Raw genomic sequence first — 110,371 nt, 5'->3', positions numbered from 1 at the left:
GTAGCTGAACTCCAGCAGTTGCTCTATCACCTGATGAGCCCTCCCCAGCAGTGGAGAGGTTGAAAGGAAAACAGCTTTAATGAAACAAGCAAATGAAGCCCAGAGAGAAAAAATTATAACCCAGGCAGCCTGCAGGAGGAGGAGGAGGAGGAGCAGCAAGGTGGGGAAGACCCCAGGCAGGAGGCTCTAGCAGGAGGCTGCCCTCTCCTCAGTCTTGCCCCTTTATACTGAGTGATGTTCCTGGTCTGGGACACAACTGGAGCCAACTCCAGCCAGCTGTCCTGGCTGACTCAGCAGTGACTCAGCAAAACCAGGAGATCTCCAGAGGCTCTGGGCACAGCCAGAGAACACAGGAGGCACAGCCGCGTTTCTGTTCTGAGCTCTCATCTTCTACTCTGCTCCATATCCCCTTCCCCAGCCTCACCTGCACCAGGAGGGTTGTCCAGGACACACAGTGCAGCCTCAGCAAGGTCTCTGTGCCTTGCTGCTCCTCATCTCACTGGGTCCACACCAGGTTTATTCTGGAGAGGTGGGTTCAGGGTTGGGCTAAGGAAGCTCAGCTTCTGACAGCCCCTGAGAGTGCCCTGCGCCTGCCACCAGCCCTGGCCACATCTCATTTCCCTGATTAAGGCACTCATTACATGGACAATAAAGCAATCTCCGGAGGGATGTGTGGAGCTTCCCCTCCCTGCTGCAGTGGAAGGACAGGGAGGGTGTGATTCACAGCACCCCTGAGACCAGCACTTCCAGCAGCTCCCAGCCCTCCAGCCATCTGGCTTAGCACTCATCCTGGGGCTCCTACAGTGAACGGGCAGTATCTGACTCACTCACAGCAAAGGCCCAGCCCCCCTGACCCACCAGAGCCCTCACTCCTGTCAGCAGCTCATCCTCTGGCAGGCCACATCCAGGCACCAGAGGGTTCTTGGCTTCCCTCCATCACAGGATCCCTCTGGAACCTCTTTGCCTCTGTGTTGCTTCATGCACTAAAGCCTACAAATCGGGCACAGCTTGAAGAACATCTCCTGCCCATCACTTAGAGGTTGGCAGAGTGCTGGCAAAGACAGAGCAGGAAGTCTGAAAAGGCTGTGAAGCTGGTGGAGCAGAGCAGCAAGAGCGTGGGCAAAGGGGTTAGGGTCAGGGTTGGGACAATCACCCAACAAGCTGCTGATGGAGCTGTCCTGCTGTGCCCTGCCAGCTCCAGGTCAGGGAATGCCAGGTCTGGAGCCCTTGAGGCTGCAGCAAGAGCTCGTTGTGGGGCTCTGCCTCAGTGGGGTCTTCCCACTAATGATGCTGTCTGGAAGAAGCAGGAGCATTAACCTCACACCCCACTCAGTAGCTTGTTACAGCTTGTCAGCAATGGCAGAGCTCTGAGATGGTGCCAACACCACCAGCTTGTCCCACATGGGCAGGTTCCATGTGTTGGGGTCAGTGTTTCATGGGAAAAGCCCTGAGCAAAGGGACAGAGCACAGCACGTGGGATCTGCAGGGCTGCACCACTGCTTCCCACTCAGTGACCGTTTCAGGCACCTCCACTCACCAAGACGGGCTCCACCTTCTGTGGGCTTCTGTGTCCTTGCTTCCCCTTGGCAAGGCAGGCCCTGGGCTCTGCTGCTGCCTCTTCCCCAGGGTGCAGAGTGCATGTAGGGACTGGTTTTGATGGGGTTGTGGCATCCTGAGTGATCTGCCACCCACCCAGGCTCTGGGCTGCACCCACCACAAGGTGGATGGTAACCTGTGTCCATGCAGCTGCAGGAGCTAGGGACACATCTGAGGTCTTCTGGAGCAACTGTGACATGAAGCATCACCCCCTGATGAGCTGCCCCCAGAGCCTGCTGTGCCCCAGGTGCTTGGCTCAGCTTCATGTCACAGGCTCACAGGATGTCAGGGGTTGGTAGAGACCCAAAGAGATCAGTAAGTCCTGCCAGAGCAGGACCACACAATCTAGCTCAGGTCACACAGGAACACATCCAGATAGGCCTTGAAAGTCTCCAGAGGAGTAGACTCCACAACCTCTCTGGGCAGCCTGTTCCAGTGTTCTGTAACCCTTAAAGAAGTTCCCCCTTGTGTTGAGGTGGAACCTCCTCTGCTGCAGCTTCCATCCACTGCTCCTCGTCCTCACGCCGAGGGGCAAGATCTGAAGTCCTCTCCTCCTGGGGTGCTGATTCAGTGCTACACTCAGCGCTTGGTAACCCTGGGGGCTGTGTTCTGGAGGTGTGGAGAACAGCAGCAGAGCACCCCAGGAGCGGGGCTGTCCCCCACCGCAGTGCCACACACAGGCATGGGCAGCAGATATATTATATTATATTTTATATATATATATATATGTACACATTAACAAAGGAGTTGCAAAAAAAACCCCACCAAAAGAAGGGACAAACCAGAGCAGGAAGATTCCCAACCCTCCCCAGAGCAGAACCAGAGGGGCATGTCACAGAGGCGGGGAGGAGGGCCCGAGGGTACCAGGACCTACCGCATCCCAAGTCTGTACAAAGGAGTGACCTGGAGCAGGGGAGGCAGTAGCAGCACCCAGCCCCACTGGGACCCCCCCCCAACCCCCAACCCGTGTCCTGGGCCCTGTGGGGAATGTGCTCATTCGTGACCCTGTGGGGGCTTGGACAGAGCGAAGCTGCTGCTGTGTGTCACACACGAGGAGGGTCACTCCCTCCTGGGCAGGGGGCAGAGGGGACCAGAGTGGGGGCTGCTTCTCCCACCTCCTTGGGGGAGTTTTGTTTTGCCAAAACCAGGAGAGGGAAAGGTGGGTGGCTGGGGGCTCCCATCCCCCAGGACTGCCAGCTCAGGGGGTCCCCTGGGGACATGGCCATGTGAACTCCCCTCTGTGTCCTCCTGCCTGGCCCTGGGACAAGGCATGTGTGGGAGGCTGGGGGGTCCCCAGGAGAGTCCCTGGGGGTCCCGCTGTAATTAGTGCAATTTCATCAGGTGCAAACAGCAGGAAAATACCTCTTGTGGGGGACTGAGTCCTCTGTCCACATGCCACCAACGTGGTGCCAGTGCCAGCGGGAAGCTGGGCACCCAGGGCATCTCCAGTGCTTGGGTCTGTCTGGGGTCTGTCTTGGGGCAGCCCCTGAGGGGCAGCACATGGGAAAGGGGCTTTGGTGAGAGCCCTGCATGGCTCTGAAAGCCTCTGGCTGAAACTGGCAGCTGCTTCTCCCAGAGCACCTGTGCTGGTGTGCCTGGCCCTGGGAAGGAAGGGCCAGCGGGACCCTGCTGTACCCACCTGCTGTGGGCACATGAGAAGCAAATGGAGTTGCTAAGGAGAGCCACAGTGCCCACCCAAGCCCTGCCAAGTCCTGTGGGGAAGCAGCCTGGACCAGAGGGAAACCTAAACTCAGCTGGGCAGCTCAAGTGGCAGGACCCTTCCCTGCAGGTGCCACCCCAGCACTAGGCAGGCAGTCCCCAAGCTGTCACCCAGGCAAAGCTGAGGGACGCTGGGCTGAGGAACAGGCTCTTCTGGTCACACTCTCCCTGGACAAAGCCATCTCCTGGCTGCTGTCACTACCAGACCGAACTAGCAGTGTCCCCAGGCTGCTGGTGGGGAGCACCCACGCTTGGACAAGGTCAGCTGGCTCCTCTCCTGCAGCCTCTGTGGGACATGGCTTGAAGTGCTGTCACCTACCCCTCCACAGCTGGGCACTGAGGTAGTTCTCAATCAGCAAGGTCCAGAACAGAGAGGCAGAGCCTGGAGGTCCCCACGCGATGCCACCAAGGCATCTGACAGCTGGCAGAAGGAGCTTTCCAAACCATGGACCAAAGCTCATTCACCAGCCCATCCTGGGCCACCATACTGCCTGACCTCCTCCAGCATCTCCACCATGCTGTGCCACCTGTGTGGGTCTGAAGGAGGTGTCCACATGCCCACCTGTCTTGAACTATGCCACAGACCCTGTCTACAGGTGCCCACACTGGGTCTTTGCTCCCTGGGACACAGGGACCAATGGTGCCCAGCCCAGCTTCTCCTGGCTTTAAAGCACATGTGGAAACCAGTGCTTGGCCAGGGGACTTGGTGCCTGTGGGTATTGGGAGCGCTGGTGGCAGCCAAAAGCTCCCAATAGGCCAGAGCTGGCTGCCCCAGGGTGAACTCAGTCCTTTACCAGAGAGCAAACAGGAAGGCTCTATGCTCACACCACCGTGGCAGAGAACAAACCAAGCTGTGGGGTCATGGATGGTCTCTGGGCAGGGCTGGAGCCTCTGCTCAGCAGGGGAAGATGTGGCTTTGTGCAGGGACACCAGGCACGGCACTCATGGAGCTCTACAGGAGCTGCACCTGCTAGGACACAGCTGGATCCTCCATCTACCAAGCCTCTGTGCCAGAGGCAAGATGCTGAAGGGTTGGGGGGCAGCCTCCCGGAGTCCTGGTGGGCTCCCAAAGGAGGAGACACAGTGGGGCAAGGGTCTGCAGCTGTCTGCAACGCCAGCCAAGCACCAGGAGCACACTCATGGCCAGGAGGAGCAGTGGAGCCATCCTTCTCAGTGCTGCCCTCACACCCACAGACCATCCACCACGTAACCACCACCCACCACATAGCCACTGCCTGCCACATAGCCACCACCCACCAAGAAACCATCATCTGCCACATCACCACCACCACTCATCACATAGCCAACGCCAGCACTCGCCAGCAGCGAGGGGCCCATGCAATCACTTGCCACCGCAGGAACCCTGCCCAACTTCAGCCAAACAGAAGGGCCTCCCCAGAAAAAGCTGCTTGGGTCCCACCTAGCCCTCCAGACAAGCTACCAAGGGGCTCCAGAATGCCAACTGCTCCTCCTGTTCCAACCTGTGTCTTGCTGGGATGCAAGACATGTCCCCTGATCACAGCAGCACCTCACAAGATGTCCCCTGACCACGACAGCATCTCACAAGATGTCTCTTGACCACACCAGCACCTCACAAGATCTCCCCTGACCATGACAGCACCTCACAAGGTGTCCCCTGATCACGACAGCATCTCACAAGATGTCTCTTGACCACACCAGCACCTCACAAGATGTCCCCTGACCACACCAGCACCTCACAAGATGTCCCCTTGACCACATCATCACCTCAGGAGACATCCCCTGACCACAGCAGCACCTCATGAGATGTCCTTTGACCACACCAGCACCTCAAGAGATGTATCCTGATCACACCATCACCTCAGGACACATCCCCTGAGCACAGCAGCACCTCAGGAGATCACCCAAAACCCTGGCCCAGCCTCTCCAGCCCCCATAGGAAGACAAAACTACCCAGGTGACCGCCTGCTTCGGGAGCGCAGCGCCAAGGAGCTGCAGGAGCTGCGCTGGCCACGGGTGCAGCTGGCCAAGGGGAGTTTATTTTCAGCCACGGCAAGAGGCTCTTCCCTTGGAGAGGGATGGAGCTGGGTCGGGAGGCTCTCTCCTGCCGGAGCACCTCGGCCACGCAGCAGCTCCCGGGCACGGCTGCCAGAGCGCTCTGGCCACCGGCACCCACCGGCGTCACTGGTGCCAGCGCGGGGCACGGGCAGGGCGAGGGCAGCCTAGTGGCAGGTTTTCATGCCTGACACGTACGGGGACTCCTGGGGCCTGCAGTTACACTCCTGCTGCTCCGGGTAGTCGATGAAGTCCGGGGCGGGCAGCCCCGAGAGGATCATCAAGGACTTGTTCCAGATGGTGAAGGTGGGGCAGACGGGCAGGATGAAGGAGACCTCGAAGGTGTGGAGGTGCAGGGAGTTGGCCGGGTCGTAGAAGGAGAGGGCGTTGTTGTCGTAATCCAGGAGGACGCCCAGGCGCTTCATCTGCGGGTGCACCTCCACCAGCATCTCCTTGTTGTTGTGCCTCACCACAAAGTTGTTGTTGCAGCGGGAGAAGACCCAGGAGGAGGAGTTCTTCCCGATCCACTCGTTCTTGGGCGCCGATTTGTAAGCCACGCCGATGGCATACCTGCGAGGGCAGCAGCTTGGCTCAGCACCCACCGCCCCCGGACAAAGCCCACCCCAACAGCTGCCGGCGCTTCCTGCTCTAAGGCTCCTCCTGACTGTGGATGCAGCACGACGGCTTTATGCGGCCCAAGTGCTGCTTGCAGAGGCTTGGCCGCGAACAGCATCTCTCCGTTCCTCCCTCTCACCGCGGGCAACCTCCTGCTGCCAGGCAGAGGCGGCCCAGAGGGATGCTCTCAGCAGGACTGCTCCATCTCAGCCCCGTTGGGTGGCAGAAGCAGCTTTAACTGGGCAGCAGCTCTGCAGTGGCGATGGAACGTCGCCGGGCTCAGCTGGGGAGCAGAGGGGACCTGCCTGGGGAGGGCTCTCTCACCACAAACTCTATTGTCTCACTTACAGCACAATTTGGGTGCCTGGGGTGAGTGGGAGGCTGAGCCTGATGGCAGGGAGCAATGGGATGGGGTTCTGAGCTGGGGTGTTGCTGTGTTTGCTCTCTGAGCCCCAGTTCCCCACCAGAGACGGGAGGCAGGCAATGGCCTCAGCCAGCCCTTGGTGTCAGAGACAGGAGTTTTGATGACTCTGGTGTCCTGCACGAGATTCAAGGACACCTCTGTCCTCCAAACCCCTGGGAGCTCCTGATCTTCTGCCCTGACACTGCAGAGCTGATGGCTCACCAAGAGACCTTCCCTCCTGGCTGTGTGTGAAGCTCTGGGGAGATCAGCAGCACTACCCTGATGCTTGTCACCAGGAGTTGGGGGCATGAGGGGACCTTCTGGTGGCTTTTCAGGACAAGGGACCAATCAGAAAGCTGGGGACAGACTTTTGATCAGGCTCTATTGTCACAGGACAAAGGGAGATGGTTTGAACAAGACAAAGAGGGAGATTCAGACTGGAGAGAAGGGAGAAATGTTTGACACTGAGGGTGGTGAGAACCTGGCCCAGGTTGCCCAGAGATGGGAGATGCCCCATGTCTGGCACCATTGCAGGTCAGGTTGTTTGGGCTCTAAGCAATCTGTCCCTGTTGACTGCAGGGGGTTGGACTGGATGACCTCTAAAGGTCCCTTTAGCCCAAACCATTCCACAACTGCATGAAGAGAGCGAGTGCTGTGTCCCTTTGGCTTTTGACCACTGTCACTCTGCTCTCAAAGCCACAAGGAAATGGCTGTGAGTGTGAGGTGTGGGGGCATGGGAGGCTGCCAAGAGCTGCCAGGTCTCACTCAGCTTTGATCAAAGCATGTTGGTGTGAGCCTCACCAGGACAAGCCTCCAGGCTGGCCCTGAGCCCCTGCCTCAGCTGACTCAATGAGCAGCCTTCTGCAGAGCCTGAGGAGCTGCTGAAGATCTGAAAGCTCTCCTGCTCTGAAGCTCTTGCAGCGTTCAGCCACCAGCAAAACAACTACTGGCACAGCTCCAGATCTAGGGCACAGCTCCAGATCTAGGGCACAGCTCCAGCTACAACCACTGCTTGAGGAACACCTCACAGAGCAAGCTGCTGAAGCCAGGAACTGCTTTGTAGTATCAGGTGCACCAGTTTGGGTCTCTGTCCCAGCCCTTCCACTGCATCTTGTGGGCAAAGGCTTGGACCTGAGGGCAAGTCCAGGCTGGCGTCACCTGCTGAAGTGCTAATGGGGTCAAGGACACTCTTGGCTGCTGCTGGGAGCAAGAAGGGAGGGCTCAGAACTGGACACAGCACTCAAGGTGTGGCCTCACCAGTGTTGAGTACAGGGGCAGAATAACCTCCCTTGTCCTACTGGCCACACTGTTCCTGATCTAGGCCAGGATGCCATTGGCTCTCCTGCCCACCTGGGCACCCTGCTGGCTCCTGTTCAGCTACTCTCTCCCAGCACCCCCAGGTCCCTCTCTGCCTGGCTGCTCTCAGCCACTCTGTCCCCAGCCTGTAGAGCTGCTTGGGGTTGTTGTGGCCAAAGTGCAAAACCCTGCACTTGGCCTTATTAAATCTCATCCCATTGGCCTCTGCCCACCTATCCAGCCTGTCTAGGTCCCTCTGCAGAGCTCTCCTACCTTCCAACGTATCCACACCTGCTCCTAGCTTGGTGTCATCTGCAAACTTACTGATGCTGGACTCAATCCCCTGGTCCAGATCATCAATAAAGATATTGAAGAGGACTGGGCCCAGCACTGATCCCTGGGGCACACCACTAGTGCCAGCTGCCAACTGGATGTGGCACCACTCACCACCACTCTCTGGGCCCAGCCCTCCAGCCAGTTCTTGACCCATATAAGAGTGAATCTGCCCAAGCCATGAGCTGAAAGAGCCCCAGCTCCCTCAGTCTCCCCTCATAAGGAAGACGTTCCACTCCCTTCAGCATTTTTGTGGGTTCATCTCTTTTGTGTCAGGGAGCTGCTGGCATGAGAGGGGATGGAGCAACCCCCACCCTTGGAAAAGTCGCCTTCAACTCTGGGGAAACCCGAGGGCCTCTAGGAGAGGGAAAGGGAAGCCCAGGGTGCTGCTTACCAGGTGGAGGATCCCACCACCACCTCCCAGTAGTGGCAGCCGCTGTCGAGGAAGACGTTCCCTGCCGCGCCGTAGCAGCCCGTCCCGCTGAACCGCTCGGGCGTGTGGCTCTTCTTCAGGGAGCTCTCGTCCTTCTCCATCTGCAGCCCGTCGTTGGAGATCTTCAACTTCTTGTGAGCCATCTTGGGGTCCAGCTTAAAGGGCTGACCTGTTAGAAGAAGGCACAAGAGGGTAGGGTTTGTTTGTTGTCAGCATCGTCACCGTACCAGCAGAACTTGGCAGATGCTTGCCCAGGGGTGGAACTTGAAAATGCAGAGAGGAACTCTGTGGCCCTAAGCAGGGTCCAGGTTTCAGAGCAGCCAGGGCTGGGATCCTTCAGTGAGGGGCTGGGAAATGTCTGAGATCTCTTCATTGTACATCATTGCCTTCAAAACCCTCCTTCCCCACTAGAGCAGCTGCTTTTGTCCTCTGTCAGTGATGGAAAATGGCAGCAATGGGAGGATGTTTGCAGGTGGAAGTGGCACCAAAGGTGCCACCAACATGTACAGTGAACCAAAGCCAGGCAAGGGCACAGAGCCTGGAACCCTGAAGGGATCCAGACCCTGGCAGCAGCAACGAGAGCTGTGAGAGCATAGGGAAGAGAGAACAGACCCTGAAGTGCTGGTGTCACAACGGTGAGCCCCAGAAGCCACGCTGGGGCACTGGGCAGATCCCCAGGCACCCCTGGCAGACCCTGCCCGCAGCACACGGACAGGTGCCATCACATTATGGGGAGCACACTCAAGGGTTGCCACTGCTCTCTGCTCCAGACAAGGTCTCACCACCTGCAGAAGACATCCTGGGCTGTGCAGGGTGAGGTGGGAGCAGATCAAAGGTCCAGGTCCAGCCCACGTCTGGTGGAGCTGGAAGGGAGGTGGGAGCACGGAACCAGGCAGTGAGCAGAACTGCCTGTGAAGGGCTTTGCAGACCTTCCGCCCTGGCTTGAAACCAAACTGTGAGGCCTGTGTCATGCCACAAGAACATTTCCTGACCTGCACTGGCTGTCCTGCTTGCAGGTGAAATCCTCCTGAAGATCCCAAAGCCACCTGCCCTCCCTCACACTGATGAATACCACCACTGCCGGGCACCAGCTCACGTCCACCAGCCAGTGCTGGGGATTCCTCAGGAAAGCTTCAGTTTCTGGTGCCACAAAGCCCTGTCGTTACCCATAGCAAGGCTGGAGAGCTTTCAAGTGCCACCCCATACCAGAGCAGCTCCTGCTGGTCTTCCTCAGGGCCCAATTTGCTGGATAATTGAGCTGAGAGGCTGCCAGTGAGGCTGGGAACGGGAAGTGACCCTCCCGCTCCTCTCCTCGGGCTGATTCCACAGCTCCGTGGCTGTTTCCCCAGCAGTAACACAAAGAGACAGGCTCTGAGGAAACAAGGATAAAAATACCTCTCTCCATCAGACAGGACACGGCCAGAGCCCTTCACCAGGACAACCCCTCCTGAGGTCAGCGTGAACAACCGGAGCCCAGCCCCTGGCACCAGTCTGTGGCTGGCATATCCTGGCACAAGGGCTGCAAGCAGGATCTGGGTGCTGTGATGGGCAAGGTGGGAAGTATGGAGCACACAGGCTGGGACAGAGGGCGTTCTAGAGGGTACAGATGGATGCTGTTCCCATCTGAGCCCTTCCTGAGAGCACTCTGGCACTGAGAAGCACCATGGATCTCACTAGCAGTGGGCACAGCCTCAGCTGCCTCAGGTCCTGCACCACGCATCCCAACCAAGGCTTGGACAGCAAATCCACCCCTCCAGAGGGGATCCAACTACTGTTTCCCATGGGATGCAGATGTGGGCCACCCTGTACAACTTAGGAGCTCTCACCAAGGCATGTGTGAGCCAGGAAGAGATAGAAATGTGAGAACAATACCAGTTGGCAACGGCCAAGGCAAGCACCACAAACTCACTTTCCCTGCACTTTATGTACCATCAGAGCCAGGATTGTTCATGTGTCCTGTCACCTTCACCCACTTTTGGACCCCTGCTGCTAAACAACATCTACTCAGGCCCAGGCTCAGCACAGAAAGGTTCCTCCCTGTCACTAAACCAAAACCACTCTCAAGCTCTGGCGCCGAGACAGATTTAGCACCAGCACTGACAGCACAATGCTGCAGAAATCAATACCTGTCCTGACACAGACCTTCTGGCATGAGAGAACCTCTCCAGATGCCACTCCAGGAGCAGAGAGGGCTATGAAATGCACTAATGAGCCCATCTCCTGCCCAGCTGCCAGCCTTTCCACCAAGGTTACAGCAGCTGACAAGTGTGAGCTGTCTTCTCATCACCCACTCACACAGGGAGGAACCCCGGTGCCATCAAGCACAAGCTGTGGAAATGGTCAGTGAGGATGGGCTGGGGGAGCAGCATGACATACTTGGTGGCACCTTCCACCACCAGCACCAGTGTGCTGGTGGGCAGAAAACAGCCTCAGGCAGCCCCTGCAGGCTGAGGCTGGCACAGAAAAGAGGAAATATGTTAGAATCTTGCAAAACCAGACACTCAGAAACTCGGGATTTGCCCTGAACTCTCCTCATCCCAGGCGGGGACGACTCAGCAAGCACTGGAGAGACGCAGGTGTGGAGCAGAAGCCTGGAGATGACACTGTCCCCTTCAGCATGTCTCCTGTCTCTCCTGTGATGTCCCCAGGCAGTCCTGTCATGCTCGTGGATCCTCCATGGGAAGAGGCCAAAGGCTTCCCTCTTCTCCCTGCACACTGCAAAGCCCAGGACAGGTCCAGCTCTGCTGCCCTGGGATTTTGGATCCAATCTCACCCTGATCTCCTTAAGCACATTTAACCCTCCTTAGCCATCCTCGGGCCTTAGGAAGAGCAACCTCTTGTCTGCTTTGCATGCAGCTGCCCAGCCCCATCTACAGCCACACCAACACCTTTCCATTTGCTCATGGCTCAGTCATCAAAGCCATGCACCCCCCACGTGCCCTGGGGCTCCAGTCAGCAGCCCCACAAGCCCTGTAGGTAAAGCCACCACCAAGATGGACCTTCATGACCCCCTCAAATCCCATCTGCCCTGTAAGCGCTGGCAGGAGCTGACAGAAGCTCCAGGTACTGTGTGGGGTAGCTGGAAGCCATCCCTGCAGGCATGGAAGGAGCTGAAACACTGACTAGGGTGAGCACATAAATGACCCTCGGGTCTCCATCCTGCCATCAGCAGCAGCTCAGCCATGCTCCCCCTGGACCTGAGCACCCATGGAGATGCTGTTCCAGCAGCCAGCAAGGCAGTGAGCAGCACCCATGGAGATGCTGTCCCAGCAGCCAGCAGGGCAGTGGCAGCAGGGAGCTGCCGTCCCAGCAGCCAGCAGGCAGTGGGCACCAGGGAGCTGCTGTCCCAGCAGGCAGTGGGCACCAGGGAGCTGCTGTCCCAGCAGTCAGTGGGCACCAGGGAGCTGCTGTCCCAGCAGCCAGCAGGCACCAGGGAGCTGCCGTCCCAGCAGCCAGCAGGGCAGTGGCACCAGGGAGCTGCCGTCCCAGCAGCCAGTGGGCACCAGGTTGCTGCTGTCCCAGCAGCCAGCAGGCACCAGGGAGCTGCCGTCCCAGCAGCCGGCAGGGCAGTGGCAGCAGGTTGCTGCTGTCCCAGCAGCCAGCAGGGCAGCGGCAGCAGGGAGCTGCTGTCCCAGCAGCCAGCAGGGCAGTGGCAGCAGGGAGCTGCTGTCCCAGCAGCCAGCAGGGCAGTGGCAGCAGGGAGCTGCTGTCCCAGCAGCCAGCAGGGCAGCGGCAGCAGGTTGCTGCTGTCCCAGCAGCCAGCAGGGCAGCGGCAGCAGGGAGCTGCTGTCCCAGCAGCCAGCAGGGCAGCGGCAGCAGGGAGCTGCTGTCCCAGCAGCCAGCAGGGCAGCGGCAGCAGGGAGCTGCTGTCCCAGCAGCCAGCAGGGCAGCGGCAGCAGGGAGCTGCTGTCCCAGCAGCCAGCAGGGCAGCGGCAGCAGGTTGCTGCTGTCCCAGCAGCCAGCAGGGCAGCGGCAGCAGGGAGCTGCTGTCCCAGCAGCCAGCAGGGCAGTGGCAGCAGGGAGCTGCTGTCCCAGCAGCCAGCAGGGCAGTGGCAGCAGGGAGCTGCTGTCCCAGCAGCCAGCAGGGCAGTGGCAGCAGGTTGCTGCTGTCCCAGCAGCCAGCAGGGCAGTGGCAGCAGGTTGCTGCTGTCCCAGCAGCCAGCAGGGCAGTGGCAGCAGGGAGCTGCTGTCCCAGCAGCCAGCAGGCAGTGGCAGCAGCACCTACTGTTGGTCTTGAGGCGGGCGGGCTCGCTGTTCCTGCTGCCCGCCTGGTTGATGGCCTTCACCAGGAAGATGTAGCGGGTGCCGCTCTGCAGCCCGTGCACCGTGTAGTGGTTCTGCTTGATGTTGGGGACAATCATCCAGCTGTCCATGGAGTTGTATAGACCTGTGGGGTGGGAGATAGGGGAAGGATTTACTCACAGGAAAGGGCAGAACACAGTGACCAAGTGCTGCTAGAGCAGACTCCACCAACCGTGGTCACTCAGGCTGATCTACCAGCAGCTGAGAGCTAGGGGCACCTGCAGGAAGATGTCCAGAGGTGATGAACCCCAGCAGCTCACAGAGACATGGTCAGTGTCAGATGGATGCTGGGAGAACGCTTGGGAACCTGGACTCCTCTTCAGGAAGTGTTTCATATGGCAAGGAGGATGAGGAGGAGGCTCAGAAGCAGCATCTGGAGGCTGCTTGGATCCAGCCATTGTGGAGGAGAAGGGTGAGATGACACGTGAGGAGAAGGTTGTGACCTCAGGGTGACTGGTAGGGGACATCCAGGCTCCTGCCACCAGCACATGTCTGTGGAACACCCCACAGCTCCTGGGCTGGCAGCAGGGTGGTTCTGCATCTCCAGTGGCTTGCTCAGCCACAGGACAAGAGCAGGCTGCAGTCGCTGTCAGCCTGGATTTGGTCTGAAGCACAGGTGGAGGTGGCCCAGGGGAGCAGGGCAATGCTCTCTGAAGTGGAAACTAAAGCAGATGTGACCCAATGTGTCCACACAGAGCTGCTTCCAGTGCAGCATGGAGCTCTCAGCTGAGCACTGGGAGGTGTCACCTCTCTGCAGACATGGACCAGCTTCAGCTTCTTCCTTGGAAGGGACAAGGTGGCTGGGAGACAACAGTCAGGGAATGAACTGGCTCCCAGGCAGGTTTCTTTCCAAAAACAACCAAGAAGGCACTGCAGTCCTTGAAGACTGAGGGCCTCCTCTCCTTGCCAAAGCTTAAGAGATGCTTTTTGCTGCAGCTCTCATCCTCCATAAAATCATCCAGCTCCTGCCAAGCTCCTGGATTTCCATCCAGGCAGCACGGAGGGATGGTTTCCACCAGGCAGCTGTGTGCTGGCTGACCAGGTGTTTCCTGGCATGAAAGGCCTCCTGCTCTGGTGCACTCTTCCCAGGGTCTCCTCACGCATGAGTTTGGCAGGACTCAAGCACTCTCACTGCACAGACCTGGCTGTGCTGTTCCAAGGAACAATCCAGGAAGAGCTACCAGAGACATCAGGGCATTCCTGGTCTGTGCCCCTTGGGGCTTTCCTCCAGACCTGCTCTTGCTATCCATCAGCCCTATGGCTCCCATACCCTTCACCTTTTCAATGCCTGTGCCTAACCCACACAATCCCCAAAGAGGGGTAGGTGACTAACTTCCAAGCCCCTGGATGGATCTGAGGTGAAGCTGTGTGCCCAGAGTGGTGTGTGGGGGCGGGTGCAAGCCAGACCCTTCCCCAAGGGCAGCCCCAGGGCAAGGGCACAAGTTGCAGCAGGGGAAATCCTGGCTAGATAAGGAAATGCTTCTCTTGGCTGAGGAAGGGCAAGCACTGAAGGACGGCCCTGAGAGCTGGGGACACTCCAGCCTTAGAGAGGGTTGATGTTCAAGAAGCAAGCCCTGAGCAACACTGACTGAGCTCTAAGCCAGTGTGACTTAAAAAAGTTGGTGGAAAGACCTTCAGGTCCCTCCCAACCTAAAGAACTCAGTGCTGGCATGGTCCGTGGTCCATGTCTCTTCCTCAGCTGGCAGGTGCAGGCCAGATGGAGGATGGTGGCCACCTAAGAACAGAGCCAGTTTGGCTGCTGAGCTCTCCCAGGCTGTCACAGAAGAACAAAATGCTGGAGCCAAGGTGCTGTAGGCTGGAGGTGGAGAGGAATGCTGAGCAGGACACATTTGGCTAACCTCTGACCAAGGGCAAATAAATCACCTTGTTTTCCAGAGCAGGGCCACACTTGGGGCAGGACATTTCATCAGCTCTGAAAGTCATCAGCAGAAACTTTCTCCAGCAGCTTCCTGCAGGCTTTAAAGTGCATTCCACAGCCTTCCTGTGCCGTGACACAGTGCTTCCAGCACTGAGATCTCCTGACTGGGAACATAAACTCACAGCAGCCCAAGAAGTCCACCCTGAAGCTTTTTGTCAGCACTTCCCACCACAGTGGCATGAAGAAAAACTAAGAATAAACCTTTCTTGCAGGAGCCACGCCGTGGAGATGCTGCTCTCTTTCTCAGGGTAGACCAATTGGAAGCTCTGTTTGGTTCTCCCATATTTCTCCTCCTATGAAACCAGCAGTGCCCCTGGATTCTCTCCTGTGACCTAGCCCACGGATTAGCTCTCCTCCAGGACATGAAATGCCTCCAGTTTTGGGGAAAAGGCAGAGATAAAAGATCCCATAGCATGTAAAACTGAGCACCACACAGCCCAGGCTCCTCTAAGAGGAGCTGGCTGCCGTGACTTGGGCTGCAGGGTCCTCACTGTCTGACTAGGTACCACCACAGACCATCTGTGAGAGCCAACCTCGGTCCTCATGTCCCTTCCGTGGCAGTGTGGAAAATTAATTAGCTAGGGCAGTTAATTTCAGGAGAAATGACCTGGAGCCCTGCCTCAGTATGGTTCTGGAGGGTGTGAATCACATCCAATCAGCAGCCACCTGCCTGGACACCCTGGCAGAGGTCCAGCTCAGAGCTGCGAGATGGACGAGAAACCTGTGACGGACCAACTGCTTCACCAAGTGTGCTAGTTTGAGGCAAACTGGAGTATTTTAATGAGGAATTAGATTCTAGGCTGTGAAAAGGAAACAGTGGTGACATCTTCTTCACTCACAGCCTCGCTGAGATGTATAAAAGCAGGAAGACAAAACACAGATAAGACAGAGCAGGAGAGTCAGTGTGTGTGTGCCTCTGTCGCAGGAGGTACCCTGAGCTGCTTCTGTGTAACTAATCCTTCTGCTTCTAACCCCCCTTGCTGATCCTCCAATCTCACCTTGCAGGTAAGGCAAACTCTGGGATAAGGTAGAGGGGTGGAAAGAAGGTGGAAGGGTGTCTGGGAGCCCCTCCTGGGGATTCTGGTTTCTGGGAGGGGTCTTGTGTCTCTGTATCACTTTCAACTTGTCTATGTCTGTCTATAGCTGTATATATTGTCAATATCTGCTTGTAGGTGGTGCTAAGCTGTGGATGTAAAGCTTCATCCCTTGACTCCCAGCCAGCTGAGTCTAGTCTGGGTGATTCCATAAGAGCAAGGGGTTAGGCAGGTAACCCTCTGTTATAGAATCAACCAGGTTGAAAGAGACCTCCAAGATCATCCAGTCCAACCTAGCACCCAGCCCTAGCCAGTTTTCTTTCTTAATATACCATTGTAAACCAAACCTCAAACCATCACACCAAGCCAGAGGCTGCAGACACCAAGCAAAACAACTCAGCCACAGAGCCCCGGTACAGGGTTGCCCTGCACTGGTTCGGTTCCAGCCCCCAGCGGTGCCCCTTGCTGTGCTCTCCCCCCGCCGGCGCCGCAGGGAGTGACTTACTGATGAAGTTGGCCTGGCCGGTGAAGATGGTGTACTGCAGCTCGTAGGAGCTGACACTGAACTCGTCCTCCGACAGCCAGTGGACGGTGATGGTGTCGTGGGAGGCCGTGCACAGCTCCTCGCGCACCGACGGCGGGTTGGGCGCTGCGGACACCGCGGACAACACCTGTCAGTCCCCTCAGCACACCTACAGCTGCTGTGCTCCCTCAGGGGGGGCACCAGGCTCGTGGGGGAGCAGAGTCTCTCCACACAAGCAACTGCCTCATTTTCCCTGTTCCCCACCGTTCAGAAGGGCCTGTGGTGATAGGCTGAGGGGCAGCGGTTTGAATCTGGAGCAGGGTAGGTTTGGGTTGGACCTTAGGAGGAAGTTAAGAGTGGTGAAACGCTGGAACAGGTCGCCCAGGGATGTGGTTGAGGCCCCATCCCTGGAGACATTCGAGATCAGACTTGGTGTGGCCTTGTGCAGCCTGATCTGGTTGAAGGTGTCCCTGATGACTGCAGGAGGGGTTGGACCATCACAGAAACACCCAGGCTGGCAAAGCTCCTCAGGATCACCAAGTCCAACCTATAACCCTACTCTAGAAGGTTCACCTTAAACCATATCTCCAAGCAGCTCATTCAAGTGACCCTTAAACACATCCAGGGTGACTCAACCACCTCCCTGAGCACCTCATTCCAGTGCCTGACCACTCCCTCTGTGGAAAAACCTTTTCCTAATGTCCAATCCAAACCTACTCAGTCTCAGCTTGAGGCCATTCACTCTTGTTCTGTCTCCAGTTCCCTGTGAGAAGAGCAGCAGCATCCTCTCCACAATGTCCCTTCAGGTAGCTGTAGACAGTAATGAGGTCCACCCTCAGCCTCCTCTTTTTCAAACAGGATGGACAAGATGACTTTCGAGGGTCCCTTCCAACCCAATTCAGTCTGTGGCTGTGATTAAACTTTTTACTGTGGTTACAAAATGCCCAGAGGCAGTGTGCTTGGATGTGCTGTACAAGGGCTTCCCCTGCCGCCCCCAGCAGCTCTGGCAGCACATCAGCAGAGCAACAAGTGGTGAATTCACTTTCCCCTCCCTGTCACCCACCCCTTGGATCCTTATGGCCATCAGCCTTCTCCCCAGGTCCTGGAGACACCCATTTCTGACCTGCCAGTGCTCAGGGGGATGCAGGGGAGAGGGCAGCTCTAAAGGGCACTTGCCAGTGAGATAATCCTAAGAGGCACTCACCAGTGAGATAATTTTGGGGGGCACTCACCAGTGAGATAATCCTAGGAGGCACTCACCAGTGAGATAATCCTAGAGGGCACTTACCAGTGAGATAATCCTAGGAGGTACTCACTAGTGAGATAATTTTGGGGGACTCTCACCAGTGAGATAATCCTAGAGGGCACTCACCAGTGAGATAATCCTAGGAGGCACTCACTAGTGAGATAATTTTGGGGGGCTCTCACCAGTGAGATAATCCTAGAGGGCACTCACCAGTGAGATAATCCTAGGAGGCACTCACTAGTGAGATAATTTTGGGGGACTCTCACTGGTGAGATAATCCTGGGGGGCTCTCACCAGTGAGATAATCCTAGGAGGTACTCACTAGTGAGATAATTTTGAGGGGCACTCACCAGTGAGATAATCCTGAGGGGCACTCACCAGTGAGATAACCCTGGGGGGCACTCACCAGTGAGATAATCCAGACCCTCCAGCAACTTCTTCTCTCTGGAGAAATCCAAAGCGAAGTTCTCGAAGGCATCATTAAAATTGATATCTGGGATCAGAACCTGGGAGGATGCAGTTGCCATGGCGACCCTGGAAGGGAAGAGGAGGCCACCAGCAGTGGAGACATCACGCATGGGTCCACATCAACTATCCCCTGGTCCTGCCCCAAGACAGCTCCCCAGGGAGGCAGTGGGGCTCCACCCTTGAGGGTCCCAACCCTGACTGCCCCCTGAGCTCACTTCAGAAGAGCATTTCCACCACCCCACGCTCCAGAAAACAACAGCCTGCTCCCACAGCAGACATTCAGCTCTATTAGGACATGCCATGGACCTCCAGTCCTTTAAGGGAGAGAATTGGTGGCACACCCCACCCTGGAGTTATTTGAGGGCAGGACATTGGAAGAGTGCAAGAGGGAGGACAGAGTGTCCTGGGAGGCACCTGCAGCCAGGAGATCACTCCAGTCACACCCAAGTGTGGATGTCCAAGGTGTCTGCCTGGCTTGGTGTCCCAGGCACGTGTGGCACTCACCTCTCTGCCACGTTCCTGGCTGTCTGCAGGAAGCGTGCGTGGTCGTTCTCCTTCAGGATGTGCTCGGCCTGGTTGATGAGGACCGTGGAGCGCTCCAGACACTGCCGGCAGTTGGCGACCTGCTGGGCCAGCTTCCGCAGCTTCATCACCTGCCAGGGGAGCAAAGCTGCTCAGAAACCACCCCGCAGCTTGGCAAGCACAGGGGAAGCAAGGAGCGGTGGAATGGCACAGAAACGTCCCTAAAGACTCTAGGGAAGGGGAGCTGCAACCACCTCTGTGTTAAATTTTGGTTGCAACTGGGAATCATGGAATGGTTTGGGTTGAAGTGACCTTTAGATGTCATCCAGTCCAACCCCTGTGCAGCCAGAAGGGACATCTGCAACTACAGCAGGTTGCTCAGAGCTGCAGACAACCTGGCCTGAAATGATTCCAGGGATGGGGCATTTCCCACCTCACTGGGCAACCTAGGTCATGCTCTCACCAACTTCAGTGACAAGCAAAAAACAGTGACATCTTCCCGATGGAAATCCAACCCTGATGATACTGTGATACTGTGTGATACTGTGAAATACCTCAGGCCTTCCATCCCACCCCTGCCACATGGCTGGGTGACAGTTGTAAAGCCCCATAGGACCAGCATGGCACCCACTTGGCTACACCCACTCCAGCACCAGCCATGCAGCAGGAGGGGACCCTGGGGTGAAACTGCAGCAAGGTGAGGACACCTGAGCATCCTCCAGCCAGCTGCCCAAAGGACACCCAGGGTGAAGCACCTCTTGGGAAGCATCCATTGAAGGGCCAGCACCAGTGAGGACATCGCCCATCCAAGGTGAGGATGCCCTCAGCACCTCCCTGCTCCAACTGTCCGTCCATCCACCCATCCATCTATCCATCCATCCATCCATCCATCCATCCATCCATCCATCCATCCATCCATCCATCCCACCTGCCAGACTCAAACACCCATTCTGTGAGATTTACTGTCCCAAAACCAGCCCCAAACCCACAGCCTCCCTTGGGGCAGCAGAGCTGGCACCTCTGCACCCTTCAGAGCACCAAGGAGCTCAGGGAGGTGTTTTCCCCTCCTGAGACACAGCGACCACCTCTAAATCCAAACTCCTCTGGCCCACTCCCAGCAAGGTCAGGCTCAAACATGACTGCCTTGGGACCCTGCCTTCACCAAGACCGTGGGCACATGCCAGGGGGAGCAGGGGCTCAGCTTGGCCAGCAGGAACCACCCCAAAGGGTGTCACACAGGGAGCGATGGGCTGATGGATCATGCATCCTATGGCAAGGCTTGGCAGGGAACAAACATCAGCAGAACGAGGAAGAGGAGGCAAAGCTTGTCCCGTGGGAGGGATGGGGAGCTCTGGAGAGCCTGTGGGTCTCAGGCAGGGAGGAGAGCCTCTGCCCCTGTCACAGTCGTTCCTAGAAGCTGTGGTGCCCATCCTGCAGCACCAGTCCTAGGCAAAGGGAAGCAGATGCAGATGGCCTGGCTTGAGGCCAGCTGGGCTGGGCTGTGAGGCTGGCATCTGTGGTGCCCTGCACAGGTGATGTGGGTGCTGGCAGCCACTGGCCGGATCCACACCATGGCAGAGAGCTCTTCAGGGCAGCCTAGCTGCTGCTTCCCTCCTCCTCTCACATCCTCCCTGATGATTTCTCTCTGCCTCCTGGGTCACTCCCCCAGCCCCCCAGATGGCATGTAGGTCACAGGGTGCTACCCAGTCTCACGGCTGGTGGCACCTGAGTTCTGGCAGAACACAAACCTGACCCCTGCAAGGTGTGAGCCCAGCCCAGAGCTGCACGTGGGCTCCTCAACATCTGACCTCTGGTGGGTTTCCAAAGACACTTGTGTGATGCATCCAGGAAGAGCTCTTTGGTAGGGTTGCTGGAATCAAAGACACCTACAGGACAGGCACAGCTTCCCTGCATCAAGGGAGCACTGTCCAGAAGTATGGCACATCACCCTCTGGGCCCCTTCACTCCCATCCATGGCAACACAGCCTTCAGGCTGCTGCTCTGCTCCTTCCTGTCCTCTCACTGCCTCATGGGGCATAGGAGCTCCATCTCACAGCTACCACAGCACCTTGGGATGGAGTAGCTCAGTCCTCTCAATACCACACTCTGGCTGGAGACAAACCACTGCCTTGGCATTTTTCTGCCACAAATTTCCCTCCTCAGGACCAGGGCTGGCACCTTGTGCCACTGTGTTCAGGCTGCCATGCATCTGCTGGGCCATGTGTCAGGACCAACAGCAGGAACATGCAGGAAGCCATCAGGTGGCCTGGCAGCAAAGCAAGGCTGCTCACGTGGCAGTCACAGAGCTTGGCACTTCCTCCTCTCAAGCTTCTCAAGCTCCCCAGTGCTCATGTCTGCAAGAGAAGCTGCTTCCCCTCACACCTGGAAATCATAGCTCAGAAGTGTGAAAGCAACAGAGGAAGAGTGCCCACACCCCACAGCCAGCACCAGGGGGCACAGAGGGGCACTGCTGCCAACCCAGCCTGATTTCACCATCAAAGAGCCTTGTTCCAGTTCTCAGGTTGCTTTGGAATCCAAAGCCAGTGCTGCCAGTACCACCCCCCCCACACACCCATCGCCCACTGCAGCTCCAGAGGCACAACCTGGCTGCTCCTACCCTAGCACTTTATCAGCAGCCAAGTGTTGCTTCTGCTGAAGGTTGTGGGCACTACTCAGGGCACTCTCCTCACCCAGCTGCCAAGCTGGAGGAAAATAACATCTTTGAGCCTTCCAGCTCCCTGCCAAGTAGGGCTGTAACTGGACAGCGTGGTCAGAAGACGCCAGGGGAGGGGGTGGGAAGTGAGAGGCAGACAGACAGATGGACCAGCAGAAGGCAGAGTTACATAAAATATGTTCCCTGAAGTGGCTGGGAGAAACCCAGGAATGTTCAAGCTTCCCCAGGGTGTCCCAGAGCAGGGCTGGCTGTCCTGTGTAAGCACACCCAGCAGAACCTGCTCCCAAACTTCTGCCTGCAAAAGCCCTGCCTCCATGGTGATGCTGCTGCCAGCTCAGCCATCAGCACCAGGGTGGGTGCAGAGCTGGACCAGAAATTGCCTTCAGGCTCGGAAAGAAAGGCAAAGGGCTGATCTGTGGACATTAGAGAGCAGAGTGGGCACTCCTCAGAGCTACAACAGATCCCTCCAGCCTCTCCTCAGCACACAAAAGCAGCAGGAAAATGCCTGGCACCACCAGAGGAAGGGTCCAAGCACCCCCAAATTAAAGAGTGAGGACCCAGCTCACCCCCAGCTACGCTGCAGAGCGTGTGGCCCCTCCCCTGCTGCAGCACAGGGCTCAGGTGGAGCTGCAGTTTTCATCCCAAGTTAGCACCACAATGTTAGAGTCCCAGGGAGGGTGTCCAAGCAAAGCCACCAAACATCATATGATGATGATGTCCCTTGTCCCTCCTCCAGCCATGTCCAGCACACACCTTGTCCTTGGGGGAAGAGCTCTGGGGACAGCGTCAGCGAGGGACACTTGGACTCCCATACTGAGTGGGGTTGTGGGGAGATGAAGTTGTGTGCACCAACAGGTGCCCAGAGCAATTCTTCTATGGACAAGGCCACACAGGCCACCAGCAGCCCTCTGAGTGTGGCTGGGCCATTCCTGCATCACAGGCTGCCCAGCTGATGGGCTGTGCCCACAGAGAAAGGGCAGGCCCAGCAGCATCCACTGCATGGGTGCAGGAGGGGACCCTTGAACTCTGGACACATGAGCCCTGGTCCCTCCTTTGGTGCTCAGCCTCCTGCTGTGGTGCTGAGGGATGTGGTTTAGTGGTGACCTGGCAGTGCTGGGTTACCTGTTCAAAAAGTAGATGTGGCACTCTGGGGCATGGTCTAGTGGCCACGGAGGTGCTGAGTAGAAGGTTTGACCTGATCATCTTAGAGGTCTTTTCCTCTGATTCTGTCATTCTCTGAGGCTCTGAATGGTTCAACTCCACGATCTGAAAGGTCTCTTCCATGGTCACAGGATATCACAGGATGTTAGGGGTTGGAAGGGACCTCCATAGATCATCCAGTCCAACCCCCACTGCCAGAGCAGGACCACAGAATCTAGTGCAGGTCACACAGGAACACATCCAGACAAGGCTTGAAAGTCTCCAGAGAAGAAGACTCCACAACCTCTCTGGGGAGCCTGTTCAGTGGTCTGTGACCCTTACAGTAAAGAAGTTCTTCCTCATGTCGAGGTGGAACTTCTTGTCCTGAAGTTTATACCCATTGCCCCTTGCCAGGGAATCACAGGATTAATTAGGTTGGAAAAGACCTTCAAGATCATCGAGTCCAACCTATCACCTAACACCTTCTAATGAACTAAACCATGGCACTAAATGCCTTATCCAGTCTCCTTTTAAACACCTCAAGGGATGGTGACTCCACCACCTCTGAGAGAAGTCCATTCCAATGCCAATCACTCTTACCATGAAGAGCTTCCTCCTAACATCCAACCTGAACCTACCCTGGTGCAGTTTGAGACTGTGTCCCCTTGTTCTGTCACTGGGTGCCTGGGAGAAGAGACCAATCCCACCTGGCTACAACCTCCTTTCAGGTAGTTGTAGCCAGCAATGAGCTCTGCCCTGAGCCTCCTCTGCTGCAGGCTGCACACCCCCAGCTCCCTCAGCCTCTCCTCACAGGGCTGTGCTCCAGGCCCCTCACCAGCCTTGGTGCCCTTCTCTGGACACGTTCCAGCACCTCAACGTCTTCCTTTAATTGAGGGGCCCAGAACTGGACACAGGACTCAAGGTGTGGCCTGAGCAGCACTGAGTTACATGGGCAGAAGGACTTCCCTGGTCCTGCTGGCCACAATTCCAGAAACAGCCCAGGATTCCATTGGCTTTCTTGGCCACCTGGGCACACTGCTGGCTCATGTTCAGTCAGCTGTTGACCAGTACCCCCAGGTCCCTCTCTGCATGGCTGCTTTCCAGCCACTCTCTCCCCAGCCTGTACCACAGGGTGTAACTGAGACGAGTTTGTCCTTTCCTTCTTAACCCCCAGCCCTCAGATACTTATACACATTGATTAGATCCCCTCTAAGTCTTCTCTTCACCAGACCATAACACCTCAGGTGCCTCAGCCTCTCCTCACAGGGCTGTGCTCCAGCCCTTGGTCCTGTGATTGCTTTACCTTGGTCTCCTTGATCTTGACGGCGATGACCTGCTTGCGCTGCCGGATGATCTCCATCAGCTCATCGCACTCCTCCATCAGCTTGGCCTCGTGCATGGCTGTGTTCACCTGGCCAGCAGCAGCAGAGGCACTGAGTGTTAGGACAGGCACACTGGGCCCTGAGCCCAGCAGTTCCCACAGCTCACACCAGCAGCATCCCTCCCACCCCCAGCAAGGGCTGAGGTGCCTTTGCCTTTGCTCAGGAGCCAGCAAACGCCTCCCAGACCCACAGCAGTGACCCTGGCAGCAGCCTGATGGATTTGTTCTTCTGGTGCTGGCTCGTGGAGCTACTGCTTAACTCAGCAACCAAAAAACATCAATAGCCCATTAAAGGAGAGCTAATTGGACAGCCTCTCTCCATGTACCACTTCAGTAAACAAAGCTGCAGATTAATTTGCTATTAATTGGAACACGCACTCTGGAACGGCAGCGAGGCTCCAACCATCCTCCTGCTGGTGCTCTGCAGGGCACCACATGGCCCAGGAGCCTGCAGGCACAGGCTTTCCTGCTCCTCAGCCCACCTTGGTCCTCAAGACCCAGATGGATGAGGCCTTGAGCAATCTGGTTTAGTGGGAGGTGTCCCTGCTCGTGGCGGGGGGATGCTGGAACTAGATGAGCTTTAAGGTCCCTTCCAACCTGACTCGCTCCATGAATCTGTGAGTCCCTTCCCTGGCTGATGATGCAAGCAGGAGATGGCTGATTGCACACAGAGAGTTTCATAGGTCAAGTGGTCACAGCAGGGCAGTCAAGGGCTGCCCTTCTCCAGCAGGATTAGAGGTCTTGTCCTCCTCCAGCACTGTCCCTAATCCTCCCTACAAAGACTCTCCCACCTGCTGCTGGCTCCAGACCAAGCACTGCTGCCCCCCTCCAGGATCCTGATGCAGGACCCAGCAGCAGCAGGGAGGACAAAGGGGGAAGAGTGAGCACATCTGGGAGGAGGAGAAGGTAGGGATGAAGATGAGCTGCTGGCACCAGCCATGCCCTGTGAGGGTAAGCTGCTCTCATGGCAGGGATGGGGATGAAGTCCCTGTCTGCACTGAGGGGCTGGGGAAGAATCTACCCACACTGCCACAGGGTGAGGCTGGCCCTGGACTGGGGATGAACTGGAGGGGACAAAACTGGCCCTAACCAGCAGGGAGGTTTGTTAGTGCTGCATGAGCAGCCTGGAACCCCAAAGGACCCTGTGACAGCTCCACACCTCCCCTAGCAAGTGTGGCTTTGCTACAAGTTGCAGGTAGTGACCTTAACTGCCTTCCTGTGCCAGGGTGAGGACAGCTGGGCCTGCCATCATGGCCATGGCCACTGCTCTAGCACTGCTCCACAGGCACCACCAGCAATTCTGGGCTCTCCTGGAGCACCCAACACTTGGATATGCAAAATCTCTGCAGGGATTAACTAGTTTGCTTCAACAGCTCCCAGAGCAGAAATCTCCAGAGGGAACAGGAGCTGCAAAACCATGCCCAAAGCAGGAGATAATGAGGAAAGAAACATTTCCATTCCCCCTCCCTGAGAGCTGTGTTTGCACCCTTGGCATCACCCAGGCTTCCACCAAACACCACTGCTAGCCTCACATAATAGGTCCTCCTTCCCTCAGCCAGCCCAGCAGATAGTGCCTCTTCCCAGTGGCTCCCAGCCGTGCCACCCTCAGACTCTATAGACCTCCAGGAACCATCCTTATGTCCTTCACCATTTGGGACTAAACTCTGAAACAACTCAGTTGGTCAGAACCCCTCAGCATCAGTGATGCTTCCCACCACACCTCCACCTCTGCTCCCAGGGCAGCCCCTAGAAAAAGGACACTGGAGCAAGCCCATACATCCCATTGCTCCTGCTGGAAGCTTCCCAGTGCACTGTCCCCATCACCCACTAGGTCCCCTGGCTGCTCTCACCAACCTCCACTTGCTGGCAGATCTGTATCAGCTTGGCCATCTGGTTCTCCAGTTCACTGTTGCGTTTAACCAGGTTGGTGAGATTTGTCTCCAGGGTTTGCTGTGAGTCCAGACATGGAGAGGAGAAAGAGAGGAAAGAAGACCATCAGCAAAGCTGGAGGGCTGTCCCCAGCCCCACGTTAGCAACCAGAACATTTGCCACCCAACACACTGCCTGAAGGAGTGACAACTTGAATGACTTGGGGCAAAGGCTCTTGGGTTTCTAGGCAGCTCCTGCCCACACTGGTAGGTTGTGGGAGTGCTTGAGCCCAGGACAGGGAACCACTGAGTTCAGCATTGTAGTGGCCCAAGGAGGTCACCAGTCAGAGAGGACAGCATGGGGAGGTCTGTCCTTTGCTGCTCCTTTGGCGATGGTTTGAGAAGCTGAGGTGGGCTGTGCTCCTGTAGCAAAGCTGAGTTCCTCCTGTGTCCCCTGGAAAACTACACAAGCAGCTGGAAAACCCCAGGAGCATCTCAGTTTCTCAAACCACTCTCTGCTGCTGGAGCCTCTGACAGGGGAGGAGAGCCTAAGCATGCTGCTCCTCGTGTTCCCACTGGGAAAGAAGCCAGCACAGGTATTTTCATCACCAGTTTTGTTTCACATGCGGTCAGGAAGCCAAATAAGAGCCTATTGAACCATGGAGATGAACTTCTCTCCTTGCCAAACCACTCCTGCCAGAGCAGGACAGGCAAAGGTCAGGAGAGCAATGTGGTGGCTCCAGACCAAGACAGTTGGCCTGGCACAGGCAGCCAGTAATGGGCAGCCTCTGGGAAATCCTCTCAGCTCCTATGGGTCTGCCCAAGGCTACCGAAACCTGGGTGAATCTGCTGCTTCCCACCTGAGATCAGCCCTTCCCTTCCTCCACCTCCTGATGAGGACAAGGAGCCATATTGCTCCAGTGGCTAGCAGAAAGCTTGCCAGTGCCAAGTAAACCTCTGACACTTCCAGCCTGCTACCTCCATCCATCCTCCACCAGTTTCAGAGATGAAAAGCCCTAGGAGAAGGTTGTGGTCACCACCACAAGCTGCCTGCGCTTCCCTTTCAAGCTCCACTTTTGCTGTGGGAGCAGATCCTGCTGGTGGATCGCAGTGCAGGGATCCCTAGTTTGCTTGGCACCAGAAGATGAGATGTTCCTGGATCAGAAGAGGATCCAGGGAACAGGAAGGAAGAGCCCTCAGAAGGGCTGTGGTGTCTGTGGACACTCTGTGGACTTGTGGTTTGGGCTATCAATAATTCAGGTGATGCTGCGGCTCCATTAACCACACTAAAAGGAAGAGTTTGATGGCAAAGTGCTCACTGCCTCTTGCCCCAAGTGCTGGGAAAGTGATATCCCATCAATATTTAAAACTCCAGGGCTGGAGGAGGATCCCTGCAGTGTTTTGTTCTTCTTTGGATAGGATTTGTAGCCCAAGGCTTTCATCAAGGCTCCATCAAGGACATGGTCCTGCTCCACACAAACGCAACATGAGGCTGCTCAGCCAAGAGGTCTTCCCCCATCAGGAAGCCCCAGCAGAACACCCACTCCTGAAAAGACACCCAGCCTGAAATCCTCCAGCTTGCTTGCCAGCCTGTGCACTGAAGCCATGGGTGGGTGAAGAGAGGCTGGAGAGATGGAACCAGACCCAGGGTGTCCTCTGTAAGTGGGAAGTGCTCTGCATGATGTAGCATCGACAGCAACTGAGCCAGCTGCAGCTGCTCCTGCCACCCTCCTTCCTCACAGCCCCACATCATCACACACCATCTGAACACAGCACCCAAAACCTCCCCTGCTCACCATCCCCCTTCTTGCCAGCTCACACAATCACACAGTGATAGGGGTTGGAAGGGACCTCTGGAGGTCAAGAAGTCCAACTCCCCTGCCAAGCCAGGGTCACCTAGAAAAGGTCACACAGGCACACATGCAGGTGGGTTTTGAATGTCTTCAGAGATGGAGACTTCACCACTTCTCTGGGCAGCCTGTTCCAGTGCTCCATCACCCTTAAATTACAGGGGTTCCTCCTCATGTTTAGACAGAGCTTCTTACGTTCCAGTTTGTGCCTGTTACCCTTTGTCACTGGGCATCACTGACAAAAGACTGGCCCCATCCTCCTGACACCCATCCTTAAAGCACTGATGAGAGCCCCAGGTCACGCTGAGAGCTTTGAAGTTGCAGCTGATGTGCTCTCATGCTGCCCGGCTGTGGATGGAGGGCAGGGAGAGAAGCAGAGCAGCCTTTGAGCCCTGAGCAGGCTGAGGGACCTCTTGGTCCCCCCACCAAGCCACTCAGGAGCATCACACAGACCTGCTTTTGGTGTTGAGGATCCAACTCCCACGGGCTTTGAATCATGCAAGCCCCAGGTTTTTTCCACCAGTGGGAACTCCTGTGAGTGGGACAGGAGGACCTGGAGTGCCCTGTCGCTGGAGAAAGCCTCAGACACAGGTGTGCAAAGGCTGCTGGAACAAGTGGGAGCTTTGGCTGCTGCAAGTCTGTGCCAACTTTAACTTGGAGCCAGCTTCAGGGCTGGTCCATGGGTGAGAGGGCTCGAGAGGGGTCATCTGGCTCTGCCTTACTGCAGGAGCAGCTGTCCCCCATTATCCCCATGCAGAGGCAGCCAGAGCTGGCTCATGTCCACTCTCACTGATGGATTCAGGGCTTTGTCAGCACCCCTGCTCGTTTGTCACTGCTGCCAACAGCAGGCACAGGCCGGCCCTGCTGCCTCCACGTTTCACAAACACAAACCAGATGTGCACCCAGTGCCACGTCCCAAAGCCAAGCCAGCTGCCAACAACGCTTCCCCACACACCCAGTGCCTGCCATGACCTTTGTCGCTGCAGAGCGGCAGGAGAACAGGTCCCCAGCTGCCATCCACCAGCACCCTACCTGGGAAGGGCACGTGTGGGTGACCCTTCTTTAGCAGTGGGTTGGGCTGGATGATGTCTAGAGGTCCCTTCCAACCCCAGCACACTGGGATGCTTGCATCCATCCTTTCATCTCTCCCGAGCAGCTCCGCTCCCGCTGGATGCTGCTGCAGATTTTGGGCATCGCTGCTGCACTGCTGGAAACTGTTTCAATATTTCATTAAATCCAAAAGCTGGTTTCCATTCCTGGAGCCATCTCACCACTATCTGCTGCTTTGAGCTGTCCTATTTCAGGCACTCTTGAGCCCTCACTCCCCAGCTCAGGCTGCTCAGAAGAAAGTGATTTTTCAGACACCTCATTCAAGTGGCCACATTTGTACATCAAACCACGGTGAGTCCTGAGCTGATTTTGTATCTTCCACCACTTGTCTTCATTCCTTTCAAAGGACAGTGGAAGGAAAAGATTCCCACTGCCTTGAGCAATACCTTTTTCCAGGAGTTCTCCTCTAGTGAGTGATTTTCTAGTTTCTACTCAGCCAGCCTCAGGAGGTCAGGGAGGTCCTGTTCTGGTGCCTTGTGGTAGGTACCACCAGCAGCTCCAGTTCCCAAGGGTATGAAGGGCTGCTAGTGAAAAAATGATGATGCCCAGTGATGGGACAAGGCACAGTGGGTGGAAGTTGAGGCATAGGAAGTTTCATGGAAGCAGAAGGAGGAATTTTTCTCCTGTGAGGGTGACAGAACACTGGAACAGGCTGCCCAGGGGGGTTGCAGAGTCTCCCTCTCTGGAGATATTCAAGACCTGCCTGGACGTGTTCCTGTGTGATCTGGTCTAAGTGACCCTGCTCTGGCAGGGAGGTTGGACTGGATGAGCTTTGGAGGTCCCTTCCAGCCCCTGACCTTCTGTGAAACTTCCTCATGTTCACCACCCCTGAGCCCACATGCAGGGAAGGATCACGCTGAAGGGTCCAGCAGCGCCAGCAGCAGTCCCAGCCGTGGTCCCTTCCAGCCCCAACCACTCTGTGTGCAGGAGGACGAAGGGGCTGGAGGGAACCAGCCCTGCAGCTGTGTCCCTGCCATGTCCTGGTGTTTTTTCTGGTGGGGTCAGGCAGCAGTTCCACACATCACCCTTGAAAGGCAGTGACTTCCAAGGACTTGGTAGGAATCACATCCCACAGTGTGGGCTAACAGCCTCAGAGGTGGAGACAGGATGAGAAACCAGAACACGCTGAGCACCTGGAGGACCTATTCTGAGCACAAAGGAGTGACTACAGGACAAAGCCAATGACAACAGCTCCACATTGATCAGCCCACGAGAAAACACAGCCTGCAAAGTCACCCTGGCCTGCAGCTGAGGAAGGGCTCTCAGACACCCATCAGGAGTGGGACTGCAGCTGGCAGGACACCTCACTTCCACTGGCTTTGAAGCCAAAATGAGCAAAACTCCTTTCAAGGTGTAAAAAACACCACAGCTTCGTGCCCATGAATATGCATGTCCTCGTGGCAGGATCGCTGGTGGAACTGCAGGAGCCTCCTTTGAAGGACTGACGTGAATACATGGAAGGCACAGACAAAGAACAAGAGAACAGTCACTCTTGGATGCTGCCCTGAAGAGGAAGGGAAGCTGGAGAGCAGCTCCAGTGAACAGGAGGCTTCCTGGGTTCACTAACAGCAGTGATATCAACTGCTCAGGCTGGGAAAGCACTCAGGAATACCCTTATGGATATGTGAGGGTCACACAGAAATGGGTTTCCAGGGAGAAAAAGACCAGCAGATGCTGATCTGAAGCACATGGGAAAGATCAGAGCAGCAGGAGGCTCCATGCCCCTGATAATGTTTGGGATCATCATTAAAGGCAGAAGAGGACATTTTTGGCATTAAAGCCTCTTAAGTAAAAACACAAAGACCATAAATATCCTTGAAGATAAGACACCAGCATGAATTTGAGCTGTGAGGAAGAACAACACGAGGAGAAGATCTAAGGAGGAACTGTAGGAAATCTGTCATAGCCATTGAAGAGGTGGAAGTTTCACCAGAAGAAGATGCAGGAAGCCCTAATGAGAATTAGGAGCAATGTGCCCTGGACAGAAAGAAAAGGGAAGCAGCAGTGCAGGCTGTGAGAGCAGTGACCGTGTGAGAAGCTAAGAGCTCCACAAAACACTCGGGGACTTGAAGCTCCAAATTAAAGAGAGACATCTCCATCTCGTGTGCTGCTCACTCCTGTGAGGTTCCTTCCACCCTGTCCTCTCCTGCTGTCCTACCCCGGGCTCAGCCCTCCCACCGGCAGCTCCCCCAGGGGTCAGTGAACCATTTGGATGCCACCAAAATGGTCAGACAGCTCAGTGGCCATTCCCTGAGCTGCTCTGACTGAAGACACCCTTCACTCCTCACTTTCTGAAGCAGAAGCTCACTTGCATATCTGCTCTGGAACATGAAGGATGCAGGTGGAAGCATAGTCAGTAGATCTCCACTGACCCCAGGACCAGATGACCAACAGTTCCCACAGCAGAAGGTGCAAGAAGCGAGCAGATGACATCACCATGGACTGCATTGGCTCCTGTGCCCCTGTCCCACACAGGTGGCAGCCAAGCAACAGCAGGATACATCCCTCAGAGCTGCAGGAGCATCCAGAGGGACACGACTCAAGTGAGGCATGGCCTGAGCTCTGAGACCCTTTCCAATGACTTCACCAAGGTGCAAGAAGTGAGCAGATGACTTCACCATGGACCGCATTGGCTCCTGTGCCCCTGTCCCACACAGGTGGCAGCCAAGCAACAGCAGGATACATCCCCCAGAGCTGCAGGAGCATCCAGGGGGACACAACTCAAGGCAGGCATGGCCTGAGCTCTGAGAGCCTTTCCAATGAACATCATCCTGGACACCCAATCCGAAGCTGTGGGCAGAAACCGTGGAACCTGGCACCTAATTTATGCAAATCCATGCCTGCACTTAACAACCAAGCCAGGTTCTGCTGCCAGAGGGAGGAGATGGGAGCCAGGGAGCGCTCAGCCTACGGGAAGCTCAGGGAAGTGCTAGGGACACACTCGTGGAAGAGGCAAACGTCTCCGAGGAACATCTGGCTTCCCTTCAACCGTCACAAAGACGCTCTCTGATTTTCAGCAGAGAGAAGCAGCAGCTTCATCAAAGCTTCACTAATTGTCTATCGCACTTCCCACTCCAAATTAAGCAAAATTCAAGCAAAAAAACCCACCCCCAACAACTCAGTGATGAAAACCTGCAAGGAGGGCACCTGTGGCCCCACCTCCCAGCGCCACGCCAGCAATGTTTGGAGCCAGCTGCTCCAACTCGGGGTAAGGAATGGATGAGATGAAGCAGGAGGAGGTGCCTTGAATTACAAACATGAAATCAGCTCCAGAGTGGGGCCTGAGCTGCTGCATTTCAAATGACTGCAACAAATGTGCTGAATTCTGCCGAGGTGGGGAAGAGACAGCATCAGGGGTCAAAGGTAGATGGGGAGGAATCAATCTAGGGGCAGCTTGAGGTGGGTCCTGACCAGGACACACACTTGAGGCAAAAGGCTGCAGAATCTGATTTTAAACTGAAACTCTACCTGGCAGTGAAATGCAGACTGTGTCTGCAAACAGCTCTTCCTGCAGACTGCCCATCAGTGCCTGGGCTTGGTTTCATCCTCTTTGCACTGGTGGCCTTTAATTGTCTTCATTGCCACTTCTCTTCCACTCACCATGGCACACTGGGTCCAACTCTCTTTCCCACAGCTTATCTCTGCTGGTTCCTCTGGCCAGGAGCTGATTGCAGGCATAGCCTGACACTGAGAGCTGCATAGGATACCATATGGTGCCATGCTGAGTGAAGTGAGTGCTGGACAGTGGAATGAGGGTTTGGGAAGAGGGCAGCATTGGGAAAGGTCATAAACACTTGCTGCCCATGAGCAAGGATGGCAAGAGCAGCAGATTCATATCAAGAGGAAGAGCTCCAGAAGGCAGGAAACCTCCCTGCCTACTCCAGGAGAAGAGCCCAGGAAAGCTCCCAGCTTCTCATCCAACCACCCCTCTTATGTCACAGCCAATTCCCAGGCAGACCAAAGGGGACAGTGATGGCCTGGTTGAGGTCACTCATTGCATCGCTCAACCAGCATCAACCCAGTGGTGGCAAGAGGCTGAGTGATGAGGTAAGGCCATGCTGGAACCCCACTTCAGTCCCCACACTGCAGAGCCAATCACAGCCACCCTCAGCTGGGGATAGGGGTGAACCCCACTATGTCCCTGGAAACCTCTGCCCATTGCAAAGCTCATTGCAGACACTGCAGCAAGAGACTGCCGCAGAGCTATGGGGGGGGCAGGAGCTGCAACACCCACCCCTGAGCTGTGACACCCATCTTGGGGCTGCAACACCCACACCCCACCTCAATGGGCAGCAGCCCTCAGCATCCCTGAGCCTGGCACTCAGAAGCACCAGAACAGCCTGCCCAAGGCAGCACTCTGCCAGCACTGCAGGCAGGTCCCGGACATCACCAGAGCTGTTTAAATATTTACTCCTCCTGCCTCCCTCACCACCCCCACTCCCTCTTTCGGGGTCTGACGCTGCTGGGGGCATAGAGGCGGCTGCGGGCGGCTGGTAAGGGGGCACAGAGCTGCTGTTTGCTGCCTTCCCTCTGCCGGCGTGCCCTGGAAGCTCAGCTCCCAGCCCGGAGGATCAAAGGAGCCCATCAAACGCTCCAGCAGCTGGTTTGTGATTCCCCATCGACCCAGCTCTGGCGCAGGCTCAGCAGCTGCCTGGTTTTCTCCTTCCCCCATCCCTGCAGCAGCAGCAGGGGTATGAGCAGCGGGAGGAGGAGAGGCTGAAGCAGCAGCAGGAACCCAACGCAGAATCACAGGATTGCTTCGGTTGGAAAGGACCTCTAAGACCACCGAGTCCAAACATCCATTTAACACCACCATGGCCATTAAACCATGTCCCCAGGTGCCACGTCCACACATTCCCTGAACACCTCCCTCAGCTCCCTTGGGCAGCCTGTTCCAATGCCTGAATGTTCTTACAAGAATGATTTTTTTTCATAGTCTCCAACTCAAACCTCCCCTGGCACAATTTCAGGCCATTTCCTCTCCTTCTATGACCTGATACTAGGGAGAAGAGATCAACTCTCACTCCAGTCCATCCTCCTAGGTAGCTGTAGAGAGCAATGAGGTCTCCACATATCCTCCTCCAGACTAAATCACCTCAGGTCCCTTAGCTGCTCCTCACCAGACCTGTCCTCCTGACCCTTCACCAGCTCCATTGCCCTTCTCTGGACCCGCTCCAGCCCCTGAGTGTCCTCCTTGGAGTGGAGGCCCCAATACTAAACACAGTCCTTGAGGTGCAACCTCACCAGTGCACAGTACAGAGGGACAATCACTTCCCTACTCCTGCTGATCCAAGCCAGGTTGCTGGTGACCTTGGCTCATTTTCAGTTGCTGTCAACCAACCCTGCCAGGTGCTTCCTTGCTGGGCAGTTTCCAGCCACTCTGCCCCAAGCCTGGAGCCTCTTGAGGTTGTTGTGACTCAAGTGCAGGACCCAGTACTTAGCTTTGTTGAACCTCACACAACTGACCTCAGCCTGGCCAGGTGTCATCACAGAGCCTTCCTACCCTCGAGCAGATCAACACTCCTAACATCTCTGCCTGCTCTGCACTGAAGGTTTCCTCTTAGCTTAGAACCTTTCCCAGGGTTTGGACAGGTGGGCAGCAGGGATGGGATGGCTCTGGGGGTGGATGGAGATGCTTACGGGACCTGGCTCTCAGCTGCTCACCAACCAAATGAGGATGTCTGCACGACAGGCAGAGAAAACCCAAAGGCCCTCTCAGCATGTGACTGCCCATGACATAAAGCCACAGAGAACATGCACAAGGCAAGGAAAAAGATCAGGAAGGTCACAGGGTCTTGCACAGACCTCGACAGTCTGTGCTCACAGCATGTGGGCACTGCTCCCACAGCACATCAGCACTGCAGGAGTCACAGAGAAGAAGGCTGGAAGCCCACCCTGGTGCCTAGCTGAAGCAGATGTGAAGGCACCATGCTCCACACTGAGACCTGCAGTGCTCCATTTCCAGCAAGGAAAGAGGATCTTTAAGAGATCCAACTCAAATCTGAAACATTTCAGCTCTTGTCAGGCACAGAAGGGGAGACAACCAACCAGAGAAGCTCCTCCACATCCCAGAGCAAAGATCTAGTTGATTGATCTTGGGGGGACAGAACATTACAAATGCTCCCTTAGCCTGACAGAGAGGAGACCTCCCCCCAAGATGGGGAAGATTCCAGGGGAAACACTCCTAGGCAAGTTGCACCACTTGGTGGCATCACTGCCCGGAGCTGGGGCGGTAGGGACCAGTGCCTGATGGGCATCAGAGCGATTAGAGACATGAAATGATCCTCCCCAGCACACACCAAACGCCAGGGCTGGTGGGGCTGGTGTCGGGGAGCAGCAGCCTGGATGTTCGGCACGCCGCACGCAGACGTGTAATCAGCACTGTGGCGCCTCCATCATGCTAATAACCTGCCTAATTACACCCAGATAAATAGCAAGATTAATTGCCACAAAACAGCAGGCTTGGAAGGGCGTCCCTGACCCTGCCACTGTTTGTCAGCCGTCGGGCAGCAGGGACAGAAGGGATGGAAGCAAAACGTTGCTGAAGGGTGGGTTAACCCTGCCATGAGAGCTGGATCTGCCCCTCATCAAGTACTGGATTTACCCTGCCACTGTGGCTGGATTCACCCCTCCCCAAGGGCTGGATTCACTCCTTGCCAAGGCTTCTTCCCATCCCAGATGGCAGCAGCTCCCCCTTGGCGCCGTTTGGGCACGTGTGCCAAAGCAGAGGGCCAGGTCTGCACACTCTGCACAGCACAGATGACATTTGCAGGGTGAATCCCCCAAACTGTCCCTCCTGGAGCTGCTTGTGAAAAGGATACCAGGCAAGCTGCTGTCCCATCCTGACCTCTCCATGCTCTGCAGCACTCAGCAGGATGGGGACCCCATGGAGAAGGCTGCCCCAGCCCTGCTCTCAGATGGGCTCTGGAGGAGCTGGGAATGGTGTCCAGAGGGCAAAGCCCAGCACTCAGCAATGCAGAGCCCTGCCTAGCCAAGAGTATGCCTGAAGACAACCAGGCTGCTCTGAAGCCTCTGTTCCTATCCAGACCCTGTAGCCTTCTTTGCTCTGGATTGGTCTTGCTCCACTGAATGGGGAGGAGATGAGGAGATGAACGCAGCTGCTGTCCCTCTGACACCCCGATAAGTGAGCGGGGGTTGATGTGAGCTGTGCCAGGAAAATGTTCTTGCACCAGGACACTTGCCATGTCCTTGTTCACGGGACCAAGAAGAGCCCTCGAGGCTGACACAGGAGTCCACATCCCAGCAGTGCCCTGCAAAAGCAGGACAATGACAAATGGGACCCATTAAGCCCAGTGTGCCCTCTGGGAGGCCTAACCACCAAGGGACTTTGCTTCTGTCTGCAGTTGTCTCCTGCTGTGAGGCTGCTTCGTTAAGCAGAAGGGCTGGTGGGGAGCCAGGCAAGGAGGGGCTGGAGAGCTACCAAGCATGGCAGCCTGAGGGCTCTGCTCCTCACCTCTTCATGGAAGAAATTTGGATGGAAAGTCTAGGGTGAGGGGGGCAGAAGGGGCACAGAAGTAAAGCCCATGGAGGGTGCTGCCTAAAGAACTTCAAATTCCTGCTTCCTGCACGAACAAACTTTTCCACCTTCCTGGCACCAGCACACAAGAGACTTCAGGGACACTTTCCAGACTCCATGTTCAGTCAGAGCCATCCCACACTCCATGGGGACCTTGTCCCAATTTTCTCCCTGTCTCACCCTGAGCCAAGCCATGGGAAGAAGGAGCTGCATGGTTCAGGGGATGCTCAGGCTCATCCCAGCCCAGCACCAAGCTGCGTGGCAAAGCTGAGGCCCTGGCAATGCCAGGTGCCAGGGTCACTCCCTTCTCTCAGCCACGTCAGCTGGGCTGCTCCTGGCAGGGCACTTGGGAGCGCTGCCAGAGTGCTGAGGAGGACGCAAAGCCTCGGGTTTCTCTTGGAAGCAGCTCCAAGCACCAAGCAACCGCCCAGGATGGGGCTTGCTTTGGCTGATTTGCTGCTTACACTAAGCCACGGTGAGACTGCAAAAGGCAGAGCTGGAGATGCTGAGATAGACACCAGCACAAACCCAGCCTGGGGTGAACACTGACTGCAGCTGCGAGAAGACTTTAACTCCTTGTAGAGAGCAATCCACTCCTCCTGCCTGCTTCTTCCCTTTGCTGCAGTTTTGCTGCTGGGAATGCAAATGAAATGCCTAAACCCATCAAAAAGCCACCACAGCTACCACTAAAGCAATGGGATTCTGCAGGCTCCTCTGTGGCCACAGCCTCAGCGCTGCCTGGAGACCTCCTCTGTCCCCTGCCATGTGTGGAATGCTGCAGGAGGCTTTTTCAGAGCTGCAGGGACACCACACTCACAAAGCTCATGAACCCAAGAGTCCAGTCAGACCAGTGGGCTTCCACCAGCCAGGCCACTGCAGGAGGCCTCTGAGGAGTTGAGGATCATGGGGCTGAGCTTGCAGCCTCCTTATACATCCCTGCAGCCTCCCTGGGCCATGCTGGCTAAACATCATCTTCTCTTCAGCTTATCCACCAGATCTTGGGCACCAGCCCCAGGATTGCATAAGCTGCAAGGTCTCACAGCAACAAGCAAAGACAAAAGGTCTGGACAGGTTTTCCCTCCTGGACAGGACAGCCCTGCCAACTGCCAGCTGCCCTCCCAAGGGCTGATGACACAGTTTGGTGCTGGCAGATGTCCCCAGACACCTGCAGACAGCAAGTTGGGGCAGTCTGTGACCATGTGCCCAGCCTCAGGAGCCCTCTGACTGTTCCCAAACCATGAGCTGTGCCAGCTGGCACACCCAGGCAGCACTGAGCACCCCAGGAGATCCCCAGGCTACTGAGCAGACCCTGCAGAAGCCTCTCGGAAGGCCACCTCGGGGAGAAAGGCCAAAGCCCAGCCAAAGATGGACTTCTCAGCAAGTTACAACATCTGGAAAGCTTGAGGGGAGGGACTGCTGGAGCCAGCGAGCCAAGAGTGAGAGAGCTGCTGGTGCCAGAACCTGCTCCAGCAGCTCTGAGCTTGGCTAAAACCTCCCCCAGTGAAGTGCAGAGCTCCTGTCAGTCTTTGCTCCTTCCTCCAGCAAGAGCCCATCCGTTTCTGGTAATGAGAAAAGGAAAAGCTGTCTTTCCTCCTCCAGACTAGGAGGGAAAGCCTTGAAAGTTCCATTGTTTCCTAGAAAACCCAAAGGATCAGCATTCCCAAGCTGCAGTTTGGAGGGCAGGGCTGGCTGGAAAATCCCCAAAGCCATGAGCTCAAGGATTTCTGGCAAGCTACCTCCGAGTCTTCACCTCTCATGGTGAAGCAGCCTGGGCTCTGCCACCTCAGTGTCACCACTGTCCTCACCCCAGTCACTCCCAGCTCTCCGTTTTTCTCCTTCCCAGCTCAGCTCCTGCTGATGCTGAGGATGGTGAGGGCTGGCACAGGAGGGTGCAGACACCCCCAGCACTACCCAGTATGCAAGGCAACGGAGCACCTGCCCAGCACCACCAGTGCCCAAACAAAGCACTTGGGCATACTCTGGCTGCTGGGACCACAGCTCCCCAAGCACCTGTCACTTCAGACATCACAAAAGCCCAGGGATGCAGCAGGACAGCAGCAGAAGGCCCACAGGACTAAGGGGGTCTGGAGAAGAGGCATTTGGGTTTATTTTATCACCACTGTGACAGCCTCTGCTTCCTCCAGCCCTGGGCTCTGACACAACCAAATCACTTTCCAAACCCACAGAAAATCCCCAGGAATTACACAGCCCACACCCAATTTCAGCTGGAAAACTTCACCCTGAAGAGCAATGGTTTGGCAGAGCCCCTACAAGCCCCACCTGAGAGAGGAGGAAGCAGCACCAGTGACCGGCAGCGCTCGCACGCCACACGCCCAGCACATCCTACACTGCACCACAGAACCTCCTGGAAGCTCCTCGCTGCCCTGTGTGGCACCAGCTCTGGGAAGCACAACAATCTGGGTGAGTTTCAAAGGGAAGAATCTGCCTGGTCCCAGGTGTGGCTGATGTGGATCCAACAGCTGCATCCGTGCCCCACCCAAGCCATCACTGTGCCCCAGCAGACAGTCAGCCCCTCCCAGCCTGTGTTCACATGGCACCAAGTGTCACACTCCTGTACTGAGCTCCCTCCTGCCACCAGCCCAAACCCCTGTAGCCATCACCCAAACCTGTTCTTTTGCATGGCTGAAGAATAGAAGGCTCCAGGGAGACTTTCTGCTGACCTTGCAGAACTTCAAGGGGCCAACCAGAAAGCTGGGGACAGACTTTTGAGCAGGGCCTGATGTGACAGGACAAGGGGTGGTGGTTTAACCTGAAAAGGAGAGATTCAGACTGGAGAGAAGGGAGAAATGTTTGGCACTGAGGGTGGGAAGACTTTGGCCTAGGTTGCCCAGAGAGGTGTGAGATGCCCCATCCCTGGCACCATTGCAGGTCAGGTTGGTTTGGGCACTGAGCAATCTGCTCTAGTTGCAGCTGTCCCTGCTGAGTGCCACGGGTTGGACTGGATGACCTATGAAGGTCCCTTCAAGCCCAAATTAGCCTGAGATTCTATAAATGAGAACCCAAACAATAGCCCCTTACCCTTACCCTGGCTGATTCACGGGTAGGGTGTCCCTGCCCATGGCAGGTGGGTTGGAACCAGATGATCCTTGTGGTCCCTTCCAACCCTGACTGATTCTATAATTCTATGGTCTGCCAAGGGGCACAGCACCAGCCCTGCCACCTCCTCACACTCTGAGACCCTCTCCCCACACAGAAGATTTTTCAGGCTGCACCAAGTGATGCTTCAAACCTTGGGCAGGCAGTCCAACACCTGGGGATTGGGAAGGTGCAGCAGCACCCAACCAGAGCATCCCCTGGGCACAGCAGCAAGATGCTGTGAAGACAGAGTGGCTGAGAGCAGCCAGGAAGAAAGGGACCTGGGGGTACTGGTAGATAGCAGCTCAACATGAGGCAGCAGTGTGCCCAGGTGGCCAGAAAAGCCAATGGCATCCTGGCCTGCATCAGGAACAGTGTGGCCAGCAGGATAAAGGAGGTTATTCTGCCCCTGTACTCAGCACTGCTCAGGCCACACCTTGAGTGCTGTGTCCAGTTCTGGGCTCCTCAATTCAAGAGAGATGTTGCAGTACTGGAAGGTGTCCACAGGAGGGCGCCAAAGCTGGTGAGGGGCCTGGAGCACAGCCCTGTGAGGAGAGGCTGAGGGAGCTGGGGGTGTGCAGCCTGCAGCAGAGGAGGCTCAGGGCAGACCTCATTGCTGGCTACAACTACCTGAAGGGAGGCTGTAGCCAGGTGGGGTTGGGCTCTGCTGCCAGGCAACCAGCAACAGAAGAAGGGGGCACAGCCTCAAGTTGTGCCAGGGGAGGTCTAGGCTGGATGTTAGGAGGAAGTTCTGCACAGAGAGAGTGATTGGCATTGGAACAGGCTGCCCAGGGAGGTGGTGGAGTCACCATCCCTGGAGGTGTTGAAGCCAAGCCTGGATGGGGCACTTAGTGCCATGGCCTGGTTGCTTGGCCAGGGCTGGGTGCTAGGTTGGACTGGATGATCTTGGAGGTCTTTTCCAACCTGGTTGATTCTATGCCAGCTGTCAGTGGGATGTGTGGCATCCCCAGCAGCAGCTCCCAGCCCCAACAGCAGTCCCAGGCTGCCAAGCCCAGGCACTCAGCCTCGGTGAGTCAGAGCCCAGTGAGTCACAAGATGGGGCTGGAAAATCCCAAGGGTTTCAGAAAATAAACAAACACCTCGTGGGCACTCTTCAAGTGCCTCCCAGATCCTTCTGCAAGCCTTTGGAGTGGATCTCAGCCAGCTTCTGAGCTTCTCTCCAACACCTCAGAGCAATGCACAAACCAGCCCCGGGATGCTTTCTGCCGCATGAAAGCTGAGAGTCTCACACCCCCTCCCCAGGGGTGGGCTCTCCAAGCCCCCAGGTTACTGGGTTAACTGGCACCAGTGGCATCATTTGCCCCTGTGGCACTTCACTGCAGACTGGGAAGGTTGGCACTTTACCTGGCTTTGGTGGGAAGCAGCCTGGCACTAATGGCAACAGGAGCTGCCACAGAGCATCCCAGGTCTCTCAGGATCACTCCCAAACCACAGTGGGCAGAGAGGGGGTCAAGAGAGCTCGGAGCCCTGGTAGCAGCAGAGCCTTGGCTTGGGAAGACACTCCCAAGAAGAGTCAAAGGACTCCAAGGTACTCCACATGCAGCAGAATCGCAGTGTCCCCTCTCCACAGCCTTTGCCACTGTGGCAGGAGCTGGGCCGAGGCAGCCCAGACACCTCCTGTGCCAGATCCCTGCATTATGGTACAGAAGCTCTGGCACAGTGACCATCACCATGCCTGCATCCCTGCCCACTGCCTGCTCTCCCTCCAGCAGCTCCCCTCCTGCTCATGCCCATTTCCCAGGGCCAGAGGACTCTTCCTTACTGAGCCATGCCAAGGCGCAGGAAGGATCCCAAGGACCTTCCCAGCAGAGCCCTGCACAAAGAGGGGCACTTGGAGAACTCCTCCCTGCTTTTCTTTCCTTCTCTTTCTTTCCCCCTATCACCCCCCAGCTCCCTTTAGCAGCTCATCCTCGCCAAGGGGAGCTTTCTGCCCCCCTGCCCCTGCTCACAGCCTGCTTGGGCACATCCACCTCCTGCCAGAGACTTTGCCACTGCCTCTAGCACCAGCCCAGCGAGCACCTCAGTCCTGGCTTTCCCTAGGGGTGCTTTCCAGGGTTTGAGGAGCTGATGCTGAGCACGAATCACTCACCAACAGGTGCTGCTGAGGTGTGAGAGATCTCCTCAGCCAGCCAGGACGAATGGCCCAAGGTGAGACAAAGCTCAGCTTGGGTGGGGCACAGGATGAGCTCCCTGCTTGGGTACGCCTTGCATCTGGGCTATTTCCAGAGCCATCACTTTTATTCCTCTCCATTCTCCCCACTTTTCTCCACTTCCCACGTCCCTCAGCCCAGCAGTGGTGAGTGGAGCCTGGAGCTGGGACTGTCCTCCCCAAGTGGGACATTTTCCTGTCTGCATGTTCTTCACAACACTACCTTGTCCCACTGCTGAGGCTGGCTAAGCCCTGGCCACCCCACAGTGCAGCACCTATGCAGAGCATCTCCCTGCTCTGTGAAACCTGAGTTCTGATGAAATAGGGGGTGAAAAAGAAAAAAAAAACATCCTGCCCCATGCCAACAGAGCTGGGGTCATGGGAGGCCACAGCATACTCACTCCTACCTCATGCTGCCAAGTGCCTTCCAAAAGGGGTGGAAGGGGAAGATAGATGGGAAAGGAGGTGGTTCCCACACCAGCTTTCCATCCTCCTTTCCCAGGGCTCTGGTCTGACATAAAAGGAGCTTTGTGTACACTGCTGTGTTAAAGCCACCCAGCTCCTTTGCTGGGACACCACCAGGCAATACCAGAGCCAAGGAGCTGCTTCCATCAGTAATTTACCAGACAATCGATTTCCATGAGGTTGGAGTGCAACACCTCACTGGGAGTTGCTCCAGGATTCACTCAGGAAGCTCCAGGGTTCATTCAAACCCTGCAGCAAAGGAGAAAACACGGAAACAAGGGCTTGGAAAGCAGCAGAGGGAGGAGAGGGAGGCAGCACAGGCAGCTCCACTGCACCAAAATGGGGCATTTCTACGGCTTGCTGCAAAGATTGGCCCACACTGACTGTCAGGGTTCCCACGTGAGGAGCCCACTGGTCCCCAGGCACGTGTGTCCTCCAGGAAAACCCTCCTGGGACACACACACAGATGCTCTAGCTGAAGATCCCTCTTGGCATGCAGGACAAATTCAGCACATCAAACCCCTGCACTCAGTTGTGACCCAAAGGCATCGTCCTCCCTGTGCTCCACCAGAGCAGTGTCACCAAGCCAGTGTTTGCCATCACCTCAGAAGACATGACTCAAGGGAGAGCTGGTCCAGCAGCTCTCTGAGCAAAAATAGCTATTTTTACTTCCATCTGTCAAAGGATGCCTTCTGCTCAAGGATGCTCCTCCTCTTCGAAGCCCAAAAGAGCCCAGAGGGAGAGCCTGGGTCCCAAACACCCCACACAGCCACACACATGGGACCCCCTGGCTTTTGGCCATCACTCATCCAGCACTGCATCCAGAACAGCACTGGGGCAGCCTGGTATGTGAAGGAGAGGTAGAGCCAGGCACCTGGCAAGGACCCAAGTGAAAATCCACCCTGGAAACACCTCCAAGCAGTGCAATCAGGGACCTGGTCAGCCACATAGAGAATGGAGCTGCCCAGGTTTCCTCAGACCTTGTTTGGGGGAGGTTCAAAGCACCCCATGCTGGTGGAGATGCTCTCTCTGGTGGCACCCAGCTTGCAGCAGCAGTGCCATGAATTTCCACTTACATCTGGGATGGTGCAGGAAAAGCCACCCCGCACCAGAGAGGAGGAGGAGAGACCAAGAACAGCTTCATTGCCCCCAGGAACCTCACACTTCATGTCAAAAGAAACAAGGGACTTCTCTGTGCTTTAGCTGCTGTGGCCCTGGGAAGGGGACAAAGGACTTGGGCTTCAACACAAGGGAGCTGCTCGCCCTCCTCTGTCTTCTGCAAGGTTTTCCAGCTGCTGGGCACCAAGCTGAGCTCTTGCAGCTTCCCAAAGCACTTGGCCAGTTACTTGGCACCATCCTTCTGCTCCTGGCCCTGCTCCAGCTTCTTTGCAAGCAGCAGCCCCAAAGAGACACTGAACTGCAGCAAGCCAGGTCAGCAGGATAAGCAGAGAGGTGATAGCACATAGCCTCAGATCACCAGGGCTGCCATAAGTTGTCACTGTCTCTCATGGCCCCACTCAGGAGGGAGCAGCCACCCCAGTAACAGCCACCTATGGGTCTTTGCCACCCTGCAGTCCTTGGGTAAAAGCTTTGAGGCTGAGAGGTCTCCTAACAGTTTGGTGAGGGATGCTGGGAGGTCACCCCTAGGCAGAGGCATCTTAAGGGAGGTTGGCTGCAAGTGAAGGACACAGACATCCCCAGAGGCACTCATGGTGGGCGCTCTGCAGGGACCCAGCAAAGCCTCTGGCACATGGCAGCAAGCAGAGGTGCCAGTGACAGTCCCACTCCCAGCTCAGCACCAGGTCACTCAGGCTCTGCTTGGTGGCACATCACCCTCTCCATCCTGCCAGGCACCAGCAGCAGGCAGGACTGCACCTGAGCTGCCAGAGCCTCATGGGCTGTCCCCAAAGCTGGGGACAGAGCTGGGATTTTTGGCTCCCTCCCTCCCCTCAGCTCACAGCTCACTCCCGTGGGCACCACCACACTCCCTCTGCTCATCTCCTGCATTTACCAACCCACCCAGCACCCAGGTGCGCTGAACACGAGCTCACCCAGCACCTGCCTGACCACAACCCCCCAGCCAGCAGCCTCCCATCAGCATGCAGCAACAAAAAAAAAAAAAAAAGAAAAAGAAAGAGAAACCAAGACAACAACAACAAAAAAAAGAAGAGAGAGAGGAGAAGGGGAAGCCTGAACCCCTGCGCTGAGCGAGCGCCGCGTCTCGCTGCCAACGCGCGCCTGGCATTATTCTTGTTAAAGACTCTTTTAGCAGCCCAGCTGGTGCCATCCTCCAGCAGCCTGAGAGAGCTGACAGATTGCAGGGGATCGCTCGTCCCCTCCCTGAGCTCTCTGTTCAAATAAATAAATAAAGGGAGGCAGATCAAAGAAGTGAAAAAACCTTCTGCTGATTTCCTCCCCCCCAACTCTGTTTCCCGACTGGTCCCAAACACTTTTCCTGCTGAGGCCAGCAAGGAGCACTGGCAGATGCAGAATCACAGCTTTAAGGATGAATGCAAAAGCTCCTTTTGAAGCCAGGAATGGTATGGAAGGGTTGGAGCCATTCCTGCTGCATGGATGCATAAGTATCCTGGCAGAGCAGAGTGGGTGCAAAGGTGCTGAGGACCTGCCCAGGGCTGTGCTCTCCTCCCTCACCTTCACAGAATGGAAGGGATTGGAAGGGATCTCTAGAGATCATCCAATCCAGCCCCCCATCACCAAAGCAGGATCACCTAGGGCACAGGAACACATCCAGATGGGTATTGAAAGTCTCTACAGATGGAGACTCCACCACCTCTCTGGGCAGCCTGCTCCAGTGCTCTGTCACTCTCACAGCAAAGTTTCTTCTCTTGTTGAGGTGGAACTTTTTGTGTTCCAGCTTATATCCATTGTTCCTTGTCCTATTACTGGGCACCACCCAAAAGAGCCTGGCACCTTCATCTTGACACCTCTTAAGTGTCTAAAGACATTGATAAGATCCCCTCTCAGTCTTCTCTTCTCCAGACTAAACAGTCCCAGGGCTCTCCGCCTTTCTTCACAACAAAGATGTTCAATTCCCTTCATCATCCCTGTAGCCTCTGTTGGACTCTCTCCAGCAGATCCCTGTCTCTCTAGACACTAAGACTATCAAGTCCAACCATCAACCCAACATCACCATGGCCAATAAACCACATTCCAAAGTACCATATCCACAGGTTCCTTGAACACCTCCAGGGATGGGGACTCCACCATCTCCCTGGGCAGCCTGTTCCAATGCTTGGCCAGTCTTACAGGAAATAAATTGTCCCTAATCTCCAACCTAAACCTCCACTGTCACAATGTCAGGCCATTTCCTCTTGTTCCATCACCTCATACTAGAGAGACAGCACACATCAGCCAGGTTCTGCTGTCAAAATCCCCAAATCCAGCTTGCTTTATGACTTTTCAGATGAGAGCACAAAGCCCAGCACTCTCCAGTGCCCCAGCAATGAGGGAACAGATGCAGCCCCTCAAGCCCAGCAGCCCTGCAAAGCTAATCAGATCAGATTGGGAACCTTCTCCTGTGCTGTAAGGAGCTGACATTTAGAAGCTGTGGGAAGCCTGCGAGCATCTGAGGAGTCATTTGTCACTGGGATCACATCAAAGTGGCACCTCACCAAACATCACACCAGCACCATGCTCATGCAGGAGCAGCTCAGCCTCTCAGACACAAGCATCTCAGATCAGGATGTGCCACCCTGTGGCTCCTGGAAAGGTGTCCAATTCTTGGCTGTCCTGGCTCACCTGCACCCTGCAGCTTCCAGAGCCTCCAAACACAGAGAGGGTGTTTGAGGACATCGGGTATTGTGACCCCTTGGGCTTTTGTCAGTAGATAGAGGCTTACTGAGACCCAGTGAATGCAGGGGCTAGGGCAAGAGTCCACTTGTGCAGGAATCCTGGCACAGTGGGAGGCCGAGCTGATGCTGGCAGCATCCTCATGCACACAGGAAGGGACGTGGTGCTCTCCTCTCCTCCTCCTCCTGGCAGCAGCATCAGCTGCTCTGGAAGAGCCAGTGCTTCTTCAGGCATGCAGAAACCCACAGAGGCACCAAAGAGGCACTTCCAACATCTGCCAAGCAGGCACTGAATGCCTCTGTGTTCCTCTCTCTTGTGCTGCAGAAGTGAAGCCACGGGCTGGCAGGAGCAGCCCAAGAGTGACCAGCACAGACTCTCCCAGACCAAATTTGGCCACGCTGTGTCCCCACCCTAACCCAAACCACCACTTACTGCTTCCAGACAGGTCTGACTTAGGCTCAATTTATAGGCTGGACCTGAGACACAGGAGCTGGAGTGGAGGATGCATCAAGAGCAGCAGAAGGCAAGACTCTCTATTTAATGAGCAGTGAATTAGCTGAACTTTCCTCAACCCAGGAAGAGCAGATGGAGCATCGCCAAGGGTGAGGATGCATCCATACATGTGCTCTGGTTCACGTGGAGTACCTCCAGCACAGCTGGTGCTCTCCAGGGACAAGAAGACAGCGAGAACCCCAAAGGCCCTCATGCTCAGTGAGCAGACACAGCCCCTCTTTGCCTTCCTGCATCACATTGTTCTTTTTCTTTGAGCTGACAACAAATGACCCAGGAGGTGGAAGGTGTCCTGCTCCCCAGCTTGCCTCCCGGGTGCTGACTCTGGCACGCTTCACCTCTCAAGAAGGTGAAGAGTGAGATTTAAACCCAAAATGGAGACAGCAAATCATTAACAGCACAGAAAGTTGGCTGGAGAGCTGACAACTTCATCTGAAAGCAAGCTGAGGGAAAAGCAATAGCTCTTCTCTCCACCAGCTCCTTCCAAAGGAGCTCCTCTGGGCCACCTTCTGCCTTTCAAATGTCACCTTGCACCGTTCCAAAGATGGGAAACTGAGGCAGAGTGATTAGAACTTGCCCTGAGCAAGCAAGGAGTGGGAGGTTCAGTTATCTCAAGTACAGCTGGCAGAAGACAGCCTGCTCAGCTAGCATGAGAAGGACCATGTGGCCACAAGAGCAGGCTCATGGCCAGGGGAGAAGGACTAGGACAGCACCTGCACCTACCACCTGATGAAGTTAATGAACCCATCCTGACATAGATTATGTTCTTCCTCCAGCAAAAAGGGCTCTTCTAGGCAATAAGGAACTTCTCCAGCCTGTAGTCCCAGGAGATTCAGGTCATCTCCAGGAGCCCAGTTCCTCAATCCTTGATAAGGGAGGATCCTCACCACCCATCCCTGCGCCCAGCAGAAGCTCTGTTCATCAAGGGGGAATCAAAGTTCTCTACAAGAAACAGAGCAAGCCATGGGTGGGAGAAGCCATGGTGGGAGGTGGTGCAGCACCCACTCCACAGCAGGCCTGGGAGGCAGGTCCTCACAGCTCATGCTCCATGTTCCAAACCACCTGAGTTCCAGAGAAGCAAAGCCCTCACAGCTCATCTTCCTAGCAAACGCTTGACAGATCAAAGTGCAGGCAGAGCAAGATGCTGAGCCAGCCACTGCTTTGTGGGAGCCAATCTGAGCTGCCTGAGTGACTCTTGCTGACTCCCCTGCATGGCTGCTCTTCGGGTGGATGGTGGAAATGAACAGACATGGGCCAGATCTCCCTTTGCCTGAGCAGCACCAACCACACCTGCAAACCCAGCACCACCTCTTCGTAAGTCGAAGGGCACAAAGGCTTATGCAAGTTGTGTCCTGTGCAAATGGCCAATTGGCCTTTGTGATTTGCTGCATGGTGGAGCTTCAGCCAGCACCTGTGAGCTCCATATGGAGAGGGATGGCTGGGGCTGTGATGACCCAATGGCCTCTAGCACTCACAGAGGCAGCTCTCCTAGGAAAGGTATCATTTCCTGCAGCTTTTGCAGGTCTTGACCTCACTGAAAGCTGTGCCAGCAGCATCTGCAAAACATGGAGAGAGGCCACTGTCCAAGGTGCAGGTTCCAGCAGCCAAGCCAGCAGCACATAAGGAGCTGGGAAAAGTAAATCACTTCTCTGTAGACAGTGGGGGCAGATTTCAGCCAATGGCCCAGCAGTTATCAGCAACCACAGCTGCACTTCCTTCACTGGTTCTGCCTCTGGAGGACACCATCACAGTCCCTATGCCACCACCCAAGAGCACCTAGAAAAAGAACTCAATGAGAGCCATCAGTACCTCCTACCTCCCACCTCTGCCCCTCAGAAGCAAAAACAACCTTCTGCATTGCCCTCACCTTGCACACCCTCAGAACATTTGTGTTGCAGCAGCACTCCTTAAAGAGGACCCCTTGGTCCAAGTCTCTTTCTCCATGACATCATCTCTAAGCATCTTTCAGTTTCCAAGCCTGCCCAGCTTCCCAAGGAGGATCCAAGGGTCAGCAGTTTCTGGTAAGAAAGGCAGGAGCTAGGTGTGGCTGGAAAGAACTCAAGGCTTAAAGCCTCTCATGGCTCTAACTGGGTGATTGGCCTCACAAAACACGAGCACTCCCTGCACACCACAACAGGGCTCAAGGCTTCCCCAAGAGCCTTGTGCCTGCAGACACCATCAGACATCATCCACTCTGAAACTTCTGCACCCAATAAATCCACAAAGCTCCATCCAGCATTGCTCAAACTGGTTCCCCACACCAGTCAGCTGTGAGGAACATGCTTCCAAGCAGCATGGAAGCACTCAGGGGAAGCAATTTTGAGATGGACCTTTACAAACGTGCTCCAGCAGGAGCTTTTCCATTGTGGTCCCATCAAGCTGCAGATCCCACTACTCCTGAACTGCTGCTCCTGGAACCATCTCCTCCTTCAAAGCTCTGGGAGAGCTCCAGGCAGGCCAGAATTCCTTCTCTGTGAGGCCAAAGAGGGCTTTTTTTCCTGATGCTTTACATGACAGGCTGGGTTTTTATGGATCACTCCACCACAAACAGCAGAGGGCTGCCAGGATGCAGAGCTGCAGTGGGCGTCTCCGTTGGGCTCCTTCGCCTCATGACCTTTATTTTCCAACCATCAGCATCAAAACAAATAAATAAAGCCAAAGGGCACACGTTGAAGGACAACCCATGCACGTTTCCCTTGGAGCTGGATGTTTGGCTCCCAAAGGCCTTCAGAGGAACACGGAAGGAATTTGGATTTATTGCTTTGGCCCAAGATGTGCCTCTGTGCATCGCCTGCTTGAACTCACCCCAGCCATCTGAGATGCCCCTAGGAGCAGGAAGGGCTTCAGTAGGCTCTAAAGGACTTGGCTGCTCATCATGCTGCCTTTGAACACTAAGTGTCCAAATCTTGGCCCCTCACACCCAAATACACCTTGCAAGTCACAGGCCTGGGTGCTGAGTCAGGGGACATGGCAAAACCCCACTCCTTGTCCTGTGAGCCAGGGGACACAGCAAAACCTCGCTCCTTGTCCTGTGAGCCAGGGGACACAGCAAAACCTCGCTCCTTGTCCTGTGAGCCAGGGGACACAGCAAAACCTCGCTCCTTGTCCTGTGAGCCAGGGGACACAGCAAAACCTCGCTCCTTGTCCTGTGAGCCAGGGGACACAGCAAAACCTCGCTCCTTGTCCTGTGAGCCAGGGGACACAGCAAAACCTCGCTCCTTGTCCTGTGAGCCAGGGGACACAGCAAAACCTCGCTCCTTGTCCTGTGAGCCAGGGGATACAGCAAAACCTCGCTCCTTGTCCTGCGAGCCAGGGGACACAGCAAAACCTCGCTCCTTGTCCTGTGAGCCAGGGGACACAGCAAAACCTCGCTCCTTGTCCTGCGAGCCAGGGGATACAGCAAAACCTCGCTCCTTGTCCCATGGCCAGCTGGCTGTGGACATCACCACACATGCTTCCTCTGAGCACACATCTGCTGTCCCCAACGGGAGGGTATTGGCATGTGGAGGGTGAGGAGGAAGCTGGGCTGGTTGCTTTCCACATCCCAACATGGGCAAGGCTTCAGAACATCCCTCCACCTGCCAGAGCTGCTCTGCGGTCAGCTTCTCCCACAGAATGTGGCTCCCAAAAGGCCATGCATGGAGGGAATGGCAGGATTAGTGACAGGACAAGAGGAAACAAGTCTTTTGAGTTACCCCAGGGGAGGTTTAGGTTAGACAGGAGGATCAATTTATTCCACAAAAGGTTTGCCAAGGCCTGGAACAGGCTGGTCAGGAAAATGGTGAAGTCCCCATCCCTGGAGAGGTTTTAAAGTCGTGGAGATGTGGTGCTGAGGGACATGGTTTAGTGGTGGCCTGGCAGTGCTGGGTTAAGGGTTGGACTCCATGATTTGAAAGGTCTCTTCCAACCAAAACAAGTCTATGATTAATTCAACTGTTTCACACTTTGTGCTGTAAGCTCCCTGGCCACCACGGTCACCAACACCGCCTGTCCTGCCCTCGGCTGCTTGGGTCTCCCTGCAGCAGCCTGTGCTCTGATCTCTGGAGCACACTCAGTGAAGCTCTGCTTGCATAAGGCTGACAGGATTGGGCACCACGAACCCACAGACCACAGCTGCATGGAGCAACACATGGGGGACAGTGTAAGATGTCCCTTCCAAGAGCATCTTGTGGCAGGTTTCCACTAGTGATGCACACTCCCACACCAACCAAATAAAAGGCAAGCAACAGGCAGGAGCAGAAGCACCTAACACATGCCTTAGAGGGAGAGATGATCAGAAACATCTCTTCTCTTCACCTCTAGGACAGCTTTTGCTCCAAGCAGCAGAGACAAGGATACCAATCTACCCCTCAAAACCCACCACGTCAACTCCTGGAGTCACGCGGCTCAGCCCTAATCCTGCAGCATGTGGCCAGAGCCCCATGACAAGGACAGGCAGGTCAGGAGGACTGACCTCTTCGTTAGCTTAATTAGCAAGCAGGAATTCACTCTGTGTTGGCCCAGCACTGTCACCCAGCCCAGCTGCATGGGCCCATAGTGGTGCTTCCACCTTCCGAGACAGCCACCAGACATCACCCACGGAGCAGAGAACGTGCTGACCTTGCACACTGCAAACACCCACGAGATCCTGCAAGGACAAGGCTGTGATAGATGTGGCCCCACATGGACCACCCAGCAGGGAGCTCTGAGAGAAAAAAAAATGTATCAGAGGTGCACAAACTTGTTCATCCAGAAGCCAGCTCAGGAGATTTTGGGGACACACCTCAGCTTTCCTCAGCCACAAACATACCTGCTTACAGATATAGATAAGACTGAAGCAGGATCGTTCACAGAATCGTTTAGGTTGGAATTCAGGTTGGAAAAGGTCAAGGGGCTGGTCACTTCACCCATCATGAGCTAGATGTGCCCAGTTCCATGGGACATGCTCAGCTCTGAAGAGGAGAATGGGCACCTTCCAGTGATGGGATAACCTCCCTGGAGCCAGCATGCTGAGAAGGAAAAGGCCCCACGCAGGAGCCAGGCCACTTTAGGACCAGCTGGCTGGCTGGGCAGAGCAGGCAACTCCACACATCCCTCAGCTAAAGGTCCCAGGATCCATTTCCACACTCAGCAAAGAAGTTCCATCAGCATATTCACAGAATGGTTTAGGTTGGGAGGGACCTTAAGGATCACCTAGTTCCAACTCCCTGCCATGGGCAGGGACATCTTCCACTAGACCAGGTTGACCAAGGCTTTGTCCGACCTGGACACGAACACCTCCAGGGAGGAGGCATCCACAACCTCCCTGAGCAACCTGCTGCAGTGTCTCCCCATGAGCAGAAGTGCTGCTGCAATGCATTCATGGCTGCAAGAGGGCACATCCCCCACCCGCAGGATCTTCGGGGTGAGGTTCAGAGCAACACATTAGCTATGGTGGCAAAATCACTTGACAACACCTGAAGAGCCTATTGAAGGGTCTGGTGTGACAATGACAGCAACGTTCAGCACCTCCAAGCATGACTTCAAGCCTGCTGAGGAATTCTGATGAGGCCAGCCCCAGCGCATGCCAATGACTCCCAACTGCCTGGGACATCTCCAGGCAAGGTCCACGCTGTGAATGGCTGAGCAGGGCCCAAGGAGAGCCAGCAGGGCCCGGTGGCATGCAGGGTGCAATTAACAGAGCCATGCTAATCACTGCCATGAATATTCATTGTGTCCATCCTGCAGCAGACCCTGAATATCAAACAGCAGCAGCTCAGGGCAGGAATAGCAATCTTTGGGCAAAGCTGGCGGTGGTTTTGGCAACCAGAGGGTTGTGGGAACCAGGCAGGAGGGAGAGGACCAGAGCCTGGAGATGAGAGCTAAGCAAATTGGACTGCTGGCTTCCCATGGAATGGTTTTGAAGAGACCTTTCAGATTGTAGAGTCCAACCATTAACCCAGCACTGACAGGGCACCACCAAACCACGTCCCTCAGCACCACATCTTCATGGCTCTGAAACCCCTCCAGGGATGGGGACTCCACCACTGCCCTGGGCAGCTTGGGGCAGGCCTTGACAACCCCCAAGGGGAAGATTTTGGTCCTCATGTTCAAATTAAATCTCTCCTGGGGTAATTTGAGGCTGTTTCCTCTTGTCCCATCACTTGTTTCTTGGAAGAAGAGACTGATTCCCAACCTGGCTGCACCCTCCTTTCAGGGACCAGAAGTGATAAGGTCTGCCCACAGCAGCCCAGCACCCCGGAGCTGACCCCTTCTGCTGGGCAGAGAGCAACCCCACCCATGCAAGCAGGACTAGGTCAGGCAATGGGCAGCAGGACTAGACGAGCTTTAAAAAGTCCCTTCCAAAATACTCTGTGATGATTCTGTGACTCTAAGCCACGGAGGAAGTCAGACCCCCTCTGCCCACAGGGCTGGTCCTGCAGCATTGCCTGTGACCATGTGTTACCAGCTGCTCAGAGCAGCAGGGCTGAGCCAGCTCCCACCACCACAAACCAGGGCTGCAGCAAGTCTCAGCTGGGTCTGCATCTGCTTCTTTTACAAGCTGCAGCAAAAGGGTGTCTGGAGCAGGCTGGGGGCGAAGGAGCCGACAGCAACGCCACAGCCAGAGCTCTGGGAGCTCCTGCTGGTGACAGCCCCCACCATGTGCTGTGTGGGAGTCACGACCGCAGCCCTGGCTCTCAGCTGCCTCCTCTTTGTGGTGGGAAACACCAGCGTGCATCTGAAGCCCGGCTCAGCCCCATGGCTCTGCAGTAAATTATGCATTGAGCAGCAATCTCGGTGACTCACAGCGCAAGCGAGAACACGCTCACGAGTCCCAAGGCGAAGAAGTCCTACACTGAAGCATGAAAGAAGGCTTTTCCCCTCAGTTTCCTACCCTGCCGCTCTCTTAAGAGCCTCGTGATCACCACCAGCTCCCTGCACACCATTTGTCTGGCACGGGGAGCTCCTTGGTGCCTTCATCCGAGTCCCACCCACCCAAATCCCCTGGAGGCACCCCCAAAACGTAACAGACAATGGGCTTCCACCTGGCTCGCTGCTCTTCCTTTAGCAAAGAGCAGACATAAAAGCCTTGCAAAACACAGCCTTCCCTTCTTTTGGGTATTTCCAGCCTGTCAGTCAAGAGAAGCCTCAGCAACAGCAAAAGAGAAGCCTACTCCAAGCTGGCCCTTCTTTGGTTCTTGTGAAGGGAATGGAGCAGATGGAGAAGCAAAGGACAGCAGCAGAATAATTAAAGCAAAACACTTTCTCCAAACACTCCTAGCAACAGGATGAGAAGAAATGGCCTCAAGCTGCACCAAGGGAGGTTTAGGTTGGACAGCAGGAAAAATTTCTTTGCTGCAAGAGTGGTCAGGCACTAGAACAGGCTGCCCAGAGAGCTGGTGGAGTCAGCGTCCCTGGAGGTGTTCAAGAAGTGTCTGCACTTGGGGACACAGTTTAGTGGCCATGGTGGTGTGGGGCTGGTGGTTGGACTCAATGATCTTAGAGGTCTTTTCCAACCTTAATGCTGATTCTACAATTTCTTCCAGCCCAGACTGTGGTTGGAAGGAGGCAGCTGCAGCTCCTCGGGCAGAGTCCTCCCCACCGCACCAGCCTGACCCTGCAGCCATGCCCGGCATGGGCAGGACCCAGGGCAGACTCCACAGAGAGGCTCCTAATTAGCAGTTCCCAGCAATCAGGGTTTATAATTGGCTGAGATTCCACACAGCAGATAACGTGCTGCTGTCCCAGGCGCTCGCCTTATCTAGGTCAAGCTGTTAGCTCTGCTCTCAGTCTGCACCCACTTTTAATTTGATCGGTAACGTCGATTTCCAGCCAGCCAGCCAAGTCCACAGACATTGCCCTGACATCTTGACCCTTCCTGAACAGAGGGAAAACAAGCCCTGTGAGGAGAGGCTGAGGGAGCTGGGGGTGTGCAGCCTGCAGCAGAGGAGGCTCAGGGCAGACCTCATTGCTGTCTGCAGCTACCTGAAGGGAGCCTGTAGCCAGGTGGGGTTGGTGTCTTATCCCAGGCAAGCATCAAGAGAACAAGGGGACACAGTCTCAAGTTGTGCCAGGGGAGGTCTAGGCTGGATGTCAGGAGGAAGTTGCTGTCAGAGAGAGTGATTGGCATTGGAATGGGCTGCCCAGGGAGGCGGTGGAGTCACCTTCCCTCGAGGTGTTGAAGCCAAGCTTGGCTGAGGCACTTAGTGCCATGGTCTGGTTGATTGGCTAGGGCTGGGTGCTAGGTTGGACTGGATGTGCTTGAGGGTCTCTTCCAACCTGGTTGATTCTATGAAAACAAGCACTAAGTCCTGATGCACTTGGGACTGCCCACAGACGAGCCCCTGCTGTCCAGCAGCCTGGAGTAGTGAGCCTGATGCGTGCTGCTGGCAGGTGCTTCACCACCACAAGGCAGCAGAACAGGCAGTCTGAGGCTGAGCAAGGACATGTTGAGCAGCACACTCCTCAAAAGACACGTTTAGGTGGGATCTCAGGACCTCTGAGAGCTCACACTGCGGGGGTTTTGGCAGCCAGAGACCTGCAAGGTGAGCTGCAAGAGGACAGGAGATACAAAGACACCTTCAAATGTGCAGTGACAACTTGAGAGTGCTTACTGAAGATTCTACCTTGTTCTTCCATCTGAACTGAGAGAAACTTCTTAGCTGCGAGGGTGCTGCAGCTCTGGAGCAGGCTGTCCAGAGAGGTTGGTGGAGTGGCCTTCTCTGGAGAGCTTCCAAACCCACCTGCACATTGTGACCCTGGGCAGCCTGCCTTGGCTGACCCTGCCCTAACAGGCATTTGGGCTGGCTGAGCTCCATAGGTCACTTCCAATCTCACCACACTGGGATTCTGTGATTCTCCTGACATCTGAATGGTCCACCCCAAAGCCAAGCAGGAATTGGAGCCACCTGCCCTACACAGACAGTAGCTATGTCACCAAATGACTTCTCATCCAGGATTGTGCCCAGACTCTGCCTGAAGAATCCATCAGTGCCCCCTGCCAGGGCTCTGGCTGAGCTGAGCAGCTGGAAGCAGAGACAGATGGTCATGCCCTCTGACCAGGGTAAGCGGTGACGCAAATGCTGCCCTGCCTGGGGAGGGAGAAGGGAAGGAGCTCTGTCTCCTCTCCCTCCCATGGCAGCTCAGTGAACAGAAGGCAGCAGAAGATGACTATGTAAGCACTTCTGCTGGCTGAGGAGCAGCGTCTGTTGGTGCAGAGTCCTTGGCACTGTGGGTCACACCATGGCAGGACCCACTCAAAGAGCTCATGACTGGCAAACACTGAAACCTCAAAGCAAGCAGAAACCAGGGGCAGAAACCCAGGCCCTAAAGAGCATCACACCTCCTGCCTACCCTCTCTCCAGGTCCATTCCACATTGCCCACTCGCCCGCCCCATGACTGGTGGAACACCACGCCAAGCACTGCATCTCCAGTGTCCACAGCTCTCCAAGCTCTGTAAGCCCAGTGCTGGGAAAAGCTGTTCTCTGCAAAGCACTTTTCCACTTTTTCCATCCAAAGAGCTGTTCTCCCCCTTCCCTGTGCTCTCTGCAGCTGACAATCCCTGATGTGCAGCCTTCCAAGGGAAGCAGCATGCATCCAGCCAAGACATTACTTTGGGAAGCTCCTGGATACGCTTCAATCTCCATTCCATCCTGCCTAGCATCCCGTGAGGTCCTCTCTGAAATCTGGATGCTCCCCAATCCAGGCTCCCATCTCACAACCAAGGCCAGCCTGCGAGTCTCACGAAGAGGGGAGCTGGAAAAACCTTTCCTGTCCATCCTAAAAACACGTGGATGCTTCCACCACAGAAAATCCAGCATCATCAGGCAGCCAGAGTTGGAAAGACCCACGGCTTCAACTGCCTGGTCAGCATCCCTGGTGCTAGCACCATTACTGCAGCAGCTGAGCTGGCAATGGTGATGTCCAATGTGAAGCCCTTAGGAAAGGAGCTGATTTAATGGACAAACCAACGAGTGGGACTGGAAGAACCAGGCACAGAACGGTGCTCTGGCAAACAGCAGCAAGATCAGAGCAGGAATTCATTCATCTCAAACAGCGAGCACGATGTGAGCAACCACAGAGCAGGTCCAGACCCCAGCCCTGTGCCTTGGATTAACCACAGCCCAGAAAACTGCTCACACTCCCAGTTCCTTAATAATACCAGCTACAGGAGCTGGAGACGCACAAAACAAGAGGCAGGAAGGGGTTAAAGCTGGTCCCTGGAGCACCTTGAGGTGCACAGCACGGCATGGACAGGTCACTGAAGAGTGCCCACGGGCAAGTCAGGCTGCCAGCACGCACTGGAGATTTAGAGGTTCACAGAAGGGCATGGGGTCGGAAGTGACCTTACAGGCCACCTAGTTCCAACCCCCTGCCACAGGCAGGGACACTCTCTCGGTGCGAAAGCAGCTCCGAGGGGGCGGGGAGCGCTGGGCAAGGCTTTAGGGGTCGCAGCACTGCTGCGGTTTCCAGGCTTTCTGTTCTGCCAACGAGGGAAAGAAATTAATTCCTGCCAAAGTTCTCTGCAGAAAGCAGCAGCCCTGCTGACGGAGCCGAGCTGCTCGCTTCAAAGCCCCCACTTCCCATCAGAAAAACAACTTGAAAGGCGCTTCCAGCTCGCTCTTGCTGCGGGATCAAAGCCAGAGATTAACAGCAGCCGCTCGACACCCAGGCGAGCGCGGCTCGGCGGGCGGCAGGCACCCGGGCGCGGGGATTAGCAGCCCGCAGGGGGACAGGAGGGGACACAGCCCTGCTGCGGGGCGCTGCGGACACACGCGGCCCCGTGAGCAGGGCGCAGGCAGCACTGCTGTGGGGCGCAGGGGGATCAGCATCTGGCGTGACCCCATCTGGAGCACAGCATCCAGTTCTGGTGCCCCCCAGCACAAGAAGGACGCGGAACTGCTGGGGTGGGTCCAGAGGAAGCCGCGAAGATGATCAATGGGATGGAAAACCTCCCGTATGGGGACGGGCTGGGACAGTTGGGGCTGCTCAGTCTGGAGAAGAGAAGGCTCTGGGGAGACCTTGGAGCAGCCTTCCAGTACCTGAAGCGAGCTACAGAAGAGGTGGGGAGGGACTTTTTACAAGGGCTTGTAGCGCTAGGACGGGAGACAATGGCTTTCAGCTGGAAGAGAGGAGATTTAGGCTGGAGATTAGGAAGAAGTTCTTTACAGTGAGGGTGGGGAGACGCTGGAACAGGTTGTGATTGTGGATGCTCCTCTCTGGAGGTGTTCGAGGCCAGGCTGGATGAGGCCTTGGGCAACCTGGTGCAGCGGGAGGTGTCCCTGCCCATGGCAGGGGGGTTGCAACTAGACGATGGTCAAGCTTACTTCTGATCCAAACCATTCTATGAACCGATAAATCTATGAATGGGGCAGCCGCAGAGAGAGCAGCTCCATCAGCAGCAGGCTTCTAGGCAGCAGCATCCCCAGTACTCACAGCCCATTTTTGATGGTTTTGGGCATTTCAAATGCTGGGCAGGGCTTGGGGTCTTGCCAGAGAGCACACTATGGTCAGAGCTACAGAGCGAGGCTGCAAGGGGAAAACGACACCAAATCCTAATGCAAATATTGACTCGGCTGGCAGAACTGGGCACTGATCCCATGTAATCCCCACAGTGGAGGTACAAAGCCATCCAAAAACAGCCTGACCCATGCACAGCCAGAGGCAGGGATGACAGGCAGGAGCTGTGCCTCAGGGGAAAGCCACTTCTGACCCACAGCCACTCGCTCCCCACTTCTGCTCCAGGTCTTGCTGATCAGCAAGGCTGATGAATAGCACAGAAAGAATGTTCCTAGCAGAGAGCTCTCTCCTCATCCAAAATCACTTCAGACTGCTATTTAAAAGGACATTAAAAAGAAAAAAAAAAAAGGTGTTCTGGCAACCTGCAGACTCTGGCTGGTTGAAGCAGCAGTTCAGGTTGTCAGGGGTTCTGTCTCAGGGTGGATTTGCCTGGTTGGCCAACATGGGCTGGGTTAGGGGGGGAAATATTGAAGGAGGTTTAATTTCTAGCCCTGGTGTTACTGCGTGCAAACACAGTACACGGATGTTTCTTCCTCAGGCTTCCAATTTGCTAATTGAGACATTTCCTCATGGAAAAAGAATGTCCTGGACTGAAGACCGAGCTGCTGGCGCTGCTCTGCACACAGCGGAAGCTTAGGTGAGGTGGGATGTGAGGATGAGACAGGCAGATCAGGGGCTGGAGGCAAATCCAGCCACCATGGACCCTAGCACCTCACCTGTTGGTAAGACCACCTGGCAGCACCTACCAGAGTGAGCTCTTGGGTTGGTGGAGACTGAGACAGAGTGCAGAACATCCTACAGCATGATCATCCTGCGCTGTAAAGGTCACATGCCTAGGCATGTCACATCAGGGTTGGAAGTTTCTGGAGAAGGACAGGTGGGAAACTAGCCCAAGAAACTGGACAGCCTGAGAGATTTATTTCCAGGCATCAGTTTGTTTTCAAAAAGAGCAAAAGACAACCTGGCCAGCACACACAAGAAGTCTTCTGTATTTCTGCTGGAGTGATGGAAGCGTTTCTTTTGCCCTTATGAAGACACCAGAGCGGACAGATCGATTTGTTCAAAACATTAGCAAGACAAAGAGCCAAAAAAAAAAGGCATTTGGGGGTCAGAAGAGGCCCAGACCATTAAGGTAGAAAGGCCCAAGGATGAGGCAGCTGGAAACACGAGATGGGTGCTAATGTGTGTAGGATGCCTGCAGCCACAGCCATACCGGTGTCACCTCAGAGGGGACCAGCCCTGGTTTCTTCACTATTAAAGAGGTGGGATTGAAAGAGTTCTGCAGACTCATGCAGAGCGCACGGGGGACAGAGGGAATTCTGACTTCACACAGGTCAAACATCATCCGTTTGGGTTCACACAACACTCTGTGCCACCACAGCCACCGCATCAGAATTCAGCTTCAAAGTGCCCCCGGGAGATCGCAGAAGCTTGGCTCTCTCCTGCCTTCTCCAGCAGAACCACAGCTGCTCAAATTGACACAGACTGAAGGGAAGGAGATGTGGAACCAGTGCCTGCCTCTGCTCCTCCAGCCTGGGGACAGGAGGATGGAAAAGATGGGCTGTCCAAAGAAGCAGCTCCTCACCAAAGAGAGCTCCCTGCTGCTGGAACACTGGTCTTGGCACAAGGAGGTGGAAGTGAGACCCTAAAATCCAAATCCTGGTTAGCCTCCAGACACCTTCTCTGCCAGGTGGTACCAGCCCTGGAAGAGTCCCTCTGGGAGACACAGAGGACCCCTTAGACCAATACCTGCAGGAATGGCACCTTCCAAGAGATCATTCAGATCTTGTGAGAGGGTGAAGGACAGAGGAGGAGTTTGGGGTGCTTGGGAAGCAAAGGGGAGCTTCATCACTGTCATATAACCACAGAAGGGTTTTGGTTGGAGGAGACCTTTCAAGGTCATCCAAGGCAACCACCTGCAGACAGCAGCGACATCTACATCTAGAGCAGGTTGCTCAGAGCTATAAACAACCTGACCTGCAATGGTTCCAGCGATGGGCATCTCCCGCCTCTCTGAGCAACCTGGGCCAGGCTCTTACCACCTTCAGCATAATAAATCTCTCCAGTCTGAATCTCCCTCTTTTAGTGTAAACTAAACACAGTGCAGCCTGCAGAGCAGCTTTCCAGAAGGAACTGCCCCTAGTCTGAACTGTACTGTCCCAAGAGGGCTGAACAGGCACAGATTGAGCACAACAACTTGGTGGATCATGCTCACAGGTCCCCCAGGCCACTCTCTGCCACCCTAGCTTCCACAAGACAGGACAAATACCAGGGAAAAGCCACACTCCTGGGGCAACAGCCACATGGCCCCCCAGCACCCAGTAATTGTCCAAGTATTTGGGGAGAAGCTGCAAAGATGACCAAGGAGCTTCAGCTCCTGGGCTTGGCACACACACACCAGGAGGAGAAAAATAAACCAGCAAAGACTCACACCAGCAGGAAGAAAATAAACCACCAAAGACTTCGGTCTGACTGTGCCAGTGAGACCCAGCTCAAACCCCTAGAACCAGGGTCCTAGAGGAGCCCACAAGCCACATCCTGCAGCCCACGTATCTTCCAGGAGGTGTGTGGCTTAACCAAGAGGTACTGCTTGGGGCATCCAGAAGCAGTTCTGCTCAGACAAGCATCCTTCAGCAGACACCATCCCAACAGAGGCCCTCACCGAGTGCTTACCTTTAGCTTTTCGAAGCGATCACTGAGGGATGCCACTTGGTGGTCCCGGTGGCGTCCCACCAGCTTACATAAGGCACAGATGAGCTGGTCGTCAGCAACACAGTACATGTTCACCTTCTCGTTCTCATGCTCCAGGCACGTCAGTCCTCGGAAGTGGGCATCGGGCACGGGCTCCACCAGCCGGTGGCTGGTGAAGGGCTTCTTGTTGGGGTGCGTGGCCCGCAGGCAGCGGTCACAGTAGGACACCTCGCAGGTGATGCAGGTCTTGACGGCGTCCCGCGGCGGGTCCTGCTCGCAGAACTGGCAGGCGATCCTCTCGCCGGCCACGGACATGGTAGGGCTGTTGCGGAAGGCCCTCTCGCGGCGGCTCTCGTTGGGGGAGTTGGGGCCGCTCAGGGATGCCTTCTGGAAGCGGTCGATGATGTTCTGCAGGGTCACATTCCTCTTGAGGCCCTCCAGGCCCCGGTGGTTGAGGGAGATGACATAGCGGCAGGTGGGGCACTGGAAGGCGGTGATGGGCTCGATGGACTCGCTGGAGGAGCAGCTGGACACTAGGATGCGGTGGGCGCAGCTGAAGCAGAGGCTGTGGGCACACGGCAGCAGGAGGGGGTCCTCAAACAACTCCAAGCAGATTGGGCAGGTCAGTTCTGACTCCAATGTTTCCATCTTTAGTGAAAACAATTCTGACTCAGCATCAAAATCCAGGGAAGGTGGTTTGGTACCTGGGGAAGAGCAGAGCAGAGATGTGAGGCAGCAGCGCTCCAGGGCAGCTCCTCTCCACCAGAAAAGCACCCAAGGGAGTCAGACATGTCACATCTGCAGCACCCCAGCACTGCTTCTACAGCCCAGCCAGGGTCCTGCTAGAGTACGCTGCTGCGGCTTGAGCTTCTCACCATGCCAACCACCTGAGCCGAGGACTTGGCTGGGGTCAGCGCCCAGTGATGCTGTGAGGCAAGAGAGCCCTTTGGAGGGGAAGGCAGAAGAGGAAACAGCCAGCTCCTCTCCATTTACTCCCATCCAGGCAAGAAAGAGGACTTGGACAGCAGGACTGAAGATAAACCCAGGAGAGACCACATGATTTCATGTTTCTTTTGGCCAGTGCTGCTCAAGACAGGAGGAGAGGCTGTGCTGGCTTCCATGCACAAAAAGCACAGCAGAGATAAACCCCTAAAGATCTCCTCCAGCAGCCACACGGTCCTGTCCCAGTGGTGAGGGGGAAAAGGTGAATCATCTCCTGGAAACTGAGCAAAGCCATCCAGGAGCTCCAACACAGTCCCCTGCTCTGTGCTTCTTCAGCCTTTTGGAAGCAGGGCAGGGAAGGACAAGCAGCAAAATTACAGCCTGCAAACTCTATCTCAGCTGTCCTCTGCTGCTCTCCAGCAACAACTGCCTCCTGTTTTCAGATCTCCTCCCCTGCATGAGGCTCTCTGCAGGTTACCAAACCTGCTCCCACACAGTTTCCAAGCTCTGCCTTTGCAGAGCACCAAGCTGCACCTCCAGTCACCTTCTCAAGATCAAGCCCCAGAACTCAAAGCACATTCCTCTCACCAGCCCACATCTCAGCAGCCTTCACCAACAGTGAGGCTTCACTTCCTCACGCAGCAAAAGCCAGGAAGGGACAAGTAGCCAATGGAATTAGCCAGGGGAACACGCTGCCTTCCTGGGTGCTCAGAGGCATTGCTGCACTGGGTACTGTTGATCCTGCTCCCACTAACCAAGGGGTTCAGGCTTTATGTGATGGACACTGAGCCAAGCCTGAGAGCTGGGCATGGCTCTGCTGCCTCCGGACACCAAACAGTCACCCAAATCCAAGGCAGAGCTTCTGCCCATATCTGTGTCCTTTCAGTGCAGTCCATTAGGAGCATCAGGGGATGGACTCAGCCTCTTTCTCACACATGCTCTGTATTGGTCCCCATGCAGGACATAAAGTACATCTGAGCTCTCCAGCCCCACAGAGTTGGGCTGAGCAATGCTCACCCGAGGAAGCCTCAGAATTCCTTCGAGTGTGCAGGGGAGGTGGCAGGGCATCAGCCAGAACTTGTGGCTGAGCAGCCTAGGGGCCAGCAGGCCAGGATCAGTCCCTCCTCCTGCAGGTATTTTCCAATCCACCTTCTCCTGCCATGCAGGTACAGAGCCTTGAGTGATGCCAAGCCCACAGCATGCTCTAGGGTCAGCTCCAGCCACGCCAGTGAAAGGTGCTGGCAGCTGTCCCCAACACAACGGCAACCAAACACCCCTGGGGGGACAACTACTTCCAGCCAGCCCTGCCAATGGCAAACCACCCAGAGTCCTGCTGGAACCTGCCCGTGCCCATCCCTGCCCATCGCACCAGCTCTTCCTGAAAGAGGATCTGCAAGTACCTGGAGGAGGAGACCTTCAGCTCTCCCTGCGCGGCTGCAGCGTCGATAAACCGGAGCAGTTGGGTACTGAGCTGCATCGGTGCTGCAGTCACCTCCTCAGGCCTGGCCAGACCCCGGCTGGGGCAGATACATTCACAGAGCTTTCTAAATAAAGGGGCTTTCCCCCCGAAGAGAGGCAGCGGAGCAGCAGCTGCAACCAGAGGAGCCAAGGAACACCAAGGCTCCCTGCAGCGTCCTCTCTGCGTCTCGGGCCTCTGAGCCTGTCTGGGCTATGGGAAAGCAGCAGGAGGAAATGCTCCTGGCCGCCTGCCCGGGCTCTGCGAGCTCCGCAGCACCAGCCCCGATCCAGCCGGATCTGCTGGGCTCTGCCGCGCTCCTGGACGGGCAGGGCGAGAGGTTCCCGCTGCATGGCCACAACCCCCACACTGCCATCGCTGCCAGCTCCCAGCACTCCCAGTCCAGACTCCTACAACCTGCCCCTGAGCCAGGCTGGTCCATATGGAGCAGCTGCCTCACTGCAGGATCCGGTGCTGCCAGCTGCATGGGTATCCCCCAGCATGGGCACAGCCCTCACCTCCCCATGTAGTCATGGTACTCTCCAGCCAGCAGAACACTAGGGAAAAGGAGGACAAGAACGGGACTAGTTCCAGCCTGATTGCATTAAGAAGGGCATTTAAAAACAAGGATTGGTGGGAGAAGCTGCCCACAGCCTCTGCAGGGCACGGCAAGCGCTGCTCGTGGCCAGGACAGTCCCCCACGAAGTCAAAGCGGCAACCTGCCGGCTGTGCTGCCATCGGAGACAAAAATGGTGTAAGCGGCCTCCTGGTTTGGTCCTGTGGCTGCTCGCATGCTAATTTTGTTTTCCCTCCCAGGACAACATCCCCCAGCTCTGGGAGGGGCCTCAGAACCCATCCCGGGCAGGAGTAGGGACCAGCAGCTCCAACGCACCTGGGCGAAGCAGTTGGCTCTGCCTGCGAAGCCTTTCATGCCTCTGCCTTTGATGTTCCCTTTGATGTCCAGGATTGATGTGGCACGAGGAATGGCTGATTAGATTAAAATCTGCTTTATTTGGAGTCATTAACTCCCTAAATATAAAGGCTATAACATATTAATGCTGTTTACAAACAGAGCCGTGTCACCCGTGCCCAGGGGTCAACTGGCACTAGGGACACTCCTGGAGGCTGGGCAGGGCTGCGGACACAGGCAGCAGCGGATCCTCAGGGCAGGAACACAAACCCAAACATTCTGCTGTGGGTGGGACTTGTCCCATTGCGCAACCCTCAGAGGCATGCAGCGTCCTCTGCTTGGTGCTAGGGCAGCCAGGAGTGGCTTTAGGTGGGTGCCAACCAGCCTGCGGGCACCCACGCTGCTGGAGGCCAGCCTGTGCAGCAGGTGAGATGGAATTGTGGAACTCCAGACTGGTTTTTGTGGGAAGCAACCTTTAAAGGTCATCCAGTCCAACCTCCTCCAGTCAGCAGGAACATCTGCAACAGGAGCAGGTTGCTCAGAGCCTCAGACAACCTGACCTGCAATGGTGCCAGGGATGTGGCATCTGCCACCTCTCTGGGCAACCTGGGCCAGGCTCTCAGCACCCTCAGTGCAAAAATTATCTTCCGTGGGTGTCACACGTTTCCATGTGCTGCTCCACACCTCCCTGCTTCCCGGGTTATAGGCAGCGCAAGACACAACTGCCAGAGAGGACAAAGACAGGACAGTCACAGTCCTTGCCTCCTTACCAGGGCCATAGCTCAGGGTGGTGGGAGCCTGCTGGGTACCACCCAGGGCTCCTGTACCAGCCCAGGAGCAGGCAGTGGCACTTGCACTCCAGCTCTCCTTCACCCAGAGGAACAAAAACCTGTCAGCAGCTCTTGGTACGAGCCCCTGCAGCCCTCCAGCATCCTCAGGCACCCTTGGCCCACACCAGCACAGCAGCCAAGAAGGCAGCAGCTGCAGTGGTGGCAAAGCCAGATGCCAGCTCCACCAGGACACAGGGTGTCTGGTGTTTTTACTGCAAGCCTGGCTTTTTGACAGGCTCCAAAACCCACATGCTGACTGACAGCAGCAGGAGCACGGTGAGCCCCAGGGCTGCGTGGGGTATCCTCAGCAAATCACACCGGGATGGTTTGACACAAAGGTTCCCTCTCACAAATGGTTGTTTCAGGAGATCAAAGCCAAACGCCCTTCACTGCTACCTCCAGCTCAGAGGCTCCTCCTGAGCAACGCAGGGGTTTGTCACCAAGGAAAGAAGGGAGGGGAGAGCCAAGCCTCAGCAGGAGATACTGCTCACATCACCCCACCTACACCCAGGAGAGGACATCCTGCTGTACATCACCTCAGGCCAGGCCAGACCATCCCAAAATTCCCCTTGGTCCCACTGAGCATCTCCAGGCAGCCCAACATTGCCCCTGCTCCTGCTGCTTGTGGTTTCCCCTTGCCCCAGTGAAGGACAGCTCTTGCTCACACATCACAGCACCATACAAGTCGTGGAGTTCGGATACCAACAACCCGTACAGAGCCTTGTGTCCGTGTTCAAAGCCAATAGCTGCAGTCTCTGCTCATTCCCTAGTCGCAGCTGTATCTCGGGTCAGTCCTCTTGCCCCTGCCCAGGGCCAGCTCCACAGCCCTTCCCAAACCCTGTGAGCAGTAGGTCTGATGGATTTAGGGTGCAGTTCTCACTGCTCTCCAGGCATGAGCATGTCATTGCCATGGAACTGGTGATGGTCGATCAGGCTAAAATACCTTGTCCCACCTGGCACCTGGGTTCACTGCTGTTTAGTGGCACAGGGCCACGTGTCTTGTGTGTGGCAAGCACCAGCCTCTGGCAAGCTGGACGCAGCAGTATCTCCCTTCCCAAACCACTGCAGAGCATCTACATCCAACAGCAACCGCCTGCAGTGAGGCTTTCCCTCCAGCACACCTCTGATCTCCACCAGCCTCACTTGCACCAATGTTTGCTGAGCCCACTTGAAATTCCTCCTGGTCCCCCAAGCACTGAAACTGGGCAGGGCTCTGCCAGCCCTTCAGAGCTCCACTCTGCAAACCACCTCTCCTCTCCACGTTAACTCTTCAGACTGAGTATCTTCCACACCAACTGTGATTTGTTTTCTTCCTCCCTCCCGATTTTCCTCACCCTCCCTTTTTTCACCTCCCCAAAAAGGCTGCAGCCCAAACTGCTCAGCCACTTCCAAGAAAGAGGCTGAGGCACAGCCACACTGCTCCACCCCAGTGCTGAAGAAAAAAAAAAGGAATAAAAAAATAAAATATGGAACCCTTCCCTTAATTGGCTGCACGACAGCAGGATATGAAACCCGGGCAGCAGTTGTCTCTGTGCTTTTTGTTGTCCTCGTGAAAATTAGCTCGAAATTGGATCGCTCTTCGGGGAGAAATAAAAACCCATCCAGCAGCCACAGCCCGGCTCCGACGAGCTCCAGCTCCCACGCAGCCCTGCCACAGCCAGTGGCACCCTCTGGCAGCACCAGGAGTTTGAGTGGGACATGGGCTACCCACTGCTACACCCTAACCCTGCCAACCCCCGCCCTGCTACACCCTAACCCTGCCAACCCCCTCCCCACTACCCAAACATCAGCCCTAAAAACAGCTGCTCTACATCTGTCCTTGGGCCAGGTCTCCTGTCCCAGGAGAAGCAGGGTCCTGGGGGGAAAAACCAGCCCCTGACTGTGCAATTAGCAGCAGCTCCTTCCTAACGAAGGTCCTCGGGGGACGGAGTGAGGTAGTCAGGCTCAGTCAGACAGTTCAGGCCCAGCAGTTCCTCATTTTTCTGTGCTTGGCTTGCAACCTCGACAGGCTGCTGCGTGTGGAGCTGCTGTGCATGTTTAACAGGGGATTGCAGGCTTAAAGCTCCAACAGCTGAGGAGCAGCTCCTGGACACGGGCACGGCTTTAGCCCATTAAGCATCCCCCCGTGATCCATGGGCATCCCTCCAACCACAAACATCCCCTCATGGTCCATGGACCCCCATTTCACTCCCAGTTCATCAGCACTCTTCTGACCTTAAGCATCCCCTCTGGTTTACCAGCACCCCTCTGACCATGAGCATTCCCCTCAGTCCATGAGCATTCCCCCAGTTCATCAGCACCCCTCTTGACCGTGAGTATGCCCCCTGGTCTATAAGCATTCCCACCAGTTCACCAATAACCCTTTGACCACAAGCATCCCCCTGGTTCACCAACATCCTTCTGACCTTGACCATCCCCCTGGTACACCAGCACCCCTCTGATTATGAGCATCCCCCTGGCCAGGCCATCACTGTAGCACTGTCCCCTTCACTTGCTCTCTCCTTCCCATGAACCTGAAAGTGTGGCACTGAATTTAGCCTTTCCTCCCACAGCTCCTGCCTCAAAAGCTCCCTCAGGAACTCAGAAACCTGTCCAAGGCCTGCAAACACAAAGAGCTCATCCTCCACCTGCTCTCCCAGTCACTTTCTGCAGCACTGAAAGGAGGAGGAACAAGCCCTGATTAAACTGGATTTCCTGTACAAAAGCCCCACGTTGTTGTCCTTAATCCATCACACCAAGGCAGGAGCACTTCCACACCAGCTTTAATTGTTTTCTCAGCCAATTTGCCACCATAAAGCCAGCAGCTCTGCAATTCCCAGTCCTTCCCATGCCTCTCCAAATGAAGGACAGGGCAGAAGAAGCTGCACTCCCTTGCTGCAGTCATTTAGAGAGAGGCCACTCTGTGCTTGCTGTTAAACTCCTCCAGAGCTGCTGGCTGCAGATCACAAGCCACGGTCCTCTGCTGCTCTTTAATTTCTCCCTGAGCACAGCACCTCGTTCCCCTGAGGAATTTCATCCTCCTCACTGCCCTGACTGGTGAGATGGAACCGTTCCACTTCCTCACATCATTCCCTTTCTCCTCAACTTCTCCTACCAGTCTCTGTGCCCAAGCAGAGCTTCTGGGGCTGGGAAGGCTCCCAGATGGTGGGATGCCCCTTAGACAGCTTGCACAAAAAGGTTTAGTTGGGTTTCCCCCAAAATGGGATTATTCCCCCTACAAACTCTGCACAATAGAATTACAGGAGGTTAGGGGCTGGAAAGGACCTCCAAAGATCGTCCAGTCCATCCTTCTGCCAGAGCATGATCACCTGGAGCAGGTCATGCTGGAATGCATCCAGATGGGTCTTGAATATCTCCAGAGAAGGAAACTCCACAACCCCCTGGGCAGCCTATTCCAACCTCAGTAGCCACCACGCTGTCACTGCCCCCAGCCAGGATGCTCCAGCCCCACCAGCATCATGGGTCCAGCATCTTCAGCAGCCATCAGCATCCCCACTGCTGTCCTTGCAGCTACTCTTGCTTTAGGATGGTCCATTTTCCATCCCTTTTTCTGTCTCTTTTTTTCCAAATAAGAGGTGGTGAGACCCTGGCCCCAGTTGCCCAGGACTGCAGGAGATATCCCATCTCTTGAACCATCACAGGCCAGGTTGGTTGTGGCTCTGAGCAACCTGCTTTAGTTGCAGATGTCCCTGCAGGATGGGTTGCACCAGATGGCCTCTTAAGGCCTCTTCCCACCCAAACCTTCTCTCTGCCTGTCAAGCAGCTCCACCAGTGTCCACTGCCCATCAATCCCACAAGACTGCTGCAGTTTCTACACAAACAAGAAGCCTTCAACTCAGCTTGCTCCAGTGATCCCCCAAACAGCTGCCCCAGCTCAGCACCTTGTGTGCCCAGCCTGCTCTACTGTCCTTGGCCTCCTGCCAGCACAGAGCTGAGCCTTCCCCATGGCTTCCAAAGGCTGATGACTTTAACAGCTGGGCAATCAACTGATGGTACCATTTGTCCCGGCAATGCTGTGAAACCCTCCATCTGCAGCTGCCACTGGGGCAGCTGGGCAGTAGGATTTAGGGAGGGGGTTTGGCCTGCTGTGAAGCCATCAGCTACTGAAGTCCTGTTTGTCCAGCCTGGCCGGGTTGCAAGGCAGGATGAAGCAGAGGGCCAGAATGTTGTTTTAAGCCCAGGCAGGAACTCAAGCCATCACTACACTGCATTCCCTATCACCATCATCAGGGTTCAGCCTTGCAGCACATTGCTTGGATTTATGGGAAGCTTTAAAGCACCCCAAACCCACCAGCATCCACAGCAGCCTCCAGAGATGGAGCTGAACGCTCTACCTGTGGAGGCAAAGCCCTTGATGGATCCCAGCACCACTCACACTTCAGATCAGCTCACCAGGAAGCAGAAGCTGCATCAAGGAGCTTGTCCTCAGGTACCTGCACAAGGCACAGATGCTCTGGCCAAAAACCACGAGGCCTCCACCAGACCAAACCTTCATTCACCTCCAAGACATCAGAGGGGCAAGTACCAAACAAAGCTCATCTGCTTCCTCTCCAGGAACATCCTGGTCGAAGGGCAGATCTTAAAAGCAGTGCCAGAAGGCACCGTGCTCTGCCCTGCTCAGCCAGCTGAGAGCTCCCGAGCGCTCCCGTGGGACCTCACCACAGCAGGTGTCCCCCAAACGCTCCCGAGGGAGCTGGCATTGGGAGCTTGCAGCATGCAAGGCAGACAGAGATGCCTGCAGTTTGCTTGCAGCTTTTGCAGCCAGGCACGCCAGCCTCTCACCACACAGGCTGCTCAGCAGCTGCACTGCTTCAGCCCCACACAGCAACGGTGCCCGTCACCCTCCAGGAGCCTTGGAGGGGGCAATGCCCTTTGCAGACCTCTCCATGCACCATGCCACGTCCATCACAGCCTCCCCAGCCCCTCTACCAGCACTGCAGCTCAGGGGCTGGAGCCCTGCAGCCAGGTCAGAGCAATGCCAGGAGGGTCACAGCGATGCCAGAGCCAGGGACGTCTGCAGACACCCAGCTCCAGGGGCTGCAGTGGCGGCAGGAGCAGCCCCACCTTCCCCAGCTGGAGCAGCTGTGAACCAACCACTCACAGCCCGGTCTCCCAGAACAGCAGCTGGCATGTCACCAAACTGGCACGTTCAGGACTCCCATGGCCTTGGTACCAGCAACCCTGCCATCCCCTGCCATCCCCCCTGCCCTGTCCGCCAACCCCCTGCCCTGCCCCAGGTCTCACCACCTCTCCTGCAGTTATCTGCTGTCCTGTCACCCTGGTCCAGGTCTTGTCCTCCACTGCCCAGCAGGGTGGGTGGCTGCTGCACGGCGGAGAGCAAAGCACAGCACTCACATCAGCTCCTGGTAACAGACCCGTGCCCAGCTGGCTCCTGCCAGGCTACACATGGCAGCAGCTTCTCGGTCCAAGCCCTGCTCCAAGCATACCCTGCAGTTCTGAGTCCTGCCCCTGCCTCAGCCTGCAATGCAGCTGCAGCTCCAACCGAGCACCGGCCCCTGGCCCTGCAAGGACAAGGGAGGGCACAGCTGCCAACCCAGCACAGCAGCAGCTGCTGCCTCAGAACCACCTCTTGGGCTGAGGAGCAAGCCTGGCTCTCATCCCCCGGATGGATGCTGCACAGAAACACAGCCTGGCAAAGACAGAGGCCCGACCCACGCAGCCCCACATCCAGCCCACAGCCGCTGGCTGCAGGGACCCCACACCACCACCGCCTTTTCCAGCTGCACCAAGCATGGAAGCTCAGCTCCTTCAGCAGAGCAGAGCGAGGTGAAGCACCGTGTAACCCCCCTCCCCGACCTCAGAGCAGCTGGGGGGCTGAGCAGCACCACATTTCAGCAGTGAACTCCTCAGTCTCCAGAGGCTGGAGAAGCAGCAGCCTGCTCCAGTGCTTGCAGCCCCAGCGCTGTTCCAAGCGATAAGCATCCCTGGGGGCAGCACTCCATGAGCTACCCCTACTCCAGTATTTTCTACCAGGCCAGCAAGCCTCCAGGCAGGACACAAGCAGTGTTCACCCACAGGCAAGCAGGCTTTACAGAGGTGCTGAGAAATGACCAATGAGTTAGGCTTCATGGCAAAGTCCCCTGCAGGAAAGAGTCAGGAGAAGACCAAGACAGAGAGGCAAACCTGGGAAGGGGCCAGTGCTGCTGCAACAAGAACACGGCACAGCAAGGAGCACCAGTGGTGCTGCCCAGGGCCCCTCGAGGCTACTACTGAAAGGACATTTACTGGGAGACAGAACGCCAAAGAAGGGGTTCCTCAAGCAAGGTACAGCCCCAGCACAGCACAGGTGCAGAGTCAGAGTGTGCCAGCCTGCTGCTTGGCATCCCCCCACCAGGCTCCAAAGTGACACCAGAGGAAACTCTAACTGCAAGGAACTCACGGCTCCAAAAGGACCAGGAGCAGCTACTTGGAGCAAGGTTTCAATCAGCTTTCAGCCTGCAAGGGGCTACGGTGTGCCCCCAGCCAGTGATCTGCAGAGCATCAGCCCCCAGCCCAAGGAAAAGCTGCAGACAACACTGCTTTGGTGCCATCTTATCACTCAAAGGTTCTTCCAGCCTCCAGTCCCCAACCACAACCCCTCCGAGGCAGCTGAGGGGCTGCCAGGGAGCTGAGAACTCCCAAGCGGTGGTGCTGCCCCGTGCGGGTTTGAATCCATCAGCTCCCAGGATCGGGTTCCTGGCAGGGTAGACAGGATAACCAAAGATAAACAAGGACAAACAAAGCTTCCTGCAGGAACTGCAGACAATGGGGGAATAATTAGCGCTGACCTCAGGGCACAAACAATGCAGGTAGGAGATATTTTGGACTTTGACACCCTCCCCCCTGCCACGCTCAGGAAAGAGGCACCCAGACTGGTGCAGTTTGGCCCATGGGTCACAGCTGAAAGACACAAAGCACTTAAGAGGCCTCAAGGTTTGGCCTGGATATAAGGTAAAGTTTCTTCCCTGCAAGAGTGGTCAGGTATTGGAACAGGCTGCCCAGAGATGTGGTGGAGTCACCATCCCTGGAGGTGTTCAAGAAATGTGTAGAGATGGCTCTTGGGAACACGGTCTAGTGGCCGTGGAAGGGCTGGGTAGAAGGCTGGACTTGTTATCTTGGAGGTCTCTTCCAACCTTAACGATTCTATGGTTCTATTCTACAAAGCAACATGCCAGGGGCCAGAGGATCAGCCCAGGAACTCCAGGATTCCCCTTGCAAAGGAGGCTGGGGCACCGGGGACACGTTTTTCCCAGTGTAAACAGCTCCAGGCACTACTCAGGTTGCAAGCACCTGCACACCAAGGGTCCCAGCACAGGTGGCTTGGGGACAGAGCTTGCACCCATGTCCCAGCCCTGCTTCACTCCCAGCATGGCACAGACAGTGGTGCTGCACCAGACCAGCCACGGGCAAACCCCTCAGGAAGCTCCCACATTGCTGCAAGGCTCCAGCATGGAGGGTGCAGCCCAGCTGCAGACCCTACTCCTTCCACCACTGCGACAGAGGATGTCAAAGACCCTCTGCTGCTACAGTGCCCACCTCTTCATTTGTTAGAGGGACAAATCAAAGCTTATCCTCAAGTCACTGCAGCGTTTTAAAGCGTTTCCCTACCCTGGCTCCTGGGGAGTGCTCTCTGAGCTAGATCTCCCAAGTCCTCCTCCCAGCACTGCAGGGTGACAGAGGGACAGGGACGTCAGAGCTCCCTAGGTGTTTTGCCAGCGCATTAAAACAAGTCATTTGAAGCCTTTCAAGAAATGCTCCTTCACTCCGAGGTGACTCACAGCCATTAGCATCCCTTTGGAGAGGGCTCTCCAGCCCTCAATCACTTCTGCACATAAGCATTTTCAGCCTTCATCTCAAAAAACCCAGAAAGCATCAATTCAGCCAGCTCAGCTCTTCCCCAGCCGCGTTCCAGCCAGCACAGGGATTATTTTGCAGTTGTATTTGCAAACTCTTCCCCACCACGCTGGGAGCCCTGAGCTCGAAGCAAGGTGCTCAGAGCACCCAGCAGCCAGCCCCTGCCCACGGCAACCTGCCCTTGATAGCCACCCTGCCGCAGTGACACAGAGCTGCTGGCAAGTCCCCACTCTCCCTCACCGTGACCAGCACAGAGCAGCTGGTGCTGGCTTTGCAGAGCTGGGTGTTTTCTGCTTGTTGGTGCTGCCACCACTGTGTGATGCCCACCTACCAGCAGGCACCACGCTCTGCTTTCTGCAGCTCCAGCTTGGCTGGTTTTGTTACTCAGCCCATAGTGCCAGGCTGGAAATATCTGCAGCTCAGACCTGGCACAGGCTCAGGGATACAGGAAGCAGGGTGCATGGCACAGTAGGGCCAGCTCCAGGTTCCAGCTGCTAACACAACACCCTGGGCATGCTAAGAGGCACATGCAATGCAGTTCAGGCTCTACAGTGTGAGCAAAGAGACTCCAGCACACAGAGGGGACACGTATGGCAGAGCCATCACCTGCCTCATGTCTCACCCTCTATTCTGGATGCCACCCAGCAGCCAGTCGCTCAGGCTTTGTGTTACGGGATGCTCCACCAGCAATGACTCACTCAGCATCCTCTGCAGCAGCACTGGGCTGTCAATGAGGTTTCAATCACAGCCAGGCTATCAGTAGCACCAGTAAGGTCCACCAGCAGTCCCATGGCTCACGACAGGAAGACGATTAAACAACAAGCAAATCAAAGGTCCTAAGCACACAGCTGGGTGAGGACCAGCAGCCCCCCAAGCCATCCAGAAGCTCAGAATGCAGATAAAGACCATGGCACAGCTTTTGACCTGCTGCTCTGGAGCCCAGCACACTGAACACCCACACAATCCCACCCTGTCTCCTGGAGGATTACAGGCATCCAGGCTGCCCCATCACCCCCACCCTGGTCCCTAGCATAGCATCCCACCCTCCCAGCCAGTAAGGCTCAGCCAAGCTGAGCAGTTCACCATGCTCGGATGGGCACTTGGGACGGCTCTGTGGGGCCCCTCACCATCCCCTCCATCTCTCCTCAGATGCAGCTGATGAGACGAAGCAGGGAACTACAAAAGGAATTAATTCCTTCTGCCATCTTGCTCCTGCCGTGCCTGCAGGCTGCCTGAGGGAGGCAGCGACAAGAGGCAGGGCACAGACAACCCCTGCTCTGTACCAGCGAAGGGCTCTTGCCAGGATCTGAGGGGAGAGGGAAACTCTGCACTTGGCAATTGTAACGATCACAGATGCTGCAGAGGTGCTCAGTGACGAGGCTGAGGCTCGCATGGCAGCCCTGGCACAGCAGAGAGCATCACCACCCCACGCTCTGAGGGTACACCAGCCCTGTAGCATCTCAATCAGTGACAAACATCACCTTGCCACTAATGACCTCCCAGGTCAGCCCAAACCACCTCTTGACAAGCAGGGCCACAATGCTGCTTGATGATTGCTCAGAAGGTGTAAAGGACTTTGGGAACCACATAAAAGGGATGAAAAAAGGCTGAGATATTTCATGCCAGAAAAATGCCAATGTGTCACACACAGAGACTAGGGGGCATGAAGGTGACAGCAGCTGGCACCCAAAAAAGCATTGTCCAATGACAGCCAGAAGCTGGGCTCCCTCCTTTCAAGGGAAGCCAGGAAGCATCAGGTCTGGATCTGGGGGCTGAAAACACACAGAATCACAGAATGTCAGGGACTGGAAGGGACCTCCAAAGCTCATCCAGTCCAACCTCCCTGCCAGAGCAGGATCACCTATACCAGATCACACAGGAACACGTCCAGGTGGGTTTTGAGTATCTCCAGAGACACAACCCTCCTGGGCAGCCTGTTCCAGCGTCCTGTCACCCTCACAGGGAAAAAAATTCCTCCTCATGTTTCCATGGAACTTCCTATGCCTCAACTTCCACCCACTGTGCCTTGTCCTGTCATCAGGCATCACCCAGCAGAGCCTGGCTCCAGCCTCCTGGCACTCACCCTTTATATATTTATAACCATTGATGAGGTCACCTCTCAGCCTCCTCTTCTCCAAGCTAAAGAGCTCCAGCTCCCTCAGGCTCTCCTCATAACAGAGATGTTCCATTCCTTTAATCATCTTTGTGGCTCTGCACTGGACTCTCTTAAGCAGCTCTATGTCTCTTTTGAACTGGAGGGCCCAGAACTTGACACAATACTCCAGAAGTTGCCTCATCAGGGCAGAGTACAGGGGCAGGAGAACCTCTCTCAACCTACTAATCACAGTCCTTCTAATACACCCCAGAATGGCATTGGCCCTCCTGGCCACAAGAGCACATTGTTGGCTCATGGTCAACTTCCCATCCACTAGGGCCCCCAAATCCTTTTCCCCTTTGCTGCCTTCCAACAGGTCAGTCCCCAACCTATACTGATCCCTGGGGTTGTTCTTTCCCAGGTGCCAGACTCTACCCTTGCCCTTGTTGAATTCCATTACATTTCTCCCTGTCCACCCCTCCAGCCTGTCCAGGTCTGTCTGAATGGCAGCACAGTTTTCTGGTGTGTCAGCCACTCCACCCAGTTTGGTGTTATCAGCAAACTTGCTGGCAGTGCACTCTGTGTCCTCATCCAGGTCGTTGATGAACATATTGAAGAGAACTGGTCCCAGTACTAACCCCTGTAGGACTCCACTAGTCACAGGCCTCCGACTAGACTCCATCCCATTGACCACAACCCTGTGGCTTCTTTCCTTCAACCAGCTCCCAGTCCACCTCACCTCCTCATCACACAGACCACACTGCCTTAGTTTAGCCAGAAGGATGCTGTGGGAGACAGTGTCAAATGCTTTAGTGAAATGAAGATGAACCACATCCAGTGCTCTACCATCATCAATCCACCTGGTGATGTCCTCATAAAAGGCTATCTGGTTGGTCAAACATGACTTCCCCTTGATAAAACCATGTTGATGGCTCTGAATGCCCCCACTGTCCTTGGTATGCCTAAGGACAGCAACAAGGATCAGTGCTTCCATTACATTTCCAGGGATGGAGGTGAGACTGACAGGTCTGTAGTTACCTGGGTCCTTCTTCGTACCCTTTTTGACAATTGGAGTGAAGTTTGCCCTTCTCCAGCCCCCAGGCACCTCTCCTGTCTGCCATGACTTACTGGAGATGGTGGAGAGTGGTCTGGCAATGCCCTGTGCCAGCTCCCTCAGCACCTGCAGGTACATGCCATCGGGATCCATGAACTTATGGATGTGCAGATTACTCAACTGTCCCTTAACCCAGTCCTCATCCAGCAGGGAAGACTCCTTTGTCATGCTTTCCTCTGGTGCCTCAGGGGGCAGGGGCTTCTGAGGACAGTCTCCAGCAGCATAGATGGAGACAAAGGAGGCATTTAGTAACTCCACCTTCTCTGTGTCCTCTGTCACCAAGACACCCACCTCATTCAGCAATCCCAGAGAGGATGAAGAAGAGGAACCTGCCCCTCATGGATGAAGAAACAGGACATTTCCCACCAGGAAAGCCAGCCCAAGAGGCAAAGCAGAGAAAAGCATGGGCTGAGAAGAACCTCAGGCATGGCTGTGGGGCCAGCAGAGACCCCAGAGGCCTTCTCTCACCCACTAGTCACAGAGGAGGAACAACACACCGAGTGAGATGATTGTGGCCAGGCTTGCTCGCCATGGAAAAGGCCCCAAGTCATGTAGCTGGGCACCTAGCACCCTCCTGCAAGACAAAGGCCAGCCATCAATCCTTCCTGCAGCATGCAAGCACTTCCAGCAGCAGGCAGCAAGAGTTAGAGCTATGCCAAGCCAGGGAAAACCTCTGAGCAGAAGGAAATAAAATATCAGAGCCCACTTCTGGAAGGGAACTAAAGCAAAGCAGCAGAGAGAAGCATGGTTAGAGAGCCGAGGTCAGGCCCCAGGGAGCTGCAGCTGCACGGCAAGCCCAGGGCCACGGGGGTGAGGCTGCTCAACCAGTGTGGTGAGCTTGGTGCTGGGGAGCCCCGCTGGGTGCTCCAGCCTTGCTCGGCTCCAGGCAGGAGAGAACGTGGAGAAGCCCTCAGAAGAATGGTGGTGACCTCGTTCGTGGGCAGCGCTCAGGGGGCATGAGCAGGCTGCTCCCAGGGCATGCTGCCACAGCTCCAGCAGCTCCCCAGGAACACGTTGGATGCTTCTGAGATAAACAAAAAGCGTTCACACGGCCTGAGCCAACGTATTTCTGCAACAATTCAGAGCTTTTGGATATTTTCGGCACCTGGAGCATCCCACCCCTGTGCCTGGAGCATCCCAGCATCCCAGACAGACAGGAGGAACAGGGAAAGGCAGCAGAGCTCCCTCCCCTGCTGCCTTTCAGAGGAGTCTGTATACATGCATCTGCTCTCTGCTCCCAAGCAGATCTTCAGCCAGCTCACATTCATCATGTTGAGCTTCAGCCCCACTCCAGGAAGGTCTCTGCCCGCTCTCTGAAGTTAATTTTCCTCCCTTTGGTCAAACCAGCACAAAATTGGGTTTGTGTATTAAAACGAAATGCAATTCCTGGGCCATTAGCCTGCTGTGGTGGAGCTGCCGCAGACGAGGAGTAAACAAACAGAGCCAGCGATTCATGTCTCCAGACACAGATTCCAGTCACAGCCAACAGTGACAGTGCTCTGCAGAGCACAGAGCCCCTTTCACAGCAGCATCCCAAGCCGTGCCACCGAGGGCCGGCAAAGCCCCGGCGCTGCCGGCGGACACCGAGCCCCTCACCCGCAGCTGGCACAGGGACCTGGAGATGTCTGCTTGCACGGCCTGCAGGAAGCTGCTCCTAGATCTGCCCCCAGCTGCTCAGTGACGTAGCAGGATTCCTGCGACTTCTCACGTTGGCTCTGCACAAGCTGCTGGGTTTCCCTTTTCCCTCCAGACAGCGAGATACATGAAATACCCAGCTCTAGGGCCTGAGAGTTCACAGCACCCAGCTCTGCAACTGCTGTAAAATAACCAAACCACCCAGAAACCCCCAAACAACCAAAAACCCCTCCAGAGCCCTCCCTTGTTCCACGGCGTCTCTCTGCTCCCTAATTCCCAGAGCAGAAAGTCCAGCACTGCTTTCAGTCCACCCAGCGTCCCAGCTCATCACAGGCACTCTGGCTGAAGATCCCCTTCCAACCAGACCCCACCCAAACCCTCTTCCTCCAGAAGCGAGGAAATCCCACAGGAAATGCCCCAAAAGGAAACCAGCTGAGAGGCAGCCAGGAAAGAGCTGGCTGCCCACTGCAGGCTCCCAAGCACAGCCTGAACCCCACGAGCCATTTCCCCTTCGATGTCAGACTCCCCTGGCTCAGCACAGCCCCGATCGTGCCCAGGCTGTCCCAGCCTGGCCCTGGCTGAGGCCAGGAGCAGCCTCAGAGCTTTTCCCTCGGTGATGAGGGAGTGATGGCTCCTGTGATGCTGGTCTAACACTAGGGCAGTCCACATCCCCTACAGATGCCACTGCGCAGAAGTCAAGGTCACAGAGGAACTAAAGGGGACATTGTGGTGGATGAGGGAACAAGAGAGGGACAATGTCTTGAGCACGGCTGCAAAGACAACACCAAAGCAGAGAGGGGAGCAGGGTAAGGGGTGGCAGAGGAACGTCCCCTGCCCTTCAGCACCCAGAGGCATGGTGGGTTGGTCTGCTCAAGGAGGAAGCCAAGCCCAGCCGGTGATGCAAGGGCAATTGTGCTGCACAAAAGCAGCCCAGCACCAAGGGGATGAAATGGGCATGGGAAGAGGGCAAAACAAAGCCCAAGCTCCCACACAGACATGCCTGACCCCCACCCTGCAACCCCATGCCAGCACTGGGTGCATCCCAGCCTCATGGGGCCTGTTGTTACTCAGCACGGAGCAAAGTGGCACAGCATGGCTGGGCATGCCAAGGGGCTGCTGGGCATGGCGAGCTCTTTGTCACCGAGTCCTGTCCCCGCACCAGGATAGTCCTGAGGGGTAATACCCCAGTCCCCTCCCCACTGTACTGGTGGGAGTTGCTAGGCAGGGAGGAGCGGGGCAGAGAAGGATGCTTTGCATGCTCCAGCTGAGCAAGAAGGTCCTTATCCCAACCAGTGCCCCCAGGCACAGGACATTGTGGGAGCCAGAGCTGAGAGCAGCCCAGGGGCAGGAATGGAGCGGGGGCAGGAGCAGGAGCGGAGGTGATGGGGAGGCTGGCGCTGCCAGAGAACACAATGAGCGGTTTCCTGAGCAAGGCCAGCGTGTCCAGAGGCACAAAAGAAGCTATTCTGCCGCTGGCCTCACTCCCCAGCCTGCTCAGGGCTGGGGTGAGGAGCAGGGGGAGGGCAAACGAGTGCTGCACATTTCAGTGAGGGTGGCAGGGGCCCAGCTCTGCCCCACGGCACCCCCAAAACCCACAGAAGCCACGGGGTCGGGGCTGGGCACCATGCCACTCTCCACTCCCAGCAGACCAGAAGCAGGTCGTGGGCTGCTGGCAAAAAGAGCCAAGGGGCTGGTTCCTGGCAGCAGGGTGTAGGAAAACAGGAAGGCGGCAGAGGATCTGCAGGGCGAGACACGACGCTGCCACAGCCGCCGGCAGCCGTGGCCCCGACGCCCTCGCACCACACAAGGCAGCTTTCAGCTGCACACAGTTACCCCATTCTCCCTACCGGTGACCCCCTGCCCTGGCATTCTCAGCACCCTGGGCTCCACACCAGTAGGCGACAGCGCTCTCAGCCTCTCCCAGGGCCATCGGCTGCCACATCGCACCCCCTTACTAACGGCAGAGGCTGGCAGAGCTGAGGGTAAAGCTGGCACTTGTTGGGCTGCGACATGCACTCGCTCGCCAGTGGAAGCGCATTGAAAACATGGAAAAGCGGCAAGCACAGGTTCAAGCCCTGACCCCAAACCTTCCCACGCTGTTTGTCCCTCCCTTCGCAGCCACAACTCCTCCCAAGACACTCTGCTGGCTCGCCCCAAAGCAGGGAGCAGCAGCCCACGGGAGGTTTCCAGGGGGCGACGGTGGGCACGTTACTGGGAGCAGAAACTCCCTCCACGGGTACAAGATGGCCACAGGGCTCGTTACAGAACCAGCTGTGCAGCCTGCAGAGAAAAGTTCTGGTTCCACCACTGCCGTTGGGACAGCTGTGAGCCACCGACCCCCCAGCCACCAGCTTCCACGATGTGAGGACCCCTAGGAGCTGAGCTAACAGGCGCAAAGCCCCACCTCTCCTCTAGCCAGTCCTGTGGCCTCAAACCCGCTCAGAGCACATCTTAAGGGGCTCAAGAGGAGAAACCCAAACACAGCTTTGGAACCTCCATCCCCTCCAGGAGATGATCAAGGGACAAAACAATCCTGATTTTAACAATAAGTCATTTATCAGCCTCACGTGGTGCCACGGATGGTCCCACCCTGCTCACAACCACGTATGCATACGAGACACAAACCACCAGCACGTCAGCCCCGAGCTGTACCTGTGCCACCCGCCTGCAGACGTGCGCAGCTTCCTTCTTTTCCCCACAGCACCATGCCCAGCACAAGCAGTGCCAGTCTTGGGACCCTGCACAGCCGCTCTGCTTTCACCCAGTGCCACAAAAGACTCCGCAGGGCACAGACCTGCCTCTCACGCTGGTGGAGAGGAGCTGGCACAGCCAGGGCTCTGTAGCAACCACAGCACCTGCCTGAACTGATTCAACTGTTTCCATTGCCAGCGCTGGCTCTTCCTATTCGCACCTCTGCCCAACGTGCTGGCTTTTCCCAGGAGCATCTTCAAGGAATGGCACCTTTGGTTACAGGAGCATTCCCATGCTGAGACCACCACAACCCTTCTGCCTGTGCTGCGGCTAGTGTCATCCCTTCACTGGAGGGAAAAGCCCAGCGAGGAGTTCGGAGTCTGCTCCCAGCAGCGAGACACAGCCGCGACAACCAGAGCACAGAGCCCACAGCACCCGCAGAAGCTGGGGAGTGGGGGTCTGCCTGCCCCTAGCCCTCTGCAGGCAGCCCCACCATGGCACACACACCATGCCTCACTGAGCAGAGGAGGTCAGGACAGAAGGACAGACAGACGGAAGGGCATCACTGATCTTGTTATATGGGTCAAGGAGCAGCTGAAGCCTCACTGGACCCCGCGCACACAGGGTGAGGGGCCGGCAGCACTGGCCAGCAGTTACCCACTGAGCCAGCGCCACCCAAAATCATCAATGCCCCAACGCAGCGGGCACGCTTCAGCTGGCACCACGACACTGCCAGCTTTGGCCTGGCCTCAGCAGCTCCTCAAGCAGAGCGGATTGCCCTAAGCCTTCTTCTAACCAGAAGGGCTCGGCAGAGGTTCAGGGGCTTGCTCGGGAGCACGCCGAGGTCTGGGCCAGGGCCAGGCCGGGCAGGCAGTGCCGGAACCATCAGCACCTGGCGTGTCGGGACTCGAGGAGGCGATGGAGCAACGTGAGCCATCTGCCCTCCGCTCAAACTCCGGCACCCGCTCGGCTGAGCCGCCCTGTGCCACCCCAGCGCGGTCACGGCCGCCTCCGACTGCGTAGCCCCACGATGGCACAGGGGTCCGTGCATTTTGGAGGCAAGACACATAAATGAAGCAAGATAAGGACATGCAACTCCCGGGCGCCTTTCCACAGCTCAGCAAGTTCCCACTGCCGCTGCCAGCCAGCTGCAACACCTCCGCGCACACCGGGCTGCGATGCCCAGGCAGTGTCCCCCACCAGCACCGCCCGGATGCCGGTGCCACAGCGAGGCCGCACCGGTACAAGCAGCGCTCAAGCCAGTTCCTCCCGCGCCACTCCCGGTGCCAGTCCCGGGAGGAACCGTCACCTCCTCGCCTCCATTTCACCAAACTTTATCGCGACTGAAGTCGTGACATGACGCTGAGAGGGGGAATGGGAAGCGGCGCAAGGCAGCGGCTCCGCACCGAGCCTCTCCGACAGCAGCGAGAGCCGGGAACCAAAACGTGCCGGGCTCTCAAACGCGGCTACCGGGCTCGGAGGCCAGAGGGACGGGACCGGCTACGCCAGAGATGTAACCAGGGGGTGAGAGAGGTGCTGGGACATTAGCCCCGCGGGCAGGGGGCTAGCATGGTGTGGGGGGGAAGCCGAGGAAGTGCCGTTCCACGCCGGCGGGACATCGCCTGTCCTGGCAGGACGACTCCCGGGAACCCGGGAAAGGGTCGGGAAAGACGCGGGGCTCCCGCAGCCCACCGCGGTGAGGGTCAGGGGGGGAAGACGCTGGGCAGCCTCTCGGTTATCCCCGCCGGGGCGGGATCACCAAGACGCTCCGGAGTCGGGAGAGCCGAGAGGAGGCAGCGGGGACCCGCCAACCGACGCCAGCTCCCGGGAAGGCCAGGAACCCACACCCCCCCCCCCCCCGCGCCACTTGCTGCAGAGCCCCAGGAAAGGGCACGGCCGGGACCCTCTCTCGGCCGGCACTGCCGGCACCCCCCGCGCGGTGCCGCTGCCCGGTGCCCTCCCCGGTGCCGCCGGTACCTACCCGCGGGCTGCGGCAGCCCCGCCGCGGCCCGGGCATCTTGCAGGCGCGCGCGAGACGGCGGCGGCGGCGCGCGGGCAGCGCTCGCGCTCCCTCCCCGCCTCTGGCCACGCCCCCGGCCACGCCCCGCACTTGGCCGCGGGGCCCCGGGCAGCGCCGCTTACGCCGGGGGGGGGGGCGGAGCGGGCCCGCCCCGCTGCGGGCAGAACCGGCGAGGGGCACCGGCGCAGCCGGGACCTCCGGGCGCGGGGCGGCTTCCGCGTCCGTACTGTGCGCTCTTGCATCATGGAGCGCCGCGTATGTTCTGTGGCGTATGCACCGCGGATGTTCTTGTGCCAGAGCGGGACCCACGCGTGCTTGCATGGGACCATGCGTGCTCTCACGGCATGAACACCATGCCCTTATGGCATGGAAAGTCGTACGTGTTCTTATCTCATGGGGAATGATACATGCTCTTATGTCACGAGGACCACGTGTGTTCTCAGAATCACAGACCTGACAGGGTTGGAAAGGATTAAACCTCAAGGGATGTCTAGTTCTAACCCCTTGCCGTGGGCAGGGACACCTTCACTAGATCAAGTTGCTCAGTCACATCCAGCCTGGCCTTAAAAACATCCAGGAATGCGGCCTCCACCACCTCCCTGGGCAACCTGTTCCAGCATCTCACCACCCTTATGAAGGACTAGCATCTAATCTAAATCCCTTGGATCCATTTCCCCTAGTCCTATCCCTACATGATGCCCTGAAAATCCTCCACCAGCTTCCTTGTAAAGAACAATATAATGGAGAACAATATATGTTCTCATGTCATGGAGCACTATCTATGTTCGCATCACAGAGGGCCACATATGTTCTTATACCACAAAGAAACATATATGTACTTATGTCATGGAGGACCTTGTATGTTCTTATGTGATGGATGCTTCAGTTCATGCCCAGCAGAAAACCCTTCAGCGTGTTTGTGTTCCCCTCAGCTGAAAAATCAGTCAAATCAGGGTGTTGCTTCCTAGCTGGGAAGGCAGAGGCTGTCCTGGTTCTCTCCCCAGGGTGAAGCACTGCTGGGTGAGGCTGCCTGGCTGCTCATGAGGAGCACGTGTGTGGGGGGGTGTGTATGGGTGTGTGTGTGCACAGCAAGGACATCAAAGGCAAACGAGGGTGGGGAGCCCGTGTGTGTTCACCCCATGTAAGGTGGGTCTGCACTGTATGGGTTATTTGTGTTTGAGGACTGCCCACATGCTTCATGAGCCCTCTGCTTAAAATAAACATGAGGGACACACAGCCTGGCTCCTGGAGTTCCTTGAGGTGAGACAGGGAGGTGCTGGAAGAGGGTTTGGTGAGCAGGGACCTGCAGCTGTTCCCTGCCCTTACCGCACTTCGATGCCATCATCACTGTGCAGGCAGACTGCTCTGTAACTGCACAGCCACCCTGCGCAGGCTGCAGCTGTCGCACTGTGATCTCCTGGTGGCTGCAAGGGACTAAGCAGTGGAGGTCAATACCATGGCCACAGCCGAGTCCACCTCTGCTCTGCCGTGTGGAGGAACCACCAATCTCAGGGGCTCTGCCAGCTGGGCAGTGACTGCATGAAACTCTCTCTGCCTTTCTGGCATTACAGGCACAGCCTAGGCAGCCATGGCCAAGTCACATCCCCATCGTTGTCCTGGGACCACTTCTCACCACTCACATCTGTGCAGCTGCAGCAGGCAAACAGCTGGAGCAGAGCCTAGCACAGCCATGTTCTTCTCCGTCTGGATGGGCAGGACTGAGCCCAGGGCTGCCACAGCCACTGCAGGCAGCCAGAGATCAGTTTGGGTTGCTCAGCACTCCTGGTGCTGGAAGCCAGACAAAACAGTGAGGGTGACAGCACAGATGTGCAGCCCCCAGACAAGGCACAGGCTGGGGGAGAAAGAAGGCTGCTAGCAGTGAGCAGATGGCAGGAGGTCACAGCACAGCCCAGCATCGAAGGACTCCCAGCTCTAGCCTGGCTGCTTGATCTCTGCTGGGGAGCAGGGGCTGGCAGCTCAACTCTGACCCAACTCTGAGACCTTCAGGTTTCCTCGCACGGCATGCCTGGGAGCAGCAAAGCCCAGAGAGCATCCTGCGCTGGTGGCTGAGGAGCATCACACTGCCACAGCAACCGCCACCACTGGGGACAGGGCTGGAGAGCATGGCGGGGACAGCAGTGGCTGCTGGGGTGAGCAGAGGAGTCCAGCCACAGAGCCTTCCTCTGCCCTTTAGAGAACAGCTGCTGCCACTGCTCTCACAGGCCAAGGAACAGCCATGAGGGCACAGAGATGAGGCTCCCTCTGTAGAACAGATCCAAGTGGGCTGGGACCCAAACTGTTTTCCTAAGGCATGACCCACAGATAAGCTCTGGGATGAGTCTGGCCTCTGCACTCAAAGCTGAAGGTGCCAGGGGTGCCCTTGGGCAAATATTGACAATTACAGGGGTGCTGTGTGTCTGTGTGGATCAGGTCCAAACGGCACGGTAGCAGAGCAAGCAGGGCGGCAAGCAGAGCAGCAGGAGGCTTGAGCTCTCCACGCTAACCACTCCAGAGTGAGCCAGGTTCCTCAGGGCTGGGGAGATCTCCTGCCAGCGGAGCTGGTTTGAGGCTCAGCAGCCCTTCCAGCAGGACCTGTGAACGCCACAGCTTTTGCACCACGCAGCTGTGAGCGTGTTGCTGGACTTGGGGAACAGAGGTGGTCCTGCCCAGGGCTGGAATTGCTCAGCTTTTGCATTTCACAGGCGGAATGGAGAGGCTCGAGTTGTCCCACGTGCCTGGGATGCCACTGGATAAACGACACCGGGGACAGGGCAGGATCCCCCTCGAAAGATGTTCCTAGGTGGAAAGCACAGAGGGGTTAAAAATACTTTTAACTCCTGCGTCCCCTGTCCTGCTGCTTCTCAAGAGCAGGCGGTCTGGAGATGAGCAGGGATGGATGAATTCCCCCAGAAGAGGCTCTTCTCGTTTCCTTTTTGTGTTCTGATGACTTCATTCCTGTAGCTTTCATTAGCACCTCCTTTATCTTCAGCTCTTCCCCAAAGGCATTCAGCTCTTCCTCCCTGCTTGCTGCACAGGGAGCACAGAACTGGCTCATGGATGGGATGTGGATGCTTTGCACCACCTCATGTTGAGGCCTGGAATTTCAGAGCCTGCTCCAACCTCCATCTCTCTCCTCACCTGCCCCCAAACAAGATCTTCTGGCTTAGCAGCCACTTGCCTAACGTCTCTTCATCTCGCAAGGGATCAGTTATGATGTTTCTGTTAAGGCTTCATTGTTCGACACCCTCCTGCAGAAGCACCTGTAGCAGAGCTGAACTGCCCCGGGGAGCAAGAGCTGTCCTCTGCAGTGCATGGTGCATCTCCTCTCTGCACACTAACCAGTCCTGAGCATGGTCCCAAGCCAGCCAGGTCTTTAAGGATCCTTTAAGGGCAGGATCGTGCACCACACATGTTTGTGAGAAATCAATCCCATCCTTTTGCTGCCCCTGGGCCCCCAGAAGCAAAGTTCTCACCTAAAGGAGGAGTCAGGGTTGGATAGGCCAGGACTACCTAGCTAGGATTCAGGACATCTTCTGACCACCTCCGTATTTCAGCTGCATGTTTGCCTTCCCTCATGCTGGAGCTCAACCACCCTGGAAGCTGCAAGGAAGGTGGTTCTGCTGAAGGCCAGCATAAGCATCAGCAGATGCAGCCCTCTCCAGAGAGAAGAGCACCCTTCTCCCTCCTCATGAGGAAGAGGAGACCTCCATGAGGAAGGTGAGGCACTGCAGGGGAGAGTTTAGACCATTCCCAGCAGAAGTAGCCCCCAGTTTTGCTGGGGAGCAGCAGTGGGGTGGGATGAAGGCTGAGATAAGACACCCATTGCCTGGGAACAAGCACAGAGAAGGTGAAACATGGAACTGGGAGCTGGAGAGGAGCAGAGAATTCCCCACAGAAACGTCTGAAAGAACTGCTCCTTGTTTTGGAAGCTCCTGGGAGGGGGTTGGTGGGCGTCTCCAAACCCTTCCCATGCCGTGACAAGCCCCAATCCTCCCTTGTTCCCAGACTGGGCTGGGCAGGCATATTGCACAACATGCCCCAGCCAGGTCTCCTCCACCTTTCCAGGGTCACAACACGAAACCAAAATGCTGCCTGCTCCAGGTTGGCAGAGACCTGAAGCAACATTCCTGGGGAAAAGCCTTTGGCTGGATTTTAAAGACACAGGGATGGACTCCCGCGGACGCCTGCAGCAGCCAGGACAATCACCACCAAAATACAGCACAAGTACTCTGCTCTGCAGCTCTTGTTCCCTCAGACCTTCACCGAGCCAGAGTCCTGCTGCCCAACAGCCCCTTCCCCCCCGCAGTGACTCCAGGCTGGAGCAGCTCCTCAGCCAGCTGCAGGGGTCCAGCTCTGCGGGGAGCGGAGAGCAGAGAACGCAATTCTTTTCCCTTCCAGCTATGGGCCAGTGCCCAGGAGCTCCCAGACTGGGCAGCAAACACAGCAGCCCCCCAGGGGGCTGCTGGGGGTGCACAGAGGAGGGGGTTAGCCACCACAGCCACATCCAGGGCTGGAGGAGCCTCTGCTGCCGCAGCCAGGTGCCGGTGCCACGCATCCGCAGGATGGATCTGCTGCTCATCCACGCGGGGCACGGAACAGCTTCACCTGACACCCCGGGTTTCCCTCCTCAGGCGTTTCTAAGCCTAGAAAACGGCAGTGGAAAAAAGGCTGGGAGCCCTCAGGGGATGAAGTCAGGCCTCCAAAAGGGCCGTCTCTGCTCACCCCTCCTCCCTGGGCATGGCAGCCACCTTCTGCCACTGTTCCTGACATGGCAGGGCTCCCCTCATTGCTCCTTGCAGGGTTTAAAACCTCCTGGAGGGTCCACCTGGAGCCATCAGCACTGGTAAGGAGCTTTTCCTCCTTGTTTTCACCTCCTCAACTGGAAGGTGATGGAAGGACCACTGCTAATCTTTAGGGAGAGCCAAATGCTAGCAGAACTTCTCCTGGTACTGTGCAGAGCACAGGGGAGGGTTGAGGTTTGCCAAGGTGATACCCCTGAGCTGAGGAGCTGCCCAAGCCTGCACACGGTGCCATCCTGAGCTACTACCCACTAGCCATGTTCCAAAACAACCCTGTCTGCAGTGAGGAGGCAGAGGAGACTGTGAAAGGGAGGCTGAGTACTACATGAACACCTGAGAGAAGAGGCTGTCACAAAAGGCAGTATGGGTTCAGGAGTCACTGGGGGCCTGTCATGGGGCATCTTCCCAAAGGCTGAACTAGGCAAGGTCTCTGTGGGGTGCAGGCATGAGGCTGAGCAGAGCCTGCATCAGACAAAACAGAGATGTTAGGGAGGGGGAAGATGCTGGGAACCAGATTCCCCAGCAGGCAGCCAGCCTGAGGAGTTGTGTGTCTCCTGTGGCTGAAACCCAGAGGAAAGCTGGACATGGGATGGGTGGTTGGTCCTTTTCCAACAGGAGATGGGCCAGTAGCTCACACCAAGCCCAGAGGGGTTGAAACCAGCCCACTGGTCCCACCACGGGGAGTGGGAAAACAACAACCAGACCAGAGCTCATCTCAGGTGTGATCTGCTAGTGCTCAGCAATAGCAGAACTGGACAGGCAGCAAAGCTGAGGAGATGGAAGAACAGCAGCAGGGTTTGCAGCACAGGGTGCCATGGCAGAGGACAGATACAGCTGGGACTGTGCTCACCCAGCAGCAGGCAAGAGCATGAGGTGGTGATGGACCCCTTGCCCATGGGGCAGCTGTGCCTGCGCAAATCTGCATCAGGGAGGACAATCAGGTTGGAAAGAAGCCAAGGACAAGCAGAGCAAGAGCAGGGGAGAAGCAGGGCTACATGTCTGGTGGAGGAGTGCAGCCATCCCACGAGCAACAACTCGCTCCTTGCACTCCCCTTGCAGTGGGTGTGCTTTGGGCCAGGTCACAGGTGAGGAAGTTAAAACCTGACGAGGGCTGACAACCTCCCAGTGACTATTGCTGCCACCTTATAGCAGGGTGACAGCCTCTTCCTGACCTTCTCCCCAGGGCACTGCACAGCTCCTCCTTGCCAGGAGAGAAATGCCCTGCCTAACACACTGCCTTACCCAGCTGGACCAGCTGAGAACACGGCTGCTGCTCCTCCCTTCTCAGGGCATCTGGGTGCTTGGAGCAGCTGCCTGCTGGCTTCTCACACCACAGCAATGCTCCATCCCAACAGAAAATGGGAGTCAGGATGAGGATGCACACAAAGCCCTGCACAATTATGATGCATTGACTGTCTGGTCCATCTCCTTCAATGGGCATGGAAGCAGGCACCAAATCAGCATGACAATGTGCAGCCATCCACTGCTTTGCCCTGCACGAAGTGAGGCTTCTCAGCAGCTCATTTCAGCAACAAGTTTGAGTTAATCAAATGCAGGAGTTCTGGGGGAGCTGAAGGACTCATGAGTCACTGGCAGCTACTTCTCCAGATACATTGCAGTTTGCCACATGATGGGGACAAGGCTCTGTCAGGACACTCTAGAGAGGTCACTTAAAAAAGGTAAGTCAGGTAATACAAGATAATGAGTAAGCTGATAGAGAGAAATGAAATAATGACAGCCACTATGCTCAGAAAATTAATCTGGCCAACCTTTCTTTTTAAGCACTACTTCAAGCCTCATGAATAATATTCCTGGATGCAGGCAGCAGAGTGCTGAGGAGGGATTAAAACCAGCTCTAGACAAGTCCAGGTTTCCTTCAAGTCTTTCTGTGTATCCTTCTCTGAATCACACGCTCCAAGAAATACTCATCCATAGACATTTTGGGAATTTGCTTTGGCAGACACTTCTGCAGAAGCCTCAGAGGAAACATTTGTGGCACAGCTGAATTTGGCATCAAAATGCTAAACTTGAGCTCATGTCACACGTGCTGAAAGGGCTACTGCCACCCCAGGGCAGGGGGAGAACAGGAGGCAGTCCTGGGACCTTACTGCTGCTGCCTGGCCTCCAAAGGGAGGCTGTAGAGCAAAAGAGCATGCTAGACAAGACAAGAAATTACACAGAGGCACAAAACTCTGAACCCTTAGAGGCTTTGGATTGCTCCAGTCCAGCCCACAAAAACCTGCGTGGGCAGCTGACATGGGATGGGGAAAGCCTGCTTCATCTAACAAGTCCAGAGGAGACCAGAGCTGGAAATTTCACCCAGAAGCATACCCTGTAGTGCTCATTGTGAGGGTAGTTAGCTGCTCACACAATTCACTGAGGGATGTGGTGGCATCTCCATCATCATCAGAGAGTTGAAAGCCAACCACATCGCTCTCCTCCAGTCAGAAGAGACCCACAGCAGAGCTGGGCTGTGCCATGGAGCATCCAGCTCATCCCAGCTGCCCTCAGCCCCTGGGAAGGGCTGATGGTCCCTTCATCTGACAGCAAAACAAAAATATTTTTAACTTGGATGGAGATAAAAGGTAAAATCTTCACATCTAAGAGCTCTGAAGTATTGTTATTGTGGTGGTTTATCTCCTTGTTTCCCTGAGAGGCTCCTGCTAGGCTAAACCAAAGCGCAGCCATCCAAGGATCTCAGACAGCATCAAATTCCTGCTGTGGTGCTCTAGTGGCAGCAGCTCCTCTGGGTGGAGGACTGAGGCCAGACTGGCAGCCTCCAGCTCTTCCACTCATGGTCCATGATGGGGGGGATAGATCACTGCCTGCAGGATCTTGCTTGGACATGAGCCCTGCTGACCACAGAACATCAGAGTAGGGAAGCTGGAGGTGCTTGGTCTGATGGAGGAGGCATTTCCACTCTCACGCTGGTCTCATCCCAGGGTTCATGGAGGAGCTGTGCCGTTCACAAGACCTGCTGTTTGAGAAGTTGGTCTTGCTCTCCTGCAGCTTATTATTGTAATTGCACTTCCCAGGGAGAAGGGAAATATGCTCCTTAAGAGGCACATCCATGAAATGGATCTTGCTCCGCTGCTGAGAATAAACAGTCACAAAACACAGCCTACGAGGACCTTTGGAGAGCCTTTCTGGTTGAAGGATTTCATTCTGTCGGTGAGGGAACGCTCCTGAATAGCTGTGAGCCGGCCAGGAGTTGCCATTCTGGGAGCACATGGCTTAGAAGTGCAAGGGGAGAACAGTAAAAACAACAAAATCTTTATTTCCAATCTATTTTCCATGCTCCCCAACTGCACAGGCTAACAGCTTGCCCCAGCAGGCAGCTGCCGTGGGAGCTCCTGCCCGCAGCCCTGCCAGACGATGCAGCGGCTGGGGTGGGTTTGTCACTTTCACATCCACTTGCAGAGCTGAGCAGGCTTGAAAAAACATTTCCCCTAGCTCAGCTGGAAGGGAGCTCGGATCACAGTGCAGGGCACTGATACCAGCAGAGTGCCACTGAAATGAAAGCAGCTGAGCTGAGGAGCGTGTGCTTCATCCTCAGCTTTCACCCTCCAGACACAAGGGGGACATGGAAGTGTTGGAGCTAGTCCAGAGGAGGGCCACGAAGATGCTCAGAGGGCTGCAGCAGCTCTGCTATGAGGACAGGCTATGAGAGTTGGGGCTTTTCAGTCTGGAGAAGAGAAAGATTCGAGGAGACCTTATAGTGGCCTTCCAGTATCTGAAAGGGGCCTACAGGAAGGCTGGGGAGGGACTATTGACAAGGTCTTGTAACGACAGGACAAGGGGTAATGGGTTTAACCTGGCATAGGGGAGATTTAGACTAAGTGTTCGGAGGAAGTTCTTTGCAGTGAGGGTGGTGAGACACTGGAATGGGTTGCCCAGGGAGGTTGTGGGTGCTTCCTCCCTGGAGGAGTTTAAGGCCAGACTGGATGAGGCATTGAGCAACCTGCTCTGGTGGGAGGTGTCCCTGCCTACAGCAGGGGGTTGGAGATGGATGATCCTTGAGGTCCCTTCCAACCTAGACCACTCTGTGATTCTATGATGGGGAAAGAGCACAAGGCTCATCTCTACAGGAGCCATGGCCAAGCAGAAACACCAGGCCCATGCCAATGGCAGCAGGGGTAGGGTGGAGGAGCTTTCAAGCCTCCTCCTGCACCATGGGCTTTTGAAAGGTGTGTAGAGGAGGACTGGCTGAAGTTGGCTTCCACCTCCTTCATCCAGGTGTCTGGTGGGAGCTGCACTACCAGCAGCTGCCCTGTGAAGGTAGTGATGCTGAGGTGGGGACATGTATGGGCACACATAGCAGGGCTCCCCAGCCCTTGTTAATCCCTGCTCCAGCTTCCTGCTATCTCAGGGTAGGATCAGGCCATGCCAAGCCCATTCTTGGAAGAGGAGGCTCCCCTGGCCCTGCCCTATGGCTGGGAACCAGCTGGGGCTCTGGCAGCGCCTGACTGGAGAGCAGAGGTGCAGTGCATGGACATGACTCCCTACCAGCCTTCACCAGGGCATCAGGCAGCTGCACACATCAAGCCTGCTCCAATGGGATCTCATTGCTGCCATCCAAATCACCCACAGGCAAAACATCCACCACCAGCCCTCCCCAGGCTTTGTCCTTCCTTGCACTTGGGCAGAGGCTCCCTTTCCTGCACACATTACAAAAGCCAGGGAGATGGGAACTGGGTAACACCAATAGGGTTAGCACTGGTGGCTCCAGGTCTCAGGCAACCACCAGCACAAGCAGCACCACTGCACATCACTGTGAGGGTGCCTAAAACATGCCCCAACCACCATTTACCTTTGACAAGCCAGCCTCAAAGACCAGTGTTCTCCAAAGCCTAAGTGATGCTAAGTCAGTCTGAGAAGTTACAGAGGAGTGGAAACAGCCCAGGGTATTTGTCCCTCTCTAACCCTCTGCTTACAATGCAGTCTAGACTCAGCCTGTATCTGGGGCTGAACTAGAGCAGCTGCTCTCTCATCTGATGACTGCTGCCCAGCAGAGAAGGGGCATCAGGAAAAGAAGACCCATAGGGTGAAACCAAATCACCTACTGAAAAAGCCAAAGCAACACCAACCTCAAGTACAGGAAGTTCTACTCAACCCAATGAGAGTGCAGCAGTCAAACAGGAAGGCAATCCTCAGGAGCTAAAGAGCAGCAGGGCCAGCAGAAGCTCAATCAAGAGCAGAAGAAGCCTCTGCTTCAGCAAGCTTCCCCCTTTATACTGAGGGTGATGTTTATGGGATGGGATACAGCTGGGATACGCCAACTCAGGTCAGCTGCTGTGGCTCCAAACTGCTAACAGCCTGCGGGTCTGTCCCAGTAAAACCAGGACAGATGGAAAGCAAAGTCTCCTCTGGACACACCAGAGCTGATGCCAGCCTTCACACCCAGGGCACAGCGGCAGGCACTGCTCTGCAGGAGCTGGGAACTGAAACTTTCTGGAGCCCCTGTGGGGTGTGAGAAGAATCCACCCTCCACAGCTGCTGGTGGAAACTGGTGCCAACTTCCCCCTGCTCTGTGTGACGAGCAAAGGGCCAGGGCTCCTCTTTTCCACTGACTCACGCCCCTGGCTGCAGACAGCTTCTGAGCCCTTCCAAATTTAGTGAGATTTGTGGTAGAGTTTTTAAATCATTCATCAAATTACTTCTGCAGATAATTATGAGCTTGTTGCTCATTTATTAGCAGTAGGCTGTAATTATTCAGTATCCAGATGATTTGCTGCGTGGATCACATGGTGTTGAGTGTCCCAGATGAGTACAAGGCTCACAACTGGGATTTTCAGGTGTGTTTTCCTAGGAAAGTCTGCAGTGCACCCCCAAACTCTGCTGTGTTGCCACAGCATATTGCTGGGAACACAGAGGCAGAGAAGGTGAATTTGGGCACAGTGTGGATGAGGCTTTAGAGGCAATTCTGCTCCTGCTTTGCCCAGTGCCAGCCACAGCAAACTTTGTTCTGAGTTTTTCAGGTGTGTTTTATGAGCAGTGGGCAGAGTCAGTGTGGCAAAGAAACCCAAACCAGACTCTTTTCTTTCTTTTTCATAGATCTTCCATTTTATTACTGAGCCTACCCATTCCCAAGTGGCTGCTGCCTTGGAGGAGGAACCCTCCTTTGGACACATTGTGCAAGATTGGAGCATTTCACTTTCAGCTTTTCATTCAGCTCCTTGATTCTAGACATGAACCAACAGGCTGCAGGAGATGGCACCCGCAGGCACACACACACGTGCACCTTCCCCAGCTGCCTGGGCACGGCTGGCAGTGCCCAGAACCAGCAACCACAAGTCTTTACTCCTCACTTCCAGCGCTTAAACAAACCATTCTCGAGCAGAGAGTCCTCCTTCCCACTGTAGGGACCAGACACTAGAGGGCTACTAACAATAGACCCTGATTGCTGATTAATTGCTGTTGGATCTGTCTGTCCTCAGCGCACTGCGAGCTGTTCTGCTGGCACCTATGGTGTGACCTGAGCCAGCCAGGTCTGTCCCCACACCAACATCCCACGCTGCAAAAGCCTCCAGGCTGACCTTCTGCAAGTTTTGCAGACAGGTTTTCAGTTGCTCTTTGATCCAAACACTTTCAGGCCAGCACAACCCTCCAAGGGGATGCAGAAGGAGCATTGAGATGAGCCCACTTACAATTTGGGGAGCTGCTGGTGCTCACTGGGCATCTCCCTGTCCTGGCCATGCCTGAAGAGGGAAGTCCTGAGTAGGGACATGGTTGATGCCTCCATGTGAGCCAGGGTGGCAAAGATCCACCAGCTCAAACACTACGCACCACAACCACAGCCCCAGCTGCCCTTGGCCTGTGTTGGCTGTGCTGCATGGAGCACTAAGGCAGACAGACTTCAGCTTGGCTGGGTCCATCCCTAACCACAAAGGATTACCCGAGTCAGAGTCACCACCACAAAAGAGAGCAGATGTTTACCTGTCCGAGCGCAGAGCTGGAGCGGAGGCGGAAGAGCAGGAGGTGTGCGTGGTCCCTGAGCTAGGCTCCGCTGGCTCTCGCTGGAGCCCGGGCTGCGTCCTGCTGTCCCCTCCCGCTGCCGGCTGTCAGCCCTCCCGTGCCAAAGCAGAGAGATGTCAGGGCTGACAGCTCGGTGGAAGAGAGGAACCTGTCAAGAAGTGACACGGGAGGGCTGCCAGCTTGATGGGTCGCCTCGGGGAATCTTCCATTAGCAGCTGTAACAGACACGTGTCGCTTGTTCTGTCTCTGCCGCTGCTCTCCTCTCTTTCGGAAAGAACTGAAACCTTCCCGGGTCCTGCAAAGATCTCTTCCCACTCCTCGGCTTTAAAGCTTCTCTGCCTGGACCAGCTCCTCCCAGCACCGCACATCGAGCCTAGCCTAGCTTTTTAGAACCGTGGTTACGGTTTCCTAATGAGGGGAAGAGTGGTTGCAGAGAAGAAGGAGAAGCAGATCCTGCCCAAGGAAAGTTGGTGTCCCGGGGCTGTGCACGGAGTGCATTCGTTAGACAGGAGTGCCCCGGGGTGAAGCTCTCAAGAATCCTTTGTACCATGGGCACTGGGGAGCCCTTCCCCTCCCTGCACCGGAACGCTCCTGCAAGCCATCACCGCTGCCAGTCTGGCTCTGCAAATGCAGCATTTTCAGTATGAAAGTTAATTGAAGAGCTTTTTGTCTGCAGCTCTGGCACACTGTGTCCCCAAGAGAGCCCAGGCCATCTGTGTACAGGTAATGCCAAGCTCTTGGCATGCCCCCTGCCCAAACCAGGCTTAAGGAAACAGAAGATGTAATGGTGGGAACAAGACCTTGCTGAACCCTTGAGGAGCATGGAGAGCTGGCAGCCCCTAGAGCCACCTCTGCTTCCCTGGGATTGAAAGCATGTGAAGGCTGCACGCCATGACCTTCCTCATGATACTCACAGAGTCTGCCCTGGCCCCAGAGCCATTAGGCCAGGAGGCCTCCATGTAATGTTCATCTCTTCTTCTGGTCAGCTGTGCAAACACCCAGGGTGCTGTTATTCCCTCAGGCCAGTGCTCTCAGAACACTTTTGAGTCGGTTGGACTGGGGAGATCCATGGCTTGGGGTTGGCTGTGGAGCAAAAGCCTGAAAGCAGAAAATTTTGTTTCCCCTGTGAAATCTGCAGAACACAGTGAGCATGTTTGCAGAAGATGGTTTGCAGAGCTCTGACGGGATACTCTGGCACTAGCACTGCCTGGGAGTGCTGTGCCCTGGTGGGCCTGAGGGATGGGAAGCTACAGGCTCCAGAAGCCCAGATGAGCAGAGTTTGTGCTCCTAATTTGGCTCCTAAGATAACCACTCTGTGGCTTCCTGCCCCCACTGAGCTCTCCCACACTCATGTTGTCCCAGGCTGATCTGCAGTAGGATCTCAAACGACCCTGAAGTGGAGGGCTCAGAGCTGCCACTGCCAACTGCTTTCCAGTTCCTCTGTTCTGGAAGAAATCACTGCCTGACCTCTAGCCTGTAGTGAAATGAATTTCTGCCCTCATGCAAACCCCTTCGGGTTTGCACCATGGGAGAGATTAAATAACAACACTCCTTGGCTTTTTTGGCTCTAGGCACCACCTTGTAAACCTGAGCTGTGGCTTCCCTCCCTCCCAGTGTTCAGCTACAGCTCTCAGAAATGCCCATGTGCTGGTTCTCAAGGACTGTGTGGTCCGGGGAGGAGCACACATGGTGGCAGTGCCAGGGGCAGGCTCCTGTATGGCAGGTTATCTGCTGAGCACAAATGTGGAGCCAGCAGAGCAGCACTGGAATGGAGAGGGGGGAGCTCCAGTGCTTTGACATGGAAGAATTTATCAGGGCTGCATGCTTCTCTCCATGACCTCTCTGCTGAAGTAAAGTCCCTTCTCTGTAGCCTTTGTCCCTGCAGAAAAGGCTCAAAGAATAAATCCGTCTCCTTCTTAAAGAGAAGTGTCACCTTGGAGGGTGACTGGGGACAGCTGCACTGCTTTCCTCCAGCCACTCTGCCACGAGTAGATACTCCAGGCTGTGTGAAGATCCAGGCCTCTCTTCCCGGGGAGGAGTGTCCCTGGAGCAGACACGTCTGCTGGCATCAGACAAACCCAGTGTGCTCTTTACCCCTAACACCTCAGCAGCTGCAGGGCGCGGGAGCAGAGGAGAGCAGAAGAAGCTGGTGAAGGAGGTTCCCACTCAGAGTGTTTCAGTCCCTCTGGCTGCAGGCAGAGCACATTTCTTGCTCTCCATAAGTGAAATCCAGAGGGACTTGATCTGGGACTTTTCTGTCCTGCTGCTCTTCCCCAAGCAGGGAAAGCTGCTGTTTGGCCCCTGCCCGGTGTGGCAGCAGAAGGGGCAGCATGAGGAGCTTGTGGCAGAGGTGGGATCAGGATCCAGGCATGCCACATCCCCTTCACTTGTTAACCACTGGTTAAGGCACTTGGAGCTGGACCTGCCGACCCCGAGCCTGCCGGGAGGTGCACCGGGGGTGAGCATGGCAGGGGGCACTCTGCAGACAGTTCCTTTGTCTGGTGGCAGGAGGCTTGGATGCTGCTTGGTGACTTTTAGCAAAGAATGTCTCTTGCAAACACTTCAATTCCCCTGCTGTAAACCAGTGACAATAACGTTTATGTACCTTGTAAAACCTCTCATCCATGGGGATGAGAGCTGAGGAGGCAGCATTGCTCCAGCCCCTACTTAATGGCTGGAGATATTTCTCCTTTACGACTCCTGTTAGCTCGTTGTCTCTGCTTGGATTCCCAAGTGATACCTCAGAAGCATAACTCCAGACCTTGTTTACTTCTATTTTAGACACACAGGTCCTGGGATATTTCCCTTGGGTGCAATTTTCTCCCCCAATATCCTTCCATTTGATACCAAAGGGTTGTGCTTTCCACCTCCAGCATGGCTGTCCCAAGATGCAGTCTCTCACATGAGGCTGTTGCCTTCCCAGCCCAAATCTTGTAGGAGTTTGTAAGCAATGTGCAAGGATGGAGCTGGGCAAGAAGGGAGGCACCAGCATCTGTGCCTCATTTTGGGAACCAGTGCTCACAGGGGAGGCTTGTCCATGGTCTCAACCCCATCAGAGCTGCAGGCTCTGCACTGAGCAAGGAGCAAGACTGGCATAATTGAGCTCATTTTTGGAGGAAAAGTAGTGAAAAGTTTTAAATGGCTCCCAAAGAAGGTGGAATTTGCCAGGCAGATAAACTGGGAGCAGTTCTGGCTGAGTCCTTCCTGGGCAATCAGTGATGGCAAGCTCAGGGAATGTTACACCCTGCTTTGGGAGAGAAAATGTTCCCCAGAAGGTTCTTGCAGAGGAAAGTTGTTCTGCCCTGCTCCTGGTGTCCGGGGCTGAAGCCCAGTGTATGCCTGCTCCCTGCACACTGTGCTGACAGCAGGTACTGGGCACAGCCCCGGGGCCAGCACTACCGCCCTGAGCAGCACTGGATCCCAGATGGGGTTTGTCAGCTCCCTCATCCACCCAGCACTGGAGATATCAGTGTATGAGCTCACAAGTGTTGACAGCTGAGGTTTAGGAGCCTTTCAATTCTTCTGCTTGAAACCAGCCAGCCAGGCTGTGACCCCTGGTCCCACTCACAGGGCACCTGCCTCTCCCACACTGATTGATAGTACAGCAAACACCAGGCAGCTGCCGTGTCCCTACCTGGGACAGGCCACACTGCAAAGGTGATGGAGAAGGAAGAGCTCCAAGAGAGGTTCTGGCACAAGAAGTCACTGAAGTCATCAACAGACCATCATTGTGGCTGGAGGCTGGGGGAGAGGGCACAGGAGGAGCAGACATGGGATGGAGTCAGGGCAGGGGACTCAGGCTGGTGGCCACTTTGATGCCAGGGGAGAGATTTCCACTGATTTTATGGGCTCTGAGTTAGAGCTGTTTCTGCTCAGGGTGACCACAGTTAAGCTGTTGCTGTGTGAGCTGGGCAGGGCCAGAATGGGAGCTGGGTCACTCTATCAGTTTGGGGAGAGGCTTCTCCCCTCTCCTAAAGAGGGGAAACAATATTTTTGCTTCCAACAAATTATTTCCCTTGAGCATCAGGGAAATACTTTGTGCTGCATGCAGAGTCCTGGTTCTGCTCTCTGTGGTGACCCTGCCAGGTCACACTGACGGTGCCCAGAAATATGTTCTTAATAAGGTTCCTGTAAGGCCAGGAGAGGACAGGGTGAAAAACAGCTATCAAAGCAGGCAAAGCCAAGCACACTAAGCCCTCAACCTTTTCACTTCAGATTAATGCAATGTGCCCTTGAGGTCTGGGTGTCTGAGTGCAGCTGGCTGTGCCTGTGCTGGTTGTGGGCTCAGCAGATGCATATGGCTCCACCAAGCCAGCAGCACTGGAGGGATCAAGGCTGGGGACAATCTCCTGGACTTGTGGCACTACAAAGCTTCCTGAAAGTGCACAGCTCTGAGTAACACCGAGCCCAAATGAAAATGACTTTCTTGAGCCCTTTCCCTCCACACAAACACCAGCCCCTCACAGAGCCCAGACTTGGGCTTTCCCTCCTTCTAACTATTCCCAGGCTTTTGTTGCCTTTGCCTTCTGATTGTTCTGTGTGGCACAGATGGCAGCCCAGGTGCTGGCACCTGTCTTCTTGGTCGCTGAGAAGGGCAGGAGACAAGCAGCTCAGGAGCAGAGTCTTGCTTGTTGCCATGGGATGAGCCTGTGTGGTTGGGATCAACCCCCAGTGCTGGCATTCCCAGTGGGAGGAAACCTGGGCCAGCACTGCTGCAACATGCCTGTGGGCTGTGGGTGGGGATTCTTTCACGAATTCCTTGCTTCCCAAATGAAAGTTGGCCCGAGTTTCCTCATGCTTCCCTGGCTCTGATTGCCTACGTTCAGTACCCTGCTCTGGCTCTGCAATGCCAGTTGTGATTCCCACACTCCTGGGTGGGGAGCTGAGGCTGTGCCCAAGCTCCAAGAGGAGCCCAGAGTGCCAGAGAGGAGCTGCTCCTGCTAACAAGCCCCTGCCAGACAGGCTCTGCCAGTCCCAACATGTTCTGTACACAGTATGAGGATCAGAGACCTCCATGATCCTTGCTCCACGTTCCCTTCTCTGTGTTCCCTGCTCCAGAGCACGAGGAAAATGCCTGAGCCGTCTTGTTTCAGCCCAGGAAGTTAGGCACTCTAGAGGCAAAACCCAGCAATGCCTCCAGGGTGATGGATGCAGCAGGAGCAGCCTTGCACCATGCTGGGAGCACATAAGCAATGATGCCAACTGGTAACCCCAGGCAAGGAATCCACCAGTGCCTCTCAGCCTCCCACACAGCATGGACTACCTGTAGGGACCCGCGGGCCACCAATTTTGCAGTAGAGCATCCCCAACATATGTGGCAGGACATAAACACATCCCAGCAGGCAGGGCAGGAACAGCCACAGAGGCCAGGTCTTGCCAGAAGAAGGTTCCTATGTCACCATTGCTCCTGGCTGACAGGAGGATTTGGTGCATCCTTACCGGGGCCATAACACCAATGCTGGGGCACCCTGGTGTGACATAACTCCCCTGACCACCTCCATCTGCTGTGACTGGAGCATGTTGGGGGCAAGGGAGATTCCTGAAAGCCTCCAGCCTTTGGAAAGCCAACTATGGACCAGTCTGCCCCAAGGAAGTCCCTGGAGGATGGGTAAAGGCAGCAGCTCCTGGCACAGCAGCCTGGGGCAGATCAGGTGGGGCACACAGCTTTCCTGGGGGCTCCCACTCAGATCTAGCCCAGGGCTCAGGATCTGAAGCTGCTCCACCCTCTGTGTGTGGAATCCAGGCTGCTGGAGTTGGGTTGGTAATGAGTCTGAAATCCTCACTCTCGCCACAGCTCCTTGCCAGGACCATGTTATTTCATGTATCTAGGTCAAGCTCATTCCTCCTTTCGTAGAGTGATTCAGGGAGCTTGAAGTGCTGCCCTTCCCTGCCACCTAGCCATGCTTCAGCCCTGTCATCTCCTTCCGAGATGTTTCTGTGGAGCTTTTCCTCCCCAAGCAGGGCCTGTCCTTCCCTCCCACAACAGGGATTTCACCCAGCACACAAAGCTCAAACCTCGACTCGAAGCAGAGAGACTAAACCCATCCCTGAATGCTTATCACAGTGAGCTTGGCACAGTGAGCCACAGCTGGGCTGCTCTGTCCCAGCAGGATGATGCTGTTGAGGACCTGCACACCTCAGTCCAGCTCCAGTTTCTCAGGCAGGCTTAAACTTCTCACTCATAGCAAGGAGGAGCTCAGCAGCTTCCCTAACTCGTGCTGCCTGAGGCATTGCTCTGCTCCTTGTCTCCAGCTGGGAGAGACCTTGGCACAGGCTGCTGGTGACCCTCGCTGAGCACAACTTGTGTGAGGAGTGATGGGAGCACAAGAACCTTCTCATCAACATGCTGCTCCTCTCGCCTGCTCAGGCAGCTTGTTATGGGGAGGCTAAAAATAGAGCGGGGAGCTGCTTTTGTTTTGCACAGGGAAATTAAAGGGGAATCTTGGGGTCTGCTTTCGTGGAGAAGCTTTCCCAAGTGTCCTTGTCTCCGTGTCAAAAAGCAATGGCTGGTCTGCAAAGGAAGGCTTTGACCACTGGGAGAGGTGCATGAGGCAAGGGGGCAGGCTTGACCTCTGCGTGGGGCTGGTGGCTTGGCCAGGCCGTGTCAAAATCAGTGTCCCCAAGCTGGTCCCCACAAGCAATCCCCTTGGCTTCGAGGAGCTGCTCGGTCAAGTCTCTGCCAAGCAAAGTAAAAGTGATGTAGGACTCTGAAACTCTGTGGAGATGGATGCCCAGGAAGGAGGCAGAGGTGGGTGCTATGGTACCAAGCCTCTGGGGCTGCCCCGGGTCCATTAGCAATGGAGAATGGCAGAGACAGTTGTGACTCAAAGTCACACTGATGGTCTCTGGTTTGGGAATGGCAATGATCACTTGGGATACTTTCTTCTGCTTCCTTACAAATCCCCTAATCCACACAGGCTGGGTCTGCAGTCAGCAGCTGCTGTCCCAGTAACCAGTGGGGCTGGGGAGAAAAATTGCCTCCCAGGTAGCCCTGCCCTGCTTTCCCATCCTGCCAGCTGGTGTCCTTCAGGAGGTGTGAAGATGTTTGTCAGAGCAGGTTTCCTCATCTCAGAAAGCCATCCTGGGATTGTCATCTGAGGCAGCAGCAAACGTGGTGGCCACCAGCGTGCTTCTTCAGCTCAAACACAACCAGCCTCCCTCAGAACTGTCTCTGGTGGGGGGGTCTGCAGCCTACCTTCAAAGCAGATCAGATGAGGGCAAACCCCTTCTGAGCAGCAGCCTGAGAGGCTGCATGCTCAGACAGGTGGGGGGGGCAGGGGCTCTGCTGGCCCCCAGTGCTGAGGCCTTTGCTCCTTAACAAGGAGAATTCATTAAAGCACTGGCGTGTTCAGCAGCTACTTGCTGTGGAGAGTGCAACTGATGCTCTCTTCTTGGAGAGCAGAGAGGTGCTTTGGAACCCCTCCTGTTCAGCCACGATGTGGTGGGGACCACAGGCAGGCACCCACAGCACAGTGCTTCCCCCTGGGCAGGGGTTTGCTGCCAAGGCTAGAAGAAAGGCAGACAGCTTCCAGCAGCCGTGCTGAGCTTTCCCTGCCACATGGTGCCCACCACTGCTATAGTCCCTTTTTGATTCTCTGGACCTGATCTGGTACCAGATATGGCTGCCCAGGTCCTGGCATCAGCTCAGCTCTGCTTCTCCCTCAGGCTCCTATTTGCTGCTTCTACTTATTTTGACCAGTGCTGCTGGATGTTTCAGTCCTGGATGTCCTGCTTGCCCTGAACCTTCTCTGCACTCTCCAGCAGGCCCTGCTGCTCTCACCCCCTGTGCTCAAATCAGCTTTTATTTAGGAGACATACTTGGAAGTGGATGGAGGAGGGACTGAGGGCTGGGATGAGCTTCTGTGCTCTCCTGTGCCATGAGCTCCCTGGGATGCTGCTTGACATGGGTTATTGACATGACAGAGCTGCTCAACGTAGCTGCCACACAAGTGCAGAGATTTATAAGTTGAGAAGGCTCAGGGGAATCAGGGAAAGAGAAAAAAGGCAAGAACGTGCATACAGAATCATCCTCTGACTCGCACATCATTCCCCTCCAGCCCTAGAGTCTCCAAGCAGCTCTGTTCTGCACCAGGAGCTAACAGCCTGACATCTCTCATTCCAAAGTTGAAAGAGTTTGGAGTCAAAGCATCATCAGAAAAGTGTCTGCAGTAATGTATGTCCAGCTCAGTATCTCCTCCTCTGTCGCTAGGTTATGAAATGCTTTCTGCCTGGCGCTGCCAGATGCCAGCTTGAGGTGCAGGAGGAGCTGGGCTGCCCAGGCTGCCTCTGCCTGTGGGGACACTGCTGTGAGCAACAGCAGGTCTCTGTCACCTGCTCCCAGTCGTGGCAATCCCAGGACGTGTGCCTCAGCTTGGCTCTGCTCTGAAGCTTGGACCAAACCAGATACTGCTGCTGAATCCTGGCTGGCAGGTGTGGGTTGGGGGTTTGAGGCCAAAGATCTCAAGTCCTTGCCTTCTCGTGTCTCCAGGGAATGAAGCCTCCTGGGGAGGGGTTTGAGGCCAAAGATCTCAAGTCCTTGCCTTCTTGTGTCTCCAGGGAATGAAGCCCCCTGGGGATGGACAGAGGGGACCAGCTGTGCCAGCCTGCTGCCTATGTGTGCTTGCCAGGACTAGACATAGCCAGGAGCCACGGACCAGAGGGAACACAGCAGGGAGCCTTCCGAGGGCCTCACCATCTGCTTCCCAGTTTAGATCCCCTTCTTGCCTTGATCTCCCATAAAGAAAAGTCAGGAACATGCCTAGACCTCAGGGACTGTATCCTGTGAAAGCAACAGCTCAATGGAGCATGGCTGTCTGAACTTGGCCAAGCCTGCTCTGAGTCACAGATCACCTTAAGGTCATCTAAGATCTTGTCCCAGCTCTGGGAAAAAAATCCTTGTGGGATCTGGTCACCGAGCCAACATCTCCAGACAGTGTGAATGAGACATTTGCTTTGGCAATCATGTTTGCTGAGCTCTGCAATCATGCTTCAGTGAATGTGTTGGTAGGGCTGGGTCATCCCTGTGTGTCTTGCAGCTTTGCCTGGCTGCAGTGACCCGTCTGAGGGTCTCTGTTACTTCCCAGCACTGGGGACCCCGGGCTGGCAAGTCAGAGGTTGACTTTGGCCAACACAGACCAAGCTGCAAGCTCTCGAGCACTGAAAGTCCCATCCCTGTGTTGTGGTGAGGAGCAAATTCCACCTAGGCTTTCTGAATGGGAAGAGGGAGAAATAGGACATTTCCCGCTGGAACCTGGGCTGTGGAAAGTGTGACTGAACTGTGGGCTCATTCCATCTCCCTTTGCTCCAACACAGCTGGACCAAATGTGTCTGCAGGCAGGTCAGATGTGACAAAACCTGCAGCAGAGTCGAATGAATGGCGGTGGGAAAGGGAAGAGGAGGGAAGGGGAAGAGGCTGGCCAGCCCCAGTGCTGGTGGCACTGCAGCCTCCTGGGCATGATGGAGAGCTGGAGGTGTCTTTGGCATGTCACATCGTGGCTGGTGTCTCCATGGGCCCTGGGCAGCTGGAGGAGGTAAGGACAGAGCAGAGCAAACACAGAGGCATGGTCTGCTGGGGCTGCAAGGCCTGCAGTGGGGACTGGTGACAGTGAGTGACTCGAGTGGCTCCTTCTGCACAGAATTTCACACAAGCCAGAGTCACCAGAGTGAGAAATTCAAGGGAGTCACATCACCAGGAGCTCTTGCTGCAGATCTGTGACATTTAGAGTGGGATTAGTCCCCCAGCCTGTGGAAAGAGAAGGCTCTGGCAATGGAGCTGCATGGGCTGGGCACTGTGCCAGCGAGGGACACGACCCCTGAGGAGCTGTGTCTCTGCCTGGCCCCCCACTGCCCTCAGCCTGGCTGTGCTGGCTCCAGCTGTGCAGCAGACTCTGCTAAGAGGGCAAAAGCAGCTGCAGGTCACAATCAAAGCAGCCACAGATGTGCGTGCAGGTGGACGCTGGTGACATCCTCCCTTGCCACTTGTCCACCCATGAGATCATCTTCCTCAGCACTGGGACAGGAGAGGGGCAGCCAGGGCAGAAGGACACAGGCTGGGGTGCGGGGCTGCAGGTAACATTGCCAGTGGCTCTCTGATGCAGAGCTCCTAACAAGAAGAGCCGTTTGCAGCAGGCAGCTGCTCAGTGGCATCTCCTCATCTCCGTGACATGCGCTGGAGGCAGTGACACCTTCAGCACCCGCTCCAGCGGCAGCTGAGTCTCCTGGAGGTTCGGGGCTCAATGGACCATGGATAACAGACTGCTGCTCCTGGTGTCGTGTGCTAAATCAGGGCCAAGAGGCTGGAGGCTGAAGGAGGAGCAGGCATCATCAGGGTGTACTTTCTGCATGATAGATGGAGCTTCACCACTTCACCAGTTCAAGATGCTGCCCTCTCCAGCAAGCAACAGCCTGCGCTGGGTAAAACCTTCCCTGTGCTGCTGCGATGCCAGGTCCTACACCACGGAGCTGCACCACCACTGCCAGGTCTGTGCCACCCGGGCATGGCTGCAAATACCCACACCGAGCTCATCTGCTGGCAGAGACACATGGTCCTGGTGACCAGGTAAATTCACCCCCAGGCTCTGCTTTGAAAACAATGAGCACTGAGTTTATGGAAGTTCAGTTCCAGTTTTCACCCACCTGTGCACACATCCAGCTCTGCCATCCACCAGTAGCAGTGAAAAGGCTTCTCTGGTCCCTTACCTCTCATCCCAGAAGCTTTGATGCTTCCTCTGCCCATGTCTCTATCACAGGAGCCTCTGTGAGCATCATCAGCTCTGCTCCCCATCATGACCCCAGTACCCATCCCACAGTGTAGCTCCCAGATGAGTCAGAGAAAACCTGGTTTCATAGAATCATAGAATCAACCAGGTTGGAAAAGACCTCCAAGCTCATCCAGTCCAACCTAGCACCCAGCCCTGGCCAAGCAACCAGACCATGGCACTAAGTGACTCAGCCAGTTGTTGGGTTTTTTTTTACCACCTCCAGGGACAGCAACTCCACCACCTCCCTGGGCAGCCCATTCCAATGCCAATCACTCTCTCTGCCAACAGCTTCCTCCTAACACCCAGCCTAGACCTCCCCTGGCACAACTTGAGGCTGTCCCCCCTTCTTCTGTTGCTGGTTGCCTGGCAGGAGAGCCCAACCCCACCTGGCTACAGCCTCCCTTCAGGTAGTTGTAGCCAGCAATGAGCTCTGCCCTGAGCCTCCTCTGCTGCAGGCTGCACACCCCCAGCTCCCTCAGCCTCTCCTCACAGGGCTCTGCTCCAGGCCCCTCAGCAGCTTTGTCGCCCTCCTGTGGACACCTTCGGTATCTCAACATCTCTCTTGAATTGAGGAGCCCAGAACTGGACACAGCACTCAAGGTGTGGCCTGAGCAGTGCTGAGCACAGGGGCAGAAGAACCTCCCTTGTCCTGCTGCCCACACTGTTCCTGATCCAGGCCAGGATGCCATTGGCTCTGCTGCCCACCTGGGCACTGCTGCCTCATCTTCAGCTACTATCCACCAGTACCCCCAGGTCTCTTTCTGCCTGGCTGCTCTCCAGCCCCTCCGTCCCCAGCCTGTAGCACTGCTTGGGGTTGCTGTGGCCAAAGTGTAGGACTTTTGGAAGGAGCCTCCAGAAGCAGGAATCATGGAGGGAGCTGTGGGCCAAGGGGGCCATTCTGTGACTGCATCACTGCAGGACCTGCTGCACGCACACCACCCCACCATGGTGCTTGGTGTGACCCTTGCAGCAGTTAACCCTCTGCTCCCCTTCTCACAGCTTATGAATTCAGAGGAGAGAAATCAGAGAAATTCCCCATGTTGATTGCCATCCCCTCCCCCAACTTTACCCATTCTGGGAACGTGGCCAGAAAGTAATAAAAATCTGCTCTGTTTAGAAACAGCTTAGAAATGTATAAATAACAGCAGCTTGGTGTTGGGAGAGCTACAAATAAAGTGAGTTTAAGTTTGTGAGTTTATTACCATCTGAAGGGGATAAAGGGGAGGTTTATGGTGCCTAATTGACTCAAACACAGTGTCCCTTCAGTTAGGGAGGTAAGAGCTGCAGCCATGAGGTGCAGTTAAAAGACCTTTCCATCACTGCTGTTGTGGGTTTTTTTTTAACTCTAGCTAACATGCAGTGGGGTTTTTAATTGATGCATGAGTCCATGAGTCCCTGCCCATCACTAACCAGGCTGGATTTATGAGCCTGGGGAGGGGACTGTGCCAAGCGTGGCAGGAGGCAGAGCTGCAGTGCCCATCCTCCCCTCCCAGCAGTGGTTAATGGAGAGGGGTGCATGGAAAGAAGGTGGTCCCCAACAGTCCCCACTCCTTCCTGCTCTCTTGGTGCTGCAGGTAAGGCCTTGAGCATCACCAGCTTCAGGGCAGACCAAGGCTCTCTCTGCTGTGATGGGAGGAAGATCTCACTTTGAGCTGTGCTGGGGAGAAGTCCTCCCCAGTGGGCTGCAAACATGTGAAGTACTTGGAAGCCCTCACGGGAGCAGGGAAAGGCAGGAGGCCAGCCCCAGGGGAGGGAAAAAAGAACATTTGGAAGGGGGAGGTAATGCTGACCAGAGCTGAGAGATCTCAGCCCCAGGAGAGCTCCCATTGCCATGACTAAACATGGAGCTGGGCTGGCACATTGCTCTGGGAACCAGAACAGGATCCACCCAAGCAGGGTGCTTCTGTGGGGGGAAGGATGTAGAGAAGAAGGAACATTTCCCACTGCCTGTGAGGGGAGGCTCTGCAGGAGGGTGTTTGTCTCCACTGGAGGCTCCAGCAGAGCCTGGCACCAGCTCTTGGCACAATATCTCTGCATAGTCAACACCCCACAGAACCACTGCACTTGAGGGATGCCAGAGCTCCCAGTTCAGCAGGGAGCCTGAGGGAAAAGCTCAGCTTCCTCCCAGTGCCCATGGCACCAGCAAAGGTTTTCTCCTCTGCTCAGGTTTTCTACTTCACAGCAGCTGCTCTGCAGCATTTTGCCAAACCTTGGGGTTAAAAAAGCAAAAATATTTGGGTTGACCTCTGGTTTGTTTATGGTGATGTTTCTGCTGACCCCTCTGAACTCACCACCAGATCACATTTCCAAGGGGGTCAGATTTTCACACCTAATTGCCTCCTCCACCTCACTAAATGAACAAACCCGCTGGAAACCTGTCAGGAATCACCCAGCTTCACAGCTGGGAAGGGGGTTCCCAGGGTATGGACCCCACTCTTGGGGTAGAACTGTCGACAGCTCCACATCAAGGCAACCTGGTTCTGTCCCTCTGAAGCTTGGAAACTCCCTCAAGCAGAGACAGAGCCTTGCCTGGTAACAAAACCCAGCTGATGCCCAGCTGAACAGAGCATTTCGTTCTGCTGACAAAGTCACTTGTTGCCATTTGACTGTTTGAGGTCAGCATTGTCCAGCCCCGGGCTCATCCTTCTGGACTGACTCTGGGCAGAGCTGGATCTGGGGACAGAAGGGATAATGCTGGCTCTGAGCCTTCACCAACTTTGGAGCTGCAGAGGCTGATGGAGAATTAAGCCACAAGAACGATGTGGATGTGCTGGGGTGTGCCCAGAGAAGGGCCACAGGGATGCTCAGAGGGCTGCAGCAGCTCTGCTATGAGGACAGACTGAAAGAGTTGGGGCTGTTCAGTCTGGAGAAGAGAAGGCTCCCAGGTGGCCCTCCAGTATCTGAAGGGGGCTACAAAAAAGCTGGGGAGGGACTTTTGAGGCTATCAGGTAGTGACAGGACTGGGGGGAATAGAGCAAAGCTGGAGATGGGGAGATTCAGCCTGGATGTGAGGAGGAAGTTGTTGAGCATGAGAGTGGTGAGAGGCTGGAATGGGTTGCCCAGGGAGGTGGTTGAGGCTCTGTCCCTGGAGGTGTTTAAGGCCAGGCTGGATAAGGCTGTGGCCAGGCTGCTCTAGGGTAGGGTATCCGTGCCCATGGCAGGGGGGCTGGAACTGGATGATCCTTGTGGTCCCTTCCAACCCTGACTGATTCTATGATTCTACGAGTCTCACATGGATTATTTCAGCCATAAAATGTAGCAGAATTCAAATGAACACAACACTTGGGTAGGGCCACCCTGAGGTGCTGAGCTGGTGACCAGCATGAACCAAGGGCTGCCGTTAACAGGCTGGGCACACTTGAATGTCTTCACGTGCAGGCTGGCTTTAAGCAGCTTGGACACCAACACCCTGGGGCACTGTGCTGACCAGGCTGTGCCCACTGCCTGGGACTCAGTGCTGTGCCCTCTGGCAGGACACGGGGCTGTGCCCATTGCCTGGGACATGGCGCTGTGCCCATCTGCTGGGACAAGGTGCTGACTCTGCTCCGTCCCTTCCACACTAGCTGAAGGACATGCTGGACTGGGGGACAATCGTGCTGGTCACCAGCCAGTGCCCTGTCCCTCCTGGCATGGCTTAGCACAGATCTCCTGTGGTCTCAGGGACAGTTTGGGGAGTTTGTTCTTCTGTCCTTGATCGTCATCCCCCGCTGCAGGGACAAGCATTGTGAAGCAGAGCAGGGAAGAAATCCAGCCAAGAAATAACCCAGAAAATCCCTTCAAAAAGAGAAAGAGGGATTATTTTTATTTCTGAGCTCTCTTAGCCTGGTTTGTTCAGTGCCCACTCACTGCAAGGGCAGGCTGAGCCCAGGCACAGCAGATGAGGGCTGTGACCAAGACTCACTGCTGAGCTGAACCCATCCTCTGCTCTGCCCTGGACCCTTTGTGCCCTTGAGTCTGGAGCTGCCCGAGGGCTGGAGCCAAGCCAGGGCCAGCCTCAAGCACCAGCCCTGTGCAAAGGGCTACATCTGTCACTGTCCTCTTTCCATCACTTCCCTTGTCACCCAGGCAGTCAGCTCTCCTGGTGTGCCAGCTGCAAAGGATGGCACTTGTATGTGTCTGCAAGGACAGACACTCACTGGCCCTCACGGAGATGCCTGCTCCTCTCCCTGTGAACCAGGCCACCAGGGCAGCTCTTCAGCCACTGAGGTCCACAGCTGTCATGTTCAGCAAGGGCAGAGGACTGCTGAAGATTCGTGGTGTGATTTGACATACAAGAGGCCAGTGTGAGACTTTGCTTCATCCTGCACCCTCTGCTCTGGCCTTCACCTGGCAATTGCAGTTGCTTATTGCTTCCTAAGCTGGGCAGGCAGTGCTGGAGGATGCAGCAAGTAGATCTGGGCAGCAGAGGCTGTGTGGCACAACATCCATAACCTTCCCACCAGCACAGTCTGCCCAAACCGTTCCGTTCTGTCAGTGCCAGTGGCTCTGATGGCAGGAATGCACTTTGAGAGAGCAGCAGGAGAGTGAGGCTGTCTGTGCTGCCAAGCACCCCTGCTGCTGTCTGCACCCAGAAACACATCTGGAGCCCCACATCTGCAGAAGATTCTCTGTCAGGACAGACGTCTTTGCTCTGAGCAACAAAGCTGCCCAAATCACTCACTGCCCTGGCATCAGTGGCACCAGTCCTGCCAAGGGCACCTCAGGCGGCTGCCCTGTCAGCAGGGCAAGGTGCCCAGCTCTGCATCTCTGCAGAAAAGGTCTAAAAGATCTTTGTGGCATGACTGAAGGCTAGAGGTGCTCTTTTCATCTGGAGCCCCTTCATAGACCTGGCAGGATCTTCCTCCCCATGCCAAGGCTGCATGGGCTGCTTGCTCCTTCCTCCTAGACCTGATTTATTGGAGCAGGGAGCAGATCTGCCACACACACAGTGGCAGAGAACAGGTTTCCAGAGAGTCCTGCAGTCCTTGAGCATGGGTTTGTGCTCCTCCAGCAGAGATGATACACTCAAGGCCCTCCCTGCTGGGAGCCTGGTTTGTTCTATTGATGTTTAAAACTCTGGCAGGCTGAAATCACCCCAGAAAATGCTTCTTTTTCTCTCCCAGCTCACTGATGGGACGTCTGGGGAGCACCAAGTCAAGGAGGGAGACCTGCAGCATCCATATCCCCACAGTGCCATGACCCTGAGCTGAGAGGTGAGCTCCATCAGCCCGCAGAGCTCTGATTGATCTGCTCTGTGATTCACAGAGAGGTGATTGGTGGATGAGCTGAGAACACCAAGCCAGACCCTCGCAGGAGGTGAAGTGGACATGAAGACAGCTGTTAACTTAGCTCATCCCCCGTTGCAATGATCCCGGTTCTGTTTGACAGGGCTGTGGTGTAGTTAAAGCGAATTTAGATCCTTTGTGGTGAGTAGCAAACAAGCCTCCAGCTCCACTGATTTATTCATTAGCCCAGGATCTGTACAAGTAGAATCTGCAAAGGCTTGCCCTTCCTCCCAGCTTTCCTGGGGTGAGGCAGGAATGCTAAAGCAAACTCCAAGACCTTGGTTCTGGCCAGAGGTGTCATTTTCAGGCATCATCACTGGCAAAAAGAAATGTGCTCTTGTGGCCAGGAGGGCCAATGCCATTCTGGGGTGCATTAGAAGGGCTGTGGTTAGTAGATCAAGGGAGGTTCTCCTTGCCCCTCTACTCTACCCTGGTGAGGCCACATCTGGAGTTCTGTGTCTAGTTCTGGGCCCACCACTCTAAGAGGGACATAGAACTGTTTGAGAGAGTCCAGCACAGAGTCACAAAGATGATTAAGGGAATGGAGCATCTCTCTTACAAGGAGAGCCTGAGGGAGCTGGGGCTCTTTAGCTTGGAGAAGAGGAGACTGAGAGGTGACCTCATCAATGGTTATCAATATGTAAAGGTGAGTGCCAGGAGGCTGGAGCCAGGATCTGCTGGGTGATGCCCAGTGACAGGACAAGGGGCAGTGGGTGGAAGTTGGGACATAGGAAGTTCCATGGAAACATGAGGAGGAATCTTTACCCTGTGAGGGTGACAGA

At 55.8% G+C, this 110,371-nt stretch overlaps 1 protein-coding gene and 2 long non-coding RNA genes across 6 annotated transcripts; 1 reads left to right on the top strand and 2 right to left on the bottom strand.

Annotated features, from left to right (window-relative positions):
• Window positions 1-2,290: 2,290 nt before the first annotated feature.
• MID2 (midline 2) lies at window positions 2,291-81,805 on the bottom strand. 4 transcript variants are annotated; one of them, XM_064159225.1, is made up of 10 exons: window positions 81,753-81,805; window positions 60,227-60,948; window positions 25,513-25,608; window positions 23,581-23,688; window positions 18,446-18,594; window positions 17,880-18,007; window positions 16,210-16,353; window positions 12,655-12,816; window positions 8,391-8,598; window positions 2,291-5,919 (listed from the first exon to the last, which is right to left on the bottom strand). In XM_064159225.1, the coding sequence occupies exons 2-10, from the start codon at window positions 60,890-60,892 to the stop codon at window positions 5,517-5,519; spliced, it is 2,064 nt and encodes a 687-aa protein (XP_064015295.1). In that variant the 5' UTR covers window positions 60,893-60,948; window positions 81,753-81,805; the 3' UTR covers window positions 2,291-5,516. The 4 variants fall into 4 exon arrangements, with proteins under 4 accessions (XP_064015295.1, XP_064015296.1, XP_064015298.1 ...); XM_064159226.1 differs by lacking the exon at window positions 81,753-81,805 and adding an exon at window positions 77,042-77,075; XM_064159228.1 differs by lacking the exon at window positions 81,753-81,805 and adding an exon at window positions 75,943-75,961.
• A 3,864-nt stretch (window positions 81,806-85,669) lies between these two features.
• On the bottom strand, window positions 85,670-91,773 carry LOC135183907 (uncharacterized). Its single transcript, XR_010305767.1, has 2 exons — window positions 91,678-91,773; window positions 85,670-89,823 (listed from the first exon to the last, which is right to left on the bottom strand). It is a non-coding gene; the product is annotated as an uncharacterized LOC135183907 (long non-coding RNA).
• Window positions 91,774-91,900: 127 nt separating this feature from the next.
• Window positions 91,901-93,485, top strand: LOC135183677 (uncharacterized). The gene is made up of 2 exons (XR_010305650.1): window positions 91,901-92,385; window positions 92,645-93,485. It is a non-coding gene; the product is annotated as an uncharacterized LOC135183677 (long non-coding RNA).
• Window positions 93,486-110,371: the final 16,886 nt, after the last annotated feature.

Source organism: Pogoniulus pusillus, chromosome 19 (genome assembly GCF_015220805.1).
Source record: "Pogoniulus pusillus isolate bPogPus1 chromosome 19, bPogPus1.pri, whole genome shotgun sequence".
In the NCBI taxonomy this organism is placed as follows: Eukaryota; Metazoa; Chordata; class Aves; order Piciformes; family Lybiidae; genus Pogoniulus; species Pogoniulus pusillus.
This window is presented reverse-complemented; position numbering and strand designations above follow the sequence as displayed.

Coding starts and splice junctions, on each gene's coding strand:
- MID2 (XM_064159225.1), bottom strand. CDS start 60,892: ATGGAAACATTGGAGTCAGAACTGACCTGCCCAATCTGCTTGGAGTTG. Junction 23,689..25,512: donor AGATCTGCCAGCAAGTGGAG/GTTGGTGAGAGC, acceptor GCTGCTGGCCAG/GTGAACACAGCCATGCACGA. Junction 18,595..23,580: donor TCAAGATCAAGGAGACCAAG/GTAAAGCAATCA, acceptor CTCCCCTGGCAG/GTGATGAAGCTGCGGAAGCT.